The following is a 144,179-nucleotide window of genomic DNA, read 5'->3' as shown; positions in this document are numbered from 1 at the left end:
AACATTTGGGACCATATTTTTTCTATCATATTTACATAACATGATATGGAAGTCAAATCATGTGAAGGTCCTTTCCATTCATTGCATGGGTCCATGTATGTTTCTCTATGATGGGTTAAAAAAAAAACAGAACAAGACTGAAAAGAGGGGAAATGTGCTAGTAAATAGAAAAAGGAAACAATAATTGTGGAGTATTTCTCAATCCAATTATGACCTTGCTGACTTAGGATCCTTTTCAATTATCAAGTGTGCCCTTTTAAAAATTTATTTTTAAAATATTTTGTGAGCTGAGGGTTTTTTTTTTTTGAAATAGTTATTACAAATGATGGATAAATCATAAAATTAAGTTGCAATATAAATCTAATTTTGACTAATTAATGAGTCTTGAAATTAAATGAATAAATAATTTTATTCAACAAAGAGGTGTTTGAAAAATGGATAAACAAAATATTTAAATTCCAAATATTACTCTATTGTATCTTGAATTTTATATTGATTATCATTTTTTATTTCTGAAATTATATCAATTACTTTTGTTTTGTGTTATCAAAGACAAAGGTAACTCGATCGGGTCGGTCAAATAAAGTTCAAAAAATACGTCATAATTTAGCTTGTTGTTATATCCACCTCTAGTACTATGCTCTGTAACCAGTAAAGAAAATTTAATAAGATGAAGTATCTGTTTGTCTATTCGGTAATGTCACTTTTAAATTGTATTTAATTTTAAAAAAATTATTTTTTAATAATTTTTAGTTTAAACCAAACACAGTTTAACCCAACAAAATAAAAAGAAATTTGCTTTTTCAAGGAGGCGGCCCTATAAAGAAAAGAAATGTTGTAGCATTGGGAGAGGAGAGCATCCCATGGACTTGACATCTCTCTACTGAACTCTTCTGAGCAGCAATTGCTGCTTGGCTCGATCGAGTGGCTTTGCTTGATTAGCTGCATCTCTAGGACAGGAGTCATGCTTGACAGCCCAAGACAGCAACATCATGCTTTTCTTTAACAAAAATTGCTTTTGGGATAACATAAAGTAATGAAATTGCCTGGACAGTTTTGTTTTCTTTATTGGGTGGAATACGTTTTAAACTTCGATCCACATGGTATGCCCACTCCTATAGTTTTCAACAAAGGTGTGTGTGCGTGCGTGCGTGTGAAATGTGAAAAAAAGAGTAAAAATATTAATTATAATTCTATTTTGTTGCACCCATGATCTATCAGAAAAATAAAAGAAATCCATGTTTGACAACTACCATCCAACCCAGCCAATATTCTCCATTTTCAAGCTAATATTTCTATATTCCTTGCATATTCGATAGTATTTCCCACATCTAAGACCCCCTTTTTGTGTGACAAAAAGTTTTATTAAATTGAAAACTATAGAATAAAAAATAATAGCCACAAATGGAAACAAGAAGAATATAATGTAAAAATCAAAGGACAAAACGTAAAGCGCCAATCAAGCAAGAATTATTCCAGCATAAAGTTCCTTTACAAAAAGCTTCCCATCTCTACTCCCCATGATTTTTTTTTTTAATCTTGTTTTTCTCTTTAATTTTATTTGCGTCTTAGGGTTTGGGTCCCTTAGTTTCAGTTTTTGTGACAGAAAAAGGAAGGACCTATCCCTTGCTTGAGCCTTTACTTTACAGTACAATGCCGAGAGATTCAAAATAGGGAGGATGTCTTCGTTTTGTAAGAACAGGCTGTGGTAATGTAGGGCTATCGCCATGGTCCTGCAAACATTTTTGTGCGCGTAGGGCTATCTGATATAGCATTCTGGGGTCCTTACTGTATAATCTTGATAAATTCATAGTTTTAATTATAAAAATATGTTTGTTCAATTTTAGAATAGATTTAGATTTGTAGTTTAAACGATATCTTGATTAATCAATAATTTTTTATGATTCTAAAAATATTAATTTTTAATTTTATGACCAGTAAAATAGATTTATATATGTGATCGAATGATTACTGTGAGGTGTTAATTACAGGATCTCAATCTGAATTCCCCCCCCCCCCCCTCTCTCTTGCAAAGCTGATGTAGTAATTTAGGGAGGAAAAGGATTATAAACCCATGCTTAATTTGTGATTTGTTTTTAACATTACTTTTTTCTTAGAATGTAATTTATTTTTTTCTAAAAAAGTTATCTACCCAATATTAAGTTGTTTAATTGTGTGTTTAGTATCAAGATATTGATTATTTTTTAAAAGTGTTCTTTACTTGAAAATAAATTAAAATAAATTTTTTAAAATTCTTTTTATTTATGATATCAATACATTAAAAACATTAAAAAAACATCAATTTCATAAATTTTCAAATAAAATATAATTTTAAAAGTAAAATTTACCACATCATCAAATAACACCCTTTATTATACAATTGAATCTCTCTAAAAAAAAATAAAAAATAAAAAATATGGCGCTAAAAAATATTCAAGCCCTTGTAGCTTTCGCAGAGTCTCTCTTTGGCCTCTCTATTCGCAGTAATTATGGCTTTATTATCTTCATATGAAGCAACACGAACCATTTTTCTTGCCTGAAGTCAATAAAATAAAGAAACATTGGTTAGCATGGCTTATCTGCAACACTTTCAGCAATTCAATCATCAAAGAAGCAAAATCATAATTTCGAATTTCGTAGAAAGGAAAGAAGCAGGTGAAAAGATTGCATCATGGACGTCTCCTTATCTCTTGCCTTTTCATACACAAAAGCAACCGTCTAAAGTGATAGCCACCGTGATGCTATTTTTTTAAAAAAAATTAAATTTCACTTGAACATATATATATTTTTTAATTTCACTTTTATTATCAATATATTAAAACTATTAAATTAATATTTTTTAAATAAAATATATTTTTTAAAAAATAAACCAGTATCATTCTTTTATTGTTGATTCACACTGTATATCTTTTTTTTTTTTTTATCTACGTAGGGTGTCCGGTCCAGCTTACGCGCATCATGACTAATCCGCACGGCCCACTGAACATCCTACAAGCCCAGTGAATAGGTAAGGCACCGCGGGGGTGACAGGCGTGTACGGTAAGACTCGAACCCAAGTGCAGAGAAAGGAAACAAGCCCTTCCCACCACTGGATTAGAATCTTACTTGCCACACTATATATCTTGATCAATGATATAGTTGATTCAAGTAGTTTAATGTTTCTTTCTTTTAAATAAATTCTTGAATTCAAATCTTGTAAATGAAACATATCATTACTATAAGAATCTTATTTTTTAATAAGTTAATTTAATTTAAATAAACCAGTGGGCTTGAAATACCAGAGTTTAGATTAAAACAAAAAAACAAAAAAAAACAGTACACTTCTTGCAACCACTTCCAATTCCTTTTGGTCTCGCCAAAGAGAAAAGAAAAGAAAATTAATACACATCCCACCTTTCGAAATCACACAAGTGTCATGAAAAAGAATGTTCTCATTTGCACTTTTTAGGTAAGATAATTAGTAATTAAACATTTGTAATTGAAATTAAGTGGCTCTTCAATACGAGGATTACTTGCCCCATTGGCATTATAGTTTATTTATTTTTTAATATATTTAAATAATTAAGAATGAAAGGTCTTCCTCTATGGAAGCAGCACTACCAACCTAACATTAGATTATGACTGCCATTGCTTTGGCAGTTGGCACATCTTAATCAGTCAATTCAAATACAAGTTGCGTTCTCAATTCAGGCAGCTTTATGACGGCTTAATTACCTCAACATGAAACAAGTGCTCCTAGAGGAAATATAACGATTAATTAAGCTAGTTTCCATGTGTTTTCTTTAGGCTATATTTTGTGAATCACGTCACTATAAGGCATATATCTTGAATTTTTATATATAATTTTATATTTATTTATTTCTTTTATATAAGATAAAAAAGAGTTGGGAATATTATAAAGTAATATAAAATTATTCTTAAAATTATTGAGATTATTCTTTGATATAATATTAAAAATTTTAATTTTTTTTATTTTTATTTTATTTAATAAAAACTAAGTATAAAATAATACGAATATAATGTGTATTAATATATTTGGGTTAGAAACAAATTTAATTGATATTTATAGGATATATTTTCATTAATTAATTTGGTCATTGTAGAATAATATAATATAATGACATATTTCTAGCTTTTTTTTAATGACAAATTTAGTTGGGAATTTCCATTTCCATTGTATCCCATAATCAACACCTTACCTTTGGATCTCAAACCATAATCAAATATCCTGTCATTGATTTATAAGATTAAAAAAAAAAAGAATCAGTCAAGATCATTAACACAGCAAATGATTATCCAATGCCCCTTGTTAACGATCACAGCTTCAAATAGGTAGAGCGTTCTCTCAGTTGGAGAGAGAAGCGAAGGGAGATCAATCGACAATCATAGATGATCATATTAGTCGCTTTGTGTTTTTTCCCCCAAAACTGGCGACGAAAGCAGCGCTTCTTGCGACAAAATCCTCGTCACTAAAGTTTTTAATTTCTTAAAGCGGACGAAGCATATAAAATAGCCCAATGCCTGGTATGGGCTATATTGAATTGTCGGCTAGCTTTTCAATGCTCTGGGATGGCCCAAGGCCTATCAATATCCTTCTCCCCAATATAGCTATAAAAACTTTGAAAAGAAGGAGAGAGTATAAAGGGCCTAAAGCCCATATTAATTCACAGTAGGCTTAAAGCCCAATTGTTTGAGCTGTTACTTAAGAAAAGCATAAACGAAGTTAATAGTCCAATATAACTATAAAAAACTTTGAAAAGAAGAGGGAGAGAGTTTAAAGGGCCTGAAGCCCAAACTAATTCACAATAGGCTTAAAGCCCAATTGTTTGAGCTGTTACTTAAGAAAAGCACAAATGAAGTTAATAGTCCAATGTTGATTTTGTATTTTCATTGATGAGAATAGGAGGAAATGCTTATATAATAGTTTTTTTTTTAAAGCATTCCTAAAATACAAATAATCTCCTCGTCAAGAGAATTAAATACCACAAATGGATGCCAAAAACACCAAAGAGATCAAAATACATACAAAAAATAAGAGTGAAAAACAAAGAATTTTTTTAATTAAAACTTGTATAGATTTAAATTATTTTTTTATATTATTAATCAATTTTAATTAAAAAAATAAACCTGTACATTTGGCCGGGTATTTATTATCAATTTGTTTTATAATTTATTTATTAATAATAATTTATTGAATTATATAAGTACATTATTTTTTATTTATTTTATTTATTATTAATGTCAAAGTTATTGTAAACATAGAGTTGTATATCCGTAATTTCCCCATAATTTTGTAAACTTTTTTTTAACTATATTATATAGCCAAACTCTTACAATGTTTAGAGTAATTCAAATTTAATAATCCCATTATTTACAAATAATTTTGGTTTAATATTATTATTAGTTTATATGGTGATTATACCAAAATACTACAACAAAACAAACACTCATGAACTTATTTTCTTATTGGCTCAAAACACATTTTATATTATATTTATTCAATTAAAACACATGTATTCATGAAAAAATAAATTATGGATACGTACATGTAATATATTTTATATAGTTGATGCACCTTTGATTTTAAAAGATATTATAAAATTGTATTAATTACATGATTTCATCATTTGTTAATAAAAATTTTAATTTAAAAAATAAAGGTGTATCCCAACCATTATATCCTCATAAACTTTTAAATAATTCAAAAAGCTTTGATAAGAATTGATAAAACATGGATATAATTTTTTTTGCAACTCAAAATACTCAACTTGGAAAGCACTTTCCCTCTGTTTTTCCATAATTTGAAAAGTCAAACAAGAGCATTGTATCATCCCTTGACGGTGCCCATATGTCTATAAATATTCGTTTCATTTTCCACGAAATTAAAGGTGTATTTTGACGATTAATAATTGCCTTGAAGAAACTGCTAACGCGTTAGGAAAATGCAAGGCAAACAAATAAGAACAAAACAAGCAAGCAAGCCACCGTCCAATTCACATTTCAGATTGTGGTGCGCTGTTTTTTTTTTCATATTTTTTATTTAAAAATATATTAAAATAAATATTAATTTAATAATTTTTTCAAATTAAATATACTTTTATTTGTAAACTATTAAGAATTATCAAAAGATATACTCCTGTGTTTTTTGGATTTTTAGGACAATAATTATGTCATGCTTGTGCTTGATTTTGTGCTCTCCGTGCTTGTTTTTTGGGCCCCACTTTTAGCTGAAGACTCCCTTTCCGTTTGAAATCATTGCAGCAATAGATACAGCTGAACAGTTCACATTATTGTAAGAGCAATAATTGGAGATGATGATCTTATCTATGGCCCTCACGAAGGTTGGAAAAAGGAAACAAACTTTATTTGAAGTTTCCTCCATAATTAATGAGGATTTTATGTAAGAATTGACCTCTGGATATAAAATACTTCGCACGATTAAATGAAATCCCTGTGTTTATAAGCTATTCATGTCAAAATTAGAAGTTTATGAAATTTTATTTTATTTTATAATATTTTAATGTAAAGTTTAAACTTTATGATAAAGAAAGAGTAAATCATTTTAACTACTAAATCAACCTCTTTAATTACCTCATACTTCTTCTCTCAAATATTTACACAACTAACTGTTTATTATTACTTCAATATTTCATGATAATAGCAAAACTGTTTTGTAGATTCGATCATTTTGTTCAAATGTTGTGGTAATTTTAATTTAGCACGTAAAAATACCTAAAAGCAAAAAAAAAAAAAAACGAATTCTAAAAAAGAGAAAAATATTTTTTAATTTTTTTAAATACAAAAACAAATAAATTATATTATTATGTTCTCTATTAAAGAATCTTGATCCCATTGCACAACTTTTCAATGCAGCAGCTTTTTTTTTTTTTTTTCAACAAATCAAGTCGATTCCAAGGAAAACTAGAGTCATATGTGAAGACAAGGATGCACTTTTTGCGTTGAAATTTGAATGTTACAACTCTTCGTGGAACTCTTCGGTCATGTTCTTGTTCTTGTTCTGATGAGAGCATGCTTCACGAAACCGTTTTTCTTGGGCGGTCAAGGAGAAATTAGAGAGAAGGTAGATATTGATAAAGGCAGATCGATGCTGATAAAGAGATGACAATGAGATTGTGTCACCAAGAGGGAAAATCAAAGGAGAGTTCCTTGCTTCTATTTCGTATTTCAGCATTAATTGATTTCCATTCGAGTTGTTTTTCATGTTGAGTTTTTCACGCGTTAATGATTAATGAATAAATATATTTTATATGATATGTTTATTTAAAAAATTATGATTAAAAGAGAAAATACATAAAACTAACTTAATATGACTAGGCTTGTTAAAATGTCTATCACAAATGGCATAATAAATTTGACTTCCATACATATTCAATATCACAAATGGCATAATGAATTTGGCTTCCATACATATTCAATATCTTTGAATTTAGTTATATTCTTAGATTAAGTTAATTTAAAACTAGAGAGATATTAGATACAACAATCTTAAATACATGTAGATTTGTGAAGATACCAAACCTTATATCTTTGAGTTTAACTATACGCTAAGCCCTAATAAATGTAAATCTAATAAGATGCCATGCTCAACACACGTGGATTTAATTACACTCTAAATTTAAGTAAATATGAGTTTAATAAGATGTCAGATCTAATACCCTTACATGTTAGTCCAACAAGATGTTAGACTTACCATCCTTGAATTTAGTAACATATTGAGTACAAGTAGTATTGAACAATCATAGATTTAGCTACGTAATAAACTTAATATATATAAGTTTAATAAGTTATTAGACTCATCATTCTTGAAATTAGAATCATTCAAAGTTCAAATACATATGAAGTTAATAATATATTTAGGATTCTTTTTAGTCACAATGATTTTCTTATTTATTCTAATGTCTTATAACATAAAATGTGAAAAGTCAATAATAATTATCTTTCTACATACCTAGACATATAAAAGTTTTATAAGGACTTATCATATTAATTTTCATTAACATTAATATTATGTAAGAAATATATATATTCATCATTAATGATATCATAAGAAGATAATGTGTCAATCTTTTTATTCAAGTAATATGATAAAGTTCAGAGACTATAAATATTTCATGAATCACTCAGGTAAATAATTTATATTTTTTTATTTATTCCCTAAGCATTTATATGTTTATTTTTAGAATATTTATTTTACACAACTAAAAACAATCACTCTTGTTTTTAAAATTTAAAACTTATTGTCTTATTTATTGCAATTCTTTTTTAAAAATTATTGATTATCACAGCGCTTAAATTCCATAAAAAAAAGATTGTTTTGCAAATATCAAGTATTTTATCACCAATCATTAATTTCATAAATTCTAAAAAATAAATTATTGACATAAACATCTGGTTACTCTTTATCCAAACACTAAAAAAATATCATTATTAAGCACGTCGGATTTTATAATAATAATTAATGGCTTCATTTACACATAATCCCAGATAATTATTTTCCTACCTCATGTCCTGACCTTATCTTGCTAAGTGAGAATTCAAAGTTCTGGCTAAGGAACAATGGTTTACGTTTTGTTGCAAGGTAACAAAATCTATATATATTAAGAGAAATTCATGCGCATGGCTCTAAACAAGAAGAAAAATAACTTAAAAAATAAAACAAATTTCATATGTATATGTATGAACATAAATACTGAAAATCGAAACAAAATCAAAGCACAAAAACAGCGAAAAAACTCAGTCTAGTGTTACACATGATCTATCATATTTTAGGCAATATATATTTACAGGAAATCATCAATGTCCAAACTCTCTGGAATTTCAAACTTCAACAAGCTGCTGTAGCACTCCCTGTCATCCTCAGTACTGCTGCTGTTGACATATGTTGATGGTGAATTCAATGGATCCGGGCTCGTTAAACGCGTTGAAATAACTGAGTCAATGCTAAAATTCTGATAGCCGTTGTTTGCAGAATGGAATCCTGAGTACTCTTCAAGTTCAGGAACTGTAGGATTTGTAGTAGTAATAGTACTATTACAATAAAAGTTGGGCTGTGAAACCAAGCCCCCGTCCAAAGGCAAGAAATTTTCTTGTGAATTTTGGCAGCTAAAAGTACTTGTTGTATTCGGTGAAAACCCTTCCACGTTTGCTAGCATAAGTGGTGCTGTTTCGTTTAGAAATGGGCCCGTAGATGTAGTAGGAGTGCAAGCGGGAATTAGCTCAACTAGATTCTGAAACTGGCTAGGTTGTGACGATAATGTAGGGATAGCTTGGTTTTGTAACAGAGAGCTGCAAAGCTGGTTTTCTTGTAGTTGCTGAAAAAACAGGTCTGAATTTTCTTGTTTCAACGATGATAGAGTGGTGGATAGTCTAAAAATATCAGGATTTAGTAGGGCTTGAGTATTGCCCACCAAGGTTGACAGAGTGAGTAGTGATGATGGGTTACACAAAGCTGAACTCAGAATAGAGGATAGGTCAAGAAGATCAAGACGTGAGGCATGAGTCACTGGGTCAATTCCATTTCTAAGCAACCTTTTCCTTATATGAGTGTTCCAATAATTCTTGATTTCATTGTCAGTTCTTCCTGGTAAACGAGCTGCTATAGCTGACCACCTAAAATTGAAAAGAAACTTGGAATTGTTATCCTAATTATTCAAGTTAATTTATGACTATCATGGCATAAAAATTGTTACTAATGACTGGCATACTAATCCTACAAGATACCAAGGAGAAAAAATATCAATAAAAATCAAAATCCAAAGGGATAGTAGTCTTACTTGTTTCCCAAAATACTGTGAAGTTGAATTATAGTCTCTTCTTCTTCAAATGAAAATCTTCCTCTCTTGATATCAGGCCTCAGGTAGTTTGTCCAACGAAGACGACAGCTCTTTCCACACCTTTGGAGCCCTATACAATGAATGCAACAAGCTAAGTTATAAGAAAAATAAAGCAAAAAATCCATCATCCATAAATTAACGATCACACACACACACACACACACACACACCAGCATTTTTGGGGAGGGAACGCCAGTTTCCAGGTCCCTGAAGTTGAATATAAGCGGTGAGCTTTTGATCTTCTTCAGGGGTCCAGGGACCTTTCTTCATGAGTCCATTTTTGTCACAGCAAGGTGCTCTTCCCATTGATATAGTTCCGTGTTCTTTTTTCTTGCAATAGTGCTTGTGGTTAAGGCTTTGTAAGGAAGGAGACAAGGTTGTTAGAAGGAGAGAAAGTGGGCTAAGCTGATCTTAAAACAGAAAGTGTTCTTGTGGCTGCTAAGAGGAAGATGACCCTTCATATATATATATATATAGAGAGTGGGACAGAGAGATTTCAAGTCAAAAAGATTTGGTGCCGACCTCTGGCCACGTACGTATCTTTCTTCTCCATGTTAATAATACAATAACACACATGCATTATAATATATATGGGTATGCAATCTAGTAATTATGCACAATTACATGATTGATATAAATTAAAAAAGTGACATGTACCATTGATTTTTCTGCCGCAAAAAAGTTTGTAGTGTGTGGGCTGCATGATTTGAATAAGAGGGTGTAAGAAATAATTATTTTTTTATATATAAATATAATAATATAGGTATGGATATCATAATTAAAACTTGATCTCAATTTATAAAAATTGATACATAGTTAACAAATAATTAGGGATTTTTATTGCGATTGTGTTTCAATTTAATAAAAGTTTATGATAAAGGTTAAATTTGAATATGGAACTCCACTATATGTATCTTCACATAAACAAAACTATTATAGAATTACAAGTTCATTCATAAATAATTATGGATGATCTAAAGACTTTAAACAAAAAAAAAATTATTATTCCAATTAATTTCGTTTTATCAAGGAGAAATGCTTCCATCTTCACATCAAGTTCCCAGATTGAAGAAATACTTGTTCTTGAGATTGCAAATACATGTAAAATGAAAAGGGTCAAAAAGCTTTGAAAGTCTGAAAGATACATGCTACAAAAACAGGCAACTTTAACTATCAGCAGATCAAATTGAAGATCATGGTGTGAATGCCTATGAACATAGATGGATTAAACGAAATTTGGATCTTACAGAGAAGCGATAACCGTGTAATGTGTTTGACTTTGTTTTTGCACGAGTCCAAGATGAGAATATTGATTGGACGGTAGAGTGGTTAGACATGATCGGAGAACTTTTTACTCAGTTGCATGGCTGGTTGCTATCATTTATTTTAAATCATTTTCCCATTTTAGAGATGATTAGGCCTCCCTACGTAAGCTTTGATCATCAGCATTTCAGCACAGTACTCTAATAGCTAAACAAAATTAAGTAACCATATGAGATTTACTGTACGTGGAAATATACGAGTACATAGTTGCTATTAAGAACAATGATCACTGCTGGATTCGAAGAGTTTTCAACTACAAAATGACTACTAATCTAGTTCTATAATTAAATAACATTTAATTACTATATCAAGATAAAAAATACAGAAACAAGAATGACAGATAAAGTATATTTTCTTATGCATTATGTTTTGAAAGAATATAAATTGATTTCAAAACAATCTCGGAGTTGGATTCGAAGAGTTAGCTCCGTCTTCATTTCCTCGTGATAATATTTCAACATAATGTCTGCTGCTTTGCCACTGACCTTAACAGGTGTGTTTGTATGAGAGGCCTGTAATCTTCCAAGCTGGTTCAGTCTAAATCTTACTGGAAGTATTATAATAGACCTTGTTAAGAATGATTACTAAGATGCGTCTCAAGAGTCACTTTAACAAAAGAACTCTTTTACTCTGCCATCCTAGTAACAACAATTATGCACATGCTTTATGAAATGAAAAATAATTTTTTTTTTATCAACTACTACCCTCTCCCCCCAACCAAAACGAGACATTGTCCTCAATGTTCTAAGGTAGAAAGATAGAGTATAGAAGATATCACCTGAAATAACGAACACTGACAAAACCTGAAACACACTAAAACAAAAATAAGAAATAACAAAACACAATAATAAAACCAAAAAACACAAGTTTTTACAAACAAAAAAAATTCAAATCGCAGTTGTGAATGTGGCTCACATCTTCCCTTGGTTTTACGTCCAAGAACAGCTTAAACGCCCTCAATGGGTCGGGGATAGGCTTCCCATCCAATTTTCTTAAAAACTGGCAAACAGGGTCTTTTTTAGTCAGATTCCCAAGACTAAGTCAAGTATGTTCTTTATGAAAATGGGTTCATAAGTTATGAATTGCACGATGCTTATCTTGACTATGATGAGACTTAAGAGTCAATAGAAGATTATCTAAAGACTCTCTGTGTTTTGAAATAAATTCCACCTTTTGATAATTTTCACAGTTTTTGCAAAATGCATGTGACTCCTTGAATATGGTTGGCCAGGAAAATCCACTTTGTAAGATTTCTACAATCCTCTTTTTTGATGAAAAATGATCCCTACATGCCTTAGAGTAACAAAATTTAATGAAATTACTTACCTCATTGTCGAGAATGCAGTTTTGAAATATTTGATCAGGACAATAATTGAATAAGTAAGGGTCATCCCTGTCATAACCCAATTTTGGCCCTTTGGATTTTAATTTAATTTTTACAGGGTTTAAAATGAAAAATTAAAAAATTAGAGATTATTTCGATGAAAAGTGTGATTTGTCAACTTCTGTAAAAATTAAGGATTACAATGTCCCTTTGTCATTATAGCCTTATCCTCAAGATAATCCTTATCTTCTTCAAGATAATCCTTACCTTCAAGCTAATTCTTACCTTTTTCAAGATAATCCTTATCTACTTCAAGATAATCCTTACCTTGTTCAAGATAATCCTCAAGATAATGATAGTTGTGTGCTTTTGAATTTGATTCGAATTCGAACTTCAAAAAAGAGAATGAGTTTGATTGAAACTTGGTTTCTCACACACAAAGGGACTCTGACACTATAAATACAGATGTCAAAGGTAAAGAACAGGGGGAGGATAGACCCGAGAATAAAGAATTAACCTAGAAAAACAGAGTAAAAGAAGGAGAGAGAGAGAGAGAGAGAGAGAGAGAGAGAGAGAGGAAAGAAGACGATTAGAGAGAAACCCTAAAAGAAAAAAAAACCTTAAGAGGAGGCCATTACCAGAAACCTTAACAGAAAGAAACATAAAAAAGAAGGGGGCGACGAACTCTATACTAGCCGCCACCCCTCAATCCTTTTTTCTCCCTAATCTCCCTCGACTTCGCCTTCAGCAGCCACACGCCTAGATAAGTTTCCTTCCTTTCTTACTAAAATAATTAACTGGTTACTGTGTTTGCTAGAGGTATGCTTGAAAAAAAAGGACATAGAAAAGAAGGATTAGAGGGACACCAAGAGGAAAACAGAGGAAGAGAAAATAGCATCAAGCCGGCCCTTCACTATCATTATCATCTTTAGTTGCAGCATCAGGTAAGTTGCTCTCTCCCTCCTTACATTTTAATTATTTACTTCCTGTAGCAAAGTGCGTGAGCAGTTCACGCACGCCTATTGGTAAAAACTAAAATAAAATAAAAAATAAAAAATATGAAAATAAAAATATGTATGCATGAATAAAAATAATATAAATTTATTGGTTTATTCACTGACGCCAGAGTCGGGAATAAAAAATATCGATTTAAATTTATTTTATTTTTATGTGTGATGCGCAAAAATAAATTTATTTAATTTGTTTATTCACTGACGTCAGAGTCAGGAATAAAAAAAATAACTGATTTAAATTTATTTTATTTTTTGTGTGATGTGTAAAAATAAATTTATTTGATTTGTTTATTCACTGACGCCAGAGTCAGGAATAAAAAAATATCTGATTTAAATTTATGTTATTTTTTGTGTGATGCGTAAAAATAAATTTATTTGATTTGTTTATTCATTGACGCCAGAGTCAGGAATAAAAAAATAACTGATTTAAATTTATTTTTTTTATAGCTACGTGATATTTACCAACGCCAGAGTTGGAAATATCTGTAGTTAAATATTCACTGACGCCAGAGTCAGGAATATTACATGCAAAACCACCATAGCATAAACCAACAAAACATTAGCAATTATTGATAAAGTCAGCAATGCAGCCTGCCTTAGGCAGGACGCTAAAAGGGGTGATAATATCTTCCCTTTTGCGTAATCAGTCTCGAACCATAGAATCTCTGTTGACCAGTTAGGGTTCCTAGTAACCATAATACTAGGTGGCGACTCCTTAAACAAAGATCATTCACCATCAAAGAATAGGATGCCAGAAATCCATTCTTTCCATTCCAAAATAATTTTTAAGGCCGCCGCGATGTCGGGTGCGACAAATTTCATCCACTCTCTAGCTAACAATCAAAGCCATTGGTCAGATATTATTATATTACATGCACCTATCTATTTTTTGCCCTAGGTCAATATGGTAATTCCCTGAACCTTGCTTGCTCAACTTGTTCACCTTTCTTATGTTTTTACTTCTTGGAACACATACAAGAACTTCAGTACGTTGATTTGATCTCGAAGAACAAGTTAGTTTAGCTAGTAAAGTCATATTTGACAACATGTTCGACTGGAATTAAGATGAAATAGTAATTAAGGAAATTACAGGGAAATAAATGTCCTGATGGAATTAACCACTTAATAATCTAATGAACATTTTAATTAAAACGAAAATGTAAATTAAGAGGGTGTTCTTGTAAAAGAATCATATGAATCTAAAAATTTAAGTAATTAGACGAGATTCTAATATATTATTTTTTAATATAAAATCTTAAATGAAATTTTTTGAAAGTTGAAACTTTCTTGAACTTGTACTACCTTATTTTAATAATTAATTTTAATTAAAATAAAAAATAAAAGATAAAAATAATGAGATCCAAACTCATAATTATTTTATTATTAAATTTTAATATCATATCAAAAACTTATTTTAATTTAAAAATCTAAATTGTTATGCCAAGTCTTAACACATGATCTATTATATTCTATAACATCCCTAGCAACGTTGTCATTAACCATTATTAATAGAAATAACATCGAATTAAGAATGTTATACATATATTCTAGGTATCTAATACAATACAAAACAGATTTATTATTCAAACTATGATCTTAATTATCTAGTCAAGCTCAACAGCGGAAAGAAGAAGAAGAAGAAGAAATCTTAGTCCCCTGTCTCCCTGTTTGCTGTCTACGTGACAATGCCATTTAATTTAAAAGATTAATTACATGTATATTTAAGTCTTTAGATTACCATGATGACAGGTGCCTGCGCGTATACACGTTAAATTATTAAGAACATAAACATATAGATTATGTGAATCTTCTATTCATCTACCATTTATAAGGCTGTAATATATCCATCGATGACCCTGTTGTGGAAAGTTCCTGAAAGCAGTTCGTCATCATAATTTTTTATATATAATGCATGGCTTATAAATCTAATATTTGCTTACATAACATATACTATTTCAGGTAATTACTTGTCACGAATCTAGGGTTTGCTTGTGCATGGCTTACTCTTTAATTATATCTATGGTCATTAAACATCTTAAGAGTTGACTTAGCTATGTATTATATAATGCCAGAATTAAGTGTGTGTGTGTGTGTGTGTATGGTAGTTATACCTATGTTGTTAAATTCTTGCTGGAGATAGCCAAGAGCTCCAACAAACTTTGAATAATGGTGGGTTTTTAATTTCATCTTCTCAAGGTATCATGATTTAAATCTTTTGAATTCACATGCATGCGTATGAAAAATAGAGGTTGATTTGCAAGGCATGAGACAATATTATTCTATGTACTTGTAGTTTATTCTACGTACTCAATAGAAAACATGAGGCAAATCAAAGGAATCTTTAGCTACAAATTCTCTCATGTATAAAGAATTTATAGGATGATCTAAGAAGATAAACTTAAATTTTTTTTATATTAATGTTAATGTTACTTTGATTAATTTTATATATTTTTAAATTAATAATTATATAAATTTTTAATAAATAATATATTAGCAATTACATGACTTAAATATAAAACTAGTAAGAGAAATAATTTATTGATTTCAAACACTTATTATTAAATCATATGGTTAAGATAAATTTAATTTTTTATTTATTTACGTGGAGTGTCCGGGTTAGTTTATGCACATTACGACTAATCCCATAATCCATTGAATATCTTGTAAATCTAGTAAATAAGTAAAGTAACATGTAAATGATAGACATACACAGTAAACTTAATTTTGATCCAGTATTATGATAAGATGAGCTAGGGCACGTGGACCTCTAGCTAGGTTTGCGGCAGAAATTTACATGATCGATATCAAAATTACACGTAAATGATTTGCTGCTGGTGTTGACGAACGATGCATTTGTGTCTTTGGCCACCAAAATACTCGTTGATATGGCGATGCATTTTTTTTAAAGCACGAATGAGGTTTATGTTCAAAATTCAAAAGAGGAAAGTACAGAGAAAACTACCACAGATAGGCTTTTTCTGCAATGAACGTCTTCTCTAGAAATGCCTAAATTCACCATGGATTTTAGTAATGAGTTTTTTTCTCCTCAACTGTATATTTTTTCGCCATTTTAATGACCACTCACATCTAATTTGTTGCAGAAAAATATAATTTAAAAAAGAGGACTAAAATAAAAAATATAAAAAAAATTAGGTGGTTTTAATACATTTTTAATCCATTTAGTTTTTAAAGTTTTAGTTTTGATCCAAAAGTTTTAGTTTCAATCCAAACATCAATTTGTTTATTTTTTAGTTGATGAAATAGGAAGTCATTAAAAAACAGTGAAAGAGAAAAAGTGAAAAAGAAAGAAAATTATTAGATGACTACATTTCAAACACAGAAAAATTGTTCTTCATGCTAATAGATGTTAATAGGTTTTATTTGATAAGAGAATTTTTATTGGGATATTTTTTCCCTTCATTTTGCCAAAAAAAATCAGGGTTAAGAAATGTTTTTTGTTTTGGTTTGATTTTGTGTTTTTAAACAAATTTTAGGGTGTTTTGATCGTTGATCAATTTTTTTTTACATTATAAGGATGTTTAATAAGTGTTTTTAGATGAAAATAAGTCAAAAATAATATTTCTAGATAAAAAACACTAGCTTAATTTTCTAATTATCCGTCCATTGGTAAAAAACTAGACAGTTTGACAACAAGTTATTTGCCATGATAAGTTACCTATTATTTACCATAATAGACGATGCATTATTTGTAATTATTAAAAAAAAAATTAAGGATAAATAGCATGTCAATTCATCTCTATTTTTCAAAAAAAAAACCAAAATGTCAAGCGTGTGGGCTAGGCCATGCAGGCTCTGACCTTTTCTTTTATTGAGCCAAGCAAACATGCCACCCATGCCCAAATATATGATCCTTTTTTTTTTAACTTTAATTTATTTTTATTTAATTGTGTATTAATTGAAATAGATTGATTCAATGCACGTGGGAGATGCTCAATCTAACAAGTATTTAATTTTAATTAAGATTAATTAAAATAAATAAATAATTTTTAATAAAATGTTTAAACAAAATTTTATGATTTCTAATAAAATGTTTAAACAAAATGTTGTTTAATATTTACTTGGATTACGAATAAGATTGCAACATTTTATTTCCTGATATTAGTAGATGTTCTTTTAGTTTAATCTCACCTAATATTTTTTTATTTAATTTAATTTAATTGTTTTCTTATGCATATTTATTTTTATTAGTATTCCATTAAATAAAAATTGGTTAGAAGAAACGAATTTCTTATAGATAACTGGCTCTATGGATCATATTTTGAGACCAAACTACTTGAGTTAAGTTTTTCTATTTAGTATTTGGTTAATATTATTTATTTTTTCCTTGGTTTTTTAGTAAAATTATAATATTTTTTTAATATTAGTAGGCATTCTTTTTTAGGCAACCTTGCAAAGGTTTTTTCCTTATATTTTACTCAATTTTTTTTCATGTGTATATCTGTTTTTATTATTATTTGATTATATCAAAAATTAACTTCAATAAATAAAATTATTAAATGCAGTTAAATTAGGTTTATGACATGTATTATAAGATCAAATATTTTAATTATTTATCTCTTATTTTTTTAATTTAGTTTTTTATTATCACAAATGACTTCATTTTTATGTTCATTGAAACTATATACTCTCAATAATTTAAACGTATACATTATCTTTTCGATATATAATTAAAAAAATTGTAAGAACGGGCCGAGTAGCAGGAGACACAAACCATTAACGAATCTGGTGGGAGATTACCCTTTCTAAATAACAATTAGATCATGGGCCTAGCTAGTATTACTAGAATGTCCAAAATTCAGCACTCCAACACCCAAGTTAGCTCATATTTTTTTTTTTATTATCATTCAATAAACTTTTAAAAAATAAAAAATAAAATTAAAATTTTTAATAAGTTTTTGTCGTGGATAGTTTATTTTTAATGGATTGTAGATTTACTTTTGATTTATATAATTTTTTTTTGTTGTAAAATTCCATCCATCATTATAAGAAAAGAAACTCAAATGGACTAGAAACTTGATCTAGTTATAAGTTGTCATGATTAAAGGTTCCACATAATTTGACCCCATTTTTTAGTTTTTTAGTTGGAGGTTATTTTTCTTTCTAGCAAATGGAAAATTGGGCTTTGGATTAATTAGCTTAGAAGTGATATAAAATCTATAGTTGGGCTGAGCTATCACAAATATGGCCCTAACTTTGTCCTCAAGTTTATCATAATGGGCTGAGCCCAAACCATGAAGTTCGATTCTACCACTCCTTCCAAAAATTGTACTCAAAGGTCAGATGGGTCTTAGGACTTTGATCCCTGCCTGGTCGACAGATGGCAGTATTGGCTTTTCAAGGTAACTCAAGTATCGAAAATGGTTAAAAGCATGCAGGACTGCTAGCTAAGTTGTTCTTAAAATGTTTATTATTTATAAATATGTTTAAATAATTTTTTATATATTTTTTTAAAAAATTTATATTATTTAAAAATATAAAAAAATATCAGTTTAAAACTAAAAAAATATAATTTGAAGCGATACTGGTCTAAATCTATCTCGCCCTGTTAATTTATCAATTTATTTTAAATAATTTTGAATATGTAATTATTAATTATGATGCATTTTATTATTTTATTTTTGTAAAGTAAACTTCAAGAATTTTTTAAATTTTTATTGAAAAATTATTGTTTAATACTTCTTTGACTAAAAAAATTGAAACAACTTATTTTAAGATAAATCTAGGATAACTCGTCCCAATCCTATAATTAAAGACCCAACCGGGTCAGAGCTGACAACTTCAATTAGACCTCGGGCAACCTTTCTAGTTGGCAGCCACGTAAGCTAGAGTCCCCACCTCCCTGGGGTTCGCGTGTCATGTTCCCCTTCTTCTTCTTTTTTTTTTCATGCTAGCCCTAAGTTTCGATTAAAAAAAAATTAAGAAGGAAATGAAAATCAAAATAATAGACTGCAAATGCTGACACGGTTGGTGATAGCTAATGAAAATCAACAGGCACTGCCTCTAGCCTTTCTCGATTTTCTTTGAGTTAATTGGGTTTCCGTAGAACGTATCATCTTCATTAATGAACACGCAAATATTTCCAGGAATCATTTTATCGAGTTCATCATTCCAAGCCTTGAACATTCATTCTCCCATCACCATCGAATAGTTCTACCCTTTTGCTGAAAACTTAATATTTCCCCCGAATTCTAGTAAGCTTGAAATCCGTTATTTTAGAAGGCGATTCAGCTTCATTAATCTTCACTGAATCTAGCTAGCAGTGATTTTGCACTATAGAATTCTCACCAGGACGACCTATGTCAAATGACTACTCAGTTTTTCCAAATGCAGCGTTCAAAGTCGTGACGCTAGGTCTTCCCAGATGATGAGGGTTTCTCATGGGATTCAACATCCAACATGGGATAGGTGATGGTAGCACAGTAAGCAGTTTTGCAAGGATGTGGGCTTCAATCACAAAAGCAGGAAGAGATCCAGATGAAGCATTTTTTAGGGCTGGTCAATTCGTGCCATATTATGATATTAGGACTCGGTTAAGGGACCAGCCTGAAGGACTTGAACTCGAGGTCGACATTGTGTGAAATCATTTTAAGAAAACTAGTATGAAGGATCACAACCTCCGCCACCTTCCAATAAGGTTCGAGCCACGTTTACAATGGGTCAAACCACTGCTCAACAGCTCGAGAAAATGGCGATAACCAATACCCTCTCGATCACATATATCAACTTTCACTGCTTACGTGTGGTCTTAATTGCATGTCAAAGGCAGTAACGGCAACTGATGAAGAGGAAGGAGGTGATAATGAAACGGAGCCCTTCATTTTCATGGCAGATTGTAGAGCTCGTTTGGAGCCGCCCCTACCTCCTAGCTAGTTATTTCGGCAATTGCCTTGCGCTTGTCTTTCCTAGATATTGACGCGTCCATATCAATACGACAAAAAAAAAATCATTATTTTTTGAATAAAAAAAAACATTAACCTGGGATTTGAAGATCAACTCTGTACGTAAACCAGGTTCTTTTCAAATCACTCTTCGAATTGAGTATTACAGCTATAATTTTCACAGAGATTTTAGATGAAAATCCAAAAGTGTTGTTTAATTTGTAGAATCAACACATATTAAGTGTTTTTGTGATCATATTAAGTTAAAAACCATCATAAAATAAATCAAAACCATTAAATTAATTATCCAAAATAACAAGCACTATGATGAGAGTTTCTCATCCATATGAAGTTGCTATAAAACAATAGATGAAAAACCCAGGTTCAACAACCACCAAAATAATTAAAAAAAAAACATATATATTGTAGACACAATCACACATCAATACTAGAAAAAATTAAAAAATATCAATGAAATGGATGATAAAACACCATCATTATCAGAAAGTTTATGATTACTTCTGCTTTTTCTTATTTATTTATTGATTTTATTCTTCATTAGCTTATTTCATTTAATTTTTATTTATTTTTTTAATTTTTTTAATTTCTTGATTGATTTTTTTTTTAATATCATCCCTCGATACTTGAATGATTGAAAGTTTTTCTTCATGATGTTTTTTATTTACCTTCTATAAGGTAATTCTGATCTTATGATTTGGATCATGGGTTTTGAAAATTAGCTCGATTTGACTTCAGTATTATTTGAAGTTTTTTAAAAAAAATTAATTTTTTTTCAATTTCATCCTTCAATATTATGTTTTGAACCTTGAGTCTTCCATTTTTTTTTATATTTTTTTATTAAGTTATTATAATCTCATACTCTGAATTGCGGGTTAATCAAATTAATTTTTTTTTAGTTTCACTTTTCATCATTTAGTTTGCTTAGAAGTTGACATCTAATTTTTTATTCAATTATTTTTATAAAAAATTATCTCAATCTCACAATTATACCATGAATTTGGGATGCTCACTCAAGTTGGGTTATTTTGTTCTTTTTTAAAATTAATTTTTTAGTTTGTCCTATATTTGATTTATTAATTATTAAGATTCAGATTTTTTTTAATTTTTTATTTATAAGGTTATTTTTAAAATTAATCAAGTTTATTAAATCTATTTGAATTAATGACCCGAAATGAGATTCTTCTTACTCTTTAAGCTATTTTCATTGCCTAGATATTCTTTTTTTATATTAAGAGAAATCTTGCCTGACCCACAGCACAGCATCAGCTTCCTATTTAGTTTGTTTTCACAATCAATAAAGTATGATGAACAGTTATAATCTAACTAGAGAGAATCATTTTTGTCTATTATCATATGCTTGACCACGCCTGCCCACCGTCCGCGGCGGCAAATTGTTATTTTTCATTCTTTGGTCCAAACCATCCTCATCAGCTGAGCAATCTTCCAGTTCTTCCTTTGCGTACAGAATAAAAGGGATTTTTTTTTTCCACATATAAAACACGAGTAAAATTTTTAATTTTTTATGAATGAGAAAATTCACCGTGCAGGAATGGATTTCGATTGCTTTGAATTTTCCTACTCAGACGCAGGAATTGTAGACAACTGAGAATTACAAGCAACTTTACAAGGACGATTTTGCTTTTATTTCTTTCTCTTTGAAACCTAGTTGGTCTTTAAATGTTTAAATTAGTTATTGACATTCATAGAAAATTAAATCGCCTTTTATGAATTTGATAGAATCTTCATTGTCTCTCTTAACCCCACACCACGTCTCTCTCTCCAAGCAAAGCATCTTCTGCCTATACCAAGATTTTCATATTTGTTAGCCACCTTTGCTATGGGCAACTCTCTTCCATCCAAGATCAGCAAAGTAAATACTATTTCTGGAGACAAGCGCCATGAACAGAGTAAACGAAGAACTTCATGTTTCACAGCATACAAGGTACGCCCTCCCTCCCTCTCTCTCTCATATCGTTTCGGTTCATCATAATTCTGCTTATGGTATTGTGTGCCAACAAGTTTCAAGAATCATGCATAGTTCCTCGCGTGTAACCTACCTTAATCTCTGCAATATTTATGATAGAGATAAGTCATTGTTGTTGATGGAGCAATATTGGGTTATATTTGACATTTTAGCGTCAATGTTGGCATGTAGATGAGAAGTTTTTTTCCTTCCCATGTGCCTTATAAGTTCTGGAGGTGTACTATGAGGAACTCCATATCAAGCCACTAAAAATTATTTAACATCATGCTCGTTGCTTGATCCAATCCATGTCAAAAAAAAAAAAGCGCTATTATTAGGTATTCATGCAGTAATGCAAAGAGAATTGGGATGTTCTGGAGTGACTTATATTTATTTTTTGACATTTTAAGAGTATATTTTATCTGGAAAAGAGTATTGTATTGAATTTTTTAGTATTTTTTTAATATTGATATACTAATATCAAAATTAAATCATTTTAATATATATTTTTAAAAAATATTAAACACCACAATACCAAACCCATACTAAATTAATAGAGTTAAATTTATAGCATTTAATTATTGTTTTGCTACAAATAAGATAAAAATAGTAAAAATAAAGACAATATATCTATAAATATTCACTATAAAATTATTTCAGAGATAAAATTATTTATGTATTTATTTTTTTCTTTAACTAAATATATACATTTTTTTTTATTTTTATCTTTAAAGATAGGTTTATTGGCTAAGGAAGTTTACTCTTTTCTTTTTTTTTAATTTCTTGGATTTAAAATTTAAAAATAAATTTAGAAAAAATTATTAGATTCTTTTGGTAAATCAAACCATAATTATTAAATTCATAAAAGAGATATATCATTTCTGTTGAGACAATAGGATCGATTTCTAGAAGGATTGAATAATGATCCTCTAATGGTATATAAGCTCCAACCACATCTCGACACCTCCTTCTATGGTCTCATCACCGTCAACATCTTCTTATTCTTTCTTTTGTTTTCATTCATTCTCCACTATAGCAAATAATAACAAATAGAAAAACTTCGGGTTTTATTTCATGATTTCACATTATTTTAAATTTAACCAAATATAATTTATTTATTTATTTAACTTAATCAGGTGCCATTATGTGATAGAAATTAAAAAAATATACACTTAAAATCAGAGGAGAGAAAAAATATTGGATTCTTAAACCTAACGCCCGTAATGCCAAGAAGGACAACACATCAGCATGGACCCCACCCCAAGTGGAATCTGACGACATCACCTTCTTAGCGCGAAAACAAAAATAACAGGGAGCGTGATTCACATTCACAAACGTGGATTCCGCTCAGTGGACAAAAAACCGAGTCAACTGCTGCCCCTCTGTATTGCTATAATAAGAGAATTGAATTCTCTCTCTCCAACTAAATCAAAATTCTCAGAATCGAATTACTCTTTCAATCAAATTTCGTTTTTTTTTTTTCCGGCTAGATGGAAGGTCCATTGACGACGGATTCGGTTTCAGATTCGGATTTCCTTAAGGAATTTTATATTCCTAATTACATTTTGGTTCCTGATTCGAAATCCGATTCCACTCCTCCACTTCAGCTACCTCAGTGTCCGGTTCTGGTTTTTATCAATTCCAAGAGTGGTGGTCAGCTTGGTGCAGATCTTTTAAAGACTTATTCTGCTCTTCTTAATGAAAATCAGGTGAGGCTTTTTTTTTTTTTGAGTTTCTGTTCTCTGATGACAAATCGGTGATTTTTTTATGTTTTTAATGGACTTTTTAGGTTTTTGATTTGGGGAAGGAAGCGCCGGATGTGGTGTTGCGGAGGATTTATTTGAATTTAGAGAAATTGAAATCTAATGATGAATTTGCTGCTAAAATTCAAGAGAAATTGCGAATTATTGTAAGTTTTATTTTTATTTTTAATTTTAGGTTTTTAGGTGGTGTTTGGATTCCTGAATGTGAATGTAATTGTGTTTGTTTTATTTTATTTTTTTGTGTTGAAATATTTTTGTTTGGATTAATTGTTTTATTTTTTATTTTTAAATTTATGAGTGTTGAAATGTTTTTGTTGGGATTAATTGTTTCATTTTTATATTTATGTTTGTTGAAATGTTTTTGTTTGGATTAATGTTAGGTTGCTGGTGGAGATGGAACAGCTGGATGGCTTCTTGGTGTTGTTTGCGATCTTAAATTATCGCATCCGCTGCCGATTGCTACTATGCCACTGGGGACCGGAAACAATCTTCCGTTCGCGTTTGGTTGGGTAAGAAATAATGTCAACGAATTTGAAATGGAGGGTGTAATTTGAATGTTTCGAGATTTCTGGAATTGATGGTGGTTTGAGTGATGTAATATGAGAATTAGCAATCTGGAAGAACTGGAGTGTAATATGAAGTGTATTTGCAGGGAAAGAAGAATCCAGGAACTGATGATCAGGCTGTGATGGCTTTTATGAAGAAAGTAAAGAATGCCAAGGAAATGAAAATAGACAAGTTAGTTAGCATAACCATCTTTGTGTTTGTATGTGCATGCATAGTCGTAGCTTTGTCTGGTTACATGACTTGGATTAATGTTCTTGTGGGGATAATTCGCTTAGGATTTGATTTCTTGAAAATCTCTTTCTGCAGCATAAGTTTGGTGTCTGATTGAACAAACATGGGGTGATTGATTTATATTTTGGTTCGTCATTGCTTGCTTCATTTTTATCTTGACTTACATATTTGTTTTTTATGTTCTTGTTCGAAATTCAGCTGGCATATTCTCATGAGGATGAGAGCTCCTAAAGAAGGTTCCTGTGATCCCATTGCACCTCTTGAACTACCACATTCTCTGCATGCAGTTCACCGTGTTTCTCCAACAGATGAGCTCAACATGGTAGTGCAGTCTACATTGCCCCTGAGAACTTTTTTTTTTTTTTTGGAAAAGTGCTCTTAAGAACTGTCTAAAACATTTCTTGGCCATCATTTTGCTTATAATCAGGACACTGCATTTGATGTCCGTGCAAAATCCAGTAGTAATTGTCTATTTGAACCCCACCACTACTTTTCTACTCTTTCAAATTAAAATTCTTCGACCTTACACTTGAGCCTGGAAATAACATATACTTTTTCGAAGACCTCACTTGTTTTCTTTGTGCTGGTGGAGTCTTTGATATCTACCAAGTGCCTGCTCTGATACCAAAGGTAGTTCCTTTGAAGGAGATTGTATAAGAAATTGCATTTACGGTAGACTGACAATTGGATTTCTTTGGTGCCATTTAAACCAGGCCCAAATAAAATTCAATAGTGTGTATTTGCCTACATCATAAATAACTAAATACTGTGTCCTTTTTTCTGCTTTAGCTTTTGCTTCAGCTTTAGTGCAAAACCATTGATAAAATCGGAAGACTGCTACTGAGAATGTGTTTTATTTATTGTCATTAATTTTTTTTGTACAATTTTTCTACAAGTGAGAAAAACAAAATTCATTGACTTCCAAGAGAGTACTATCTTTATTGAAGAAAAGTGAGGACAAACCTTAGAATCGTTCTGTTCTCCACTTTAACATATCTACTTCTTTGAATATAAGCTGCATCATGCATATCTTACAAAATTGTTTTGGTTGCTTCACAGGAAGGTTATATCACATTCCGTGGGGGATTCTGGAACTACTTCAGTATGGGTAAGACTTCTATCTTGGACCAAGTATAAATTCTTTTTATTTTTCTTATTGGCCAATTGAAACCTTAAAAGTACATATAGTTGTCATCATAATTCATTTTTGGGTTATTCCCCAAAATTTTACCCTTTTTCCTTTTAAAATTTTTTAAAAAATAAGAAATAATAATAGCAAGAAAACTAGTATTTTAGCAAAAGTAGGAAAATCAAGCTATAATTTTTTATGGAATTGAGAGCCTAATTGTACCCTGTTGTACCCAAGATTGAAGAGATAATACAAATTCAAGATCAAATTAAATTATTATTGGACGAATCTATATAAGAATCAAGCCTAAATATATAATTAGATTATTAATAGGCCAATTTGATTTAATCAAGGACCAAATTAAAGTTTAATTATGTTTAAGAATTAATTTGGGTCTAATTCAAAGGTGTAATTAGGTGCAAGGACTTAATTATACTTTAAATGGGTCAAATTAATTTGATGAGGGGGCTTAATTGGTGAAAAAATAAGTTTGGAAGTTCAATATAAGCTTAATTTAAAAGATTGGAATTTTAGAGGACTAAATTTAATTTTTACAAAGTGAATTGATTCCAATCAGGGGTAAAATCGTAAGAAAATCAAATTTTTAGGGTCAATTAAAGAAATTAACAACTAAAGATTATTTTGAAAAAGATGCTGAACTTTGGGGATCCAATTACTTTAAATCAGAGGTGAAATTGAAGAAAATCAAAAGTTTAATAGTTAATTTATGTAAATCCAAACTTAAGAACTCCAATGAAAAATTAAAAGTTTTTTAGGGATAAAATTGCATAAAATTAAAAGTTTAGGGTTAATTAAAGTTGCAATTGAAAGGAATTAAAAGATGAAGGATCAAATGGAATTTTGAAAAAATCCTTGAATTAAAACCTTAAAAGTCAAAACGATGTTGTTTCATTTAAATGAAACGGCATGTTTTGACCAAACATTTTAAAAAAAAAAGACAAACCACATGACTTGTTGTCTTATCTCTTATTCATCCTCTTCGTCATTTTCACCTGAAAAGATTACTTAAAGGGCTACTTTTTAGATATATTTAATGTTTAATCTCTTCATAAATTTAACAAAGCTTGCATGAAAATACATGAAAATAATAGTGTGACACTTGACCATGTCCTATGGTTTTTTCTAGCCGATTGACGCTAAAATGGCTGTGATGTCAACCCAAAAAAGCCAATTCTAGCAACAAAAAAGCCAATTCTAGCAACATTTAACTGTCAAATTTAATAGTTCATGATAGTCATTTGAGCCAATGATTTGTCTTTTCCAGCTAAATCAAGGATCAACATTTGTTCTCAAAAGAGACACAGTGTCCATTTTCTATCGGTTATAAGTAATGATAGATTTCATGTGTTGAGGAGAAAGAATTTGAAAGCTAGAGTCTAAAAAAACCAGTCATCTGCCCTATTTCCATCCTTTTCTCTCCCCGCTAGCTTTCTCCCACGTTCTTTGCCGCCATCACCAGCATCACATTGAACCTCCCAGCATGACCATCAACCATCCCCACGCCTCTATTACCCACCCCACACCCCAACCCTAGTTTTGCATACAGGACGGGAATTAATTAATTAAGGTCCTGCAATTGTTGGAAAGGCTTGGGCTGGACCTGTTTTGGCACAGTTCATATGGCCGGGTCGGGTTTAGTGTAAACCCGTGGTTGGCCCAACCTGACTCAGCTAGGTTTGGTCCAAATCACTAGGTTGAACCCAACCTAATATATTTAATAATAATATAATAATATTAAAAAAGAAAAAATTTCAAATTCTTCAAATGGCATTTTAAAAATATTTGCGGTCTCTCACATGTTTTTCCAACTATTTTGCATAATATAAAGTTGTATATTTATATTATAAAATACAAAATTCGATATTGAAATATTCAGTTTTCTCTTAAATATTTTTTTAAAATTTGAAAATTTTAAAAATTCAAAAACATATTAAATTAATTTCCTCTTAAGAAAACAAAAATATTTTGTTTTCATGTATACGATTGAATTCTAAAATTTTTCCAATGATATTTTCATTGAAAAAAAATTGCATCTCATATTTTAAAATGTAAAATTGATATCATTACCAGTTTATGATTATTCTTTAGGATTTGGTTAAAATATCAAAAAACTTTCACTAATCATTTTGTTCACTTTATATTTAAAGTGTTAGGATTTATCTATAGACTTTAATATTTGAGGGTATAAAATTACATAATAAAATATATCCTCATATATTTAAGATACAAAGCGTAAAATAAATACGATACTAAAATTTAGACTTTAAAACAGTTAGAATTTAACCCGATAGGTAGAGATTTCCTCACGAGGGGAGATCTATCTTGAAATGTAGACGAGATTAACGAATAGAAACTTGACTTAGAAAAACAATCAAACAATAACACAACTTACCTCAAGTAGGGTGCACTGATAGCGATATATCTTTCCTTGCACAGCGATGCATCTTTCCTGGACTCTTGTAGACCATATATTTTCTAGTAACTATAATATTAGGTGAGGATTCATAAACCTTATAATTATAATTTTATGATTATATTCAAAACTCTTTTCTAACACATCCTCTCAGAAGGCAAACCATTGCCGCTCAACGGCGCACATGCCCTCCGACATCTTTCATGGTGCCTCTAAAGTATAGTGTACTTTATTAGTATTTTTGAACTGCAAGATAAACCCCGTGTCTTATTTATAGAGTTTGCTCTAGAGGTTTAGAATCTCTGAGTTCTTGTTTCTTTTATGAAATCATCAATTCATTGAAAACATCTGAGATAGTGGAGACGTTGAATATTTAATATCAGATTATAATTTTTTAATATCTACCCTATATGCATGTGATTATAAGCATTAAGATGTAAATTTGAATTATATAGAGAGGATTTATTTTGTTTTGTTGTATCTTCTAACTTCGATTACAAAATGCCACACCGTAAATATGTTTTAAATAACAAGGAATGTCAATTTAACTTTTTTTAAGTTCAAAATCTTCTTTCTTGAAGCATGCCATGAACACTTGGATTTCAGAAATTTTACACTTTACCCCAAAACGTTTTTCTGACGTAACCACGACTTGTATTCTGTTGTTTGCAGGTATGGATGCCCAAGTGTCATATGCATTTCATTCTGAGCGGAAGTTGCATCCTGAAAAATTCAAAAATCAGTTGATTAATCAGGTACTGCAATGTCTTCTACATTCCTAGTGCATTTTAAAAAATTGAATTAAATATCACGGTAGTTCAATTATACTTAACTGTTGAAGAAAGGATATCAAATTTTGATCTAATTCTTCACCAAAACACGGGGCTTCTCCGCAGTCTACCATTAGGACTGTGGTTGGTAGGACAATAATTGGTCTGCTAAAGACTACAATACTGTTCGTTTGATAACTTGTCCCTACTTTTGTACATACTAAATGGTCCACACAAAGTGAAATACTGCTTTCTTAATTATTGTTTATTTTCTCCCTTTGGAAACAGAGTACCTATGCAAAGCTTGGTTGTACACAAGGATGGTTTTTAGCTTCTCTTTTTCACCCTTCTGAAAGGTTAGTGGATAAAATGCAAAACAGGGGGGGAGAGAGAGAGAGCGACGGGCATAAATTCTGTTGTGTTACCTGGATGCATGCAATATTACTTTCTGCGCTGTATATTGGGATTTCAGCTGGTATCCCTTTGAGAAGAGATAGAGCTATAAATAAGACAAATATATTTCATTGTCTGAGAATTTAGAGGCTCGCTGGCAAATCCTATAGCTAATCATGTTATGATAAATGCTGCATGCCTCAGCAAATTATGTAATAGCAGTGATTCTTCATTACAGGAACATAGCGCACCTTGCTACAGTGAAGATCATGAAGAGGCCTGGTCAATGGGAAAAGCTTCATGTACCTAACAGGTAACTCGGTGGTTATGTGCTTCAGTTTTATGGATCGTGCATCACTTTTCCATGACTGCTAACTTCGAAGAAATGTTTAACGCTTCTAAGTTTCCACTGAAACTAAATATTGCTTAGAAAAAACTTTCTAAATAAAAAACTATAAAATGTTTTGTCTGTTGACATCCCCTCCTCTGTTTTTCTACGAACAGCATTAGGTCAATTGTATGCCTTAACTTGCCCAGCTTTTCTGGTGGACTAAATCCATGGGGGACACCAAATAGCAACAAACGACGCGACGTCAGTTTTATCTTTTCACTTGCTTATCCACTTTAAATTTTAGTTTTCACGGAAACTAAATAATTTAATCTCATGAACGTTTATTTTACTGAGGAAAATCTGATCAATTGGCCTCTTATATTCGTTTCAGAGAGGCTTGACTCCACCTGTTGTTGATGATGGACTTATCGAGATTGTTGGTTTTAGAGACGCTTGGCATGGGCTTGTTTTGCTTGCTCCAAATGGACATGGAACTCGTCTTGCACAGGTGAAAAAATAAAACTGTAAATGAAATTCTTCCCTGATTTTAAATGGCGCTTTCTTTATGGATATCAGAAATTCATTCACGAAGAGGAAACCAAGATCGATTACTTATTCATGGATATAAAGGAATCAATCAGTGACCTAAGATGGAAATGTGTTCTGTGATTTCTTGGTTCATACAAGAAATCAAAATGTCTCATAAAAATGGCATTACATCATCTGTAGATTAATCTTCTAAACCCGTCATTCTTTTGCTTTTGGCACTAGGCACACAGAATCCGCTTCGAGTTTCACAAAGGTGGCGCTGACCACACATTCATGAGAATGGACGGGGAACCCTGGAAGCAACCACTACCATCGGATGATGATAATACTGTGGTGGTAGAAATCTCTCATCTTGGCCAAGCCAACATGCTTGCCACCGATGATTGCAGGTCTAAAAGTGTCAACGATCCTTCACCGCCATCCTGTCATGATGCAGAGAAAGATAGTGACGAGGAGGACTCGGTACTAGCCGAAGAGTTCAGGAAATTTGGCGCAGCTGATACATTCAGGATCCCAGATGAAGTTGACATTTCTCATCTCAGTTAAACCTTTAGATATTCATTTTTTTCTCTGTGATTTGCTTACATGTTTTATTGGGTTGATTCTCTCATGGTTTTGGAGTTTCATTTATATCATTTTTCATCCATATTGTTACTGAAATTGATTGTAAATTTATCCATTAACCAATTGATAATAAAACTGGTGGTTTAAAACTATTGCAATTTTATTTTAGGATTGCTTGGTACCTTGCCAAAAATTACTGTTGGTGAAACAGGTATTTGCAGGTGTTATGGTTATTGGTTCCTCCAAACGTCGTCAAATTTTTCATTTCAGTCCTAAAAGTTTTGAAATTTCTTAAATCTGCCCTTAACCTTAAAGCTTATTTCATACAAAATGTGCTTTATTTTTATAATTTTACAAACATCGGACTTCATTTTATTTTTAAAGATTTATACTGTAACACCATAATCGTCCTCACAGCGTTTTATTTAGTTTTTTTCCCTCTTGGTTGCAACTTGGTTATTGTTCCATCAGGTAAAATCAAAATACGAAAACCAAAAATGAATTGAAGTCAATTGTGATTGAAATTCACATGGCAGCAGCTGTCTCTTCCCTTCATATAAAAATTCCGGTTGAAGGGTTCATGGAATGTTTTCCAGCAATTGAGCTTCCTTTTCTCATTGGGTTTGAATTGGATCTTGTTTGTTTGAGCAAATTGTGGTTAATTTTGAAGATTTTGTGGTTTTCAGTGGTGATTCCGGTCTTCCTGAGGTTAGGTAAGTGTAGGCAAGAAGTGTATGAGCAGTAATGAGGATGGAGAATAAGTTGGAGAACGCGAAAAGAAAATTGGAGGTTGGTAGCTTCTCTTGCCCTCAAAACTGTAGGCAAGAAGTGTATGAGCAGTAATGAAGATGGAGAATAAGTAGGAGAAAGCGAAAAGAAAATTGGAGGAGATTGGTAGCTTCTCTTGCCCTCAAAACCCAGATTCTTCACTATAGATTTTTCTTCTCTTTTATTCCAATCTCTTTTATTATGTTTGGTTAGAGAATTAAACCAGATAGAACAAAAAAAGTAGTTTTTGAAACAAAAAAGACTAATTCATTTCTTGAAACTAGAGGGACTAATTTATAATTGACTCCTCAACATGATCACTTTACCTCCAAATCACACGCGCACACGCACACAGATATATATATATAATATGATTTATGAAACAATGAACACGGGTCAAGAGTTCATCTTTCTTGCTTATGCAAAAAGATTTACTGGATTATCACTTACTATAGTGATTCATGAAATCATTGCATTATATCCCATTTGTATCAGTAAAATTTTCCATTATAATAAAGTAAATACTCTGCATTAATTTCCCAACATATACCTACATCATGATCATTAAGAACCCCAGAAGCAACTCCTACCAACTGACTTGATGAAGCCATCATAATTGACACAAAAGGACAAAGATAGTAATGTGGAAGTCCCTGTACCTTGTGGAGTGGGGGAAATTTGGTGCAGCTGATACTTTCAATCTATATCTCAAGTACAATTATATTTGGTTCATGGTGACATGACCTGACTTCTGTCCCACTTTCTCACTGAGACAGCTTTGTCCCATCTGCTCACTAAATATTATCCTAAAATATCTCTGTTTTTATTTGCTTACTCTCCTTGTCAGGGTCAATTCCCTAGGGGGGTTTGGGTTCCAATTGCATACGCAAATTCGTAACCGTGACTAAAATTTTAGTTACCAAAATGTCTTTCACCAATTAACAATAGTAAAAGTCCATTCTCCTGTAGCAAATCAAATTTTGAAAATGATTCACAGGTTCAGTACATGTTATTTTCAGATACTCCCATTTAAGAGGATGCATACTTGCAGCTAACAGATGCAATTCAGGCTGATGCACAATTATGTTTTTGTCTCTGTAGCATGTGCTTATCCCCAGTTGAATAGATTACTATTTCATTTCTATAGTATTAGCAAAATTATGTGCTTATCACCAGTTTGAACGAAAACTTTCTATGATTTGTTTGTATGACATTGCTCATCAAGTTTATTGATTAGATTCGTGGTCAAACACGGTTAACGCAAAAAGGAAGTTTAATAGTGATAAGCACAAAGATATATTTGCAACTGGGTGTTTAATAACAGGATACATTTGTGGTACAGAAATAAAAAAGAAAATTGTTTGAAATAAAGGAAACAAATATATAAACATGTGGAACAAAGAGGGAATGTATCCTGATCATCATACTGTAAATCCACAAGCTGACAACTGGTTTGCTGAAACAAAGAAGTCTTTCGAGTGTACCTTAAAATAAAGGAGTGACGATGTTGAAGCTTTCGTATAATTTGATCTGTCTGGTGAGCGATGCTGTGTTGACTGAACTACTGTCCTACAACTTGGGGATCTCCCAAACATTTTGCTACAATCTCATTAGCTTTCTGTGATTCTGCACGTTCTTCTTGTTTCTTCTTTTCCCTGAAAGCCAAAAGCATCTTAGAAAACAGAACCACATGCAAGATGGGACAAACAAAAGAAGAAGAATGCTAGAACATATCTTGGAGGAATCAGTTTTAGACGTTATGGGCATTTGATGAACAATTTACATGGCTCAACATGGATATCATAGCAAGTTCACAACTAGATTGTTCGTATTATATAACAATGTACTTTGATTAAACATTTACTGTTTAAGTTTGATGAATACAAATTTTCTCCAGATTACAGTTTCCGACTCGCAAGAAGTTCTGTGCGTGTTATTTTCACGTACTCCCATTTTAAGAGGGTGCATATTTGCAGCTAAGAGATGCAGTCTAGGCTGCTGCACAATTATGTTTCTGTTTCTGGATTATGTTATAATCACCAGTGGAATAAAATAATATCACATACCATCATTTTTATGTCAAAGAAATTGTATGTAGAAAGGATGTAGATCTTTACCTATCTACATACTCCTTCAGTAACTCTTTCGCTTGAACCAATTTAGAAAGAAGGCCTCGATATACATCAAGGTCCCGATCCACACTTCTTTTATTGATGTTAAGTGCCGAACAAAGCTGTTGCATGGAAATTAAAAGGTAAATGTCAAACTATCAAGCAAAAATCTTTATTTCATAACAAAGTTCATTAAGGACTTTTAGCCAAATTAGAAATCCAACCACTTGAAATTAAAATAGGAAAATTCAAGTCCGAAATATCTGTTAATTGAAATACTACATGCATCATATCTTGTTCAAGGAACTGAATCTCCAATTGAAAACAACACTTTCTCAATTAAGAAGTCATGGTTCTCAAATATATGCAATAAGAAAGCATATGAAGCTCTTGAGCTCATGGAAGGAAAAATTAGCCCTAGGATGCCATTGAATTTATTACTTGGATATATTCACCATTAGAACTTTCAGTTGCTGAAGCTTCTTTTTTTTTTTTTTTTTTTTTTTTTGCTTCGTATTCATTTTGTCAGGCAGAAGCTGAAAGGATTTAAAGTCATAAAATGTCCCAAATACACAATTTTAAAATGTATCACATAATATCTTCACAATCTGCAAGAAGGTCTCATATAAATCCATATTCTCCAAACTTCTTGACACAACTAGATACTATACTGGAAATTTGGATCTCGGATTTGAGGGTAAAATGGGCTAAATTTATACACATGCAACTATAAATTGAAGCAAATTTTGGGAACTGAAGAATTTATGGATTTGATGAACTAAAAACAACATCCAAAACAATGAAAATGACTAGAAAACTAAAACTTTAAATATAATAGTAGAGCACTATATTACATAGATTGCAATAGAGAAGGAATGTAACAACCAACCTTTTCTAGTACTGTTGGTTCACTTGCATTTGACAGCTCAAGAAGACGAAATAACCCAACAGCAAAGAAACGGCTGTAGCTGAAATTCCCACTCGCAGCTCTTTCTGCAATGCCCTTTAATATCCCCTCAATTTCTCCTTCCTTAGATGAAAAGTCAACCAATGAACTATGAGTCTGAGCCCGAGCCCATTCTTCCAGCTTTTTAGCATCAATTCTGCAGACCAAAACATACAGAACTCTTCAACCCAAATGGTGATTCAAGTCAGGTCAGATAGAAAGGTAATTTTTAGACTTTGTTCAATGAAACTATTAATGATCTATATGATGTAACAATTATATTCTTTCAGTTTTCTGTTATGCAGATTAACAAAGGAATAAAAGAGAAAAATTTGACCACCAATATATTAACATCTTAAAAGCACCAGGCATCTCCAATTTTTCAAATGATCTGGCTAAGCTTTTCAAACGTTTCAGTTTCTGCTACGTTTGTCATTTATCTATCTTTATGTGCTGCCTGTATTTCTTTTCATTTCAATTGATTAAAAAAACTCAAATGATCTATATACAAAGGCAACAATGTTGATAAAAAAAATTCTTGAGAAAAATAATTGTAAATTATGCATAGAATAAGTTTTTTTTTCTCATGTTTCTTTGAAACCATCCATGAGAACCACCTAAGCCTTATTCTTGCAAACATCCAGCAATTATTTAAGTCTCTCCATCTAAATAAACAGAATTTTAAAGTGATTTGTGGTCTTCTGGTCTTCAGAAAACAAATGCCAATAATCAACACTAACAAATGTTTTCTTATTTCTCATGCAATAGTTTCATATATAAAAAATTATCATTCAGATGCTAAGCTTGAAAAAAGTGATACTCTCATAAAGCATTAACAGTCATTATTTACACTAATTCCTGTTTGAAAACTAAATTTAAATTGGGGAATTGAAATAAACAAAAAGACTTCCAGCAACAAAACCAAAGAAAAACTCAGAAAACAAGCCTGTATTGCTCCGGGTCCTCCTTCAATGCCTTGATGTAAGCCTGAAAAATGGCCTCTCGATCCTCATCACTCGGATACCCTTCCATGAGGTGATCAAACACAGTAACAAGACCAAGACCAAACACGGGATCATAAAGGTAAGTCTTCTTATACCTCATCAAATGTTGTTGTACTATCAACTCCTGCAAAACAGTATTATAGATACTCGGGATCGGTCTCTTGTACACCTTTAAGAAATTGGACTTCGTCTCGGATACCGTTGGTGGCACATCTGAAAACCCAATAAACCAAACAAACAACAAAACAAATCCACACACTATCATATGCTACATCAACAAACCTAAAAATTGCAGAATTAAAACCATAAACACAATAATGACAAGGAAAAATAAAATCTTTGACCACAAATTCTCAGAAACTACAATTAAGCATTAAAAACATACATATAAATTTCAAGTCTAAGTTTCCAATACCCACTAAGTGAAGCATTAATAGTTCAAAAAGAATACTAAAATATATTTACTTCATTTTGTTACTGAATCAATCACAAAATTAGTTCTTTTCAACTATTAAACAGAAATTTTCACTGAAGCAATTCATAAAAATAAATAAATAAATCCCGCTAATTCCTCATGAATGTGAAAAAATGAATCTATAATCAAACAATTGAATATTAAAAGCTTAACCTCCTAACTACACTAGCTTTCTACAACTTTTATTTCTATTTTCTCCCACTTTCTTAGCAACCAAACACAGAACAGAAAAAAAAATTAAAAAAAAATCAACAAGGACTACTATTTTTTATTTTTTTTTACCAGTGGAAGTGGACATGCAATGAATAGCCGTACGAGAAGTCGAATTCGAAGCTTTAACGCCAACATAGTGACACGAAAAAACCGACCGAAGTCGAAAACCTTCAAAACTTAAATTACGCGACGCTAAAGAGGACACGAAAGTGTTTCTCTCACTAGAAGATTGGCTTACAGCAGAGAATGATAGGGTAGTAATGGCAGTCATTGTTTATCGATACAAATGCGTGTTTTAATAGAGAGAAAATGAGAGAGTGTTTTCCCGGGAAAATTAAGTTATAGGGAAAGAAGAGAAAAACATGATTTGCATTTTCTTTGTTTGCTGTGTTTGGATTGAGAGAAAAGTAGAGAAACTGAAAGGTTAGAAATTGAAAGAGAGGCTTATCTTTAAAAAAAAAAAAAAAAACTATTTACCAATGAAGTTTGACACGTAATCTGTTGTTATTGGTTTGGGTTGTTGTATGGGTGTTCGCGGTATTTACCAATGAGTTACTTGGAAACAAAGAAAAGGAAGTCCATTGAAGATTTTTTTATTATCGGGTTACTTTGATACTGTAGTAGAAATTATATTTTAAAATTATTTTTATTTAAAAATATATGAAAATAATAATTGTTATTTTTAAAATTTTATTTTTAATATATACATGTCAAAACTTTTCAAAAACAGTAAAAAAAATAATTTAAAGCAAAACTTTTTTTTTGAAATTTTAATAAAAAATAAATTTAATTTCAATAACAAACAGATTCTAAGACTTTTTCTTTCTTGATGGTAAAGACGGGGGTGGTTGGCACATTTTTGTTTATATTTTAAGTATTTTTAAAAAATATTTTTAGTTAAAAAAATATTAAATTTGTATGCTTTATAATAATTTTAATTTATTGATATTAAAAATAAAAAAATTATTTTAATATATTTTTAATAAAAAAACTATTTTAAAAATCACATTATACCACAATCACAGACAACTTCCCAGCAAGTACTCATCTTCTCAGGTTGTGCTTACAATACTTGTAAAGATGGCAATTTGATTTGATTTATTGGGTATTTATAATAGTTGTAAAAGTTATTGTAGGGTTTGATATGGGTCATGGGACAAGCATCTAGCTATAAGAAAAAAAAATGATCCACACCCAACTAAGTTGACCTTTATTTTTTAAAAAAAAAAAATAAATAATATCATTTTGATTATTTTAAAAAGAAAAAAGATTAACCTTAGATTTTAATTAGATTAATGTGTCAATCCAAGTTTTTAATTAGATTTAGGTAAGCTTTTCCTTTTTCTTTTGTTTTTTTAATCCAAACTAGGTTTCAGATAAGCTAAATCTCATGTTGACTTATAAAAGTAATCTGGGTTTTATAACTAACTATGAATTTATATTATTTATTCTAAATAGATTTAGATTGAGTTGAGTTTAAACTTGATTTTGGTTAACTTGCAAAGCCACTCTTCTATAGCGATGGATGAAGAAATTCACTACATCCTTTAACCCAACCCGTACCACACTTGATATTTTAATTTTTTTATTATTAGTTTACAAAACGAATTACATGATTCATTTAGTTTCTCAAACTAATCAATGAGTTATTTTTTCCCTTTTCATGTTTTTTTTAATTTATTTTATTTATTAAATAAAAAATACATAATATAAAAATATTTTAAAAACAAATAAATATTAAATTAAATATGATCCCTTACCAACCATCTATCAATGGCGTCTAGGTAATGGTCAAAGAACTAATTAACTCATTTGATAAAATCAGATACATAGTTATTTCATACCTCAGAGCTTGATAAGGTAACTTGAAATTAAGATAATTTTAAGCTCTAGCAATGTCCAAAAATATAAAATAAAAATATAATTGTAATTTGGACCTAAGTGACCTATAGAGTCAACTTAAACTCGAATAACCTATTAAATTAACCCGAAACCTATATGATCCATTGTAACCTGTTAAAAACCTGATTTTTATTTTAACAAATAAAAAAATTAATTTTCCAATACTTATTTGCTTAGAGGTGGCGCAAATTCTCCAGGGTGATTGTTTTAATAAATGAAAAAAATCAATTTTCAAATACCTATTTATTATAAGGTGGAACAAGTTATTGCAGGAGATTGTTTGCCCCCCAGAACAAGCCAATATTTTTGCCTTGTTACAAACACGAGCCTCACTTTTTTTTTTTTGGTGGGTGATCTCAAAACAAAGCATCTAAAATAATGGTTTTATTTTAAAGGTAAAACCAAATTACTATCAAAGACAAGAGCTGGGCGTTGCCTCGTGTCTAGGAAGACAATTAAAAAAGAAAATATTTATTCAATCTAATATTATATATAAAAATCTTTTAATTTTTTTATTAATTTACTTTAAAATTCATTATATAAATATTAAAAATTTTATTTTTTAATACAGAATTGGAAGCCCATTAATATATATATTTTATATTAAAAAATTATACATTTTTCAATGTAAAATAAAAAATCTTTTAAAATAATCTTTTAAATTTTATTATTTACAATATATATAATTTAAATCCCCATTAATTATTTTTTAATAATTCTATGTAAAATATTAAATTTATATATATATATATATATATATATATAAATTTTTCTAAATTGACCCAATCGGTTAGCCATGTCACCCCTAGATTAGATCTAATAATTATAATTTACCATATAACATATTTTCAACCCATTCCACTCCTCTCATTTTCGCTTTACTGTAAAATCAAATTCCTAAAACATTATTGTTTCCTTCGATTCTTTTTTTATTTGGTTACACTAGAACTCTTTGATTAGTATTAGACATGTTTGTTTGCAGGAATTGTTTCCTTATTTTTCAAGGCATAAATTATGATATACTCTCTTTGACTAGATTAAAAATAGAATCTTTATGTATAAAAAAATATTAGATAGTTTAAAAAAAATATGATAACGATGGTAAATTCATTGTGCATCTAGATACATGTAACTATTTACTATAATAGTATAATTATCACTTTACTTTTTTACAAAATAATCAATAAACTTGCTACTGAGGTAATTTTTTTTTTATTAGGGTCCATTAGTGTTATGAAATTAATTAAAGACAATTAAGTCCTTTTAATAATTATATTGGCATACTACCCTAGAAAACAGGTTTTTTAACGTGGACAATTCAATCTTTATATGTTTTAAAAAGTGTAAAGATTACAGTATTCTTGAACACAAAACATTGCTAAGTTCACATTTAGGGGCTTATTTATCTTTCAAAATTGACTCTCTTTTTTTTTGTAATAAATAAATTGATTGGATGACTTTTTCTTAAACACAAAGATTTGGCCTTTTAGTTATTATAAATATTTAAAAAAAAAAAGGTTATTGGATGACAGTGTCCCTGTCCAGATGTCGCATTCCAGGACGGCGTTCAAAGCACCCTACCATTCTTTTTTTTGCTAGCGCCACGTGTATAAATATGGAGGCATTCTGGTTTAGCTGTGATGGATTTTTTTTCTTCTCTTTTTTTCTTTTTAAAAAATAATAGTGTCACTTAATTATTATTTTTATAATTTAATCCTTGACATTTTAATTTTATTTTTTTAATTTCACCCCTTGTTATTTATTTTTATTTAATTTTTATATTAAATTTGATTTTCAGTATTTTGATTACATATTTTTTCTAATTTTTTTCTAATTAAATTTTATTTTTAATTTTATCTCTCAATATTTAATTTCAAATTATTTTTATATTAAATTTATTCTCTATTTTTTAATTTTTATTTCATTTTTTAGATCCTTTTTTAATTGTGTTTTTTTTTTAAATTTTATTCTTTAATATTTTAACTATTTAAAATTTTTATTTATTATTTTTTAGAGTTTACTATTTATACGATTAGTCCAAGGCTTATGACTAGGGTCATTAGTTTTGAAAGTTAACATGTGTTAAATTTGATTTTTTTATAAATTAATTTTTTTAAAAAATTTATCATTCAACATTTGATTTATCAGAGAAAAATATTCGTGTTTCTTTTTTCATTTTCATAATTTTTTATACAGGGTTATCCTAATATTATGTCCATGATCGAAAGGTTAGAAGGTTAATCTGAATTGACTTGGATTTTTTTTTATTTTTTAATTAATTGTTTTTAGTTTTACCCTCAAATATTTAATTGTTTAATAATTAAATTTCATAATTTTATTTAGTATTCGCTTAATTAGGTTATCTTCATATCACAACTAAATTATAAATTTAACATGTTAATCCTAATGAATTTGAATCAAAATTTTATTTTATTTTATTTTATTTGTTTTAGGTTGCCAGTTTTTTTTATCAATTTATTCATGTTTGTTACATTTATTTAAACTAATCAAACTTATTAAACAAAATTAAGTTAATGAATGTACTTTAAATTTTTTTAGTTTTTTTGGTAACGCTTGTTTGCATTCCCTAAACATTTTTTTTTCTATGTTGAAAAAAATTTGGGTCTGTCCGTGGCATAGTTCATCCCCTATTTAGTCCATAACTATCCATGGATCCAATTTTTGTGTCGGTGGGTCTGAAGTAAATTTTGTATTTTGGACTGGACGCATTCAAAATGTAACAAAAACTTGGCCCAAGTTTGGTCCATGAACAGCTATCATAGTTACCAATTGAAATTGGGCCAACTAAATGATTATCACTGGGCTTTACTATCTCTAATAGGTATTCTAGCATATTTGGGCTTCTGGCCTTTCTTGTCTTTTAGGTGCCTGTTCCTTGCCCCCACTGCTTCCCGGTGCTACGGGGAGTATTTGTTCTAACAGAAATCGATTTATGATGGTTAAGAATGTAAGGTTTCTATTTCTATTTTTTAAAATATAAAATATAAAATTATTAGTTTGCTAATAAACCAAAAAGACGAAGAGAAGATATTTTTAAAATTATCTGAAAATGAAATTAACTCATGATTATACATAAATTAAAAATACATCAATTTATTTTTAAAATTTAATTTTTAACCTAAATTTATATTTAAAATAATGATAATCCAACTTATCTAAACTTGACAGAATATTAGATCTAAATAGTACGAGTATAGCTTACTTTCAAGCCAAGCATCCTTAAAGTTTGAACACTGAGTTTAAAATAATCAAGGATATGGTAATATGTCAGACTTAATATCTTTAGATTCAGTTACATATTAAATTTAAATAAATATAAGTCTAGTTATTGCTAGACTCAATATTTTTGGATTCAACTACGTACTTAGTCTAAACAAACATGAGTTTAATGAGCTGTTAGATTCAATATCTTTAGATTTAGTCATGCGATAAGCCCAAATAAATATAGGTCTGACGAGCTGCTAAACCCAACTTCCTTCAACTACATGCAGGGTTGAAGTACATATAGGTTTAATGAGCTGTCAAACCCAATGTCATTAGGTTTCATTATGTGATAAACTCAAATAGACATGAATCTTGCAAGTTATTAAACCTAATATCATTGGATTAGGTTAAGCGCAGAGTCTAAATAGACATGAGTTTGATAAGCTACTAGACCTAATATTCTTAAATTTAGCTATATGTTAAACCCAAACAGACAAGGACTAACGAGCTACCAGACCTAATTTTCTTGGATTTTGCTATGTACTGAACCTAAACAAACAATCGGGGTGACAAGCTGATAGATCTAATATGATTGAGTTCAACTATATATTGAGCCCATGCAGACATGGGTCTAGCAAGTTATGAGATTCACCACCCATGAGGTTTGTATAGTGCTAAATTTAAGTGGATACAAGCTTGATGGTCATTATAAATCTCATGCTAGGCTATGAGATTTTATTTATTTATTTTGATGATTTTTAATATAAAATGTTAATGTCATGAACACTCATCTCTCTAAACTCCTAAGTATATAAATGTCTTCTAAGGATCTATTATATTTTTATTTCTATTAATATTATGTAAGAAATATATATTCTTCATTAATATGACATACGTGATATTTATTATTTATTAATGTTAATATGAGAAAATGACTCTTTAATCCCTCTATTCCAACAACATGACAAGGTTCAAGGATTTTAAATATCCCTTAAATTATCCAGATAAAAAGGTTCACAAGTTTTATTATCAAAATATTCATACATTTATTATACTAAAACAAGAAAAAATATTTTTGTTTTTGGAATTAATTTATAGATCATTCTCTCATTTATTATAATCTTTTATAGTTTATTCTCTTATTTATTTAACCTCGTACTAAAAATAACTTATTTTATTTCTATATAAAAGAAATATTTTGCAAGTGTCGGGCTTTTTATCTACAACCATCTATTTTTTAAGATCTAAAAAAAAATATTGACCTAAAGATATCACTACCTATTATCCAAACATTAAATAAATATACCGAGTTTTAGAAAATCATGACATATACCAATAGAATAAAAAGAGAGACACACACACGGGGTTCAGCTGATTTCTTAGGTCGAACTCAATTAGGATGTACGTGAACATGGAACCGCTGTCTGAGAGAGAAACAGCCTTTCTTCTCAGGAGTCCTCTCACTGTAATGGTAGATATTAATGCTAAAACTGAGAGGTACTTGGATGCCATTTTCTTTGAGTAGATGGTCTTTGTCCAAAAATAAATGCGTATTGCTTAAGTTACAGCTTACATGAAGGCGATTTTCAGTGTCTTCTAGTGCACGATTGCTTTGCTGTTCTGATGCGTACACTTTTATTTGTATTTAGATAACCAGAGAAAGGCAAAATAATTCCATCAAATAATTGAAATGAGAAGGGATTTAAATGGCAAAATGACAACTACAAAAAGAAAAATGAAGATTGATTTGGTCAAGATATACATATTGTCATTTTTGTTTAGATTAGATAATATTTTAGAATCAACTTGGGCACATGAAGGTTTGTTTTTATCACAAAAAATATATATTTCTTGAAAGCAAATCATCGCAGTCATGTTTAAAGTATAAATATCAGACCCAGTTTGGGAATCGTCCCATCAAAGGGTCTTGGTCATGAGTTAATTATTAGGATAATTATTTTTATTAAAAAGAATGATGTTTTGTTATTTTTTTAAATAAATCATCGATATTTGCTTGATTGAGATGCAGCGAGTTTCATCAAACTATAAATTTTGTTATTAGGATATTTTTTTAAACAAATCATTAGATTTTGCTAAATTAATATTTTTTTCCACTTAATTTAAAACTCGGTTTTAATCAAACTATAAATTATAGATTTTGATGTTGAATTTAGTTTTAACGCTATAATTTAAAGAAAATATGAAAATATATATTATCAGAAAACTTGTTTATGAACTTTTTTCATGACCTTGTGGCTGAAATACGTGCTCCAGTACTCAACCAACAACCTGGTTAATTTATAGAATTAACTGGAACAGAAAACAAGAAGAAAGGAAGGAAGCAAGTTGCAACTTAGAGCCATGGCCAGCTTCCCCACGATTATGTGTCGATCTTATCCAACTGACTTTTCATGTATCCATCCCCATGCTATCCATTGATTCACGTGGTTATATGCCTTCTGCTCCAATGACAGTGGAAGTAACGTGCTTGATATCTTTTAATAATCAGCAACAATCTTGACGGACTGTTTTCTAACTATAAAGCTAGAGAGAGAGAAAACTTTCAGTGATCTACAGTTCAAGGGACAAAAAGATACACCAAAAGAAGCTTGGAGCAGCAAGGAAAGATCTTAAGATGGATAAAGAAACAAATTTTATGTCGAGTCATGTTTTCCAAAGAATCTTGCTAGCTACAAGCATATAAAATGTTATTCCTGTACATCAAAATGAAGTTTTTGCTGGACAGATTCTCCAATGCTGTGATAGATTTAGAATCTTTCACTAAAAAAATTGTAATGGTGGTCACCCGAGACACATCAACTACATATGCCTTGATTTGATAAAATTACATCTATAGAATAGTATTTAAACTTGACTTGATGAAGCATGCATGTTGATTAGATGATCCAGGTTGAAGTTTATTTTGAATTGTTCTGAACATTGAATTAGCTAAATCCTGGTGACTTTGTAATCTAACCCGGTCAAATTTAGGGGAGATTTAGCCGGGTTAACTGTAAGGAATTTTTTATCAAAAAACTTAAATAATATTGTTCTTGATAAAAATAATTAATTTGAGTTGATAAAAACATCAAATTATCAATTTTTTTCTATATATAACCCAGTAATTTAGATTTTAGACGGACTGATAAGATAGATGGAGTAATAGAATTTCTTAAGGCACCAGGTATGTATGGATGTTATGAGTCTAAAGTCTCGCGCCAGGAACTTAGACCAGCTTGTCATCTCTATTTTTCATGCAAAAGAGAAGAAACAACATAGGACCTCCATTAATGTCCTAGTTACCTGTATAATTTAAGGAAAAATAATTCCTTCCGGCTCATGTTGGAAGAACTAGGTCAATACATGTAAAAAATTCTCGTAGACACAAAGAAACATAATAAAAAAATAGATTTATCACGAGAAACAAATGCTAAGAGAAAACATTCATTTACTCTTTCAATGTCATGAAATTTATGGATAGAAGAAAGATTTCTTCAACCCATTTCTATGTTTTTTTTTTCTCCAGTCCATGTTGGAAGTAATTGAGCATGTATGCCAATTATAGTTTTTTTTTTTAAATCAAAGTAATTCCAAGAAAAAATACTTTTAAATAAACTTCTGAAAACTGTAGTGTGTTACTTAACTAAATATTTTTAAAATTGTAATTGATGTAAATCACTGAACACACCACATTACATAAACAAATAAAGCCTATATATATATTGAACTCTAGTCTCAAAGCTCCCCCACTAGTCAATAACTAGATCAGCTACTTGACATCCTTCCACTCCAGCTCTGCTCTACTCTACTCTACTCTTATAGAGTAGAATTTACATCTCTCTTCCTCTCTTCTCTGAAGTTCTTGAAACAAACAGGAGTACTTCCTACACACACACACAGAAAATTAAGCATCTATGTGCTTGAGATCCATCAGCAAGGAATAGTTCCATCCAGCTGGTTCCCAAAGGATGGAAAGTGCTAAAGACAAAGCCCCTAAAACTGACCTCAAGGAGGCTGCTTCATCTAAGCAAACGATAAGCTTTTCAGGTAATTTCAGTTTTAATGAGCTCAATAAATCTGGTAAAAATAGTGAAGATAACAAGCTTAAACAGGCAGAGGAGTCACTGAGGACTGTGATGTACTTGAGCTGCTGGGGTCCTAACTCCTAACTGATGAGCAATCCGATTTGCGAAAGCTGGCCTAGATGTTGCTTAGAAGCTTATGTACACAGAGCCTATAATGTACATGTAATATTTCTGAAGTAAGTCAACGTCTATGACTATCGTTTTTTTTTTTCTGTTCCTTGTTCCTTCAAGATCATATATATATAATCTATCGAACCAGATGAGAAATTATCACGATGGGAATTGCTAAGAGGATAAATGGAAGCAATGATCATGTGTTTAAGCAAAGAACACAGATTGGAACTATTAAGGTGCTAGTGCAATGTGGTACCTACATGTTTGACAAAACTATCTTGCTTGTAAGATATGCTTTACCCTGATGGTGATGGGGAGGCCATAGAACTAGGAGAGGAATTTTATGCTGATCAGTAACGCAACATGATCTATTGATCAAAACATCACTCAAAATCAACAATTTCAAGATATATAACAATAAGGTTCAATTAGGAGATATTATCTCTAGTAAAGACAGGCATCAAACCATCATGCATCGCACAAATAGACTTTTCATCTATATATTCAAACCATCATGCATCGCACAAATAGACTTTTCATCTGTTGGATAATACTAAGGTATAGTACAGTTTTCTTTTTTTTTTGATAATCGAGATATTATTTATGCAACCAGTTTATTATTACAACTATGATAAAAAATTCAAAATATTAAAGTATTGTACGGTAAAAACAAAAAGACAAAACATTTTCAACCGCACCGCTATACAATGCCAAGCATGGTAATAGTTGTTAGGATTGTGATTTAAAAAATATTATTTTATAAAAAATATTTTTAGTTGAGATTAATTTAAAAAAATATATATTTAATTAAAATTATGGTTAAAATTAAGGTTAAATAAAAATTAGTTTAACGTGTTTGGTTAAAAAAATATTTTTCAAATTAAGGTTATAAAATAATTAAATATATATATATATATATTAATATTGATTATTTTTAATTTAAATATTGTAGATTTAAGTACTGTTATTACATCATAAAATAAATAATATTGATATCAAATATTTTTTATTATTCCATTAAACTATATACAATTTCATCACGTACAAAATTAATCAAATAAGGACTATATTTTTCATAATTTCTTAAGCGTGCAATAACAAAAATTAAATTTTTTGTTACGTCATCAAATGATCGCCTTCTAATTTTTTAAATAAAACATAATTACAAATAAAATAAAAATTAAATTTTTTTAACTGGGTCGGACCCGGCAAGAGCATAATTGGACTTGCGATTAAATTCTGCAAATGCTACATCATTAAATGATCTCCTTCTAATCTATATAGTATTATTAAATAATATTAAATACTTGTTTTTTTGAGTAAAATATAATTTTTTAAAAATATATTTTTTAATATAAGTTATTTATCTGTTATTGTTCACATAAAGAATACCAAGTAAAATTCACTTGGATGAACAACGTCCAGGTGAATTATCATCTGGGTATATTATTCACTTGGAGCGAATAGTGACCAGGTAAATTATATTCACTTGAAATCAACATTTCAACAAAAATATATATGGGTCTCGTATGAAAAGTCAATTAAATTTTATATTATTAAACTTAATGTTTACATAATAAATTTTAAAATTAGAAGTTACTGTGACTAAAAATATGTACCAACATGGAATAATGGTTTAACAAATAGATATAGAAGCACTGTCACTCTGAAGACTTCACAACATGTCTGAATGCATAGATAATCTTTAGTTTTGCAATTTATTAGAAGGCTCATTGTAAGGCAAAATTAGGGGACAGACTTCCACTAAATTAGGTACTCAACCAATATTCATTTTTTAGATTACTTGAGAAAGGGACTTCAGCAAAGAAGTACTGTTATCTTGACTAGCATCCAGCTAATTCTCCCCTCTCTGAAAGATCGCAGTTTCTAGTCTCGCTTGTAACAAAATAAATAAATAAGTGAATTTATCTACTAAATATCCGCAATAATTATTAATAATATTCTAAAAAACACGAGGAAAGTATTGTAGATTTTTCCACGCTTTTATCTTCGTTGAACTTATATATTATAATTATAATAATAACAACATATAACTGTTTTTTTTTCTTTTTTAATTTTTTTCCATTTTTATTTTTTTCTGTTTTTATGTCCTATAAGTTTTTTTTTTGTGTGTTTTTCTAATTTAGTTTATTAATGTTAATTTTTTTATTTAGTTATTATATTTTTATGATGCATATATCGAGTTTGAATTACTCAGAATTTTTGCTTTTCTTTTTTTTAATTAATTATTTTATTTTATTTAGTTTGTTAATATTAATTTTTTTAATTATCACACTTTCATGACACATATTCGGACTTGACGGGTTAACTTGTTAATTTTTTTTATTTAATTATCAAACTTTTATGATGTAAATTCTAGATTTGATAAATTAACCTGATTTGAAATGTTAACCAAGTTAATTCAGAATTTTTTTTTATTAGTTTTTTTATTGGTTTTTTTATTAATATTATTATTAATATTATAAATATTACTCTTGAGTCAGACATTGTAGCTAAACCCAAGACTTTTAGATACTTGCGTATAGAAAAATCTAACACTTTTAAATCTTAGTTACACACACACATATATATATATATATAATTTATATAAAAAAAATTAATCTATGGTATTAGTAAGTAATGTAACTAGTATAAAGCTACATCTTGTACTTTATTTAATTTTCTCTTGATCATACAACAAAATTATGATCCTAGAAGAACAAATTCTCGCAAAAAAACCATGCTAACATCATTTTTTTTTTAAAGAGGTTAGTTTGGAAAAATTATAGTTATTAAATGTGATAAGAAACTTGAGTTTTTTAGATTATAGGATCTATTTGAATGTCACGTCAATTTAAATCAATTATTTTATTTAAAATATTATTTTTTTATTAAATTTTTTGGAGTTGGCTCAATCAAATTCATGTAAATTTAATCATTAACTAAATCACGGGACAATTCGATCAATTTGCTGGTCATCAAGTTATTCTAAATCAATTACTTTATTTAAAATGATACTATTTTTATTTTTTTAAAAAAATTATATAAAGCTGACTTAATCGGTTCACCTAAAAATTTAGCCACGTTCATCAAATCAATCAAGTTTGGCACATTCAATGTACAATCAAATTGAAATAAAACCCGACCTAAATTGCTGGAGCATCAAGTCGGCCAACCAAGCGTTTCAGAAGCATGGAATAAACTAATTATTAAAATTCGGGATTTCCATAGGTCTCTGGTTTTGAAGTTTTTGGAAATTTGAAGATTGAGAAAGCATCATCTTCGATCGTGTAATCGAATAGTGTAGGGTGTTGGATTCAACCGAAATAAATAAATAACAAAAACAAATACCATGAAACTAAAGATTTATACAGCAAAATTCTATAAGATTTAAATAATATTTCAAAGAACAACAGAATATTAATTGGTGTACAGTGAAATACGAGAAATTAACAAAACCAGTACACATTTATCCAAAAACCAAAACCAGTACAAGAAATGAGATGCATAACATTCTCAGCCTTTTCAGCTTCCCTCAGCCTTCGCTTCTCACCAACAGTACCAGCCTTCTTCCTGGGTTCAGTGGCACCGGAAACCCATCTAAACTGAGTGCAACTTTCGGATTCTGGTCTTGGTTTTGCCTGAGGATGCATCATCGTCCCTCTAGAATTCTGGTCTTCTAGGCCTTGAACTGCTCTAAAACAATTCCTGCTTATGTACCTTAGACTCATGTTTGTTGGCCTGTAAACGTCAGGACTAAACCCTGTGATTAATGACCGAAACGTTTGGCCCGATGGAAAAATTAGGCGATTTGGTTCTGCTACTAGCCAGAATACGGTGTCTTTTCAAAAGGGTTTCTTCAACAGAAGCAATTCTGGTAAGCCAAGCAAAATCACGATTTAAATAAATCTTTCAGATTAGGAAAATTGCAATTAATGAGCTCGTTACTGCGATTTCTTAAAGAGACCACATAAAACCTGTGCATATATATGGAAAGGTTGGGAACCTTGGGATACCATTCATTTTTTTCCTTCTTTTTAGAATTATTAGATTGGTTTTTTTGTTTGTTAATTCGAAGGATATTAGCATCGTCCTTAGAATTATTTGACTTGGCGTCTCTAGGTGTTTTTTTTGGCTTTTTATCTTATCAGAAATGTTAGATGGGGGATTGATATATTTATTTTTTTTCAACTTGATTTTTTTTTATATTAATCTTGAGGTGTTTTGAGCTAAGAGATTAGTTTGAGTTTATTAGAGTATTTGTTAGGTTTTTTTAAATGATAATAGATTAAAAATATATTTTTAGCCAAAATCACCAATCTTGAATTTTTTGATCACCTCTCCGGTAGTTGGGTTGTGGACTTTCAAATCACATGTTATTTTATTATTATTTTTTATTTAAAAAATGTTAGGCCACGACCAACCAAAAAAATGTGGGTGCGGGCTTGGCCTTGCAAGCCTCCACACCTAGTGTTTTTATTTTACGAGCCAGGCGCGAAAACCCATCTAGGAGACCTGGTCTTTTTTAAGAATATTTTTCTAACATTTAGGTGCAATTTTCTTAAAAGTTGATTAATTACAAATATATAAAATATATTTAGATATTATTTTATTTAGTATCATTCAATTTTTTCTTTGTTTTTAAATAAAATTATAAAAAAATTTAGAAACACGGTTTAACTTTCCTCAAGTTTATTTATTTTTATGTTTTAAAAATAAAAATTTTTAAATTTTTTTGGTTTAAATTAATTTTTTTGATATTTTTATGTTATTTTGATGTGAAAAATAAATTTTTTAAAATAATATTTTAATATATTTATAAATAAAAAATATTTTAAAAAATAAACAATAATATAATACTGAAGAGATCAAAACCACACATGCGACCAGAGTGTGCCACCCATTCCCATTTTTGCCACATCTATTAAAGAATAGAGTAGCAGGCAGTTTAGTGGAAAATGGTGTGTCCATTATTGGTTGCTTTACTCTAATGGCTACATTATTCTGTCCAATCTCACTATCAAAGTGTGACCAAAACCCATATTTCTCCTTGTATAATTGACTGGTAAAATGGTTGTGCATGGTCAAGAAAGTCATTATGGCAAAACAAGATACTAAACTTTTGCTTTACCTGGGGCCAAAGCCACTGCCATCTAGCTATAGCTGATGGTTTCTAGTTTCTTGTATCTACTCCTCACTTTCACTCACTACGTATCGTCACCCTCTATAAATAAAACTCCATTGCAATCCATTATTCCTACATACAGCCATCTACCTAAAAGAAAGAGGAGATTTTTAGGTTTAAAGGAGAAAATATGAGCACATCAAGAAAGGCTTGGATTGTGACAGTTAGCATTGGTGCTGTTAAGGCTTTGAAGGACCAGGGCTTTTGCAGGTGGACCTACACCATAAGATCATCACACCAACATGCCAAGAATAACATGAGGCCAACACCTCAGGCCAAGAAGCTTTCTTCTTCATCTTCTTCTATGGTTTCAAGCAAATTGAGGAAATCAAGCCAATCCGAGGAGTATTTGAGGAAAGCCATGTACTGGGGTTGTTGGGGTCCGTATTAATTAAGAAGTTCGACGTGAGAAGCTAGCTCAAGACTCATATAAGAGTGTTTGTTATCGTGTATTTCTTGGGGTTGAGGTTTGAAAAAAATAATCATGTTTTAGTCTTGTTTAAATTAAATAGGTACGTGGTTAAGATTGTTGTAAAAAATGTTATTTAATAAAAAGTATATTAAAAATATTTGGTTAAAAAATATAGTAGAAATTGATATTATAAGTTAAATTACCAAATAAAACACTTAAGTTTTTTCTTAATTTGCGTAGAAATCTTGGAATAAGAACAATTAAGAAGAAAGACACTGATTTTGTTGATGTAAAATGACTGTAGCATGTGAAGAAAGAAGGTGTTCTTTGTTAGATTGAGTTTGTAACTCAATAAAAAAATGTTTGATGTTTTTTATGTTAACATGTGGTTCTACCGTAAATTTTAATACATCACACAAACACCAACACAAACACAAACATATGATTCAAATATAACCGAACACTTTATTTTTATAATTTGTCTTAAAAATAGAAGTTGTCACAAAAACAAATAAATTTTAGTATTTTTGGAGTTGTGTTTGTGTTGAAATTAAAAAAATAATTTTTTTATTTAAATTTTTTATTTGATGTTTTTGAATTGTTTTTAAAAATAATTTTTTAAAATATTAAAAAATATTATTTCAATATTTTTTTAATAAAAAAAATTATTTAAAAAAATAACTAACACGTTAAGCACGCTGAAGCTGGTCCGTTGTGAAGAACAAAACATGGGGAAATTGATGAGTGATTGCTGCAAGTATCGATGTGAAGCTGTAATTATCCAACACGAGAGTCTTGTTGAACAAATATTGTTGTCATCACCTTCCTATCTCTTACTATGTGTGTTTTCTTTTTAATTTATCTCCCTTGCAATCTTGCTCGGCTTTTCATCATTTTGTTGTGAAAGAACATGGCCAATTCAGGCCATCATCCTTGTATTTGCTCTCCTACTCAAGCACAGGTGAATATGCAGAAGCTTAAAATCACAGAACACGACATGCAAATTTTCTGCTTAATTTTGAGCATGGATTTAAGTTTTTAACCATACCTTGATAAATCAAGGTTGATGCTTACATTTCAAGCAAATGGAGATTATTTATATGCTGATAAATCAAAGTTGATGCTTTACCATTTCATGCAACTGGAGATTATTTATATGCTGATAAATCATGGTTGCATTATAGCATCCCACGAGTACAAGTTCCAAATTGTATACAATATTACAAGGAGAATAGCGACGTCTTATCCCATAAAAAATACCGTTGGCCTTTGCTGGTTTCCTCACTCAATATACCGTTGGCCTGTTCACTCAAAATTATATGCTTTTGGTTTTTCTCAGGTTTTTTCCTCAACTTTTGGTGATCTCACCGTACAAAGTAAACTCCTCCTTGCCATTTACGTCATCGAACATGGAAAGTGATATCTCACTCTCTACAATATCCCCACATCAAAAGACTTTCCAACTAGTTGTTCTGCATTGCATACCAGGTAAAAATCGAGTTCTACAAGTAAAGCTTGGATGGTAGCAGCTTCTCTTGGAGGTGTGGAGGCTTTGAAAGACCGAGGCTTCTGCTGGTGCAACTACACATTGAGAACACTACAGCAACGCTTTCTTTTTTAACTTTTGCAATGATTTCAAGCAAGGTCAAGGAAGAGAAGGGAAAACAGTCAGAGGAGTCTCTAAGAAAAGTCATGTATCTCTGCTTGTTGCAGTTGATGTAAATTGTCAATTTTCCAGTCAATTCATATGATTTTTGGATAATTTTTTGTTGACACCATTTATTCTATGGTTTTCTGTTTTCCCATTTGTTTTGGTAGTACCACCTTTTCTTTTTCTTTTTTCTTTTTAAAAATCTGATAAGTATATAAATAAATAAGCTTCACAGATTAGAAATCTTGAGGTTGAGGGGGCAATATTTGCTGAAGGTAATTGGATCAGTTGGCATTGGATAACGTGTGCCGTCCTTTTCCATGAGCAGAGGACTTGTTTTTTTTTTTTTTTTTTTTTTTGTGACCCATGCAATGAATCCTATTAATTTTTTCGGCAAGGACTCCTGTATTTTCCCAGGTTTGAGTAGAGGCCAAGACAAACGCTAAAACTCTATCCTTTTAGCTCCATTCTTGAAGAAAAAACTAGTGGATTTGCCTCCTATACTTGAGGCTCAATTTGGATTTTTGTAAAGCAAAACCGTGTGCCTTTCACTAAACAAGTCACACTCTAGCTTTGTCTTGATCGAACATGCTAAAAGGTAAAAATTCCCCATACTTTTCTCCCTTTTATTTTAGACAACGAAGTGGTCAATCCTGTACATTAAATTCATCTTATCCTAACGTCACCCCACTGAAACAATACCATTTGCTTTCATTTAAGCCAAAACCACCTGCTATAGCTTGTGGCTAGCTTCTGATTTTCCTCCGAACTTCTGGCCCCTTTTTCTGCACTTACCTCCCTACTCTCTATATAAGCAAAAGTACCCAGCTTGCCATTTCCACCATCAAACTCAAATCCTCGATTACATTTCAACTTTTGTCTAAAATTGTCCATTTCAAATCCTTGATGTTCTAGTACTAAGAAGGAGATAGAGAAATGAGTTCAGCAAGCAAAGCTTGGGCTGTAGCAACTAGTATGGCAGCTGTGGAAGCCTTGAAAGATCAAGGATTCTGTAGATGGAACTACACAATAAGATCATTACATCAACATGCCAAGAACCAAGTCAGGTCATTCTCTCTGGCCAAGAAGCTCTCTTCTCAAACTTCTACGGCGGTTCCAGGTGAAGTAAGAGAAAATCAGGAATCAAAGCAGTCAGAGGAGTCACTGAGAAAAGTCATGTACTTAAGTTCTTGGGGTCCTTACTAGTCTCTAAACTAATTGCAGAGGAACTACATTCATGCATGGACTTGTGGAAGCATAGAGACAATCTACAGTTTTCAAGACTTACTTGAAGAAACATGACAAGGCCACCTTCTTATAGAGATGGAAGTTGGAACCCATCAACAATTATTCAGCTCCATCGGATTATGCTCTCGCAATTTATGTTTCGATCAATGTTGAGAGTGAATTCCTGAATGATGTTGGGGAAATAATGTAAATTGTAAATTTTGGTCCCAATTTACTGAATATCAAACCATATTATTTTTGGATAAATTTTGTTTACATCATTTATTTCACAATTTCTGCTCTCCCTTTTCTCTTGGGAGTTCTTCATTTCTTTTCTTTTTTAATATGAAGCTATCCCTTTGATTAGTACATTAAAATATAATTTCTGCGAGTAAATTTTTAGAATGAAACAGCTATTAAAATTATTGCAGGATATTGTTGAATTAATAAGCTAACATGATTGCATTAAAATCTTATCCTCTCCTTTTTAGCCAACAGGGATTAGTTTCTTCAATGTAAAAACTTCTGTACCTTTAAGAAACTTGAAACTTTATGTATGTAGGTGTGCTTCTAAAATAATTCTGGGAGGAATTAATCTTTAATTAATATCTAAATTAACTCAAAAGCACAATATTTACTATCGACTTTAGAAAAGAAAAGGGCTCTGTAAAATGAATTTATAAGTTCTAACTAAATTTTGGAGTGATTATTGTTTCTTAAAATTAGAGAATCCATTTGTTTTATACTCACTGTTTATGACGTTTCTTTGTCAATACTGGATAATTATACAAATACTACACCAAATCAATCGAGTATATGAATTTTTTTTATGGATCTAAAACTTCGAAGGCCTTAAAAACCATGGGCCAAACTATATAAAAAAATTTTAGATACTTTATGATTTTTAGTAATCCATATATATTTTGAATTTTATTTTTTCTCCAGGTATTTAGTTATATAAAAATCTCTCATGACTTATCAACCTTTTATTTCATTAATATTTATACAATAAATATTTATTTTTTATTAATATTAAGTCAAAACTACCTTTTAAATTACAATTGTATTTTTTTTCTTTACAAAGATATTTAAATATATAAAAGTCTCCATGTTTATTAAAAATAATATCTTATAGATACTTTACTTCTTATGTCAGGCTACCATCATCCTTGGCGAAGAAAAAATTATAAATAGTAAGAACTAAATAATTAATATTTTATTTAATCATATAAATTTTATTTCTAATCTCGTTGGTCATAATAGAATGAAACATGGATGAAAGTACTTGACAAAAAAAAATTCAATGCAGTCAAACAAACAAACTTAAAATCTATATACTTAATTGACAAAATTTGTAAAATTGATGCACTAATAATTAAATTATTTCTAGCAACATGATGCATGACGTGTCGACAATGTTTCTATACGGTGCGAGCCCCTTGAAACCTAAGAATTTTTTATTTTTTAATTATTATTATGATTATGTGAAACGTGCAGCTTATCAACGATCATTGTTTTCAAAAAAGTAGTGCTGTGTTTTTCCTGGTTTTGAGTAGACGCTTTTGCAAATGCTAAGATAACATCCTTCAAGCCCCATTATTGAAGACAAACAAGCTGTTTTTCCCGGTGGCAGCCTCACTCACCACCCTCTGGACCCCTTCTGGTTAGGGTTAATATATTTTTATTTGGTATTATTGGACTTATCTGGACGAGAAATATTAGAGGCATCGTTTTCAAAGTCTCAATGTCTTATTCATTATTTCATTTTCTTTTCTTTTGGACGAGAAATGCTAGCTTTCCAATTTTCTATTTTTTTTAAATAAAAAAACTCGTAATTTTCCTGGTTTTGAGCATATGCTTTGCCAAATGCTAGAATTATATCCTTCAAGCCTCATTGTTGAGTAAAAACAAGCAGATTAACCTCCTATACATTGACTTGGTTTTGATTTTTACGGCAAAGTTATAAAAATAATTATATTTATTTAAAATTTAAAATTAAAATATAATTTATATTATTTTTTAAGTGAAAACTCCTTAAATTTAAAACTTTTATAAACTAATATTATTTTATATTTGATTTTTAAATAAATAGCTTGGTCAATAAAATTCTTATATCATGTGAAAAAAACTATCTCCACATCAAAATTTATATCATTGAAATACCATCAAACATGCTAAAATACAACTAAAGTTTGGGCCGGAGCAACCAGTATTGCTGCCGTGGAGGCTTGAAACACCTGGGATTCTGTAGATGGAACTGCAGAATGAGATCATTACATCGACACGCCAAGAACCAAGTCAGGAAATTCTCTCATGCCAAGAGGTTGTCTTCCCCTACTTCTACTGTGGTTCCAAGTAAAGCAAGAGAAAATCAGAAAGCAAAGCAATCAGAGGAGTCAATGAGGAAAGTCGTGCACTTCAGTTCTTGGGTTCCTTGCTAGTTATTAAACTACTAGCGAAGAGACAATCCAAGAGTTTACAAGAGACTTGTTTGGACAGACATGATAAGAACAACAGCAGAGATGGAACCCATCAACAATCGTATTGATCAGCTCAATCAGATTCTGCTCTAGCAATTGTATTCCGATGTAATAATGGGAGAAAAACTTCTTTATTTCTGCGAGTTGATATAAATTGTAATTTTTTGTGATAATCTTTTTATATAATCAATCTATAATGTAAAAGCCTTTCCCTGGTTATTAAACATCCAGCCGAGTTTTTCGAGTTTTTATAAGAAATGGAAGAGGAATCTCTTTTTTTTTTTTTAAATAAACTAAATCATCCTGCTAAACCTATAACAAGCCTTGCCCCAAATTAGGCATAATATCTACAGCCTTGCTACGATCATAATAAAGTGCACATATGATTATCTAATTTGCTCTTTCTCATGCTAGAGTAGATATTTGATATCTCAAGTCCAACCAAGTAATTTTTTTAAAAGTTTTTTAAAAAATTTTATGTTTATTTATTAATAAAAAAGTTACTCAATAAAAAATATTTTTCAGATAAAAAAATTTAGTTTTGTTTTCAAAAAGAAATTATATTTTTTATTTTTTATGGAATACTTTTTAAAAGTTGCGAAAACTTTAAAAATATCTTATTATTTATTAATTATATCAAATTTAATTCTTAATTTTTTGATTGCTGTATATTTTATTTTTATTTTTTTAATTTTATCCCTTAAAATATAATTTAATTTGATTTTTATATCAATTTTATTTCTTATTTTTTAATTATCAATTTCTTTTCTCTTATCTTTTTCTTAATTGAGATTTTCTTATCTATTAAATGTGGTCCCAATTTCTTTTATTGTTATTTATTTTACTGAAAATAATTTTTGAAAATAATTTTTTTTAATTACATCATCTTTCAACTTTTTTATCAATTATATTTGGTTTTTATTATTTTGATTGTTATTTATTTTATTGAAAATAATTTATAAACTTAGAATTTTTTTAATTTCAGTCTTCTTCAACTTTTTTATCTATTAGATTTAGTCTTTATTTTTTAATAAATTTGAAAAAAAAAACTAAAATGTTAATAAGTTATTTTTCATTTTATTTTTTATTATATAGTCAAATACTGAAAAATATTTTTTTTAATTTATTTTTATAATATTAATAAAATTAGTTTTCATAAAAACTACATTCTAGTAAATATAATAAATAAACAGGGCATAAGAAAAAAAGAGAGAAAGAGATATATAGAATTTTATTAACAAATACATCCCTTATAAAATATAGTTCGATGAAAACACCCCAATTAATTAGTACACTCTGCAACTCGATAAATATATCAAACAATTTTATTGTACATGTTTTTTTTTTTTCTCAAGAAGAGGGCTGTAGCTTGCTTTTCAATTCGCTGATTGGAGGAGACATTTCAAACTTTGTCTTTGTTTGCCAGAAAATAATTGATTCTAAATATAAATAAATAAAGAATAAATTTTCATTACTATCCAAACCACAATCATCACTACTAAATTATCGTAACCGTTGCCGCACCATAATCTAATTATTAAAACAATAATTATTATAACTATTTTATTATTATTATTATCATTAATATCTTATAACCACCAATATTATTATAACCATTACCATATATAAATACTATCATTATAATCATAATTAAATTAATACAAACATTATAATTACATAATCATTACTATTTTTATTATCAACATCACAATTTTCTTATTATTACTACCGTATTTCAAAACTACTAATAAAAAATAATTTATTTTATTAAAATGTTTTCTTTAATATAGATAATTTCAAAACATGATGTATATTATTTTATAATAAATATTTTTAAATAAAATATTTTTAAACTTAAAGTTTGCACAAACCTACTATTATTAATTAATATTTAACTTTTTAATTATTTAGAATATATATAATGAAATTAAAATTTATTAAAACACTGATATTATATAAAAAACTAGTTTACTATTAAAAACTTAATTCTTAAATATACTTTATATCATTGTGAAACAAAATCATTAATTGTCATGGAGAGCTGAGAATTTGGTTTTGGCGACACAAGAATGTATGGTAGTCGTCATCAACTATGATTGCAGGTGGAGACATGGCCGAATACTCATATCCCATCGTGCTTCTGTCCTCTCTGTTGAACGAAAACAACTGGACTAGATTCCCATTCTTCAGACTCGATTGGATTTTAATATAAAAACTTTGTGCCCATCACTAGCAATAAGTCGCATTCTAGCCTAGATACGGTGGAGACGCCATTTTCTCCCACCTGTTGTTTTTGACGTTAAAAAAGCATATCCAATCACGATCCCGCTGATAAAAAAACAAAAGAAAACATCTCTCATTGGCTTACAGTACTTCGCCAAAACCAGCAGCAGCATCTCATAGTCGGTAGCCTCTGCTTTCTTCCCAAACCTCTGTCCACTTTTTATGTACTCTCTATATAAGCAGACCCCTGCTTACAATTTACATCATCAAAATATTGCAAATCCTCACCTAATATCTCAACTTCCTGAGCTACGAGATTGTCCGATTCTTTTTATACAAAGAAGAAAATAGAAAATGAGTTCAACAGTCAAAGCTTGGACTGTAGCCACTAGTATTGCAGTCGTGGAAGCCGTGAAAGATCAAGGATTTTGCTGGTGGAACTACACAATAAGATCATTGCACCAACATGCCAAGAACCAGGTCAGGTCAACATCTAAGACAAGGAAGCTGTCTTCTCCTCCCTCTACTCTGGTTTCAAGTAAAGTGAGAGAAAATCATAAAGCAAAGCAATCAGAGGAGTCGATGAGGAAACTCATGTACTTAAGTTCTTGGGGTCCTTACTAGTATCTAAATTAACTACTAGCAGAGGAGCTATATTCATGCATGGATTTGTGTCTCTATGTATAGACAATCAAGGAGTGAGTGAGTTCCTGTATTAGGGTTTGGTTCCTATATGAAGATAAAAAAGAAGTAAATAGTGAGAATAGAGAGGATATATATATATATATATATGTTTTGATTTCTTATCTTTTGTGTTTAGTAAAATTACAAATTTACCCCAAAATCTATTCTATATGTCTATCTCTTCCCTCTGACGAACGGCTTCTATCTTTTTTTTGATATAGAATACTAATCAAAATGAAATTTAAGAGACGTACACTTGTTAGGAGTTAGGACAAAACCATGACAATGCCAACTGCTTATAGAGATTAAACCCATCAACAATCATGGTCAGCTCAATCAGATTCTTCTGTAGCAATTGTGTTTCAATGGGATATTGTTGAATGAATCGCTAAATGATGGAAGGAAATTTTCTTAATTTCTGCAAGTCGATATAATTAATTAAATTGTGAAGTTTGGTGTTAAATTTCTTGTATAATCAACTTTAATGTAAAAGCCTTACTATATAGTGCAAATATGATTATCTGATTTACCCTTTCTCGTGCTATAGTTGATATTAAATATGCCAAATTAAGTCAAATTATAAAATTAATCAACCTGTATATAACATAGTTTCATGGGTGCAATCGATAGACAATGCAATTCCATACACATGTATAGATGTTGTTATAAAAATATATTTTTTTGTAGGAAAATAAATTACATAAAAAAACTTGATAAGTTTTCACCCAGAATTTAATAGAGTATTTTGATTAGCTGAGTTTTTTGTCTTGAATTTCAAATAATTTTTGAAGGTTAAATAAATTTCAAGAATATCTTAAACAAATAAAATATTTTGACTATGTAGTATCTTATATATTAAAACTTAAGATAGATAAAATCATATTTTGTTTATAATTTTTATAGATTACTTTTTATTATAAATATCAATAATATCCTTTTATGGCTAAGGTTAGTTAATAAGTTTTAAATAGGATATTCAAAATAAAATAAAAGATAAATTATTTGCTGAGAAGACTGAATTAACTATATATAACGTGTTAAAATCATATAACCAAAAGTTTTAAAGGAAATGGTATTTTTTTTTATTGTGCATTTAATATCACATCATTAGCTAAGAAATTAAACTTCATAAAAAAACTATAACATGTTATTTGGAACAAAATCACATGCTAAATTGAATTAATTTATAAGCAAATATAACTTATTACAATTTTTATGTTTCGAATAAATATAAAATCATATAATTCAATTCAATTTTATTGTTTATAATACTTGTGGAAATGAATTGCATTAACAATTTTGCTTTTTGTTGCAATTATCCTTGTGTTTATTTAAATGCATAAAATATAGATATTTTAAAGAATATATAAATAGAAATATATCTCATATTAATTATTTATTAAGTACTTGTTGAAAAAAAATCAAAAGATATATATATTTGTTAAAAAAAAAAAACCTTGTCGATAAGAATATTTCCATGCTTGGCATGACAGTAGAAGAGCTGCACAGCAGCAGCTTGTGCATGAGGAAGAGGAGCAAAATATTACAGTATGTTAGTTTATGTATAATATATACTATCTTTTCTAAGTATTGTCTTACTTTCTCTCTGGAGCTTTTCTTAATGTTTTAATTATGCTCATAAAACATTGATTATAGAGAGAGGTCCCCGACCAGCTAATCGTTTTCCAAATTGTGCTGTAAAGCTTTGGAAACTTGACAAGACCGAGGATGCATGGAGACGTAGACCCAAAAGTTAAGACAGAACTCTCGCTTTGATGAGAAGTTATGTCTTCCTCCTTCATACTCTAACAACCTCTAGCAATGATCAGGATACATACTCTTCCAGTAAAAGAAAACAAAAAAACTCCCGATGGATTTGTTGATCAATTGAATTCTTTCAAACACAAAAATTGATTTATAAATAATATAAAGCAATTATGTGTTATAGATATTTATGCTTCACACAAATTCATTTGATTTAGCTCTAGAAATAATTGCATGTAATGTTTCGATCACCACAAGAATCATGGGAGGAGGCTCCGGCTAATCTCTTAAAAAAAAAAAGTGGTTTTTTAAGGAATTTCTTTCTAGTTTCAATGTGAATTGTTTGTGACCAAACAACAATAGACTCAACCAACGTTACCTGACTTATTTTACAAAAAAAAAGAAGAAGGTAGTTTTTAAGAAATTTCTTTCAATATGATGGTTTTTTTAACCGATCTCCCATGGTATAAATTACAAGTTGAGCCGGATCTAAAATAATATTGAAATTCTTAAAAAATAATTAAAATAAGTTGATTTAAAATAATAATCAAATTAAATTTTAATAGTATTCATCTAGATTTGATCAGACCATGCAAAGTTCTAGATCACTCAGCATGCAGGTGTTAAATTAACACTACACTCGGTACACTACCTACCTTGTAGATGACACTTGATGTGACATCCAAAAAAAAAAAAATTACTCTTGAATTTTGTAAAACAACAGGCCTGAATTTTTCAGTTACATTGAGTCTTTTAACATGTCCACTTTGTGGATGCCTGGAAATGCCCATGAAAAGGAAACGACTATCGCCTTCTCCCTCAATTCTAGACTGAAGAGAAACGAAAAAGTGCCGCTGGTAAGAATAAACCAAAGGCTTAGATTTGGCAAAAACCATAAACTAATTTGTAACTGCTTTCATCTTGTTTAATTCTCTCTATATAATTAGCCCATCTACGATTTGCTACTCCTTGCATCAGCTACATAGCATATTGTTGTGCAATGAGTTGGAAGAGCAAAGTGTAGACAGTTGTAGGCAGCATAGCAGCTGTGGAGGAATTGAAGGATAAGAATTTGTGTAGGCTAAATTCTATAATGAAATCCTTGTACCACCAACATGTCATTAACAACATGGCCTCCTCCTCCTCCTCGAAGCCTACTCAAGTAGGACGAGAAGCGGCACCACCACCACCACCAACTACAACTTCAAGTTTTGCACCAAAGAGGGAATGCAAAGAGAAAAGGGTAAATCAATCAGAAGAATCACTCAGAACTGTTATGTACTTGAGTTGTTGGGGTCTCAATTAACTAAAAGTAAGAACACTTGGTAATTGCTAGCTCCTACCCAACATAGATAAAAAAGATGATGAGGAAGGAGCAAGCATGTGTATATCCATGCCAAAGTAAATAATCACATGTGCCTTGCTATTTCAATGTCAATGCAGAAAACCATGTGCATCTTCTTTACTCTTTCTACAAACTTTCGATCAGATGCATAAACTGAACATGTGTTGGCTTCATCATCATAGGGAGTGGGTGAGGGAGGTGAATGGTTTCTCCATGGCATGGCAAGGTTATATACTAACCATCAAATTCACAACCATACACGATGAAAGCCAACCTTGATTTTCTCCTAATCTCGCCGGAAAAACTCTATAAAAGCGAGAAGAGATACGAATTAGTATTGTCAAACCCAAGTCATGAACACTGATAATTGGATATTTATTTATCCTAATTTGCTAAAAAAGAATTTCTTGATAGGAAATAAGGGATATCACGCATAGATAACACTTCACCCTTAATTTTTTTTATAGTGCTATTACATAGCTCTAATATTGTCGTAAGAATTCTTACAAATTCTAAATTCTACAATACATGAACTCTTTGCTTGATATTGAATTCTAACATTTAAGACTTGAATTGGATGATATGGATGATACATAGTTTATTTAGTCGTGTAAATTGTACTAATTTTCCTTAGTTGAGAACGCTAATGATAAATTGATTGCCTTCAATGAAAGCTCTGCCCGTCACTTGTAAGTGATGACTACAATAATCTTCATCTAAAATTTCCTTTTCCATTAATGTCAATTAGTGCTTTGTGGATTTTATCATAATTAAGTGTTATAATTAGTCCAATGGGAAGATCCTAGGGAATCCATCCTTCATTATTGACCATGTCAAAAGATTTTTAAAAGTAAAGTGACTTTGTACAAAGGTTGTGTGATTATAACCTAGCAGGTTCTCTAGTGGCTTCTGGTTGGTTAAATCATTGCCTACAAAATATTTTGAATGAAGCACCGGGAAGGAATTATGGAAGAGATGCTTTTTCTTGCAAGAGTGCCACATGGGAGCATCAGTGTGTTATTTTAATGTTTCCACGATATCATGTTTCCAACATCATGGCAAATCATGATGTTTTAGATGCTATCTTCAAGCTTATCCATTCTTTTTAGTGTATCTTTTATAGTATTATTTAATTGAAAATATTTTAAAATATTATTTTTTATACTGGTTTATCAAAATTATAAAAATAAGTTAAAAAGCATCAATTTAATATCTTTTTAGATTAAAAAACTTAAAAATAGATTGAATTACAAAAACAAATATTCCTTAAGATAAAGAGCAAAAGCAGGTTTATTCTCGAGGGGAAAAAAATTAAAGAGTGTCAATTTTGAAGCAAAATGACATCCAAGCTGGTTCGTCCAAGCAAGAGATTTTTTTTTATTCTTTATTCAGACAATAAATCTTACTTAGAAAGGAACAATTATAGATTTTTTTCTCACAATAAAAGACTTTTTAAAACATTAACTACACATATAATGCTAGGGATACTAATTTTTTTTATTTAATAAATAACGTAATATCTATTACAAGATAAGAATTTAAAATTTTATTAATGAGATAATTATAATTATGAAAGTGAATGATTGATAAAACTCTAAATGCATCATGCCACATCATTTATTAAATTTTTGAATCTATTTTTTTTACATTAAGTTTTTTTCTCAAATAATTTTTTGGTTGCTTAAATGTGAGGATATCACAATGTTTAGAAAAAATTCTAATACATATTTGATGCTTATATCAATCTAAAACATTTAAGGCTTAAGGATTCAATAAAAATTAAAAAAAAAACATAAATAAAGAAAAAATCAAGCTGCTAAAAATGATAGGCAAAAAAACTTGGTTAGTGTGTTGAAAAAAAAAATGAGCAACTAAAGATAGGGAAACTTAGTTGGTGCATGCACATGCACCGCCATATGGGAAGAGGCTGCACGTGTAGCATCTTACATTGCACCAAGCTATTGTTAAAGAATAATATAAATTATATTTTGAGATCTCACCTAACAGCTTAAGTTATTGGATTGAGATAGTTTTTTGATATGATATTAGAGCCCTAATGACCAAATGATCATGAGTTCAAATCTCACAACTCCTATTTATTTTATAAAAATTAAACACAAGGTAAAATAAGCATATACAAGTTTCAAGTCCAAAGAACTTTTACTTGAGGGTAAAGAATAATATAAATCATATCCTAAGATCTTACCTAACAACTTAAGCTATTAAGTTGAGATGTTTTTTTGACATGATATCAAAGTTTTAATAACTAAGCGATCATAAGTTCGAATCTCATAATCCTTATATAATAAAAATTAAGCACAAGGTAGTGTGAGCTTGTGTAAGTTTCAAGCCCAAATAGCTTTCACTTAAATATGATATGATTTATATTATTCTCTAACAACTATTTTGCATGGTTGCTTCATAACCATCTTGACGAGATTTTTCTGGTGGTAGGGTGTGTATACATAGAGGAGTGACAACGAGTCTTTGACAACCATTTCTTTCTTCTCATCCCTATTTTCTCTCTTGGAATCTGAACTGGTTTATCAAAGTTGAAAGTTGTCATGTTATTTTATTTTTATATGAAATTTGATTCTTATTCTTTTGATTATTGTTTGTTTTGATTTGATTTTTTTCAATTGATTTTATTTGTAAATTTTGTCCTTTAGCATTTTGTTTCATTTTATTTTTATATTAAATTCGGTACTCATTATTTTTATTAATATTTGTTTTGTTTTGAATTTTTTTCTTAATTGAGTTATTTTTTTATTTCATCTTTCGATAATTAGTTTATTTTTATGTCAAATTTGATCCTTATTTTTTTATTGCTATTTATCTTATATTGAATCATTTTTTATTGATTTGTTTTTCAATTTCATCCATGAGTATTTAGTTGATTGAGAATTTGACTCTGTGGTTTTTTAGGATATGTTTTCTATGAGATGGTCTTGACCCAATAACCCAGGTCATGAGCTTGAAATATTAACTTAATGTAATATTCCACATCGACGGGTAAGGAGTTGGTTGTTGACTTTATTAGTAGTGCTGATTGTCAATATGTTGTACGAGTTTTGGAGCCTATAGGCTGCCAGAAAAAAAAAACCAAGAGGGGGACCTGGGTGGAAGTCTTAGAAATGGGTGGACTAAGAGGTCCAAAGTGAATAATATACAACATGTTGGATCAGGCTATTATATTTGATATCAGAGCTGACCTTACTAACTATTCGATGATGCCGACGAGGTCATCAGGTTCTTTAAACACGGTGAATTATAATATCCCATATCGATGGGTGAGGAGTTGGTTGCTAGCCTTATTAGTAATATTGGTTGCCAATATGTTGTACGCGTTTTGGAACTTATGTACTGTCATAAACAAAACCGTGAGGGGACCTGGGTGGAAGCCCTGGAAATAGGTGGACTGAGAGGCCAAAGCGGATAATATATAACATGTTAGGCCAAGTTGTTACATTTAAATTGACTTTATTCTATTTTAGGTCCTTTTTTATAATTGATTTTTAAAAGAAATTTCATTATTTAACATTTGATTGGTTGGAGATTAGCCTTTGTTAAAAAAAATTTAATTTTTTTTTATGGAGTTATCTTGATCTTATATTTTGGGTCATGAGTTTGGTTAGTTAACTCGAGTTTTTTTTTTTTAGTTGTATTTTTTTAAGTTTTGCCTTTCAATATTGAACTAATTTAAGAGTTGAGTTTCATAATTTTATTTAGTTTACTTTCTACGAGGTTATTATGATCCAACGACTAGATCGTGAATTTGGTTGTCTGATTTGGGTGGACTTGAGTCCCTTTTTTCATCATTTTATTTTATTTTTTATTTTATTTTTTAATATTTAATTTATTGTGAATTGAGCTTTGTTTTTTTTTATTTTATAAATTTATCTCATTTAAATTTTTATTTATTATTAAATAAAATCATGAATATCTTTTTTTAAAAAAAAAATTAAGGGTGTCTTTCAATGATATTGTTATTTGCATGCATGCATATGTTGCAACTAATCATTGTAATTTATTTATATTTTCGAGTTCGGTGGTTTATTTAATGTCATCGATTTTTTTTTTAAAACGACGCTGTATGTATCTAAATAATAGATACTTTACAGAAAAGTAGGTTGAAAACGCTCCCACTATCATGGCTACCACTAAAAAGGCAAAAACGAACACGCCTAGGAGTGAAAAAGCCCGGGAATCTATGCAGACCGGACCTCAAAGAGGCCAATCAAATTCACCAAATTCCCATTAGGCATTACCTGACAGCAGAAACTACACAGTTTATGTCCATTTTTATGCTACAGTATTATTACAATAGGGAGATACATAGCTTTCATCAACAGAAACAAAGACAACAACAGCAACATTATCATAGTAAAAACACAAAATAAATCAAAAGCACGAAGCCCCAGTGAAGAAAACAATACAAGTTTTTTCCATCTTGTAAAGCAGAGAGTGAAAGGAGCCTTTGGAGACTTTCCAAGATGCCATTTTGGCAAACAAGCAATGGCAATGGCAATGCCGCTTCTTCTTCTACTACTACCACTTCTTCATCTTCAACATCTTCAAGTTCCATGAGTAGTAATAACAGTAATGGCAATAATGGTTGTCAACAGAACCAAAGTAACCAGCTTGGAGAGACAAGATCGAGTCTTTATTATTCGACTAATGCAGTATCGTTTGTTACTAAGTCTTTGTTGCCTACTAGAAGAAGACTCAGGCTTGATCCTCCTAACAAGCTCTTCTTTCCTTGTAAGAATTAAGGTTTTGTTGTTCTTTTTTGTTGAAAATCTGTGGCCATGTTCTTTTTGTTTTGATTGTGTATGCATAGCTTGTACTGTTTTCGGGTATTTTTTTTTTATACTTTTCGTAATCTGGGTTTCTTTATTTTTATATGAAGAAATGACCTTCGATTTGTTGATATCATAAATCACACAGATTAGATTGTCCTCTGCAGATTTTGCATGATATGAACTGCTTTTAGTCGATTCAGCAGATTAGATTGTCCTCTGCAGATTTTGCTTGATATGAACTGTTTTTAGTCGATTCATGATCTGGGGTTTCTTAATTTCGTGAAGGGAAGTGAGATTCTTTAGAATGGTAATGTCTAGCCCTTAAGAAAACAGATTGATTGTTCTTTGTTGGTCAAAATCAAACAAGTTAAAGAAACCTAATTGGGTTTGCTCATTGTCTATCAACTGCTATTCATCCAGCTGCTCTTTGTTAATGTACTTATAGCTGAGGAACCTGATTGTTTGATTAGTTTGCAGATTTGAAGCTATCATTATGCAGATGAACTCAGTTGTTAAATGATTTGACCCGTTGTTCTTTCTGGGGTTTACTTTGTGTTTGAAACACTGGAAAATTGGTAGTGAACTAGATTTGTGTTTTCTTGGTACTTAATTTGTTGCAATATTATTGTGCTGAAGATGAACCAGGTAAACAGGTTAGGAGTGCAATTGGCATCAAGAATACTTGCAAGTATCATGTAGCTTTCAAGGTATGGAGCGTCTCTCGACTCCTTTTCCTTGATCAATGATTTTGATGTCGATCAATTTTGGGAATAATTAGTGATTTGATGGCTGTTGTAGTTCCAAACGACTGCACCAAAGAGCTGTTACATGCGTCCTCCCGGGGCTATACTTGCTCCTGGAGAAAGTCTTACCGCAACTGGTAATCAGAATCTCCTGCTCCACCACTCCAGATTACTGTCCCCATTAAAATGATCAGGGACTGTATGCTGTAAACATTTTGGTTTTAGGGTATTCTTATTCTGAATCATTACCTGTCCAACAGTATTCAAGTTTGTGGAACCTCCAGAGAACAATGAGAGACAATTGGATCAGAAGAGCAGGGTTAAGTTCAAGATCATGAGCTTGAAAGTGAAAGGAGAAATGGAATATGTTCCTGAGATGGTATATTGTCCGAACCCCTAATGTGATTCTTATTAGGGACTCTACATTAAGCTCATGGCAACATGATTTTATTAACATATTCCTTGATTTTGCTGATAAAGCTATTGTTTTTATTCAGTTTGACGAGCAGAAGGATCAAGTAGCAGTTGAGCAAATTCTGCGAGTAATTTTTCTTGATCCAGAATGCCCTAGCCCTGTAAGTAAATAGAAATTATCTCTATTAAGTCCTCTGCCTGCATTTGAAAACGAAATACAAAAGACAAGAAAAGGCTTTCTCAATCCTTGAGGTAATCCTGTTTTATCTCTGTCAAGGCACTGGAAAAACTTAAAAGACAACTGGCTGAGGCTGAAGCTGAGCTTGAGGCACGCAAGAAGCCTCCAGAAGACGCAGGTCCCCGAGTCGTCAATGAAGGACTTGTTATAGATGAGTGGGTAAGGTCTTGAACATTTGGCGTGTAATTTCTTCTTATCACATTGTGGCCTATAATCTTTCCTGACACTAATTTCTCTGATATACATTTCAGAAAGAGCGGAGGGAAAGATACCTGGCACGCCAGCAGGTTGAAGTTGATTCTGTGTGAAAGTTCTGTTTCCTTTTCTTGCAATGTTTTTTCCTTGAGCTGAGGTTTCCTTCATACAATGTTGAATGCTTTGTCCCTTTGTCCATTGGCGGAGGAGGATGTGTGATCTGTTCTTTTAGGAATGTAGACATAAAAATTTGTGAAGCAGGATTTATCAGGGTTAAAAAAAAGGCATTTTGTTATGCCATATTAAGCTGTATTTGGTTTAAGGCACCTAATACTGCACTTGTGCCCTATTTATTGTAGATATGGGATTTTGATTAACATTGAATTATGTAATTCTCTGTTAGCAATTCATGTTTTTTTAATCAATATTGCATGTTGTAGCAGCAGGGTTTTTGCATCTACTTGCTCACAAGCCTAATCACAAAACCTGGACTGCCTGGCAGGTTAACCGGGGGTTTGGGTCTAGACCAGGGTTTAAAAAAATAGAAAATATTAATCCGTCGAAAATTTAGATTAACCTGACCTTATAAAATCTGGTCAAATTTGGTTAATTTTTTTTTAAAAAAAAAATAATTAAAATAATATTTTATTTTTATTTTTTCCATGTCTTGGACTTGTCCCAGATTCATATTCAAGTGCAGAAAGAACTACAGGATGCAACATGGTTTGCAATTTTTCTTGTGTAGAATTTAAGAATAAAGCACAATGTCTAGATTTCTCGTATTTGCAAACTTTTTTTGATTGGATTGAAGAACATTTGAACTTTAGGATCATTAGTGCTCATGTAAAGTATTTAATCAAATCTTTGTTTTATTATCTTTTTTTCTTCTTTTTTTTATTATCAAATCTTTGTTTTATTATCTTGATGATCCACGATGTAGCGCTTGAATGTCTCTTTTCTTTTGATAACATAAAAATTAACTATGAACTAAAACAGAACGGCTGTTACTGTACTTCCCGTCTCAAAGTGCTTTCACTATTTTTTATAAAGCATTATTTGTTCGAGTAGTTTTTTATTTTTGATTTTTTTATAAATATTTTTTAATATTAGATTTGTTTATTTAATAATTTATTATTTTTTTATAAATGAATTGTCAGCCTGGTTAATTAACCAGGCTTAAGTTTTCTTTTTTATTTTCTTAATTAATTTTTTTTTACTTTTATCTTTTAATATTGGTTGAAAATTAGACATATTACTTTCTATTAAGTTATTTCAGTTTCTTGATCTATGAATAGTACTTAACGAGTTAATCTAAATTTTTATGTTATTTTTTAATTAATTTTTTTTATTTTATCATTCATTAGTTAGTAATTGAGTTTCGTAATCTATTTTATTTGTTTTTTATAATGATGTATTGATCTCATTATCAAAGTTGCTGATTTTGAAATTTTAACCCTAGTTAATTGAGATTTTTTTTTAAGAAGTTATCTTAATTTTATGATTTAAAGCACATGTTCTTTAACATTGAATTTGATATTTATTGAGTTATCCCTATTTTATAATCTAAATCTGAGATTTGATTTGATAGGTTAACTTAATTGACTTAGTTATTTTTATTTTTTTAATTGACCTTTTCCCTATTATTTAATGTTGTATTTGATAAGGAATTATGCTTTTATGATTTGTTTTGATTTTCTTTTTTGTTAGGTTATCTCAGTCTTATAACATAATAATAATGCATATCGGGTTAACTTGAGTTGACTCAACTTATTTTTTTTTGTTATTTTTTAAATGAGAATTTTTATAAATTTCATCGTTTAATATTGGATTTGACAAAAATAATTGAAAATTAAGCTTCATAATTTGTTTTGATTTACTATCTAAGGGGTTATTTTAGTCTCATAATCAAAGTCACAAATTTGACAGGTTAACCCGGGATAAATCATGTCATTTTTTATTATTTTTTTTATAAAGTTATCTCATTCTGATGACTCGAGTCATGAGTTTGATGAATTAACTTGAATAATTTTTTAAAGTTTTTTAATTGATTTTTTTTAATCTCATCCTTCAATGTTGGGATAATTAGATATTAGAATTCATAATTTATTTCGATTTGCTTTCCATGAAATCATCTCAATCTTATGATCCAGGTCGCGAGTTTGAGCATCTTCTTGAATTGTTTTTTAATCAAATTATATTTTTATAAGTTATATATGTTATTTTTAAACCCATAAAATCAACTAAGTTATATTAGAAGAACAACCACACAATTTAAATTTTTTTTCTCCTGCTATATTAGCAATACCAAAACATTTTTTTACATTGGAAAAAAAAAATCACTACTCAATTATCTGGTCCAATTTAAAATTGTCTCTCTTCAACCTATAATTTTTGTCTCCTCTATGTTCATATGTCCTAAAACATTAACTATGTAAATTTTATCTTAAAACACTAATTAACATACACGTAACATGGAAGTGACCACTGATATGTGCTCACCTTGACCGGCACTGGACCCGTCAGCCTAAAGTCAAAATTAAAACAAGTTGAAATTGTTATATTTTATAATGAAAACTACCTGTCGGTGTTATTTGTGCTTTTATTAATGGATTGAGGACCTGATAGAGGCAAATTTGCTGTGGAAGAATAATATATTTTCTTTTGTTGATAAGGTGATGAGCTAGTGGGATGGATTTTGATAGAGATCTGGATTTGGTTCTGATTCTCTTTTGGTCCACTGCAATTAAATTATCCTTCTAATGATAGTGATCAAGTGCCTGAAATGCGGTGTGCTAGGACTATTTCCTATAAAAATAAATTCCCATTTCTCATGTTAGTCCTTTTCATGCCTTGCATCTCTGTATTATATTGCCTTTGATTACTTAAATAACATCCAAAATGTCCTCATCTAGCATAAATAAATTACTCCTAAATAATCCTGAGACTAGCATAATAAGTCAGTTTATTTTTTAATGATTATAAATTTAAATTTTTTTAAAATTATTAAAGATTTACATGATTATTAACTTTAATATCCCTGAAATTAATCAAGGTATGTTCAATATGACATAAACACATATATTCTCTAAAATAAATTACTCCTAAATAAAAAAATATTACATGAAAGATAGTTGAATAAGTGCCCACTTGGTTATATTTATTTTTTAAAATGCTTTTGGTTAAGAAATATATTGGAATACTTTTATTTTTAAAAAAATTATATTTAATATCAGCATATTAAAATATTATAAAAAAGTGAAAAATAATCATTTGAATCAAAGAACAAATAATTTTTTTTTTTCAAAAAATTGTTGAAACGTCAGAACAATTGAGAATAAAGGGAAAGATGAAAAGTATAAAAGATAATTAGTTCATTGGAGTCTATCAGTTTTTTAACAAAATTTGTTTGATATTTTTTTAAAAGAAAATATTTATTGGTTTTTACATAGCTAGATATAACAATCAACTTGTTAAATCACTTAAATTTAACCAAATCAATATTAAAATCAATTTAAATTAAAAGTTAACCGGATGAATTCTTTAGGCGAAAGTTTAATGACTATTAAATATAATTGCTGGGGTTCCAAACAATGTAATAATTCATGGACATGGTGATATCTGGGGACCCTCCATGGAAAGAGGACGCTGTTTCTCTCCCAAGTGGGTTGCAGAGTTTGGTGGATTTTTATTTTTTTTAATTATCTAAAAGGTGGAAAACAATTCTTCTTTGTCCTTATAAACGGGCATGTAAAGGGCAGGGCAGCCATGATTCATATCCTTGTATTCAAATAAACTCTTGATTAAAGCTGCTGGGTGGATCTCACCAGAAAACTCAATGCCACAGTGGAGACAGATAGCAACTTGACACGGTGAGATTGAACCAGATTCATCCATCTCCGCGAGTAGAGAGACACTCAAGCCCATAAACAATTTGAGGGAGTCGTGTTTTTTTTGTCTATTGTTTCCTCTCACCATGCAGTAAGGCCATTGTTAGCCCGTACTCCTCTGTCTGTGGTTTCCTCCCACCATGCAGTACGGCCATGGTTAGCCCGTGCTCCTCTGTCTGTGACCATTATCTCAGCTCGATGTTGCTCTTGTCTGATACATTCTTCCTCTGGTAATTATAAAGATTACTTCGCCTTTGGCTGCTTCCATGCAAGACGTTTATTATGGCAGAAACCATCCTTTCATGACCTAAATTCTCTTCTCTCTCTTTTTATTTATTATTATTATTCTGTGAAATTGATGCAAATCATTTTTTTTATTGGATGATAATGAATGATCTTGAACCAACGTGTGCATGCATTAATGAAATATTCTCGTATCAATTTATACATTAATAGAAGAAATTAAATGCAAGTCTTCACGTAAGATAAGAACAGAGATGATGACATGAACCAAACTATTATTAAAATTAGGTTGTTTTCATTAAAAAAATAAATTATTTATTTATTTATGAATAGACTTGACCATTCCACAAACTGAACCTCGAGTCAAGTATTGTAACTATGGTATAACCCAAATTATGGATTTAACCCACAATTGGTCCTGAAATCTTTTAAATTTTTTTAGTCATTTCTTTGTTCTAATCTCATCCTCATATACCATATATTATGTTTTGGTTATTTTGTATAAATTCATGATTAAATAGCTGGTATATGCATGTTTAACCACTAGACAAGATATATAATTGTGATTAATCATGGATCCAAATAAAACAGTCTAAAAATAAGCTCTTGATAAATCCCTAAAGTATCACACATTCTTCAATCGAGTCCTTCATGGCTCAATAAAACAATTCTAGCCATTTAGAATAAAACAAGAAAATGGATAATACTTGAGAAATCAAAATTAAATCTTACCAAAAGAATTCCACAGAATACACGAAGAAATCCAAGTCAGGTGACGTTCCCTTACGAGCAGTCAATGGCTTTGGAGCTTCCCCTGTTATTTTCTATCATTAACAAGAACAATAATTGATCTTGGGCTCCAGCACGTGACATCCATACCCTGCTGCCTGCTGTCAATTCTCATCACAGCACGTGTCTCCTATCACGTGACTGGGAAGTAAAGAAAAAGATAAAAGTATCCACTTGGCAACTCCTCGAGGGTACATCATGTAGGTGTTGGGTTACTATTGGTGTTGGGATACTGTCAACACCAGTTGACTCCTCCCGTTACCTGCTCCAAAATTCTCACAGTACATCGACGTCGATGGGCACTCATAATTCCACGAAACAAATTGACATTTTGTACCGTCCAAGCAAAACGGTGACTAACGGGAGTCGTTATGATGGGAAATCCCACTTGCAGCAAGCGTTTACGCGTTGATGTTAACGTCTAATCTTTTTATAAAGTAATACCAAGAGGTGAATTTTGAGGGATGTGATATTTTTTTTTAAAGTATTTTAAAAAAAATATTAAAATACTAATTTTTTATTTTTTAAAATTTATTTTTTAAAAAAAAGTATTTTAAAAAAATATTAAAATATTAATTTTTTATTTTTTAATTATAAAATAAATTTTAACAGAAAAAACAAGTTAAAACTCGTTGTCATACAATAAAATAAATTTAAAATAAATTTTAACAGAAAAAAACAAGTTAAAACTCGTTGTCATACTATCAGAAAACATAAATAATTAAATACCTAACTTTAAGATTTTACATTTTTCAACTAGTAACGTGTAATGTTCATCTCCAATATCGTGGGGTTACGAGAGATTTGAATTAGATGAATGAAATGGCTAGCAAAAAATAAATTAACACGTCGCTTTTAAACGTTTTTATAAAAAAAAAAGTTTTATACTATTTGAACTTTTTTTTTTAAATAGCCACGATAATACGTTGATTTAAATGTATCGGTTTGTAGGTCTAAGTACAATCTTAAAAATTAATAAAAAAATAAATTAATTTTTTTAAAAAATTTAAGACGGTAATTTTTTCAAAAACAGTATTAAAACACTAATATATTAAATCTACTTTGCCATTTGCTATTTGGGTTATTGGTTCTGTTGAGTTTAATAAAAAAAATTATAATTTTTTTTAATTACCTGATAAAAATAAATGCTCATAAAATTAAATATTAGTTTAAAAATAGAAACTTATTTAAGATAATTATCCCTCGTAAGTAAACAAAAATCAACAATACAATACATTTCTCAATCAACCTAATATTAAATAGTACAATTAAAATATCAAAAAAAAAAACATATCATATCGGTATGTAAATTCATCAAACTTACCAACTAGGTTATGAATTCTACGGAGATTATTATTTGTTTTTTTAAACTATATGATAATAAAATTAATAGATTGTGAAATCAAATATCAACCTAATATCAAGATATTTGTTTTTAGATCATGATAACCTCATCAAATGCTAAACAAAACCAATTATGAAATTAAATTTTTAATTAATCCATTATCTAAGAATTTAAAAAATAATTTAAAAAAGTTAAACTTTTTAGATAAATAAATCAACTCAACCAGCCACTTATGCTGACATTATGAAAATAAAATAAAAGGAAATAAATTATGAATCTAAATTCTTAAATATCCTAATATTAAAAGATAAAATTGACAAATTTTTTTTTTAAATCATAAAAAATATTCAAAAAGAAAATAAAAAATAAATCATAAAAAATATTCAAAAAGAAAAAGAAAGAAGAAAGAAAGTAAAACATTATAGATTATTATTGTTATTTATTGTGTAATGTCCGTGGGTAAACAATGGTTTTTTCACTTCATTTAATTTTTATTACTTCATAAAGTTTATTAACATGAATTTTCTCTAAAACTATTTTTTAACCATATAAGAAAAAATAAATTATAAAAAAATTAAATTTAAATAAAAAAATAGACAACCCATCAAACTTTTAAATAGAGGCAATTTAAACGCTAACCTTATATAAAGATAAAATATAAAAAAGTAAATTATAAAATTAAATTTTTAATAATTTTAAATTTAAAAAATAAAATCAATAAATTTTTTTTAAAAAAAATGATAACAAAAATTCAAAAGAGAAGAAACAAAATATCATGGATTACTATTGTAATATACAGTATAATAAGTATCAGATAAAAAGTGATTTTCTCCATATCTCTTAATTTTTGTTATTTTATAAAGTTTAATAATATAGTTTTATTTTAAAATTATTTTTTTAATAATATAAAAAAATAAACTATATAAAAAATCAAGTTTAATTAAAAAAACATATAAAATCTATAAACTAGAGCAATTAATGATATTTTGATAAATCCACAAACTACAACATTAATTTTATAAAAAGATAAAATTATAAAATTAACTTATTTACTGTATCAATATTAAAAAATAATAATAATAAAAATAATTTTTTAAAAAAATTATGATAAAAAGTTATGTATTAAAAAATAAAAAATTTACCGCAATGTTTAGGAAAATAAAAATTCAAAGCTTTCCCACGTCTTTTAGCTTTTCTTATAATTGCGGAGAAAATTGCAACAAATTAACAATTTCAATCACATCAATACTCCAATTTCTCTTGAGAAACTCAAGAAAACTTCACTTCTGTCCACCATCCACTCATCCAAGATATAGAGCCTCGAGCCTCACGCCCGTCCCCATACCATTTTATAAAGTAAAACCACTTCCTGTTTCCTGTTTTACAAATCCGCTACTTGTCCTTCTATAAAATAACACACCCACGCCTGCTTCAAAACACTAGACGAAGCTTGATATATTTCTCTCACTTCAATCTGTAATTTCTGTTCCCCCAATATATCGGAAGACCCCAGAAATGAGTTATTTGAACCGGGTTTGGATGGCAGCTACCGTGGCTGCAGTTGGATACCCTGATCAAGGGTGGAAATCCAGCTTAAAATCACTGCACCATGGCAAGAGGAGGGTGTTCTCTGGCGGAGATGTGGTGGAGATCCGGCCACTTGCTGCTGCTTCTGTCGGATCGGATTGTATTGGTCTTGGAGGTTGTGGATCGGAAGGGGGAGTGAGGCAGAACGATGAGTCTCTCCGACAAGTCATGTACTTGAATTGCTGGGGCCAGGGGTAACCAGGGTGAGAAGGTCGCGGTGACCGAGTGACTCAGTGATGAGTTTCAGAGTCCAAGGTGATTGACTAGGTGGTGTTCTTTAGCCGATCAACTCAGCGGTGTGTTGGCCTGCAGCCTGGGGGATTTGGCCAGAGTTGACCAGATAGTGGATTGTGATCGATTGACCCAGCAGTGAGTTGTAGAGTCCGAGGCAAGTGACCAGGTGGTGAGTTGTGGAATCAACGTTGAGAGGGGATTGACTTTACATTGTGAATTTATTGCGGGGATGAGGAGATGATGGAAAAAAAATTAATGTGAATTTGTACAGAAACAAAATGTTAAAAATAATATTGCACTGTTTTTGTCTTATTTTATTTACTTATATTTATACCCATTATGATTGAATATTCAAATTAAATATTGTGAACTTCAAAAACCACATCTCTTCAGGAACTTTCATTTTTAATAAGATTTTTTTTTTTTAAAAAAAAAGAAGACAACATAATATTCAAGCATCAACATGGCATGTCTATTCTTACATGAACATTAATCACGACCTTAATTTTTCATATATTAGTTTGTTCCAGCTCTTGCACTTTCCAATTTTCGTAAAATAGAATCTGTTTGTTGATCGTTAAAAACTGAGTTCATTTTTATTTGAAATAACATAAAATTATTAAATAGCTCCTAAAAAGATAATGAATATCTGGAATAGATAGGTGTCATGTGATATGTTCTAGGCCGCGTTAATTTTTTTTTATAATGGAAAAAACAGGGTTTAAGTGATGTTTTGTTTTGAAAAAGGTCAAAACAAAATCCAAAATTTAGGTTATTGATTTAGTTCAATAAATTCACTCACTTGATTAACAAAAAGCTTTTCATAGTAAATGAAGTGAAATATTTTTTTTATAATGATTAATTATAAAAAATAAGTTTTCAATATTATAAGAGAATAAAAAAAATCAATTAAAGACTAGTTGTTTCTCTAATACTACCGTCTCACCACTAGAAAACACTCACCAAAATAGTTTTATTGCCACCACGAAAGTAGAAGTAATCGTTTGCGATTTAGCTCAGTTTTTACCTATAACAAAAGGAAAATTTTAAAAAAACTAAACCCGATTCCAACAAATTGATTTCCATTTGGTTTGGTTTTCTATGTCAAAAATTAAAAAAATCTATATTGTTTTTTAACATCTTAAAGACACAAAATCAAACTCATCTTTATCATTAGCAGCTTGTATGACAGTGTTGAATCTATGCCAGCCTTTTCTCAAGCAACTGACCTCCCTTATAAGCACAAAACACATCACCTCCCTTATAAGCACAAAACACATCGTGCTTTCTCACAGAAATTAATCACTCCTCATTATCACAAACCCAAAAACCTATATCATAAAAAACCATACTCTTAAATACAAATTGCCACCACCACAATAAACACTACTGAATGTCCATTGCCACTTTCTTTACCTATCTTCCTTTAATAAAAAAATCCAGCAATTGCCAATAATCCAAACTATAGAATTAAGCCTAGCTCCCATCCTTGTTGCCTTAACTAGTCACTTGCTTTAGCCACCCTCATCACCAAACCACACCAGTTTCTATAAAAAAAAACATTGCCAATAACCTAACAACCCAAACCGCCACCAAGACTGAAGATCACTTATCATCAAAAGCTACACATTTTTCTCATCTCTCTTTTGCCTAATTAAATATATTCATAAACTCATTTCATTATTCATGGGTAATCATTAAATGTCAAATTAATTTTTACTTTTTATCAATAAGTTCCGTTGGATTTCTATTTTTGTGGCATGACCAAAATGGTGCTAAAATAAGAAACAAAAACTATTAGGCAAAAAAGAAATCTTACTGTTGCTAATGCTTAGGGGTGTTGCTAGGATGATAGATCTAGAGATGCAAATTGAAGAATGAAGATTGGAAGTTTAGGTGTGACATGTGGGAGCTTGGGTAGAGGTGGTTGGTTTGCAAGACATAGTGATAACTGATGAACATTATGAAATTAAATTAATGAAGATTAAAGAATAAAGAATTCAGTGTAGACTTGTGAGTTTTAAATGTTATAGGAGGCTACGAGGATTGAGGAGGTGTGGTGTGGGTTGTGTGACGTGTCTATATGAGAGGTATTTATAGATTTTTTTTTTAATTTGAACCGGTTTGGTTCGATTTGAGTTTATTGATTTTAGCATTATGAAACCGAAATTTTCTAAATATTGTAACTGATTTTTTTTCATAGTTAGGTTTTTTCGGTTGTTATTTTTTCAATTTTTTACTCACCCCTACACAAAAGGTGGCACTATGATACTGAAAAAGATCATGAGTGTCGTAAGAGCAATGACCTATAAAGAAAATCAAACAAAATATCATGAAGTGAACATCTCATGCTTATATTTAATCAATTAATTTAATTTAATTCAAAACAAGATTTCTTTTAAAAAAGCTAAACTTAACAAACAACAACTAATAAAAAAAATCTTAAATAGACCGAATCATTTTCAAAATCAATAAAAAATCTTATAGAAAATAAATAAAAAAAAATAACGAAACCCAGACTTCAATTAAATAAATGCTGAAGAATAAAACTGAAAACAATAAGCTTATAAAATAATAATAAAAAAAAAAACAAATAAATTTGTGTCAATCTCTTGAATCTAGGTTAATCTTTCAAACTTGCAACTCGTGAAATCCTTAACCCGGGCTCAGTCAAGAGGCTCAATTCATAACCAATTTAATATCCAGGAATGAAATCGAAAAAAAATGTCAATTTAATTTTTTTTTAAAATAAAACAATAGTAATCAAAATAATGATGATCAAATTTAATAGGAAAAAAATTATAAGAAGATCAAATTGCAAGAAAAAAATTCAATTTTAAAAATTATTTCAAATAAAAAAAATAACAATTGAAAGAATAGAGATCAAATTTGAGAGATAAAAATATTGAAGGAGGATGAAATAAAAAAATTCTTAGTTTATAGATTATTTCAAAAAAAAAAAAAACATGGGTCAAATCTAAAGAAAAAAACAAATTGAAGGGTAGTTTTAAAAATTTAAAAGGTCAAGTGCAAAAATCAAGAAAAATAAAGAAAAGAAAGAAAAGGTTGTTGATGTCAAATCAAAGATCCATTAGCCACACGTGTCGTCTAGAAATAGAGGGACAACTAAGATAATTCGAACATTGCTCTGGAAGCTATCATTTGGTAGCTGGAAGCCCTCCCGCTTGTTGCTTGAATGATGCAGGCACAACTCACACGTTGATATATATAATGCAAGTGCCAACTACTTTTTTCAAATAATATTTATATTTATTAAATAACTAAATTGACACTCGATCAACTTGATTATAGCTAAAAAAATCCATTAAATGCAAGTTTGGTAACTCTTTCTTTTAAGGATAATTTAGTTATTTTATTGTATTAAAAAAAATAAAAAGCATTAAAAGCCCCTGAACATCAGTTTAATGATTTTTGCTTTTAAGAGTAATTAAGTTATTTTATTATGCTAATAAAATATAAGAAGATCAATTTATCCCGAATCAATATGATAATGACTAATAAATTCTAATAAAAATATTGTTTTACCCTTAATGACCGGTTCATTGTTTTTTGTTTAGAAAGGCCAAGAATGTCATTACATTATAGAAATCCATAATATTCTAAATGTGTATACAATGAAACATTAAGGCCTCTTAATTTTTTTTCGATATGTTCTACTTGGTACTTTGAAAGGATTCAATAGGATAAATTATTCATTTCATTTTGATATTATTAGGAAAAATCAAGTAAAATGTGTTTCCTTTTGTTTGTTTGCAAGTAAGATTTTTTTTAATGATTTATTAAAAAAATATATTATTATTTTCAGGATAACGAAAAGATTTGGGATGGTGTTACTTATATGAACAGAACTTCTATTTTTTTTTAATTTTCATATTTAAACTTTTATTTTATTGTTTTTTTTTTTTTGGTCTATTTGATGAGATGATTTAAATTTGTAAAAGAAAATCAACATTCAAAGAAAGAGAATGTAAAACACATGAAAACCACATGGTCAATTTGAAAATCACTTAAAAAGATATTTTGGTCTAAAAATTTATTTTTATTTATTTTTTTCACTCTCTAATTTTGAGAAAAGATAGAGACTAGTAAAAAACAAAGATGAAAGAGAAAGAAAGATGTGGAATCGCCACATTTCAATCACCAATAAAAACAATCTTTGTATTGATGAACTCCTCTTTTCTAGAGGAGTTCAAAAAAGATATTTCCTATAAATATTTCAAGAAAAAAAATTGATATTTATTTTTTATTTGGTTAATTTTTTTTGTTTTGAGTGTTTTGGAGTGTTTTGAGGTTGATATGTGGTTTTTAGAGGATTATATTGTGTTTTAAAGGTGTTTTCAAAAAACAAAGAATATTAAAATTTGAATTTTTGGAATTCTTGGACCCTGATTTTAAAATAAATTTAAAATAAATTACTTTTTATCTAATTTTTTGTTTTTAAATATAGGAGTAGACATTATCCTCTTCTAATAAAAAATATACGAGGCACACTTAGGTTTTTTTTATTAAGGTTAGGCGTGTAAGTCTGACCAATCAATATATGACTTCGTTTATTTTTATCCCTTTACATATATTTTTTTTTAATTGCATGATACTTTAAAGTGATTTTGATTTTTGTTGAATTTTTTATAAAAACATAAATAATTTTTTATTAGCAACACATTCAACCACTAAGATAAAATGAATGAAAATATTTTAAAGAAAAAGGGCAGCTTGTGCATCAATCTTTTATTTTTATTATGAAGATTAGTTTTCTATTTTAATTTTTAATTAGTATTAATTTATATATTTCTTAGTTTATTTTATAAAGCATAAACATCCTTTTGTTTCTCAAATAAAAATATATGATACATGAAAACATATTCATAAATTAATTATTTTTTTCATGTTAAAAATTGACTTGAAATCTTACCTATAGCATAAACATATTTGTGTTTCTTAACTAAAAATATCTTGATATTTTAAAATATATCCACAACATTAACATATTTTTTATTGTATTCAAAATTAACTGGAAATTCTATCTGGTATAGAGCACAAGTGACAAGACTAGTTAAATACATAAATGATATGATTATTTTTTAAAAAAAATATAGAAGCCTTTTTTAAAAAAGAAAGAAAGAAAAGAAATTGACTTGATTTTATAAATTATAAAAAAAACACAAATATTTCTTTAGAAAGGAGTGTAATTGATAAAATGAGTGATATATTTCTTAGCTTATTTTATATATAAAAAAAAATTCTGAATTTTTTAAAAAATTCAGTAATAAAAGTTAACTTCATTCATTTTAATTTTAGGGTAGAAATTATAGTTTTTTAATGCATAAAGTGTAAACTATAACCGCACGCAAGATGTAGCATGATGGAGGTGATTAACTCTTAATTTCAATGGTCTATTTTAGGCCGATTTTAATTTAAGGGCCAAAAAGTTTCGTGATTAAGAATCCCTTTGACATAATTTTAAAAATTAAAATTTAACTTTTAAGTTTTAATTGAAAAGTTTTTTTCATAAATAATTTATAACAAAAATGAATTAAGTTAAGAGTATGTTTGATTAAAAATAACTTTAATATACTTTTTTGAAAAATAGTAAATTTAAATTTAAAACTTTTAACTTTTGATTAAAACTAAATATAAAAAAATATTTTTAATTAAATATATTTACAAAATTCATAGAAACACAACATCATCTTATCAGAAGCGCCAACTTGAGTACCGCAGGCACTTCAGTATTCTTAAAATGTGACACTCTTTTATGTGGTTTTTTTTTTCTTTACAAAAATAAAACAATCAAATTTACAATTAATAATGTATAACACTAAGAAAATAACAATAACAACACCCTTGTTCTTGTTGGTTCTTAAGGTGGGAACTCTTCATTCCATATGGATAAACAAGCAGCAAAAACCCTTTCAAAAGCTATCTAAAATTGTTGATAATTATATTGCCACAAGCAAGCAGAACACTAAATGGCAAGCAAGCAGCCACAAAAGTCGGGTATGGTCATACCGGTAAAGAGAGGGTCCTCATGTTCGCAAGGTTGTTTTGTGGTTTTATCTCCCATGAATTAACCAGCAGTGCTTCTTCAGAGAGTATAAAAGGCAAAGAGATCTGACGGATCATCAATTCACCACAAAATGGACATTCGCTTGCAATTGCATCATCCAGCTGAGAACGGAGCTGGAGATCACGACATGAGAAAGTCGATTAAATTCACCAATACCAAGCTTTAGTTCATAATTGTTATTAACAGGAGGTATATATTGTTTTCAGGTGTACACAAAAGCCATTAACCAGGATTAAGTCTATGCAAAAATCTCACTGAAAGTGAAGACTGCTATTACAAATTAGAAACTACTTCATATTGCCGCTAAATGTTTACTTGTAAATGACATAGATACAACAGACCTTATCTGCAGGAGTCATGCTAGTAATGGAATCCTCGGTTATGCCACCATTCATGTCTTTCCTAGCTCCGTCACCAAGCAACGTAAGCTGCTTCTGCAGATCCAGTATATATTCTGCCTGCATCGTTCATTTGAAAAAAAAAAAACAAAAAACAAAAAAGAGGTTGAAAAGGTCAGATCAAATACGAAGTTCCTGCAAGTGAGATATTTTACAACCAGAAATTTCACAAATGCAGAAGCAATTTTCAGGGCACAAGTAGAATAATAAGCTTGTGCAGATATAGTTATCCACAATCCAGATGATCATTCAATCACAATTTTGCCAGCATAATTCCTCTTTTCAGAACTAACTATAAAACTAACAAATGCAATTCTTACAATCTGCAAAAGTTGTCACCAATCAATGCTCTTTTTTTCTTCCATCCTCAAGAGAAAAGGATGGTGGGTTTGACCAGCAGAGGCCTAGTAGTTTTAATGGTCGTGCTAGTGAAACATAATGCATTTCCAAGTGATGCTTTCCGATTTGATTAATGTTGTAGCCATTAATGGATGTGCTTTTTATAATATTCAAAGTAGAAATAAATGGTATTATGATTGGCTATTTAATCAGATTATAAGTTACTTTGACTTTCAAGTTGCACCTACCGAGTAAATTGTCATCTTGATTCTCAAATTTGCAACAGTAGCATTTAACCAAAAATACCATTTGAGAAATGCTGCACATCAACTTACTTGAGTTCCATTGACCGAACATGTGACATGGGCAATCAAGCAATGCACATGAAAGGCATGCCCACATGGAAATACATAGAAGGGAGCCATTTGTCCTACTGATGTATAGCCCCGAGACATACGGTAGTCCCCACCCACAATCAAGATTTTGCGCTTACAAACCTGAGAAGAATAAATTCAGTTAGATGACAACAGAATTTAACAAGTTCAAATATGAGCTATGCAACTGGAAACAGTTGCTTTATGGAACAGTAAAAATCTTGGACTACCAACCGTGGGGTCCAAGTTTGAATCATGAGAGGAACCACCTCATGCGGAAATACTGAAGGCTGGGACTATCTCCAAAGTCCAAGAACTAGTTCCTATAACCCAACTACAGTGTGATGACAACAAGGTAACGACACCAATTAAAATAAACATAGTACAAGGGGAAGATCTATTTAGGCCCGCCTATTTTCAGCCTTGGAATCTTTTAGAGTACATGGAAAACTTCAGCAAAAAGTTTCACAGGTGAGACTGAGCCAAAAAAAGCATCCTTTTACTCCAAAGACAAGTGAAGGGTAAAGTGATATCCCAATCAATGCAAGTACATGGAAAAAGATCTAGTGTAGCTTTAGCATGCAGATTGTGAATGGAACTAAAGACTGGAATGGCCAATACCCCACATTCCTCATCACGGTCAATGACAGCATATCTTTGAGCAAGTGCACTAATATCATTTCTTATGTTGTCAGCGCCATGTGTAGCATCATTCATCTCCTGTTTTAGTTGTTCGATTTGGTTGTTGTAATCCTCCAATGATGAGCAAATTGCTTCCTACACTCACACAAGAGAGTCAACTCTAGTATAGAAGCCAGCAGCAAAGGGAAATTAAAATACTCAAGTTGTAGAATGTTCATAACAGGCATAAAATTAGAAGGGCACACAGCAGCTCAAATGGCAATCGGAGGAGAGATAATATTTGAAAATAAGGTAAGAAAAGATCAACGATGTCATGGAAAATTATCCCAAAACATCAGGGTAACAAGATTACCTTGAAGTCATCAATTAGGGCAAAGTCTGGAAAGAATGGTAATATATCCTCAATCTTTAGAAGGCCATCAGTTTCCTTGAGAAATGCTATTGCCTTCCTTATATTCTCCCTTTTAGTTCCCTTTTCTTGTTCGATAACATGCTTGGCAACCATAAGCCAAAGCTTCTTTCTCAAATCTTCATCATCTTCCACCTTGTCAGCTTCAGCCATTGCAAGCTCGGGGTCAACCTAGTTACAAGGGGGAAAATATGCCTAAATAGCACAAGACCACACAGTGATACATAAAAAAAAGTTACAAGATTGTGTCTCATCTATGAATCTAAATGGGTGGCTGAAGACTAGAGGAAAAACCAATTTCATTTCTCAGCTCCTTGGATTTGGAGGTGTCTGTAAATTCAGTTTGAGAGAACACTTAAGGGCTCTTTCCTTTTCTACTTGGGGCTATGGTGTCTTATTCAACTTGGAATTTTGGTTCCCTTCAACTATCTTGTCTGAAAATTGTAATGGGTTAAATAATTCTACGAGGTGTCTGGTGGATGAAGGCAAAGCAAAATTTGTAGGGTTTGGTAAGAAAGACAGCCCCCATGAAAAGAAAAAAAAAATCTGCAAACAAATTTGGTGGCGGATTTCAGAAAATAAAATTTCAAACATGAATTATCCATTTCCTCAGATTTTATTCCATCCAGTGTTCATTTGTTAACCCTGACCTTCTAAATTTCTAGCCATATTTGCTAAAACTTGCAGAAAACTGATCTGGGTCAGATTGCAAGACTTCTAGCTTAGATTTGAGTTTCTTATGGATTCTTTCAAAACTTGATGCCCTAAGTTTTACTTGGTTTTCAGCACTGGCTGCTGGTAAACTGGAGCACATCAAATTTCTATAAAAAACAAATTGCAGTAGGATCTAGAGGCACTAAAATATCACCTGTAGAGCAAGAGCAACTGCTTCTTCGTGCATGGACATCATGCTGTATATGTGAACACAGGCACGCATCCGCTTTTCTTTGAGGCAAAGGCGCAAGGCATACTTGGGATCATAGAAGAAATCAGGACCATTTTCTCGTCCTTTCCCAAACTTGCATTGTAGGAAACGCAAAAGTGCATCATCATCTTCCTGAATATAAATGAAACAAAATATCATCAAGGCAACCCTCAAAGGAACTGTGATGGTACTATTTGAGCAAAAACTCGTGGGTGAAGAAAATAAAAGGATAAAATAACTCAAGTGCTTTCATGGAATAACTTCAGGAGCAAGAAAGTTTGGAATGACTATTCTGGCATCAAAAGGATCCAGAAAATACATATAGGCCCCGTTTGTTTGCAGGAAAGTTGTTTCTTTTTGGAAAGTGAATTCTGGAGAAAGTGAATTCCGGGAAAGTGAATTCCTGAAAAGTAAAGTATTTTCCGATGTTTGGTAGTGTTATGGAAAATGAACTGGAAAACACTTTCCAGTGTTTGGTTATGTTATGGAAAATGAACTGGAAAATAATTTATTAATATTTTATTTTTCTCAAGTTTATTAAAATAATAAGGAATAAATCTTACAAATTAAAAAGTTGAATAATAATGAAATTGAAAAAAAAAAATTCATAAATTATCTCAAATAAAATAAATAATAATCAAAATAATAAAGATCAAATCTAAAAAAAAAAGATGAAGAAATTAAAATAATAATAATTAACATTTCATAAAGTATTTCAAATAAAATAAATAACAATCAAAAGAATGAAGACCAAATTTGATAGAAAAAAATTTCAATAAAAAAATAATAGGAGAAAAGCAAATAACAATTATAAAAATGAGGACCAAAGTAAATATAAAAATTAAATTTTAAGAAATGAAATTGAAAAATAAATATTCAAAACAAAATATATATAGCAATCAAAAGTTTGAGGATCAAATTTGATATAATCAGCAAATAATGACATTTCTAAACTTTTCACAACTTCCGGAAAGTGTTTTCCTCCCAAATTTTTCAGGAAAACACTTTCCTGAAAATCAAGCCAAATTTTCCATTGACTGGAAAGTGTTTTCTGTTTATCAACTTTCCTAACAGCAAACAAACACAAGAAAGTTTGGAAAGTGATTTCCCAGAAATCACTTTCTGCAAAACAAACACAAGAAAGTTTAGAAAGTGTTTTCTCGGAAACCACCTTCCGGAAAACAAACACAGCTAAAAAGGAAAACACTTTCCTGAAAATTAAGCAAAATTTTTTTTTGACTAAAAAATATTTTCATTGACCAGAAAATGTTTTCCGTTGACCGGAAAGTGTTTTCCGTTGACCGGAAAGTGTTTTTTGTTGACCGGAAAATGTTTTCTGTTAACCAACTTTCCTAATGACAAACAAACACAGGAAAGTTTGGAAAGTGGTTTCCCGGAAACTGTTTTCCGGGAAACAAACATGGCCATAGTTTACTTGTATATCCAGATACAGACCGACTGGCATACTTAACCTTTTATCAGTAAACAATTCAAATCAAAATCTTAAAATGATATGGAGCATGTCAAACAAAATATGAAATTACAAACTTAAAGACATTTCAACCTGTTAAAATTCTAAGAACAAACCCAACCTGTTTAGCATAGAGAGAAAGAAGCAAGTTGTGAACTCCAGGATCCTCATTATGCAAACAATGAACACAGAATTCCAAATATTTGATGACTTCATGGGTTTCATTCCTGCAGGTGACACATAGTTGCAGTGAAAAGACATCCACAATTCAACAGAAACATCAAATACATAATCCAACATCTATAAGTTAGGTAACTGAACAGGAAATAGAACTTCTGAAGGTTATTGCAATTTATAACTATTGATCTATCAATTGACGGTCATGTCTGATGAAACAAGACACAAACTTTCTTTGACGAAGTAATTTTTTACTGGTGTGAGCAGCAGCACCAAAGCTAAACTCAGACTTTCTATCATTTACAAGTCTTGTTTAGAGCCAAAAACAACTAAATAATAATGGGGACTCTCACAAGAAAATTGAGCTCGTTTTAATGCTTACAGAAGTAAAAATGCACACCCCTCTGATAAAAAGAAAAATGTAATAATTGAAAAAAGTTGGACCCATTACTTTGCATGAGGTTCGCTTGAATAACGCATCATTGCAGGAATCAGTTTTCTTGGGTTCAGGTTTTTTGTGGTCATCCATGACTCAACTGTTTCATATGCATCGAGAACAATGAGATCTGGGGCAAACTTGTACTGCAAAGCAAAAACAATCTCACTAAGTACCTTTATAGAAAATAGGACTAAAAACAAGGTGGCGTGGACTCTTAAGTGTACAGAAAGCATTACAGCAAAAAACCTCGTTGCAACCATCCATGATTGGGAAATGAACCATATTTCAAATCACACTTAAACATGTACCTGAAGGTCTATTGGAACAGCAGGTTTCTGAAGCACTTCCAATGCTTTCCTTGTTTCTCCTTGCTGGAGTTAGACGCCAGCCACCCACCAAAAAACAAAGGCAAACTAATAATATGAATCGGCAGGAACAAGAACTCAGGCATAAAAAGCTGCCTGCCTACATGCCTACACACACACACACACACACATATGGTTTTGTACCATGTGTGCTGTCATATGGTGTACCTGTTTGGTCAGATGCTAGAAATCTTCTATAAAAAAACACTTTCTATGCCATTGCTGAGGAATAGGATAGTTTTCCTTTCTCTGTGGTGTCATGCTTCACGTGGTTTTAGGGGACTTTTGCTTAGGTGACAATCAGTGTGATTGGCTGCTGTTTCATGATATTCCTTTTGCTTTCTTAATTTGGAGGCTGACTTATTCTCTATCATGCTTTTGTAACTCTATTTAGTCAGTTAATATAATTTTATTTTACCAAAAACAGTGTGTGCTAAGAGAAGAAATAAAGAATCCTAACCACCACTGTCAGCTAACAGACACTATCAACAAAAAGTATCTGACCAAATGAAGATACAGCTTTTTTACTTGACGAACCTACTAAAACCTATCTGCTACTGTCAAAATGACCGTGTTCTCAAATTAGAAGGATTTATCACACTAAAGTTGAAGCCAAACATAGTATTCATTAGTTTTTTTTTTATGTTCTCAACCTCTATCACCACTCAATAAAAAAGAAAATAGAGGACAATTTTGCATTCTCCAATTAAACCAAACTACAAAGCATGCCAAGTAACAACAATGTTCAGAAAATAAACAAAGGTTGTGAAAGCACCTGAATATAGTGGTGAATTACAATTTCATACTGTTCCTTCAGACTAGCAAAATACACTAGTTCTTCAACCCTTCCATAGCTGCAGAAAAGTATTTGAGCTAAAATTCACTCCAGCATATTTTTAACATACAAGAACAATCAAGAAGTCAAACAAAAAAACCAATAGCAACTTATGCATGTGGAAGCAAGGATACCCTAGATGGTTTGATGTTGGGCACAACTATCATAGTGCAAAAGAGTTATTTAACATGCAGTATAATAAGGAACTAATATTAATAGAATGGAATCACATCAAACAAGAAAAATTGGTTATTTATCAATGGTTCCAAGCACATTTGTCTCAAATAAGACTAGAGACAGACATTGTAGGTCTAAAGGCTAAATAAATGTCAAACACAACCAAAAATTTATATGATTACCTCTCTAGAAGTCTCATAGTAGTTGCCTCATCCAAGACATCCTTGCAGTCACCGAGAAAAGCACAAAACTCTTGATTGATTGATTGGTACTCAGAACTACGTTTATCCAAAGCATTATCCTCTTCCAAGAGTAGCCGATTTATCTAGAAAATGGAATGTGAAATTCATTGCTAAAATTTAATGATCTCAGATACTAATTATTGATGCAGATATGGATTGAAAAACTTTTCAAGCAATAGAACTTTTACATGCTAAAACATTACAACTCATTCAGCAACTAAAAATTTTCATGTAGTAACAAACATAGCAGAGGTGAATTATCACTTCCTACTAATGCAACAAGTGAAGAATGTCCAAGAATTTAAATCAGAACATTTCAAAAGAAGCTGCATACTCTTACAAAAAAATTTCTGCTTAAAGTAAATTAGAAGCAGATAAAATTTTGATTAATTAGCTCAGATTCGAAATGTGGATGATACAAGGATCGAAAAGGACTGACATAACATGACCTCCAAGACACAAATCATCCACTAGCATGGTCATGCCCAACAAATAATAGAAAATGTTCGCTTTTCATTTTTTTCAATTTAATTTCAGTAGATATTAGCATTTGACTTTTGAGAGAAGTAGACATAAAAGTGGAACATTAGAAGTAGAACAGAGGAAAAACTTCAGAAATGTCTGGTATTGTCAGATGCATATATCAAACCTATGCTTGTTTCTCTCTTGTGCCAGTAACATCTATTAAATTGACAATGCAATCAATCTAGAGGATCAAAGGCCAGTTAAGACCAAATATCTGAGATAGTTTTTTATCGAAGATACATGTCAGATAAATAAGTAAAACCTTATCCAAGTACAATTCAGTTGCCCATGTGGAAATCATTGTTATTTGGCACTTGTCATCCTTGGCAAGATTATCAAGCTTCCGCAACAAAAAAGTTCGCAAAGCATCCTGCATGTAAGCAAAGCTAAGTAAGAATTTCTTTGTACAAGCCAATCCTTTTCTTTTAAGTTATCATAAATTAAATGCAGATGTAACTTTTTCTCACTACCAATAGTAAAAACCATATTATGTGTGCAATTCATATAAATAGAATGATAAGCATAGTTAAAATACAAAAAATAGGTTGAGTGTTGACCCAATTTAAGTTTGCTCAATGAAGCATTAAGGTCACATGTGAACTAATGATGGGGAACTAAAATCCTTCTCAAACTCTCGTTTTAGTATTGCATTTGCTATTTATATATTTATGCAGAAGCATGGACAATTTATGTATTCAATGTGGAAGAAGCATGGACAACTTCTGGCAGAAAACATGATATGATGCATATGACATGCAATCATTTTGTTAAATGAAACTAACATGACCATAATGCAGAAAATACAAATGGTCCTGAGTTTACCTGTTCGCCTACACTAATAAACTTCAACGTAACTTCCTCAAATGATAATATGTAATTAATCTGAAAAGAAGAAGATAAAGCAAAACGAAACAGGGCAAAAAAAAACACTTATTAGTTATATGTCATCTTCTAAATAATGGCAAAATCACATAATGAATGAGCTATTTGAAAAAATAAAATCAAGAAACAGAGAATTCACTTTTGCATAGAAAGATGCTGCTCTTAGAAAATCCCTGGAGGTGAAAGCAGCATCTGCCTGCATCAGAAACCACTCCAGTTATACAGTGGCCAGATGACAACAAGGATTCTCCAAAAGATACTGCTTGCAGATGAAACTTAAATTTAAGGTGCCATAATTTTAAACTTGAATTCATATATCACAAACCAGCTACTATTTTACTTGCAGCGTGGTTTATTAGACATTACCTGCACTAAATATACTTGGTCTCTCTGGAGTGGGTCTCGGCAATTTGCTAAAGCTGCAGCATATTCTTTCATGTCTAGATACACCTTCCACATATCTCTCCCTTCATCGTTTACAGATACCTATTTATTTCTCAATACAGTGGACAAAACGAATAAATTACTTTCTTATGCAACATTGACATAAAAATAGAGGACTAGAGAACAATCAAGACGCTGGCAGATTTAATATTTTCCTTAGTAGTTTTAGTTTTCTTATATAGTTCAGGAATTCTTGCGCTATTTGAATTCTACATGAGTCATATAACTTTTAATGGTGATTCCTCTTCTAAAAGGATTAGGATTTAGACCTAAAACTAGTATAAATTGGGCTGCCAATGCTGTTTTTCAGAAATGTCTTATATTATTATCAATCTATTTACATTTTAGAGGCTTTCTATGCACTCTAAACCTATTTTTCTAGTTCCAGCTTCATTATCTTCCAGTTTTTGCCATTGAAATTCTATTCTTTCTGTTTTGAGTTAATTTCTCTTCCCACCGCCACATCATGAGATACAAACCTGAAAAATAGAATTTTGGTCATATGCATAGAACAAGCCAGCAGTGGCATCACTGCATAATCCGATAACACCCCTTGAAACCGATTCTGATGTTTGGTCAAACTGAAGCTCCTCTATAATTTGCTCACTGATTCTGTTAACAACCTATCAAAACATGACAAAGAAGTATGAACACCTAAAGAAGGTAAATGCATAAATTGGAAAATCCTAGCTGATGTGAAGGCAACCTAATTTAAATCCAAAATACTTCAGTAGTTGAACATGAGATGTAAAAGAAGAGACTAAGCAAAAGTAAAGGCCTCATAACCAGAAATAGTTACAAAAACTGAATGTAATGAATGAAAACTTATGTTTATACTCACTCATAAAGTCAACCAATTGGCATTATCAAGAGTAAGAGTGTCATGAGTGCTTGTTATGACTTACCTTAACCTTGTTTCCAATAAGAAGTAAGAAATGAAATTCAGAAACTGCCATTGAACTCGGTTTAACTGCATCAACACCATCACTTAATTTTGAATAGTCCAAAAGAGCCTTATTCTCCACAAAATTCTCATCACCATTTATGTAACTGCGCAAGAAATTTCCATTGAACAACTGTAAGTAAAGGTTTTGCAATAGAAAAGGCATTTGCTAAAACATTGAGGGCTAACAAGGGGCATATGTCGAGAAAATACAATAGCCATTTTCTACGACATCAGTGGAACACAAAGCTGTACCAGCAACACAAATTTTTTTATCATTTACAAAAATGTGACAAATAAAAGAACTTTAACTGATGCTTCTGTGGATATAAAGGCGTTAGTCAAGAATGATATTCCTTACCTATGCTGCGCTCCAAAATTTAAGCCACCATGATAGATACCTGCTCCAGAAAGCCAAGCAAAATGCATTGCTCTTCTTTGCTTGATAAAAAAATGCAATTCACTGATAGATGACCAAAACAGCACAGGAGCTTGGTCAGAAAGTTCAAGAAAAAAATGGAAAATAACTGTTCCCAAGTCATCATACATAACCATAATCACAGATTACAAAAATAAATAAATAATTAAATCAGTAAAGGAACTTAAATAAATTTAGGCAATGAGAAGTGCTTGCCTGTTTGGTATTTCCCCTGGCAGCTCCATAAAATGCACTGCGCGTTCCAAGTAACTAGCAAAAACTGTCTACAAATGCTAACGACTAATAAGAATTCAATTTGAATTATAGCCAATATCATGTAAAACAAACTGCTGCAAGCCAATAACGAGTTGCTCCAGTCACTTGGTAAGAAATTCATAGCACAGCCACAAGCAAATTCAGGATCAAAAGCACAAAGAAGATAAAGAGTTCTACAACAATCAGTTACTTCATGATAGCACACAGAATTTATATCAGAAACAAACTTACCTCCAATAATCCAATTCCAGTAAAAGAATAAAGTCGTGTTGGAGTAACAGCCATCACATAATATCTGGTTACATTGCTTAAGCTAGCCGTTTCCATCTGTGAACCAACAAGAGATCATTTACTTAAGCACAGACATACATGTCCGATAATTAATCCCAAGATGCAATTCTTTCAAATTTATCAACTTTTATCAACCAAAACCAAAGAAAGAGCAAACCTGCAAAGCCATGAAAGCTTCAGGCAATTCCTTTAATTCAAACAAAAACTTTATATACTTCTCCCTCTTATCTTTCTCATCTACAGCCATCTCAAAAAGCTGCCCATTATCCGTCCCAATAACAACTTCCTTAGTAGACGCTGCACAAGAAAACATACTTCACAATTCATCAAAACCATTAATTCCAGTCACTTTCTACAAGTAACTCAAAAGGATATCATAATAACTTGAACTTCTATCTTTTTTCACTTTAATCAAAATTATTCCATAATTTAGCAAGTTAAATCAAACTAACACATCACACAAACCCCTCTCTAACTTGAAATCACAATTCACAGACACAGAGTAATAAAATTTACAACAAAACGAAACATAAATTTCCACTGGGTTGAGCTTTTACTTTTTCACTTTAATCCACAATTAACATACACATTTAAACTAAGACTTTTCTTTAAAACAAGCAATTAAAAAAAAATCAAATCTAATTACCTTCAGTAATCAGTTGCCGATTCCAAGCAACAGCATTAACGATCAAACCTTTCAACCTCCCAAGCACACGAGGCTTACTCCATTTAGCATGCATATAAAACGTCTCCGCACCACCTCCACCAATAACGGTGGCGATACAGTGGCTACCACCAGGATCCACAAACACTCTATGTATAGATTGATCGCCAGGCCGTCCACTAGAAAGATCAAAATCTAGCATTTCAAGGAAGAAAATTAGAGATTTGCTTCTTTGACAGAGACAACCGGAAGAATTTGAACGTGAATTGAGTACCGGAAGAACCGCCGGCGCCGAAATCGTGTCGAATAAGCCAACCTTTGCTGGTACCTAATAAGATGACATCGTTTCCTGCTGCCATACAGGTGATAACACCACGGCCTTTTGATGCGTACCGTTCTAGGAGATCGACGGTGAATACTTGCCGTGATTGATCCATTTCCTGCAAAGAGTTTTGAGATGAAATTATTGAATTTATAAGAAATGGTTTTGATTTAATTTTTTCTGAGAAAAATTGAGTTACCTGACTTTTTAACCGGAGACTGATCGACCGGGAACGTTGCCTGAGGTCGTAACCGTTGATTAATGAAGTTATCGGTGTACAGAGGGGTTTTAACGGATTTAACTTATCGAGTTCAATGAATTCACACGACGTCGTTCCTCGCCGCTTTGGTTTTTCTCGCCTTTATATTTTACAATCTTTCTTTCAAGTATATCGTGGCCGAGTAAAGTTTTTCTAATATATATATATATATATATATATATATATATAAATTCATTGCTGCAGTTTCAGTAAATTTGGGTTAATTTTATTAACAGTGGCTTGAAATATGGAATTAAAATAATTTTCAGAAAAAAAATTTAAAATATTGTAAAGCTCAAAATTTAATAATTAAATTATGAAAAATAAATTTAAAAAATATATCAAAAAAAAATTCGAGTCAATTTATATTATTTGAATAATTAACTCCTCACAATGTCAGATTAAAATAAAAAAATATATAATTTAAAAAAAAACTTAAAAAAATAAAAACATCCAAGTTCAATAAAAAAATTAAATTAATTCGAGTTAAATTTATTTACATAATATCAAGATAATCTAATAAAAATAAAAACTAAAAATAATAAAAGTTAAGAGTCACTAATTTAATATTAAATGATAAAAATAAAAATAAAATATCATAAAAAAAATCAAGGGAAAAAAACATAAATCAACCCAAGTTAAATTGATTAATCCGTCACCTAAGATATAAGATCGGGATAAAAAAAACTTAGAATTTCAAAAGAAGAGTCTAGCAAATAATACTAAATTTAAATAAAGAAATTATTAAAAAATAAAATTATAGCTAACTTGAGTTAACTTAACTAACACACACTTGGAATAACAAAAAAAAAAGAGAGAAAAGAAAAAATTCATAAAATTCAATACCTAATATTTTAATGCTAAGGGATGAAATTGAAAAAAAAAACTTAACCTCATAAAAAAATGAATCAACCTGAATTAATTTGACTAATTTGTTGCTCGGGATATAAGATTGAAATAACTCAATAAAAAAAAATAAACAATGATGCCAATGACCTAATAACAAAATGTAAAATGATGAATTTAAAAAGAATAATAATCATTTTTTCATAAACAATCCTAAAAAAAAGCTAAATATAATTAGGTCTGAGTCATTAGATAAAGATTATCTTATAATAGAGCGATCATGAAAAAATAATAAAAATAAAATTTTTAACCATAAACTATTAAAACTCAAATAATATAGACCAAATATTATATAAAAAAATCAAAGAAAATAATTAGGGGTTAAATTAAAAAATAAAATAAATTTAAAAAATGATTAAAAAATACAATTAAAAGAATAAAAACAAAAATTGGATTAAAAAATGAAATAAGATGTTAAGGGACAAAAAAAAAATAAGAGAAGGATAGGAGAATAGCAATAAAAAAATGATGATAAAATTTTAATTAATAAAATTAATAAAATAATAAAAAATAAAATTTTAAAAAATCAATAAAAGTATATAAAACACTAAAAAAAGCAATCAAAAGTAAAATGATCAAATTAAATATAAAAATCAAATAAAATTAAATATATAGGGATAAAATTAAAAAAAAAAACTTTAAAAGACATTAAAATTAAAAGAAATAATAATTATAAAAATAAGTGATAAAATCAATAAAATTACAAACTGATGAATATAATTATTTTTTAAAAGAAAAAGAAAAGAAAATAAACTTCACCACCACCTAATAGAACCTTCACCATAAGCATGCCCCACGTTGCTGGAAAAAGAATAATTAATCTTTGTCAATTTTGTTGTGATTGAAGGTTTTTGGCCGTCGTTTCCACGCACGCCACCCAAGGGATTGTCCTGTGCTCAACAATTTTTTTTAATAATATTTAATTATTTAAAATTTTCTAACAAACCTTAACTAAATCAATCAGAACGAAAAGATCAAAATATTTTTAAAATTAGCTTTATTTTTTTTTAATTTAAGGGTAAACATATAATTGAACTGTTTTAAAAAATAAAAAAGATAAAAAAAACTTTTTTTTTCTTTCAAACGACCGATCTATCTCTAATAAATTTTGCAATAACTAATGAATCTTATAAAACAAATATATATATATATATATATATATATAAAAAAAAAAAGAGTCTTCCCATTATTGAAAAAAAATTATAAAAAAATCATTATAAATTATTTGATAATATTATAATTAGAGAAAGTATTTCCAATTTAATTGATGCTAGAACTCGAGTTCCCGAGATTAAATTAAAAAAATTTGGGTCAATAGATATGCAATTGTTTTTAACACTATTATAATTATATGTTAATCTTGTTACACTAATGCATCATTTTTTATGATATTTTCAAATTTTTACCTCCATTTTGTTAACAAAACGATTCATGATATTACTAATGATTAGTGATTATGATTTTTTTTATTATTTCTTTTTCTTACTCCTAAACGAAGATGAGAGTTAATATTTATGTTTTGAGTTTTGGTATTTCCTGTACCATCTATACGGGTTTGAATTTAAATTATTTATATTAATTTATTAATTTTAGATATTTAAATTCAACCAATAAAGTTTAAATAAATATCTATTAGGTAGGAGTGAAACTATAATTTTTACTTTGTGAGATTTGATATCGTGGTGGTGCAAAATATTTTTATTTGAAAATGAATTAAAATATTTATTTTTATTATTTTATATTAACACATTAAAATATTGAAAAAGCTAAAAAAATATTATTTTAAATAAAAAATATATTTTTAAAACATAAACTACAACTCTCCTGAACACTCACTGCTCTCGTTGCTGATGGGTTATGACCCAAAATGACTGCAGAAAGCATGGGCCGACCGCTACACGTATACGCTCCTTATGGACCCCATTAAACAAGGAAACAAACCGCCGCACCAAATCCCATCCCTACAGAATTTTCCATTTTTTGACCAATTAATCCTTTAAATCAAATCGGAGCGTCTAATACTACAAGCCGTTTATAATCCAACGGTCAATATCCCACCATTAGGCTCCAACGAATACTTTTTCTCCAACGGTCAAAAAAATCCTTAAAACAACGCAAAACCCTCAAAAATCCCCACATCGAAAACCCACACACAAAAAAAATAAATTCTCTCTTTTCTTACAGACAGATTCCTTAAACAAGGATCCAATCTTGATCCGTTAAAAACATAGAAAATCCATCATTTTGATCTTTCAAGAAGAAAGATGAGTAGTATTCTTCAATACCCGGATGTGGTTGACGCTCCTGAAGTTCAGATATGGAACAATGCAGCGTTTGATAATGGAGAATCAGAGGACTCTTTGAATCTTAAGTCTTCTTGGTGGAATCAAAGTCTTGAATCCGATGCAAGCAAAGAGAATCTTAGCCCAGTTTGTGAAAAATCTTCTCCTGTTTTTGTCAATTCTTCAAAACCCACCAAGCCACTTCAATCTAATGCCAATCCTTTTAACTCACAAGGGAGTAATTCAATGAAGGTTGGGCTGTCGAAGATGGTGGAGATCAAGAATCATGATGAGAAAAAGATTGATATAGAGATTGAAGAGATCGAGAAGGAGATTAAGCGTTTATCTTCAAGACTTGAAGTACTTAGGCTTGAAAAGGCTGAGAGGAATTTATCAAAGACAGTTGAAAAGAGAGGGAGGGTTGTGGCTGCAAAATTTATGGAGCAGAAACAGGGTGTCAAGATTGAAGAGCCATTGGTTTCAAGTGCTAAATCGAAGATTAATAGAAGAGGGGTCAGTTTAGGGCCAAGTGAGATTTTTGCTGGATCCAAATCAAGGTTATTGTTTGGAAAACAAGAGATGAAAACTCCTGTTTCGACGCAGAATCGGCGGAAATCGTGTTTTTGGAAGCTTGAAGAGATTGATGAGTTGAAGGCAACTAAAGAGAGGGGAAAAAGTTTGAGTGTTAGTCCTAGATCACGAAAAAATGTGTCCAAAATTCAAGTTCCTAAACAGGCTGTTACTACCGTGGGATCTAGAAGGTCAGTGAAGAAAGAAGACGGGGTTATTGCTTCAATTCAGCCAAAGAATCTATTCAAAGATGGAGAAAAATCTGTTACTAATAAGAAACCCTTGAAGCCCGGACGGGTGGTGGCTAGTAGGTATAATCAGATTGGAACAAATCAGTCTAATGGGAATCTAACTGCTAGCGAGGCTCGGAAGAGGTCTTTGCCGGATAATGAGAAGGAAGATGTTAATAAGAGGCGGGCTTCGCGTGGTAATGGGGTGAGTCAGAGAACGGAGAGTGGTAGAGTGAAGAAGAAGTGGGAGATTCCAACTGAAGTAGTGGTATACAAGGATGATGCTGAGGTGTTATCTCCGCAGGCAGTTTCTGTAGTGACCGATATGTTGCCGAATATTAAGACTGTCAGAAGTGTTGCTGAGACTCCAAGGGACTCAGGGGCGGCAAAAAGAGTGGCTGATTTGGTTGGGAGGAAATCATACTTTTGCCCCGTCGAGGAGACTGCAGCAGGGGACTCTGTTTGCCAGGCTCTTAGTTTTGCAGAAGAGGAGGATGGTGAGAACGAGTAAATTAGGACTTAAGGGAAGTTTTACTTCTTCTTTTTTTGGTCCACATTTGAATTGGTTAAGGTATTTTTCAGCTTTGTTGTTGATAAGCCATAACTCTTGTTATGGAGTAGTAAGGTTGTTTTTGGTTTGGTCTAAATGGGTTGGTACTTTGTAAGTTTGTAGTGTAGTTTCATTGGCTTTCTGAATATATGCAATAATACGATAAGCTTTGTCTATTGCTTTCTGTAATGATTCCATCTTCACCCATGAAAATGTGATATCATATCTTTCATTCCTTCTCATTGGCTTAGTTGTTTGATCTATCCTCCTATATATATTAGGATATTGCGGAGTTTGTAGAAAGACCAGCTTCATTATTGCTTACCAGAGAATAATATCACCCATGTTTTTTTACCTCACATGACAAGTTAAGTATCTTTTGATTTCACGTTGAAATAATTATTTGATATAATATCATAACTAAAATAATTTTAAAAAATAATATAAATTATATCTAATAATGTCATTTAATATCTTAAATTGTTCATTGTACATCTTTAAATTTTGGGATATACAACTATTGATTGCATTTCATGTTACCTTTCCAGGGTCAAGAAAGAAGGTAGCTTTTTATGAGCTGGAAAGTTATAGTGCATGTAGCCTTTCTGGAGAGAAAGAAAGGAATAGTTGAAATTCCTCTCCTGGAGATACTAAATGAAACTATTGAGTGCAAGCAATTGCTAGATTCTGATTAGTAAGATGGTTTCAATTCCTCTAGATTCAGCATTTTTTAAAGCCAATGAAACTATTTAGTTTTAGGTTTTTTGGACTGTTTGCAATGGCAGCATTTTGGATTTATTGATCTTACCACAATTTTCAGCAAGAGAAGTCTAACATATCTGGTAATTTTGATTATAAGAGAGATTGGTGAAAGTATTAGAAAAATAACTTGTTGATGTCTAATGGATATGTTACGAATTAGATAAACAAGGTAAAGCCTGCAAAGAAATTTAGATATATCATATATATAGTTTTACAAAAATAATCATAATTTTATATTTAATTGTTGAACCAAGTTGAAATTTCATTAAATTATTTTACTAGCCCTATTTTATTAGTTATTAACCAGCTATAACCAATAAGGTCGGGAATGTATTCAAATTAAGTGATAAGATAAGATGTTGTTTTTTTTTAAAAAAAATATTTTTCTATTTATTTTTGAATTCTATTTATTTTTTCTACTTAACTTTATATTCTTCTTGTTATTCTATTTATACCTTTATATAAATAATTAATGTGTTATTTTCTCTATCACATAAAAGTACCTTAGTTTCTATCGAACCTATGCATTGCCTCAAGCTCAATTTATTAACAAAAATCGTTCACAAGCATGAATGATCAATTACTCGCTTAGGTTAGGTGCATGGTTCCTATCATGCAAAATTCTGAGATAATACAGCATGGACAGGAGGCTGGACAAGCCACACAATACACTGGGTTTGCCCTGGGTCTGCATACGAGATTCTATGCAAATATATTAAAATAATATATCAAAATAATTTAAATGTTTTTAAGTGTATGATTGTGATTGTTTTACAATATATTTTTCACTCTGAAATGTATAAAAATAATATTTTTTTTATATTTTAAAAATTATTTTTGATATCAATAATTTAAAAACACAAAAAAATAAAAAAATTAATTTTTTCAAAAGCATTTTTAAAATATAAAAACAAATAAGGAGCATGGTTTAGAAACAAAATCAAAACGAGGTTTGATCTAAGTTTAATTTTTTTATGCAAAAATATTTATATATATATATATATTTAGATTTTTTTTATGCTAATATTAAAAGTAATTTTTTTAAAAAATATTTTTTAAATATATTTTTAAATAAAAAACACTTTAAAAAATAACTTTTTCAATATTCCTTAATTTCTATTTCTAGTGGCTTCAGGAAAACCCAATTAGACAGCTGGTAACCATTCATGACCATGCATTAAACCAATTAATAATGTGTTTTAAATTAGGAGAAAAAAAACTGCTATGTTAACAAGGAGATTCTTCTTCTGCATTAATGTTTTTTTCTTTTGGAAAGAGATCTTTTCTTTTATGGAAAAAGATCTTTATATTTCACAGTAGACATGCTATCCTTTCCTGTTTTGAGTCCCTTTCAAACGTAATTGTAAAATCTTTACTGGCAAGACCCGGGTTGATTTCGAAGCCCTGAATTAATTCAAATTAAAAAAAAAATCAATTAACTTGGTAATAAATTTAAATTTATCTACTTATCTGGTCAAAACCTATTTTTAATCTACTGATTTTTTTTCTTGAGTTTTTTTTTAATAATATCATTTTAATTAAAAAAATAAAATTGACCTTGATTTTGTCCTTGCTCTAGATCAGGTTTTATAATTATGCTTTGACAAGTTATAAATTAAAAGATAAAAAAGAAAAGTTCTAGAAATATGTAATAGGAGTTAACGCATGAAGTTAGGGATTTGCAGCTTCTCAGGAAATACAGACCTGCCTCAATTGCAGTTACTCTATTTAACCCTGTCTTGCATGTCAAGTAATTCATTCTCTCGCAGTTTAAAATTCATGTTTCCAATTTTATTCCACAACTTTCTCCCTATATAAACTTCTCTAGCTTCTGCCCTAAGGTTTGCTTCTATTTTTCAAGGGTGAAAGAGAGAGTAGGGTTTTACAATGAGAGGGTCTGCATTCTTCCAGAGAGCCTTCAGAACTTTTCAAGCGCACCCTACCTTCTTTAAGCTGCTTGTTGTCTCCACCGTCAGGTTACAAATCATAACATATTTTTTTATTTATTTGGGTTATAATTGTTCGTGTTACTGTTTTTTTCTTTTTCTTTTTTTGAGATTTATATGCTCTTGAAGCTTTTGACTAATGTGTACAGGCAGCACGGTTTTTCTTTCTTTAAAAAAAATTCTATAAAGTGCGTTGCCAGCATAAAAGCTGTCAGGCAATGTCCAGGGAGATAAGCGATAGAAGTGTGTGTGGTTGGACCCTTGAGACTATCTTCGTGTCTCTTCTGTCTCAGGCTAACTTAAATACAGTAAAAAAAATCACTGTGTTTAAAATTAACATGTTTATCCTACCTAGTGACTGCAGATCCAAAACTTTTGTTGGTGCATCAAGAAATGTACTCATATTTTTTTTTATCTAAAAACTTTTTGTTGTGATGATGTATGTGATATACCATATGCAGTATTTCATGTGAGAACTTAGTAATAATGTTATTTGTTGCTGTTGTTTTCAACTTATATATACCTTGATTCTCGAATTATTGCAGTGGTGGAGGTCTGTTAACGTTTTCTGATGCCAGTCCATTCCAAGGATTGATCACAGAATCATCTCAGAATGAAGGCAAGAAAAAGAAGGTGGTAGTTCTTGGAACTGGTTGGGCAGGCACAAGTTTTTTGAAAAACCTGAAGAGCTCTTCCTATGATGTTCAAGTCGTTTCTCCGAATAACTTCTTCGCGTTCACTCCTTTGTTACCGAGTGTAACAAATGGAACGGTGGAAGCTCGCAGCATAGTAGAGCCAATTCGCAATATTGTGAAAAAGGTTGGAAGCAATAATGACTGTTAAATGTTAAATGTACAAAGTGTTTAGTTGGTTTTTGGAATTCGTGTTGCTCAGTTATGCTTCTTATTTTTGTCGTCATATTGCAGAAACCTTACAATGTTGAGTAACTGTTAAATGTTAAATGTACAAAGTGTTTGGTTGGTTTTTTGAATTAGTGTTGCTGAGTTATGCTTCTTATTTTTGTCGTAATATTGCAGAAACCTTACAATGTTGAGTTCAAGGAAGCTGAATGTTATAAGATTGATCCAGTAAACAAGAAAGTTTATTGTCGTTCTAACCAATCCTCAACTTTGGATGGAATTGAGGAATTCACAGTTGATTATGATGTCTTGATATTGACCATGGGAGCTCGTGTAAATACTTTCAACACCCCCGGTGTCGAGGAGCATGCTCATTTCTTGAAGGTATATTCTGAATTATGACCTTGATTTGATGCTTAACACCATTTACAGAAAGTTTGAAATTAGCAGTGTCAACTATAGCAAAATCCAGGAATTCTTGAATACTCTATCGAGTAGCCTGGGAAGGAAATCCTAAAGCCACGACTTGATCTCACCCTGCAGGAAGTTGGAGACGCGCAGAGGCTTCGTAAGTCAATAATTGACTGTTACGAGCGTGCAAGCCTTCCGAGTGTAAGCGAAGAAGAGAAGAAGCGGGTGATGCATTTTGTAGTTGTTGGAGGTGGTCCAACAGGTGTGGAGTATGCTGCGGAGCTACATGACTTGGCATTTGATGATATGGCAAAGCTATATCCCTCAGCTAAAGACTACCTGAAAATAACCCTTCTTGAGGCTGGTGATCACATTTTGAACATGTAAGTGAGATCAGTTCTCTCTTAATTTGTTGAGTTCTGAAGTGTGATTGTGACTGCTAATGACAAGTTTTTAATTGATTGATTCTTGCAGGTTTGACAAACGAATTACTACATTTGCTACCGAGAAATTCCAAAGAGATGGCATTGATGTAAAGACAGGATCAATGGTTATAAAAGTGTCTGATAAGGATATTTCTACTAAGGAGAGAAAAACTGGTGAAATTGTTTCTGTACCATATGGAGTGGTCCTCTGGTCAACCGGCATTGATACTCGTCCCGTTGTCAGGGATTTCATGAACCACATTGGTCAGGTCCGTGGATCCGCAACCATGAGCATCATACTATTTCAGCTTCATTTCTGAAATTTTACTCGTGAATGACTTCTAACTAAATTAACCTTTGACGATTGTTATTTGGGCACAGGCCAAAAGGCGTGTTCTGGCAACCGATGAATGGCTGAGGGTTGAAGGCTGCGAAGATGTATATGCTCTAGGTGACTGTGCGACTATAAATCAACGCAAAGTAATGGTATGTGAAAGTAAACATATTCAAAATCTCTGTATTATACACATTGCATAGTGTTTTCTGATGAAGTTTTCAGCTGACTTGATACACTAATGCCCTATGATTTATCAGGAAGATATAGCAGCAATATTCAGGAAGGCAGACAAGACCAACACTGGTACTCTAGATCTTAAAGACTTCAAAGAAGTTGTTGGCCACATCTGTGAGAGATACCCTCAAGTCGAGCTTTACTTGCAGAAGAACAAACTGCAAAGTTTTGATGCTTTACTGAAGAATGCTCAAGGAGATGACAAGAAACAAATAGATATCGAAACATTTAAGAAGGCTCTATCCGAAGTTGATTCTCAAATGAAAAGTCTCCCACCAACTGCTCAGGTAAAACATATTTTAGTTTTCACTTTTCTGTTGACAGTATTCAACCATCTGTAGTATTCATTTACATTATCGATTTCCATTTTCTTTTCATTTTATAGGTGGCTGCACAACAAGGAGAATACCTTGCAAAATGTTTCAACAGAAAGGAGTTTTGTGAAAAGAATCCTGAGGGTCCTCTGAGGTTCAGGGCTTCAGGCCGACACCAGTTTCATCCCTTCAGGTACAACATATTCTCCCACCGTTTTTCTTTCTTTTCATTCTTCATATGCTATGAATTACGTATTGCATGGAATTTATCTATTTCGTAGAGGAGATCTAGGAAAGTAATTTTTTTTTTTATATATAAATGATGGCGTTGCTAAACGATTGGAAATGCAATATAGAATACTGAAGCTTTAGTTATGAAATTTCAGGTACAGGCACTTTGGACAGTTTGCTCCATTGGGTGGAGAGCAGACTGCAGCTCAACTTCCAGGAGATTGGGTTTCAATCGGACATAGCGCTCAGTGGCTCTGGTACTCGGTTTATGCAAGGTAATGATTCCTTCATATTCACATATATTTGATTGATATCAGAATATTTTCATCACTTGACAGTTCTCCTCCTCTACTTACAGCAAGCTAGTTAGCTGGCGTACAAGAATGTTGGTGATATCTGACTGGTCTAGAAAGTTTATATTTGGAAGGGACTCCAGCAAAATCTGAGGGACAGTTCTCCTCCTCTACTTACAGCAAGCAAGTTAGCTGGCGTACAAGAATGCTGGTGATATCTGACTGGTCGAGAAAGTTTATCTTTGGAAGGGACTCCAGCAAAATCTGAGATAGCTCAGGACAGTGTTTTCTACAACTATTCATGTCATATGACATTTAGACAACAGATTTTGTTCCAATTTTGTTTCATTCCTCTACTTTTTTTAGCCTTGTTTCTTCCAATACATAGGATATTGGTTCTTCCATAATCAGTACTACGAAAAGGCTTTACAAAAAGTTACAAGCTCACATTTTGAAGAAAACAACAATATTTTGATGCAACAGAAGCAAGCAGCACGACTTGATAAGAAATTCATAAGAATGACTTGGTTAAAATGGAATCAGGATTCACCGACATTCCTAAACAATCCGAAAATAAGGGCAAGTATTGTACCCAAAAGTTTTTTCCAGCGAAACTTTTTCTGCGAAGAACTTATTTTTTAATGAAACAATCAGGAAAAACACTGACAAACAAAGATAATTATGTGAGGTTTTGAGCTGAAGGTGGAATAAAATCTGCTAAGAATTGCCTGAGCATCAGTACTTGTTTTGCAAGATTAACGCTCCAGAACTCTCAGATTCGACTTGAATCTCTTCCGAATATTGACCTTCTAAGCCAGTCAGATACCACTAACACTCTCGTGCGCCAGCTGACAAGCTTACTGTAAGTAAAAAATAAATGAACTCTCAGATTCGACTTGAATCTCTTCCGAATATTGACCTTCTAAGCCAGTCAGATACCACTAACACTCTCGTGCGCCAGCTGACAAGCTTACTGTAAGTAAAAAAAAAAAAAAAATCAGATGATGGCAGTATGTTAACATTAGAGCAGGTATTTTCGAACCTGAATAAGAGTATTACCTTGTATACACAGCGTACCAGAGCCACTGAGTACTATAGCCAACGGAAATCCAATCTCCCGGAAGTTGAGCTGCAGTTTGCTCTCCTCCCAATGGAGCAAATTGTCCAAAATGCTTATACCTTGCATTGGATAATCGACAGATGTATCGGCATTCTCTCTAAAACTCTTCATTACAATATCGACAAACATAAACAAATGTTGTCTTTGACAGAGGAGACAGTGTCCTTGTTATGAAACCTTAAATTAGTCTCAAGTAAACAAGACTTTTGCACATGTTCATCTGGATATTAAAGCCTCTACAAAAAAGGCATTGGCTAGAAGAATTGATTCATGAAGGGCATTACTTGTTACTCAAATTTTTCTTTTTGAGATGGACTACCTTTTAAATTTCCCTGTATAATTCATGGAAAATAGAGAAAGGAAGAACGTCTATTTTGTACCTAAATGGACGAAACCGATGGCAGCCTGTTCCCCTAAATCTCATAGGACCTTCAGGATACTTTTCACATTGCTCCATACGATTAAAACAGCTTGCAAGGTATTCACCTTGCTGTGCTGCAACCTTAAAATTTCAAAAAAGAAAAAACCAGTAACTCAAAAGTGCATTGTTAGCTGGTTGAAAGAAGGAATGGAAGAAGAGGAAAAAATTGAAATTACTTGAGCTGTTGCAGGAAGATTTTTCATTTGAGAATCTACTTCATGTAGAGCATTCTTGAATGTTTCAATATCTATCAGTTTGTTGTCATTCCCTTGAGCACTTTTTAGTAAAGCATCAAAGGTTTTCAATTTTTTCTTTTCCATATAAATCTGCACTTGAGGATACCTTTCGCTGATGTGGTCAACAACATCTTTAAAATCTTTGAGATCTAAGGTACCAGAGTTATTCTTGTCTGCCTTGCTGAATATTACTGCTATATCTTCCTGATAGTGAAATGCAGAGAAAAATCAAATTTATTGAGCTCGTCGCAGATAACCTTCAATAGCATACTGACAGGGCACCTTCTAACAAGATACGCCAAAGCTGGCCTAATTATACTCTTACTGTTAGAACAAAGAGAACAGTATGAAAATTGTCGATAGAAACAGCAAAGTGCTGGTTAGAACATATAAAAACTGAAAGGCCTCGAATGCTATAACAAAGAGATGTTATATGTCTAAATTCATTTACCATGACTTTCCGTTGATTTATCGTGGCACAGTCACCAAGAGCATACACACCATGACACCCTTCAACCCTTAGCCACTCATCTGTAGCTAAAACACGCCTGTTACCCTGAGATCAAAGAAATTTAACCCTAATGGAATATCCTATCACGCATTGCTGTGAAGTGCAGGGAAATATGGAGATGTAGATGGTTGTGAGGAAACAGACCTGACCAATTTGCTTCATAAAATCCATAATGACTGGACGAGTTGCAATGCCGGTTGACCAGAGAACCATTCCATAAGGTATTGAAACAGTCTGGCCAGTTTTTATCTCTTTAGTAGAGATATGCTTGTCAGAAACTTTTATGACCATTGAACCTGTCTTTACATCAATTCCATCTCTTTCGAACTTCTCAGTAGCAAATTTAGTAATTCTGCTGTCAAACCTGTAAGAAACAAGTAAGCAAAGGCTCAGATGTTAATTGATTCTTAATTTCAAAAATCACCATTTGACAGTTGCACCTTCTTTTCTTGGATATGATATATTCAGAGATGTACAACACCTCTTTACCTGCATTTCGAGTACCAAATTAATCGATTCCGGTCGTCTGTATGTCTAGATTTTATTAGCTATGATATAGTGTACAAAAATGCTGCACGTAATTATTCCAAATACTTTCAACAAAATGGAGTTGGATTGAAACCTACAATAAAAGGCCAAGACCAGATTCCTGCAGAAAATGGTGTATCCATCTCCCATATTCAAGAACCATTAAACAGGTATAAACAAAGCGAGAGATATTACCAACTGATAGTGATTGTCATTGACAAACCCAGAAAACATAACCACAGCCATGCTTTAGACCCCGCCAGACTAATTTCTTACTGAAGTGATCTGCCTTACATGTAAAATGTGTATTCAAGGACCACTAAACAGGTATAAACACAGCAAGAGCTATTACCAACTGACAGTGATTGTCATTGACAAACGCAGAAAATATAACCATAATCATGCCTTAGACCCCACCAGACTAATTTCTTTCTGAAGTGATCTGCCTTACATGTTCAAAATGTGATCGCCTGCCTCAAGAAGTGTAATTCTCAGGTAATCTTTGATTGAAGGATATAGTTTAGCTAAATCATCATGTGCAAAGTCATGAAGTTCTGCAGCATATTCCACACCAGATGGGCCACCACCGACAACTACAAAATGCATAATGCGCCTCCTATCTTCTTCGCTTATACTTGGAAGGCTTGCACGTTCATAACAATCAATTATTGACCTACGGATGTTCTGAGCATCTTCAATTTCCTGCATGATGAACTCGACAAGTTTAGGTTAGGAAAAAATAATTTTAATAATCTAACTGTTTTAACATAATGCTCAGAAGGTGAAAAATTCTACGCATAGCTACCAAGTCGTATAAAGTCATCATGGTATTCAATTTACCTTCAAGAAGTGAGCATGTTCCTCAACACCAGGGGTGTTGAAAGTATTTGATTTAGCTCCCATGGCCACAATCAAGACATCATAATCCATTGTGAATTCTTCATTCCCTCCTAAAGTGTTGCCTTGATCAGTACTCCTGCAATAAATTTTCTTCTGTACTGGATCAATCTTGTAACATTCAGCCTCCTTGAATCCAACTCCAAATGGTTTCTGCAAGATACAGAAATAACGTTATGTAGATGTTGTTTTCCATTTTCCAACACATGGATGCAGCTTCAAAACAGCATTTAAGCCATGTTAATAAGATTATCACAATTCTTATAATTGCTCCTCTTCGACTCTTTCATGCTGCGAATTCTAGACATTAAAAGAAGTCTTCAACATTAATATTTCACCTTAATTCATGTAATTCTGAATGAATTATATGCACAAGATTCCAATGCAACAGCAAGTACACTACTCTATGATTTACATTTTCATACCTTCCTTGCAATATTGCGAATTGGTTCAACAATGCTGCGTCCTTCGACTGTTCCATTTGTAACACTTGGTAATAATGGAGTAAACGCAAAATAGTTACGCGGTGAAACTATATGAACATCATATGAAGAACTCTTCAAGTTTTTCAAGAAACTGACGCCAGCCCAACCAGTTCCAAGTATCACCACCTTCTTTTTCTTGCCATCTCCTTCAGCATAACTTTGGAATGCGTTGGCATCAGAAAATGCCAGTAGACCTCCACCACTAGCAAGTCAAATTGAAGAACACATGAACAAAGAGTCATTATATATGCAAAGTCTCCAAATTATTGTTAAAAGACCATGAAAAGGAGAAGAAAAACCATATTCATTCTATAACATACTTTATAGCTTAATTCATCCATAAATTCCATCTTTTTTCCTAGCTTACTTTTTTTATGTTAATTATGCAATGTTCTGCTCCTTTTTCTTTTCTTTCCTTTACTTTTCCAGCCATAGATATACCTTGTTAAGGGAACAACCACATACTATGGTCAAAAACTCTTCAGAAACACATCTCTTAGATCAAAACTCAACAAGATCAAAGAGAACAAAACAAAAACAGATAGGAAAAAAGGTTGAGAAAAGGTAGCCCAGATGATAACCTGACAGAGGAGATGACAAGAAGCTTAGACACTGTAGAGTGATCATTAAAAGCTCGAAGAGTTCTCTCAAAGAATGTATAGTACCCTCTCATTGTAAAACCGAACTTTTGTTGCCTCTCTAAACAAAAACTAATGAAACAGTTCTTTCAATCTTGTTTTTCTGTTGCAAAGGAAGAATAAATCCAAGAGCAGATTCTAATGAGAAGTTTTCGGATCAAAAATTTGGAGCTATTAATACGTAGTGTTTCCGTGTCGCTGTCACAGAACCATACCTTCCTCTAGCTAACAGTTTGGTCCCCTTTTTTCAAGAGGGGTAACATGATTTTTATTTTTATTTTTGTTTTTTGTTTTTCATCTCGGTTGATTCCTGTCACAGAACCATACCTTCCTCTAGCTATCAGTTTGGTCCCCTTTTTTCAAGAGGGGGAACATATGATTTTTATATATATATATATTTTTTGTTTTTCATCTCGGTTGATTGTACGAAATCCTCGTACCAACTTAGATGTAAAAATTTTATGTCTCTGTTTCCGAAGAAGTTATCTATCATGAAACTAGAAAATGGAAAAGAAAATGTATTATCCAATCACAATTTTGGAATAGAACCTTTATCCACAAAGTGAGGAGCATACTTGCCAACCACATGGTATTTAATATTATTGACAAAAATGTTACTAATATTTAAGTTTATGGTAATTTTAGAAAGAAAAAATAGTTAATTTGGATACTCTTAGCAAGAAAACAGGATCTCCTTGTTGCAAGCCTTATTAATCTTAGACACATTATATACCACCATGGCCTCAGCACAGAGGAATTACCAGCAGGCATTTGACCAGATCCTAATTTATCTCATTTCAAAATGCCAAGCACTCCTTTTAATGTACATTAGATGAGTGATATTAATTCCCATGTCATTCCCCTAAGATCTCACTCCATAATCCCATATATCCAACCCTTAATTTTTATTTTTATTTTTATTTTCTTAAGGTGATTTCAAAGATGTTATAAAAACCATCCCAGTCTTAAGCCAAGGTTTCGAGTCAGTAGGGTAATTCACAATTTTTTCAAAAAACAAAATTTGTTCAGAACAATATTATTTTTAAAAAATAAAACATCATTTAAAAAAATTACTTGAATCTTGCTCACGAGATAAAACCACATGCCAGGTTGGTCCAGGCCTCGGGTGGTTTCAGAACAGTAGGTAATTCAAAGATAAAGCAGCAGCCTTAGACAAAAAACATCATAACACAAAACTGAAGACTTCAAGAAAATACAAGTCGAAGCCTTGTAAAGTTTGGAACAACTTTGCGGGAGCATGAGCATTTTTCCACGGTCGTGTAAATCAACGGAAGACTTTCCATACAAGAAAGAATACTTGTCAGCCATATACAGCACCAGGTTACCAAGAACTCTGTTGCTCTCCATGCTATTTTACACCTGGTAAACTAGTAAATGGTAACAGTGTATCAATTTTACATACCAAAGGAGAGTACATAGACACAAATTTGAAAGGGAAAAAAGGAAATCATATATATTTATGCGCGGTAGGTGGAAATGCTGCGATTGAGTTGTGGGAAAACCAGTGACTTAGGGATAGTTTATAGAAGACGCCATTTTTTGTCTCAAATACGGCTTGAATCTCTTCCAAAAACGAATCTCCTAGTCCAATCAGATACCAACAGCACCCTAGTTCGCCAGCTCACTTGTTTGCTGAATGAAAGAAAAGGTTACAGTCAAATTCATGAATGTGGAGACTAAATGCTCGCTCAAAGAGCTAGCAAATCTTGAACTCTAAAAGTAGCTGATAATCACCTGGCATATACAGAATACCAGAGCCACTGTGTGCTGTGACCAATGGAAACCCAGTCTCCAGGCAGTTCAGCGGCTGCCTGCTCTCCTCCCAAAGGGGCAAACTGCCCAAGATGCTTGTACCTTGCATTCCAAAATGCCAGAATCTTGGAAGTTAGAAACATGAAGATGGAAAGGAGGCTTGATACAGGTATAATAAAAACTGGTTCATAATGTTCTTATATAGATATTATAACAGTTCAATAAGGAAAAAAGATGAGCACTTCAAAGACAGATAGCATACCGAAATGGAACAAATGCATGACGCCCAGAACCTACAAAACGCCGAGGACCTTCAGGATTATCTTTGCAGTGTTCTCTACGATTGAAACACCTAGAAAGATAAGCACCTTGTTGAGCAGCAACCTGAAGAAAAAAATGTACTGAAATTCTTGTATCATAATTTGAAGAGAGGAAAAAAAAGTAGGACTGACATCAAAACATACAATAGTAGATGCAAGAAAAACACCTGTGCAGTTGCAGGCAGACTTTTGGCCTGTGAATCCACTTGAGAAAGGGCTTGTTTAAAACCTTCAATATCAACTTCTTTTACGTCTTTTCCCTCGGGATCTTTCATCAAATCTTTCACATCTCTCAGATGCTTGTTCTTCAAATAGAGTTCCAGTTGGGGATACCTTACAAGGATATCATCTACCACATCTTGGAATTCTTGAACAGTCAAGGTACCAGAATTGTCTTTGTCTGCAGCTTTAAATATGGATACAATATCCTCCTATAGCACAATGGCATTGCATCATATTCAAATCTTGTTCAAAATTTCACAAATTTATACAATTATATAAAAACCAAGAATTTGAAGCAAACATGAAATGGATGAGGAAATAAAAAGGTAAATGAATTGATAGTGAAGACAAAGAAAAAAGAAAAAAAAGCTGATAAAGGCATTCAGTTTGTCCATGAAAGGTGATTCAAGTATTTCAATGTCTCCTTAAAAATGAGAAATATTAAAAAAATTGGCAAGCCTCCCTTATTCAGCAACATAACACACCAGTATTCAATAAATAACATGATCTACATCTGGTATTCTAATGAAAAGGCTTATTTGGGAGTCCATCAGTTAATTTGATTGATCACAATTCTGTAAGTTCCATTTACTAAAGAAGTTCCCAAGGAATTCATTAGAGGAATGTTTCCAATAAAAATTGTTTGTTCTTGCATATCCCTGTTGTTTTTCCAAATTAATCCCACAGATGCATACAATTGAAAAGATATGTGAGTGAATATACAGCATCCCTTTCTGGAATATGTAATATCATAAAAAATAGTAGAAAAAAAGTTCAGTGCACAAACTTCATGAAGAGACTCAACATTCCAGCAAAAGAATTGCACATATTGGAGATCAGAGAAGCACAACTTGTTGCCATCTCTGCTTATTTTGTGTATTCCAAAGAAGCAAAGGTCTCTTGTTTATATAAACATGCACCCCTAATCCTAACATTTTCCCATCTGCACACTATTCTGATGCAAGTTTTCCATGATTTAGGTTATCAAACTCGATTAACAGAAAAAACAAAGAACAAATCCCAGGATGTATAGGCTGAATCTGCTAATATTCAAGCATTTCACGATGCAAAATGTCCCCAAGATAAATAAACTAAGCATCTCTTAAGAATTAAATTGACAGGCTAAAGGATTCACCTACCATGATCTTACGCTGATCTATAGTGGCGCAATCACCAAGTGCATATACATTTTCACATTCCTTTACTCGCAGCCATTCATTAGTTGCAAGAACACGTCTGTTAGCCTGAATATGAAACAAAGTTTAAAGTGTAATTAATAGAGTAAGAACAACCATGTAGTCTGACAATTTTGAAAATCTCAAAATAACAGCATGAGCTTGATGCCACTCTACATATTTAAAAAGTTGGATCTTAAGTGACTTGGTGGAATAACCTTCATTCATAAGCGAGCATTGTCATAATATAGAGTCAGAATCTGCTATATGCAACGAACCTGCCCAATTTGCTCCATGAAGTCCTTCACAACTGGGCGAGTGCTGATACCAGTAGACCATACTACCAATCCATGTGGTATAGATGTAACCTCTCCCTTGGATTTGACCTTCATGGTAATTTCTTTATCAGAAACACTGAGAACTCTACATCCTGTCTGAACTTCAATACAATCTCTTTGAAACTTCTTCTCTGCAAATGTACTAATTCTCTCATCAAACCTATAAAGGCAGAGTACAGTAGCTGCTTAGTTTTCAAATTTTCTTCTTGCCCATTTGCTGAGATGCATTTTATAAGCAAAGATGAAGCCATCATATCAGCAATAAACATACTTCTTTATAAAGAACATGAGGCCAGTTATATGCAGTAATAGTTCCAGTGGCACAATGATGATGAATATGAGAACATCTCACCAGAAATGAAAGTTTGGCATTCCAGTGACTTATCAGAAGCATTATACATGTAGAACGTGAAAGCTAAAACCTTACATGTTTAGAATATGATCTCCAGACTGGATCAAGGTTATTTTCACTAGATCTTTAACCATAGGATAGACATTGACTAAATCTTCCTGGATAAAGTCATGCAGCTCGGCAGCAAACTCCACTCCAGTGGGACCCCCTCCAACAACTACAAAATGAAGGTTAGTTCTTCGCTCTTCTTCAGTCAGGCCAGGGATGGAAGCCTTTTCAAAGCAATCAATCACACTTCTGCGGAGCTTCTGTGCGTCCTCCAATTCCTGAAAAGGTCAGTTTCTCCCTTTATAGAAAGAAAAGCCCAAAACCTCATGGAAGATTGCTGAGTTGTAGATATTATATGAGGATTACAGTGTTACTTAACTCCACCCTATATAATTAAAATGACCCTACCTTCAGAAAATGGCAGTTCTCCATGACACCAGGGGTGTTAAAAGTGTTTACTTGGGCTCCTATCGCTAACACCAAGTAGTCATATTCCAGGGAAAAATCTTCAGCACCAATCACGTTGTTCTCAAAATAAGACTTACAGAAAACCTTGTTTTTTGCAGCATCAATCTTGACACATTCTGCCTCATAAAATTGAATTTCCCCATTTCTCTATCAGAATAAAATGGAAATTCTATAAGAAAATAAACATGAAAACATAGTGATCTGTACAAACTGCAGGCATATGTTTATATTCATGAATGAGTATGAGGTATTTCTGTGTGTGTGTGTGTGTGTGCACTTTATATTCATGAATGAGTATGAGGTATTTTGTGTGTGTGTGTGTGTGCACCATGAAATCGCTCAAAATTTATCACATGATTAAATATGGGTTCTTGTTATCTTCCTTTACCTTCTTTATAATATTCCTGACTGGCTCTACAATGCTCCGAGCTTCAACTGTACCACAGGTCACACTAGGCAACAGAGGGGTGAATGCAAAATAATTGCGAGGTGAAACAACCTGAACGTCATATGAAGAGACATCCAGATCTTTAAGGAAACTAATACCAGCCCACCCTGTCCCCAGAACCACCACTCTCTTCTTCTTACACTCATTCTGATTAAGCTCAGCAGCAGGCGCAGCTGTTTCTGATTGCGAATCAGCATATGCCACTAGACCTCCACTACTGTAATAGACCTCAAGATAGCAGACATATTTGTTAGAGAATGACTGGTAGAATTCGTGAAATTGTAAGTTCATAGTTTATGCAAAATCCATGTGGATTATAGCAAAAGAAAAAACTTGTAATGAATCCAGAAAATTATCTTTTCAGGGACCTTAACTGCTAGTCTCCTGCTTTAGAATAGGTAAGGAAAATGATAAGCTATTCGGAGATCTAGGTTCAAACATGGTAGGCGTCATTCGACTAGAATGAGGCCAAGTTCAAAACAAAAAACAAATCAACTATAAACAATGGCAGTTCACTAGTATTAGATTGTTCAACCTAATTTGACGGTATCATTTATCCTTATATGTGTGCGTGTGTGTGTCAAAAAATTAACAAATCATATTTTTAGCTTTCACTTCGTGCCATATTCTGTTAAAATCATTTGTTAAGGGCACCATTGGGCATCTTAAATGCTATATTTTGTGAAATGTAGCTATTGATACCATGGATGCACTCAATTCTACTGAATATTTCTGTGTGGGAATTCGTTTTATATGTTGAATTGATAGCAATGTATCGTGTTTTTTGCAGAGTTTTGGAACTAAATTTGATATTTCAAACCCATTGACGAAAACTAAATTTGATATTTCAAACCCATTGACTTCCTTTCACATTACAAAATCATGAATTTCACTTGCTTCAGAGAGGGAAAAGGTCACAAATTATGCTAATGCATCTACAATTTTCCATTTTGATCGATAAACCCCACATCAAGTTCCTTTCGATAAACCCCTTGGATCCTGTCACACTAAAAGACCTCACTAATCAAAGCAAGAAAAAAAAGTTAACAATCAAATAAATAACTTACATAGACATCAAGAACCTACATTCAGCAACAACCTAGCTATGTTAAATTCATAGATCAAAAGGGAAAAAAAAGGTTGACCTTTAGAAAATCAAACCCGTTAAAAGAAAGAGAAATTCAAAGATTCGAGACCCTTTTGTTTGCTAAGTAATCTAGTTTTCTTTAAGAAAAAAGAATGAACCCAAATTGCAAATTTTTTCCCTTTTTCATAAAAGATATAAACCTTATGCTTTTTCTCAGCAACCAAAAGGATAAACAGTGTTCCTTTCACACATTCCAAGTGAACAACTTGAAAGGGCCTGTCTGTTTAATAAAAGCCACTAAAAGAACTAAAGAGATCTTTAAAAATTCACGTTTTCTCACTTTTCTTTGGAGAAATGAAGAAAAGAAACACTAGGAAAAAGGAGAAGTACATCACCAACCTGAGAGTGAAGAGAACAAGAAGCTTAGAGGAAGCAGGATAGCCATGGAGAGCTCTTGAAGCTCTGTTGATGAAGGACATAATCGTCATTTCCTGGAAAATATCTCAAATTCAAGAGGGTCTTGACTCTTGAGAGAGCAGAGAGCTGACACTCAGACACAACACTGGATTGCGCCTGCTAACTATCCGTAGAGAGTGATTGGGAGACAGACAAATGCAATCACTTGGCCTCATGCAATGATAGCATAACACATGTACATTTTTTTTTCCGCACACCTTCTAAAAAGATGGAGGGAGTATCAGGTATTGCTTGCAATGAAATTAAAAATTTCACGATCTTTTTTTTTTTTTTCCTTTTTGTTTCAGGTGTTTTTTCTTTAGGGATGATCAAGATTAACTTCTTATAGATGATTTTATTACTTTGTTATTGTTTAGAAATAGAGGATACGAAAATAGTAAGATAAAAAAAATACTTGTTTCTTTATATTTTATATTTTAAAAATACTTGAATTCACTCAAAAATTATTTTAAATACAAATGGATTTTTTTCTTATATTATTTTTATTATGAATTATTAACCAAATAAAAAATATATATTACTCAAATACAAGAATAATTCCTATAAACATATACCATAATATATATATATTTTCAAACTCCTGCATTATCTTCGATTTCAACAAGAAATAATATACGAATAACCAAATTCATTTTTAGTTACAAGCCTAAGTCAAGCTTTTAGAAAATAAAAGGGGAGACTTTTTGAGCTTTCATGTTCAAACCCAGTTAGAATAATAAAAGTAAAGATTTCGATACTGTTTGTGTTTTAATTATATTTTAAAAAAATTGAATTTTAAATTATTTCTTATTTTAATATGTTAATATAAAAAATATATTTTAACATAAAACACTTTAAAGTAACTATTTCAATCGCTATGACACTTTGTATATCTGTCCTTTACCATGTAATCAAATGTCACTGACCTATAACATGGGCAATAAAAAAATGCAATTGTGACTTGTCCTTTGCTTTGTAGTCTGGTTATTACTGTCGGCAATGGACACCTTCTTCCCAAAAAAAAAAAAATTGAGAAATTGAGCGTGCAATTTAGCAACTTTCTCTTTGAATACCTAACTTTATAGTTTCAACATCCGGTTTGGTTTAATATCTTAATTTTAAATTTTAATTGGGTCATTAAATTGTTTAAATTAATTTATATAAAAGATTTAAAATAATATTATTTTAGTTAAAAAATAAAAATTAACAGTTTACAACTAAATTTTAACATGTTATTAGACCACACAAGGTTTTTATTTTATTTTTTTTATTCAAGCGGGCCTCATTTTAGCTTTAAGTCTACCAAATTCCTGGTCCTCTGGTTAGACCAGACGAGGTTTTAAAATTATACCTAACTTACATAATCCAAGTAAAAGTTATTATTTATATATATAAAGTGTTTTTTTTATTAAAAAAACTCAAATTGTATTTTGTATAAAAAGTAATCAATCAATTCTTTTAATTTATCAAAATTTTTCTGTTATTGTTTTATTAAAATTAAGTGTTGCTTCTAGCTTGGGTCGAATCTTTAAAAAAAAAAGAATATGATTTATATGATATATTAAGTGAATCAATTATGAATTAGTAAAAAATCAAGAATCTCTTTAAAATAATATAATTTTAAGGTTTTCGTAAAATAATAATAATAATTCAGGTCAAATTCAATTGATTCAATTAACGTATAACCCGATAATTTTGAATAGCTAAAGTTTAATAACTTTTTCAATTGTTTCTAATGGCCTCCTCAAGTGGTGCTTATCGGATAAGCTATGATTGTTGTTTAATAATTAGAATTTAATACATGCTTGTGAATATGAACAAGTTGAATCCATTAAATTATATTTTGCAGTAAATATTTTAAAATTTGTAAACTAATAAACAATTATGATAGATTACCACAAGCAAATATACTGTATTTTTTTATTAGGGTGAAAATAAATGGATCATTAGTCGTGAAGACACACAATCATCATGAGATCAACGTACCAATAAAGAATTCTGGCTGAATATTATCCAGTGAACACAAAGCCAAATCCTTATCTTGTCTGAATGGCCGACAAAAAAATAAATAAATAAATAAATAAAAATAAGAGGGGACGGAGAAAAACAAATACTTAAGAGGCATGAACATAATCCTCGTAACAAAACCTCAGACGGAGGATAGAATAAAAGGGGACAGAAAAGGTATTTTTAAATTCCATGCAAATCAGCTTGGTTGATAGAGACTGAGTCTCAAATTAAATTAAATGAGAATTTAACATATTAATTTAATGAGTCAAGACTTGATCATTAGTAAAAGTTTAGTTTGACTTTTAAAAAAATTAAAGTAATATCAATTTTTTAAAAAATATTAAAATAATTTTATTTTAAATTTATTAAAATCAACTCAAATTAATTTATCCAACTTATAATCATAATTTTAGACCATATTATGAGCCCATGCTAGATTTAATAAATTAAGATAGAAGTGCAAGCAAATATTATAAGTATAGTTACAAGGGGAGGGAATCCACTACGCAAAATACATTATAGATCCCCTTACATGGCATGATAGGCGGGTTGTTTACAGTGTCTTTTTTCTTTCCCTTTGGCCCTTACTATACCAAATTGCAGGTCAATTTGTTGGGAAAGGGTGAGATTAAAATACGAGGGACTAAAGTAAAAATATTGGGGGGATAAATGACTTTTACATAGTTTGGGTGAAATTTTTATTATGGTTCCCAGACTTTTTAAATTATAAATTTTGATCCCTTTAGTTTTTCAAAATATGAGAAAAAATCAATTTTAATTCAAATTTTTTTTTATTTTTTAGTTTCTAGTTAAGAGAGAAATGATAGAAAGTTGTTGGAATATAACATTGAAGAGAGAAATTTATGTTGGCAACTATTTCGACCAAAAAATGAGTCAATAATTATACAAAATTGTTTTTAAAGAGAAGAGTTCAAATTAAATATTTTTTTACTTTGAAATTATTTAGAAAAATATAAGAGTTTTGGTTTTAGATTGTTTTCGAGTTTTTGCATAGTTTTTTTTATATTTTTTTGATGTCATAAATAAATTTATCAAATTGTCTAATATGTTTTTTACATGTTTTTTGTCTGTCTTAATTTTTCAACTATCACAGTAATTGAAAACTAAGAAATATCAAACAATACATTATGTATCTTATATTTTTTTCATAACATTATGAACGCACACCATGCCCCACCTAAAATATATAAAAACAATTAAGAGTTCAAGCACACAAGTCTGATTTAGTTGGCCCGCACATGGACCCTTACTTAATAGCCCAAGTATGCTAGCCTAGTATTTTTTTAAAAATATATTTTTTTAAATTAATATTTTTTATATGTATTTTTTCAGAATAATTTTAAAATTTATATTTAAATTAAAACCCCTTTGCTCTTTTATTTTTTTATTTAGTTTCTTTTAAATAGAAATTATTTTTTAGTTATTTTATATGTATTTATTGTTTTAAGAGGTTGTTCTAGTTCACTTATATTTTTTATGTTTTATATAAATAAAAGTTATTTTTTTCATGAGTATTTATTTTTATTATCATTTGATTAAATAAAAAAATTATAAAAAAATCATGAGATCAAATATCTTTGTTTATATCTGTCCTATAAATTTTTATCTTTATTTATAATTAATAACTTTTTATTTATTTATTAATATGTATAGTTCTTAATTTATTTGATTAGATATATACATAAATTTTTCGACTCTCACTTGAGATTTTTTTATAAAAAGAAAAATATCTCATAAAAGTGTACATATTTATGTTTTAATTTTTTATTTTAAATTCAATCAGTAATGAAACACGGTAAAATAGCTAGTAAAATTGAAAGGAAGTTGCCACAGCCTAATAAATTATCATATTAGATTGACAGGCAGAGTGGAATGATGAGAAGGCACATTCATTTATATATGTGGTTAATAAACTAGATAGAGTATGAGAATAAATACATGAGAATTAAGATCTAAGAATAATATAATTACTCGAGAAAAAAAAAAGAATAATAATATTACAAAGAAGATAAAAGAATGAGAACTATCTCTTTAAAGTGCGAACATTAGAATAAAAAAAAAACCCTTCAGGTTTCCATCAACACTAATCATGCCATTTTACGAGATGTCCTGCCGTGGACCCATGGTGGGGGCACATGATTTAACGGGGCACAATTTGCATGATTTAACTTGTTTGGAAATGTTGTGTTTGAATTAATTTTTTAAAGTATTTTTTTATTCAAAAATAAATTTAAATAATATACTTTTTATTTTTTAAAATTTAATCCAAACCATACAAAATCATAAAAAAAAAATTCAAAATTATTTTTTAAATGCCAAAACAAACACATTCAAAATCTAAGCTGCCACTCAAAATTTACCTGGATAGTTTATTAATTAAGATTTTAACTTAGCAAGATTCATTCAACTTGATCATATTATTAAAGAATCGAGTGTTCTGATAAAACTTGATTTACATCCATGGAAGTCCAGGTAAGTTAATATATATATATTCAAAAACCCAAAATATTCATCTGGCCATGAAAAAATTGTAGTTGTTATTGTATGTGTATTTAAGACTTTAAATTTAATTTATAATTTGGATTTGTGAATTATATTTCAACCATGCTATTTGTTTTTCTTTTCAAAAAATTAACTAAAAAATATGTTAAAATTAAGGTTAAAGGTTATATTAAAATTGAGACATGTTTAAATATTGCTTGATAAATTATTTTTATTTTAACATGTTATTGATTCACCGAGTTAATCTCAAGTGTTAATGAAATTATTTAAAAACTTAGATTATTTTTTAAATCATTTCTTTTAATTTTCAACGTCGATTGGGATACTCACCTATATGTAGGTGACTCTATGCTTGAGCAAGCCTTTGAGTTTTCAAAATACAAATAGAAACTGCCATTATGCAAATATTTTTGTGTTCTTATTTGTATTTAGAAGTATAATTTTAAAATTGGATGCGTAGGTCAACTTGGAATTGAAACTAAACCGAATTAAAAAATTTTTAAAAAAAACTTTATGTAATCTAATTATTTAGTTGATTCAGCAAAATTAGTGAAAAATTCAATTACATTTCGTTAACTTCTTTTTAATATAAAATAATATCATTTTATTTAAAAAAAAAAATAATTGGAATAACCTAGTTAAAACTAGGAATTTGAACCTTGGACCTGACCGAATATAAAAATTATGTTTAAAAGTATTTTAATGATATATCTGACTTGAAAAAAAATATTATATTGATATTTTTATAATATTTTTTTATAATTTCGTATTAATATAAAAAATATTTTATATCAAATACACAATTAAGAATCTACACTACTGTAGTAAAATCATTTTATATTGTAAATTCTTTGAGAACCACTTGTCTAATAAATCATAATTTGAAAATCTCTTAATACTATTTTTAGCCTTTGGAAATTAATAAATATGTCACTTTGATTCATGTAGTTTAAAAGTTTTCAACGTCAACTCTTATGTTTCTAATAGTTCAACTTTTGTTAAATATCAAATGAGATCATCAATAATATATATTATTAAACTTTTTTACTATGTATTTAAAGTATTTATTCTTATATTCATCATCATCATTATTATTAATGTGATGTTTAGTTACTGTACTAAGACGTAGAAGTCACAATGATAGCAAGGATAAAGAAATATTTAATTAAAAAGATAAAAATAAATGTATTTTTATGACAGTTTTAAAATAATTTTTTATGCTTCTAAAATACAAAAAAATATACGTTTTCTCTGACCCCAATTTCTTTACATGAAAGTAATATATGAACACACCATGTGTTTAATTAGGACAAAAAAAACATTTAAAAATAAAAATGAATTTTTTAAATTTTCTTTACATCTTAAAAAATATTTTTTTTAAAAAAAACCTCAAATTAATATCAAACAACTCATGTCAATGTAAGATCATTAATTATTATTATTATTTAAACCATCTGCCTCATTATGTTAGATATTGAACAAGCTCAATTTTAAAAAAAAAACATAAAAATAATATCCAGCCAGAATGTATTATTTGATTTTGTTATAGTAAAATTTAAAAACTCTTAATCTAAATTTTTATTAAGTATGAGTTTTAAATCAAATAATATAAGAATTATCTTGATATAATTAAGTCAATTAGACGAGTTTAAAAAAAATTTAAATAACTAATAAAAAATATGACTTACTTAAAAAATTAAAATAATTTTTTAATATTAAAACAATAAAATATTAAATTAACATATACCTTGGTAATTTAAATTATGAAATTCACCATATGAGTTATGAACTCTACCTCATGTAAACTCTATTTCATATAAGAACTTTGTTTTTTTCAATACAATAAAAACAAATAAATGCTTGTTAAATCATATACAAATTAAATATAATGATATTTATTTGAGATTTCAATAATATTATAATCAATTTAATTTATAAATATAAATTTAAAATTAAATAAATATTAAAAGATAAAATTAAAAAAAATTAAAAAAAAATAAGAGTAAAAAAATTCACCCCTTCACTGTTTAGATGCATGAAGTAACGGAGAGCCTCAGCTGGAAGATGCATCAACAATGGAGGATTCGCCACTGTTTCTCTTCACTTGCTTTCATTCCAAGACACTGCCTTCCTTTCTCCATTATGCTAAAATGGGTTCTGTATCTGAGTTTCTTTTTGGATGAACGTACGGAAAGGCCATTTTCAGTGAATTTGTTAAGCTAACTCGGCATGGTGAATCTTCTTTCAAATGATTTGTAAAGGCTTTGAGTAGGCTGAGTGCTTGAAATTCAAGTTTAACTTTTATTATTATTTTTCCTTTTCTTCCATGTAACGATTAAAAATCTAAGAAAAAAAATATTTTTTTATTAAAAAACACGGCATCATAAAAAAAATTAAATATACTTTTAATCAATAATAAACTCCAAACATTAACACAATTCTTCATGCATACTTGAAAAATTAAAGTAAATAATTCATTAATATAATATTAAAACCATGATAATTAAATTGTTATAAATTTTAATTTTTTTCATTGCATTTTATAATATAATATAAAAAATATTTTAAAATTTCACTTCATATATTAAAATTTTAAGAGTTTTAGATAATTATTTAACAAAATGATATTCATTAATTTCATCCATATAATTCTTTGATGATCAATGAAGAGAAAGATGTAGCAGAGCACGAAGGAATTCTAGGATATATTTAGAATTGTGATAATGGTTATGATTTAAAATATTTTTTATTAGAAATATATTAAAATATTTTTTTATTATTTTATAAAAATTATTTTTAAGATTAGCTACACATAATATGATTTTTATTTTGAATTATTTTTTAAGATTAGCTACACATAAAATTTAAAATAATATGATTTCAATCATGTTCACGGACAAAATTAAGAGAATAGCTACACATAGCAGCCCTTCAATGCAAAGTGAAAGCAACGAAAGAGAGTGTTTCTCGGTGTCCAGCTTGCTGTGATAACAGAGGGGTTGGAGTGCTGTGTCCAGTAAAAAGAAGCGATGTCTTTGAAAAATGTCTACAAGTTCCCAAACTTGGCAAACTCAGAGCATCTCCGATGAGAAATGCTAAATGGTTAATATACAACGAATTTACAATGTGGTTTTAAAAGAATTAACGTAAAGGTTGAAAACAGGGGATGAAAAGGAGGCAATCCTTGACCATAAAAACTTTGAATAACATAAACTTTGAATAATTTTCTTTTGCTTCATCTTCTCCCTTCAGCTCACTGCACACGATTTTCAGCTTAGCTCAAAACCACCCATTGCAGCCAACAAACTTTCCCTCCTCCACTAAACCCACACGATTTCAGTCTCAACCCAGCAGGGACTCCACAACTGGAAGCAAGGTTCTTTGAGATTAACACACGCACGACTGGCAGCTAATTAATCACCCGGGTAGGACTGGGACAATCAAAGGCAGCTGTTCTTCTTCAACGGAAGGTGCTTTGAGATTTCATGTTGCTCTATTTTCTTGCATTAGTAACAAATAACCAGTGTGCATAACATGATCAAAAAGCAAATGTTCTGAGAACATATTCAGGATTTATTATAAGCAGCAAATTGTTCATTGTAAAACACCCTAGTCGTGCAAGCAAGAACAAAGGCCTGGCAGAAGATTAATGATAATTAGCTAAAATATTAGATTATTAACAATATTTTAGCCAAAAATTTCCTCTGCAGAAACGGATCTTAGAATCATTCGAAAATGTGGGCAGTGAACCGCTTGTGGCGCATTGTAGTGGTAGAGCAGAAAAAGGCAAGATCAAAGGACAATAATACAGGAATATTTCAATAAAGTGAGAATTGGAGCAAGAATTAAGAATAGATTGAAAATAGCAATAAAACAAATATGAAACTTGCCATCTTATTCAAAATAAATTCTCTTAAATTGGCATTATAAATACAAGGAAACAGGGATCGCAATCAGATGATAAGATTCTCCCTGAAGAAAAAAGCTAATAACATAGGCAACTTCCTAGTATCTGCTAAATGATGTTGTGCTGTTATTTAACTCCAATCTCGAGGGTTATGTGGGAGAAGAAGCTGATGACAACACACACTGTCTGAGTTTTTCAGACTCTAAACCCATTTACAGAGGGTTCAAGAGTATAGTTAAAACTCAATTTGAATAGCAGATTCAAAAACTAGGAAATTAAATGGTCAATGAACAGAAAACACTTAATTTTTCAAAATTAATTTGCCTCAGTTAAATCCATTAATATCATTATAATGTAGCTTATACCAAGTAGGTTCTCCCTGAAAACAGGGTCTCGGCTCCACTACACCTAAAATAAATTGGATTGCATCATCACTGGCAATTTCACAATACATTGATGCTCATAAACTAATTTAAATCATATACACTAGTTAGTATTTTTAGATCTATAATCATTTACAATTTCAAAACCCGAAAGTTGCATGATCTATAAATTATATGGCTCAGAGATATAACAGCTCTATCAATCAAGAATTATCAGTAGCAGAACTGGCATTAAAGCTGTGAATTAATCATCACTGCCATATTTTCAAAAAAATCAAAAAATGACACAATAAACAAAATAAAACATCTCTACAGAGAAAAGGGCTGGCTCATATCAAGAAATTCAACCATTATTTATTTTTTTGCTTCATTAATTTCTCTCAGAAGCGCGGATAAAATCCAATTTAATCATTGCCAACAAATTGAATCACAGAAAACAACTTTTTTCATGAATTTGGAGGGAATTTTTAGAGGCAAAACCATTAACCAAATAGCATAGGCCCCCACGTGAACCCCACCCAAAAGATTCAATCTTTGCCTCATTGACTAGCTTAATTTCAACCATTTATCTCAAAACAAGCTAGAGGTATAGAGAGGCAACAAAAATACATAGAAAAAACACAAACCCAGATGAAAAAACAGTGAGGTTTTGAAGACTAGGAGATGTAGCCGTTGATTTGACACAGAAAAGCCGTGGAAAAGGTACAAAAGGCTAAACTGCAACACTAAACGGCAGATGCTTTAGCACGAGCTTTGGGACTTTCAACCTCAGGGGTTTGTAATCAGCGAAGCCTGGGAGGCATCGTGCAGCTAAGATCTTGAAAAGAATAGATTTTTGAAAGGATTTGTTGTTTGATATAACAGAGCCTTTGAGACTGCGAATGAAGAATTTGTGGAGGGGTTACGATATTATATAGAGGTTCAAGAGCTATAAAACCCTAGTTGTTGTTATTTTTCTGTGTTTGGGTGAAGGCTGGATTGGTTTTTGGTGGTGTTGGTATGGTAATGGGCTGGGCTGAATTTCGAGTGGTCCATTGTGAAAACCCAAGATTAAAATATTTTTTACCCAAGTTGTTAAACCAAGATTAAACTAATATTTTTATTAAAATATCAATATATACCAGATTGAGTTTGAACTGAATAAACAGGTCACGAGTTGGCATAGGAAGGTCAACAATCAATAATTTTAATTTAATTTAAAATAAAATAAAATTCAAATTAGATTTTAAATTCAAATCAACTCGCAACTAAATTTAACAATAATTCTCACATATTAAAACTAGTTTTTTAATTATATTTTAAGTGGGCCAACACATTAAAAATAAATAAATAGCATTGTATACAAATAACACATGGAAAATACTTATTCATTTATTTACACTTCTTCAATTGATTCAGTAGTAGTGCATAGTAACGAGGTTAATTACACCAATTAATTTGATTAAATAGGAGAATAGTCAACACCGAGCTAACAACTCAAAGGATTTTAGAATTTGATCACAGTTTTTGCACTCCTATTTGGCATATGTAAAATTTGAACATGGATTGCTCGAGACAACATCAGAAAGTTGGTGCATAAATTAACAACTTAAGACACTTGAATCTATGGAATTCAAAGACAAATTCAGCAAAATAGCAAAATCTTTTGGACGAGGTGAGCTTAAATTTCGGTATCATACAAGGATACTACACAAGAAAGTATAATGATTAACCTTAAAAATCTAAAACTCAAAATCATGGATCAGGTTAATTGAAAGTTCAAACTTCATTAAGTTAATATAAAAAAATATATAATTTTTTCTTATAAATATAAATATTCAAATCAACTTATTTATATTTTAACTAATTTTATAAACTTTAAAATTAATAATTATAGAAATTATAGAAATTTTTAATCTTGATATTTATAAAACTCAAACCAATAAATCTCAAACTAATAACAGTAACCTTTTATCATCATGGAGCTCCACTTTTAAGGGTTAAAAAAAAATAATCATCTTAATAACCCATATGTTGACTCGGTAATCTAAGTAACCCAAGCCTGTCTCTGACCTGGCCACCAAATATGGTCCGAAAACTATGCAAAGAGAGTGCCTAATAATTTGAGATCACAACATGAATAGCTTCATCCTGTGATTCTATTCTACGTTTTTCTCAATGTGTAGAACATTGTCCCGAGGACTTTTGTTTTTCTCACTAAATTCTCGCAATTGTACAATCTTATGGATCGTATGTGATACACGCACCTAAACAAAGGGGAGATTTTTATGAAGAAATGATTAACCTAGTCCAGAAGACTAAAATTGTTGCTGCTACAGGAGTTGTCCCTTAAGCCATTTCAAAACTCGCCCATCATCTCCAGACGACTGTTTAGTCTTTGCTGTCATACTAACATCCATGTCAAGTGGCGGTAGCCAGCCCACTTAGCAGCAACATGAATACCAATGGCTAAAGCTGCGCACAGCAGTGGCACTGGAACCCTACTACTAGTATCCGCTGTCACAACTTCAACTTCTTCCTTTCCTTTGGCGAGCTGCTTTGAATGGTAAGAAATAGCTAAAGCTAGATATGAAACCATTAACAAAACTCTAACCCAAGGTTCTCCGATTGCAGCTAGTACAGCTGCAGCAGGCAAGGCAGATGTAACATCATCTCTCTTCTTAATGAATCTAGAGAAAGCATATAAACCCAGTAGAAGTGTCCAGAAAAGTGGCTCAGAGATGTAGTTTCTTACTGCTGCATAGCCAATTAGGCCAGATATTGTGAGAAGATAAGGTTGCCTGCTTACAGAGTTTGGAGCGGCAGCTTCGCCAATAGCAAGAACTGCTGATGCAAGCATGATAATCAAGGTCAGTTCTGGAACGGGAGCGGATCGTACTATTCCAGAGTAGAAAGCCTGAAATGTGTAGATTGCAGTCTCTATACATCTGATCAGGGAGGTGATTGGATCCCCAATGAAATGGAAAACAACAGCCAACAGAAGTTTCAGGAGGTATCCCACAAAACCAATAATAGCTATGACACCCCTTTTCCAGTTACCTAGTTCAAATAAGACTGCTCTCCATGCATAGATAAGGAAACCCAGAGCTGCATGTTAATTACAAGTGAAAGGGGTTAGTTAGCACATCATAATCTGTGGTCACAATTCTTCGCAAACAAAACAGAGCAGAAGCATAATCACTAACATATCACACAGTTTGGGCAAATATTGATCACAAACAAACACAAAGAATCTGTGAAATCTTTAACTGAAACAACAGCATTTTCCTCCACACGATATAACTAATGGATTTACAGAGCAAGAAATCATAGTACCAAAATCATATACCTTCCAAGTCAAAATTTCCAACAGGTTACAATCTACAGTTTCTCTACTCAAGTTTCAAAATATGAGGTTAAACAAACTTTTTTGCATATTTATTCATAAGGTATAATAGCAAAAAAATGCAGAGTGCTGAACTTTGGAAATGTCATAAACACAAGGAAACCTAGCTTGACTCCCTAAAACCAAATGTTTAAGCTTAAAAATTTAAGTTTAAAAATCCATCAAATGTTACTGGCCAAGACATATTTTGTACAAAAACCTCAAGCAAATTGTTTGCAGCATCAGGTAACAAAATCATCAAAATGGAAAAGCATAATGCAGACCTACAGAACAAGTCACTTTCGAGTACAAAGTGAAATTCATATGAAGACAAATTTCCATTTTCTTCATGTTTAACAGACTATTAAGCTCAACTATCAATGTATAAACGGTGAGAAAACAGCATACATTATCCCAAAGAACACACCCATTGCAGCATGTGTGGATCAGCATAAAAGTTTTGATCAATACAGGAAGCATGGTGGCAGCAAACAGAAGCTTAAAGTAAGGAGATGCGAGTACAAAATGTTGGGAGAATTCTAGGCTAGCATTCAATTCTAGAATGCAGCCCCACGCCTTTTATTTCAACCCATCACCAAGAATGGCAATTTTTTTTTGTAGGAGAGGTTGCGACAGTCACAATGCAGTAACTCAAAACAAGGACAAGGGCCCTCTCCCTTTCTTGCACATCCAAACTTCCGCATCCATGACTAACACCATTAACTCACTCTGCTCAGACCTTTTACTTCATATTGCCATCATTTCCATTTTCTTCATGTTTAAAAAACTATTAAGCTCAACTATCAATGCATAAACGGTGAGAAAACAACATATATTATCCCAAAGAACACATCCATTGCAGCATGTGTGGATCAGCATAAAAGTTTTGATCAATACAGGAAGCATGGTGGCAGCCAACAGAAGCTTGAAGTAAGGAGATGCAAATACACAATGTTGGGAGAACTCTAGGCTAGCATTCAATTCTAGAATGCAGCCCCACGCCTTTTATTTCAACCCATCACCAAGAATGGCAAATTTTTTTTTGTAGGAGAGGTTGCGACGGTCACAATGCAGTAACTCAAAACAAGGACAAGGGCCCTCTTCCTTTCTTGCACCTCCACACTTCCGCATCCATGACTAACACCATTAACTCACTCTGCTCAGACCTTTTACTTCATATTGCCATCATTTCCATGGCAATTGGCATCAATGTATATTGAAAAATAGGTTACAGTTATTTAAAGAAAGATGCTTTGAAACAATAATAGCGGTGGTGGAGGTGGTAATATTTATCACACCAAGAACAACAATTGATTTCAAGACAAAATGTGAACCCTACAAAATCAAGTAACAACTGATTTGAGTCAAAATATGTTGGCAACTCAAGCAAATTGTTCAAAGCATAATGTAACAAAATCATCATGGTGGATAATTTTCATCAGACATTCAGCACAAGTCACATTCAAGTAATCTATGAAAATCATTTCAAAAAAAAAAATCCAATATTAATCTCCAGAGAAAGAACAAAAGTTCCCCCATGCTGAAAAAAATGTCTAAATGTTACAAAACTATCACATATAAATGTTGAGCAAAGCAATACATCATCCAACAGAAGAATTCGTGAAGTAACAGTATCGATTTCAATTTCTCAACTAATAAAACAGCCAACAAGCTCAAAAAATTGCTTGAACATTTGCAATCAAGAAAACTGAACAACCAATCTACTTGAAATTTCACCAACAACAGCGAAAAAAAAGTAGCACTCAAAACCCAAAACTCAAAAAAAATTCATAACAGCAATAATTTATCTTCAAAGATTAAGTCCTTTTCTTCTAGCAAGGAAACTAAAACATACCCACAAACCAAGGCCACCTAACAGGAGGGTCAGGTGCTTCTTTGGTTAAGTACCTAAACCTCTCAGGCATAGTACTCTCTCCACGTTCACCATCATCAAATACACCATCCCTTTTGCTCTCTCCTTCTCCATTCTCTGCATTAAAACGAAACCCCAACTTCCTATCCCTCCTGTCCAGAAACAAACCAAATCTTTTCAGCGTCTGGTTATGGCTACATAAAGGTCTAGTCTTTATAGCTAAAGAGTGACTAGAAATGGTTTGGATTTTGTGGGTTCGAAGGGAAAGAAGAGAAAAGGATGGGATTTTGAGAGTTGGAGAAGAGAGTGTGGTTATTGGTCTTGACATAGTTGAGGGATTTCGAAAGGTTATGCCATTATCAGCTTAAGAAAGGCCAAATCTTGGCTGCGGAAATGGAAAATGGTTTTCGGCTGTTAATATGGGTTAGTGGATCCAAGTAGAAGTGATACCCGGATCCTTTGGTTTAGATCCGGAGCCTATAATTTTAACCATAACTAGAGTTGCAATTTTCTTTTCTTTTCTTTTCTTTTCTTTCCTTTTTTTTTCTTTGAAGATTTACCCTTAGTTTTGGTAAGAAAAAATTTACAAAAAAGTAACACACATATTTTTTTAATTATTTTTAAAAATTTATTTAAGTTATTTTTTATTTTAAATTTTTAAAAACTATAGATGTATTGATTACAAATAACTTTTAATTTAAATTAAAAAATGTTGTAAAATTGAATCAATTTTTTTTATTAAAAATAATTATATTTTATTTGAATAATTTCTTCCTTATACTTATACTTTTAAATTTAACTTTTTCATTTACATAAATTATAAAAAAAACAACTTGTAAATTTCACCTAATAAAAATCAACATTCATTTGACTTGTGTTTTATCATATATTAAATAATTTTTTTAGTAAAAAAAGAATATATAGACATTTCAATGTGTTTCTAAATATAAAAAATATTCTCAATCACAAATAAAAAAAACTTATAAATAAATTAATATTTAATCGAGGAATAACTAATATTAAGATATTTGATTTTATAACACAGAAGTATACTAAATAACTTTGTTTTTTAAAATAAATATTTTATTTAATCAAACACTTATCCATACCAATAAAACATAAAAAAAATTAATGAAAAAAATTAAATAAAATTATAAAGTTAAATTATTAAACAACCCAATGTTAGATAGTAAAATTAGAAGAAAAAAATATAGTTCCTTTCAAGTTAACTCATAAACCCTGAGACCATAGACGTAAGATTAGAATAATTTTATAGGAAAAAAATAAAAAAAACATAAATATTAATTTAAAATAAATAAATATTGAAAGATAAAAATAAAAAAATAAATTTAAAAAAATATAAAAAATTAAAGTTAACTCATGTTAAATTTTAAAATTCATAGTTATGGTCATAAGGGTGAAATTGATCATATAAAAAACAATCTAAAAAACAACAAAACAAAATTTTTAATAAATAATGGTTAATAGATATAAAATTAAAAAAATAATTTAATTTAATCAAAGTTAATTTGCTAACTCTATAATCATATGTGAATGGTTATATGTCTATGGTTAAGATAATCCTACGTGAAAGAAAAAACACACACAAAGATTAAATAAAAAAAATACAAAATTAAATATTAAAAAATTAAATTAAAAATAAATTAATTTTATAAAATGACTTAAAAAACCAAAGTTAATTATTAATCAATCTTCAAAACCTGTAACACCAATCAGGAGAATGGAACGAACCCCTTGAAAAAATTGAAAAAGAAAAAAAGTTTTCTTTCCTACATGAACAAGGACCTGGTGTGAGGAGAAGCAGCTGGTGCAGGTGGGGTTGAAAAGGCCGTTTCCATCATGCTTTTGCAGCCACCAAGGCTGAGTTTTGGGCAGTCAAGAGAGATTTTGAGATTGCTTGGGAACTTATTGTTGAAGTGGATTAGTTAGCAGGTGATCATTAGCTTCATTAAAATAGGAATAATGTGTGGGTTTGCTTTTTAATAAGTTATAAGTTTGAGTTGTTTTAAAATAATTGAAGATTTATATGATTATTAATTTTAAAATTTATAAATTATTTAAAGTATATATAAGTTAGCCGGATATCTGCATTGAAAAAAAAAAAGAGAGAGAATATGTCTGTAGCTGATACTATAAAAGAGATTCCGAGCACAATGAGAAGTTCACATCACAACCATTCGATATTGTATGATCAAAATTAGACAGAAAACTACCATTTCCATTTTATTTTGCAGGCTACTTTGATTTCAATCATTCAGCCCTGTGGCCCAGAGAACCTGGCTAGAAGACATCAAAATTGGAGAATTTTGAGGGTTCCAACCAGCCTTCTGCCTGTGAATAAAGATGCACACAGCCCTCATAAGCCATGGTTCACATCATAATTTCTAATGATCATTAACATCAAAAACGTTAGCCATGATAACAGCCCCTAGATCACCGATATTCCGAGCGATCACCGAACCGGAACCTTGAGAGACTCCTTGGCTGAAGCATCAGCACGAGCATTGTCTTCCCTTGAAGTTGCTTCCAACCTTGTCGCCTTTTGTGCGAAGAACCTCTGCAGAATAGTTTCTTCACGATCCTCGAAGTTCTCCATTGTAACTTTCTTTAAAGAGTGTCGCCAACACTTTATAGGCATCGAGTAGCAGCACTCGAGATCTTCAACTATAGCTACTGCTATATCATATTCAAACTACAAAATAGAAAGAAATCATCAGCGTCAAAATACTATCCCGCAGACAGGCTATTTTGTAAAGATAACAAATTACGCCTAGCTTCATACTAAACATTTAGAAAACAATGATGAAAAAGGATCTTTGAGCCATTGGATCAAGATTTTATGTGGATACTGGACAACAGAAATAAATAAATCAAGGGCATATTTTTAATTTCTTAGGTAGCATTTGATTACGGTTTGGGGATAAAAAAGAAAGAGATGGTGAAATAAAAAAAAAAGCATAAATTTATCTTAAAATTGTTTAAAAAATAAAGTTATTTTATGTTTCTTTACGGGCTCTTCTACATCTGTCCCTTTTGGTCACCAAACCAAATCCTGAGACTCGTGTGATTTCACAACGAGGACATGTACATACCTTGAGAGATTTTTCCTTGCTGCCGGAAACAAAAGATAATACTGTTAAACGAGGAGCAAACCAAAGCAAACTATCCAACAAGCCCACGAGATCCTCCGATTTTGTTGGAAATTTTGCGACTACCTTCAGATACTTGAGGTCATACAATGGAGGAAGCAAGTTGTCCCTTGAATCTATTGGAACAATCAAAGCCTAGAAATGGAAAGGAGAGACAGATTATAGTGAAAAAAGTTTGTGTTGCATAAATGAACAAGCCTGTAAATTACAAGAGCCAAAAAAAATCTCAAGCGAAGGAAATCGTACCATCTCAATACTGCAAGCAATTTCTAACTCTTTGCAATGGTCGAAGCATGAAAGAAAATCCCTGAAGCTCGAGAACCAGTCATGGGGGAGTGGATGATCTACACTCATTGAGACCTTAGCATGGAAAGATGGAGAATAAATGAAAACTTGTGATGGCATTAACTGACCACCGTAAACAAATGTGTTTAGACTTCGTGAATAAATCTCAATCTTCTGTAAGTTTGAGCAATCACTTAGCTCCACTGTCTTAAGATTAGCATTGGAAACATGGAAGTTTTCCAATAGTCTACAACCAACAACTTTGAAAACCTCAAGTCGAAGAAATTGAGCAACTTCATGTTTAATCCATTCATCTATGATCTCAGCATTCCTCAAAGATAAGTATTCGAGGGACTTGCAAGAGGTGATATCGACGCTGCAGGATGAGTCTGATCCTTCGTCGAACGAGAAGGATTCGAGATTCGAAGCATCGATTTCAACCTTCTCCAGCCTTTGACAAAATTCTAACACCACAATCTTGAGTGTTTGGCTTGAAACACTGAGTGTTTGCATCCCCTTACACTTTTCCAATCTCAATTCTTTTATGAAAGGGAAATCCAAGACCAAATTCTGGGGTGGCTCCAACATGAACCCCTTCAAACTCAAAACTATAACACTTTGAGCAGACAATACTTTCATCGGCAAACTATAATGTGCCATACATTTGAAACTTTTTCCAACAAAATCTAGCTCTAGCTCTTTCACATTATTCTCTATTGCATAACTGATTGCATTCTCAATGACACCATTTGGTTGCTCAGAGCTATTATTTAGACGAAAACAAAAGCTAAATTTTTCTAAGCTAACATCCAGTCGGCGACGAGAAAGAAAATCACCCACATAGCTCAAAAAACTGTTTAATTTCTGTTTACCTGTCAACTCAAGGCACGATCCCATGTTCAGGGTTTCGTCAAGAAAGATGATAGGAAAAGAAGGCCATGCAGATGCAAATCTCTTGGACAGAATACTCATCCTTGCGGCATCTTTGTAGGGCAAAGAAGACATGATATGTTGAATGATGGGGTCGGGCAACTCAGAAATCAAGTCAACCTCTTGAATTGCCTTATTGTTCATCAAACGTCTCATTCTATTTCCTGTCGTCATCTTTCTTTTAGACCAGGCTAAAATTTGCTATCAGGATCTGGTGGTGGACTAGAACGTTATGTAAATATATCTGTATATGTATATATAGAGAGGGAGAGATAGAGGGGCCGAGCTGGCCTTTCGGATGAATATGGAAAATACAAGATTTCCAACCCTAGCAAAACGAAGAGGGAAATTGTTTTTTTCTTACTTCATTATATCATAGTACTTCTAGTATATTAAGGTTAAATATTTATTCCCTATAATGTCAGAAATAATTAGATAATCCTTTGATTGGCCCTTTATTTAGCAGTTTTTGTTTCAAAAACCTTCTTACTTAGTAGTTTTTGTTTCAAAAACCTTCTTTGGTAGGCAAAATCATCCCATTTTACTTGATTTTCTTTTCTTTGTTATTGTATTTTTTAAGGATGAGTTTTTTTATGAAATAAACTATAAATAAATCTAAAAATATAGATCAGATTCATCTCGATGAGAAAGAAAAAACTTTTACGAGTAATTTATGAAACAAGGTAAAAAAATTGAATATTTTCATAACAAACATGAACAACTAAAAAAGGAAGAAAAATCTACCATGGATTCCTTTTTAAAAAAAATCTAGTAAAATCAATTACAATTTAGAAAACTCATTTGCGTTCCTAACACCTAGATTGAGTTATAAAATTCTTGTGATTCAAATACAAATAAAAAAAGAAATATAATAAATTACTTTCCATTCAAAGATTGACTTATTATATGATATCATATCACCGATGAATAAATTATTTAGTAGAAAAATACCATTAAAGAAATCTTTACTTTTATTGTAACTTAATTTTAATTTAATTTTTATAAAAATTTTAAAAAATAAAATTAATAAATTAGATATTTATTTCGATAAAAAATATAATTTATCAACTTGGATAAAAACTAAGAACTACAATGTGTTTTGTTATTATATTCTTATTTTCAAGATAATCTTTATTTACAACATAATCTTTATCTTCAAGATAAAATAATAATTATCTTTTTTTAAAAATTCAATTCTAATTCAATCTTTAAAAAAAATAAATTTGATTAAGACTTTATTTTTCACAAAAAATTTTACTCTTAAAATATACAAAAAATAAAAAAAATTATTAAAAAACCCCTAAAATAAAATAAAAACCACCACAGAATCCATTACCAAAAACCTTAAAAAAATTTATAAAAAAAAAACATTAAAAAAAAAAAAGAAGGGGGCGCGGCCGAATCAGTCGCCGCTGTCCCCCCTCCCCCCAGCTTTTTCCTCTCTTCTTCCCCGGCCTCATTCTCTTCCCCATCAGACTGACTTTTCATTCTTCAGTCTCAACCCTCGGGAGCTGAAAGCTCCTCACAAAAAAAAACGAAGCAAATAAAGGCCCGAGATCATCTTCCTCTCGGTCACCTTCTAGGCTGTGGTCCCAATCACCATTAATCTCTGCCATGTCTGCCTCTATACCAGAACCATGAACTACATTGGCATGTGATCCTCCTTACTTCGAAGATCTGCTGAGTTTAAAGGGACCATGGTTTTTGCTTGGAAAAGCACAAGTTTTGATCGGATGCAGGGGCATGAAAACTTTTACAGCGGATGAAACCAGCATCGTCAAGATTAGTAGCAACTTAGCTACTTCCATGCACCATGAGCATGCATCCACAACCGGTAACGTGCGCCTCTTCCAGCTCCAGCAGCAGTACAACACCCTTTCAGGCATCAGCTGCGTTGTTTGTCTCCAGTTACACCAGCTCCTCCATTCCCTGAACAACAGATAAAAGAGAAAACACAAGCGAACTGAGAACGAGCAAACACAGGGAGAGAGACAAGGAGAATAAGAGAAGCAAAGGAAAACAAAACCAGAGGAGAAGCGCACGAAGAACAAAAACAGAGAAGGAGAGAAGGTAGCTTTGGCAATTCAGCACACCTTCACCATCGTCTACGTCATCAAGCTCCAACATTAGGCAGACTCTGAGAGTGAAAGTTAAGAACAGGAAGAAGCAGAGCAGAGAGTGTCCGTTCAACCAGCAATCTAACATCTTCATCGCCATCGTCTTCGACTTCGCCTCTCGGCATAGTAACACGGGGAAAGTAAACCAAAAACAAGAGAGAGATGGGAGTGAGATTGAAAAGAAAAGGGAAGAGCAGGACATTCTTCGGCCGGAGCTAGGATCATCACCTGCGTCTTCGTCTTCGTCGCTGTCTTCGCCCAGGTAAGCATTCTTCCTCCTGCCTTGCAATTCCATCTTCAAGTTTCGTTCAAAACAGTGCGTAGGTAAAATTAATTACCTTCGCACTGTGCAGTGCACACGTGAACCAGCTCACGTGTGCCTGTTTCATGGGCTGGTTACTGGCCTGAACCAGTAACCGGGTTGGGCTTGTTAAATCTAACCCAGTTAATATAGCTGAACTCGATCGAACCCAAAATAAAAAATAAAAAGAAAATATAATAATAATAGATAATAAAAAAATAATATTAAGAATTTTTTCTTCGAATTTATATTTTATAAAAATATTTACTAACACTAGAGAGTCAATAATATTATATTTTTTGGATTTGCATGATATTTATCAATATTAAAGTTAGAAATATTTCTAAAAATTATTTACTGATACTAAAATTAAGAATATAGAAAAAAAATAAAAAAAATAAATTTTAAATAATTTTAAATAAAATTACCAATACAATCTACTTTAACAAAAATATTTAATGAAAGCATTTTTTTTCATGTAATAAGTTTAGTATTATAAATCTATGTTGATTGGTTATGATTTCTATTTATCATAATATTAGAGGGTAATTTTTTGAACAAATTTTTTTTTAAAAAAAATAAAATATCAAATTTCTGTTTTTTTAATTAAAATATATTTTAATTTGTTATCATAATATTTAGGTGTAACAACTCTGATGATATATAATTAATTTATGAATATCCTTGTATTAGCTATATTTTTCATTTTCAAATTAAAATTGAAGAATAATCTCTCCATAATTATGTCAAATAAAATTATTTTAACGATTTAGTTCAATAATTAAAATCATGAGTTCTTATAATAAATCACCTATTTTTTAAGGAAAATTAATTAGTGGTATTTTAATTATTATTGTTAAAATCATGAGCAGTTTTCGAGCTTGGGCCTAGAGTCTTGAAATTGAAAATAGATAGCTTCAAGTAGGTTTGTACTTTTAATCAATAAATAATTTGAGATTATGGGCTTTGTGTTGAAATGAGTTTTGATTTCAAGTTACAAAGGACATCTTAATCTGGGTCATATGTTTTTTATTATATTTTAAGTTTTACCTGTTTTTATATATATATTTTTTAACATATTTAAATATTATTTTCCTTTTGAACAATCCTAAGGAAAGTACTCCTTATCGTGCACCTAATTTTTTTTAATAAATTCTAAAATTTAAACACAAAAAAATCAAGAAATATAATATACATTTTTAACCATCTACTTAATCCTTAGAGATTTAAGCTCAACTTAGTGACAAAAATCTCTTTAATAACTTTATATTATTGTTTTAACACAATCATTCAAGTATAAAAATTTTAAATTTAATACCTATATTGTTCACATTATCTTAAATTAAATTTTAATTTTAATTAAAAAAATTATAATAATAATATCTGAACTCATAACAATTTATTATAATAATTTTGATATTATTTTAAATCATCAACTCAATCAAAAAAAAAAAAACTATGGCATTGATGGAATTAATTCTTTAACACATACTACAATAGTATTTTCATAGGGATTAAAGGGGCAGATTTGTCCAAAAACATTGCATACATGTGGAGGCAGGCCTCATTATTTTACGAGGAAAGTCCTTCAAATTCAATTAAAAAAAAAAAGGTGTCATTTCATTCTTGCAAACTAGCTTAGAAGAAGAGAGGCAGGCAGACATTGAAGATACGGTGAACTCAGAGCAGGATCAAAAGACGTCAAACACTTGTGGCACACATAATTTTCCAGGTAAAAGAAACTTCAGTCATGGTGGTTTTTTTCTTCTTGGATAATCATAATTTGATAAAAAATTTCAATTTTTTTCCCTTTGCCAGGGTGCTTTTATTTCAATCATTTGGCCTCATGGATCAACTTCCCATCACAAATCAAGTTCCGGCAGAGAAAACATGGCTAGAATCCATCAAAATAGAGCTTGCTCATTTGAATCCACTATCAAACTGGAGTATCTGGAGGGTTCCAAACAACCTTCTGGCTATCAATAAAGATGCATACAGTCCTCACATCATCTCCATCGGACCTCTTCACCATGGAGAGCAGAATGTGCTAGCTATGGAGGTTCACAAGTTGCACTACATGCTGTCTCTCCTTGCTCGGACACCGGATCCCGCTAAGAGTCTAGATGAATGTGGCAAAGCCATCCTACGTTTTGACAAGCACATCCGAGCTTGCTATGCCGAACCAATTGACAAATACAAAGAAAATGATCTTGCCAAGATGTTGTTGGTTGATGGTTGCTTTATACTCGAACTTTTCTTGAGGTTCTCCATGGCTGATCTGCGATTGCAAGATGATCCTGTTTTCAATACTTCTTGGATGGTTTTAACTCTTCGCCGCGACTTGGCACTGCTAGAGAATCAGATTCCATTCTTTGCTCTTGAATGGTTATTCAAGCTTACAGTAAAACCTAGTGCCATTGGTCAATCACTACCTACCCTGCCTGAGCTAGCTTTCGATTTCTTTAAATCATCTCTGTATATCAATAGAGGAACTTTAGCTGTCAGCCGGAGAATAGTCCCCCATTTGCTTTAATTCTTGTGATTCAAGTTCAAATAAAAAAAGAAATATAATAAATTACTTTCCAGTCAAAGATTTACTTATTATATGATATTATATCACCTATGAATAAATTATTTAGTAGAAAAATAACATTAAAGAAATCTTTACTTTTATTGTAACCTAATTTTAATTTAATTTTTATAAAATTTTAAAAAAATAAAATTAATAAATCAGATATTTATTTCAATAAAAAAATATAATTTATCAGTTTGGATAGAAACTAATAACTATAATGTGTTTTGTTATTATATTCTTATCTTTAAGATAATCCTTACTTTCAACATAATCTTTATCTTCAAGATAAAATGATAATTATTTGTTTTTAAATTTAATTCTAATTCGATCTTTAAAAAAAAAAAGTTTGATTAAGACTTTATTTCTCACAAAGAATGAAATTTTTACTTTTAAAATATATAATAAATAAAAACATTATTAAAAAAAACTCTAAAATAAAAAAAAAAACCACCACAAAATCCATTACCAAAAACCTTAAAAATATATATATAAAAAAAACATTTACAAAAAAAAAGAAGGGGGCGCGGCCGAATCAGTCGTCGCTGTCCCCCCTCCCCCCAGCTTTTTCCTCTCTTCTTCCCCGGCCTCATTCTCTTCCCCATCAGACTGACTTTTCATTCTTCAGTCTCAACCCTCGGGAGCTGAAAGCTCCTCACAAAAAAAAACGAAGCAAATAAAGGCCCGAGATCATCTTCCTCTCGGTCACCTTCTAGGCTGTGGTCCCAATCACCATTAATCTCTGCCATGTCTGCCTCTATACCAGAACCATGAACTACATTGGCATGTGATCCTCCTTACTTCGAAGATCTGCTGAGTTTAAAGGGACCATGGTTTTTGCTTGGAAAAGCACAAGTTTTGATCGGATGCAGGGGCATGAAAACTTTTACAGCGGATGAAACCAGCATCGTCAAGATTAGTAGCAACTTAGCTACTTCCATGCACCATGAGCATGCATCCACAACCGGTAACGCGCGCCTCTTCCAGTTCCAGCAGCAGTACAACACCCTTTCAGGCATCAGCAGGGGCGGAGGTAGGATTACTTAACCCATTCCCTGAACAACAGATAAAAGAGAAAACACAAGCGAACTGAGAACGAGCAAACACAGGGAGAGAGACAAGGAGAATAAGAGAAGCAAAGGAAAACAAAACCAGAGGAGAAGCGCACGAAGAACAAAAACAGAGAAGGAGAGAAGGTAGCTTTGGCAATTCAGCACACCTTCACCATCGTCTACGTCATCAAGCTCCAACATTAGGCAGACTCTGAGAGTGAAAGTTAAGAACAGGAAGAAGCAGAGCAGAGAGTGTCCGTTCAACCAGCAATCTAACATCTTCATCGCCATCGTCTTCGACTTCGCCTCTCGGCATAGTAAAACGGGGAAAATAAACCAAAAACAAGAGAGAGATGGGAGTGAGATTGAAAAGAAAAGGGAAGAGCAGGACATTCTTCGGCCGGAGCTAGGATCATCACCTGCGTCTTCGTCTTCGTCGCTGTCTTCGCCCAGGTAAGCATTCTTCCTCCTGCCTTGCAATTCCATCTTCAAGTTTCGTTCAAAACAGTGCGTAGGTAAAATTAATTACCTTCGCACTGTGCAGTGCACACGTGAACCAGCTCACGTGTGCCTGTTTCATGGGCTGGTTACTGGCCTGAGCCATTAACCGGGTTGGGCTTGTTAAATCCAGTTAATATAGCTGAACTCGATGGAACCTCAAAATAAAAAATAAAAAGAAAATATAATAATAATAGATAATAATAAACTAATATTAAAAAAATTTCTTCAAATTTATTTTTTATAAAAATATTCACTAACACTTAGTGTTAGAGTAAATAATATTGTATTTTTTGGATTTGCATGATATTTATCAATATTAAAGTTAAAAATATTCTTAAAAATTATTTACTATACTAAAATTAGGAATATAGAAAAAGAGATAAAAAAATTAAATAATTTTAAATAAAATTATCAATGAAAACATTTTTTTTTTGTATAACTAGTTTGGTATTATAAAATCTATGTTGATTGGTTATGGTTTTTATTTACCGTAATCCTAGGGGTAACTTCTTGAATAAGATTTTAAAAAAAATATCACTATTTTTTTAATTAAAATATATTTTAATTTTTTGTCATAATATTTAGGTGTAACAACTCTCATGATATATAATTAATTTTTCAATATCCTTGTATTAGCTATATTTTTCCTTTTCAAATTAAAATTGAAGAATAATCTCTCCATAATTATGTCAAATAACATTATTTTAATGATTTAGTTCAATAATTAAAATCATGAGTTCTTATAATAAATTACCTATTTTTTAAGGAAAATTAATTAGTGGTATTTTAATTATTATTGTTAAAATCATGAGCAGTTTTCGAGCTTGGGCCTAGAGTCTTGAAATTGAAAATAGATAGCTTCAAGTAGGTTTGGACTTTTAATCAATAAATAATTTGAGATTATGGGCTTTGTGTTGAAATGAGTTTTGATTTCAAGTTACAAAGGACATCTTAATCTGGGTCATATGTTTTTTATTATATTTTAAGTTTTACCTGTTTTTATATATATATTTTTTAACATATTTAAATATTATTTTCCTTTTGAACAATCCTAAGGAAAGTACTCCTTATCGTGCACCTAATTTTTTTTAATAAATTCTAAAATTTAAACACAAAAAAATCAAGAAATATAATATACATTTTTAACCATCTACTTAATCCTTAGAGATTTAAGCTCAACTTAGTGACAAAAATCTCTTTAATAACTTTATATTATTGTTTTAACACAATCATTCAAGTATAAAAATTTTAAATTTAATACCTATATATGTTCACATTATCTTAAATTAAATTTTAATTTTAATTAAAAAAATTATAATAATAATATCTGAACTCATAACAATTTATTATAATAATTTTGATATTATTTTAAATCATCAACTCAATCAAAAAAAAAAAAACTATGGCATTGATGGAATTAATTCTTTAACACATACTACAATAGTATTTTCATAGGGATTAAAGGGGCAGATTTGTCCAAAAACATTGCATACATGTGGAGGCAGGCCTCATTATTTTACGAGGAAAGTCCATCAAATTCAATTAAAAAATAAAAAAGAGGTGTCATTTCAATCTTGCAAACCAGCTTAGAAGAAGAGAGGCAGGCAGACTTTGAAGATACGGTGAACTCAGAGCAGGATCAAAAGACGTCGAACACTTGTGGCACACATAATTTTCCAGGTAAAAGAAACTTCAGTCATGGTGGTTTTTTTCTTCTTGGATAATCATAATTTGATAAAAAATTTCAATTTTTTCCCTTTGCCAGGGTGCTTTTATTTCAATCATTTGGCCTCATGGATCAACTTCCCATCACAAATCAAGTTCCGGCAGAGAAAACATGGCTAGAATCCATCAAAATAGAGCTTGCTCATTTGAATCCACTATCAAACTGGAGTATCTGGAGGGTTCCAAACAACCTTCTGGCTATCAATAAAGATGCATACAGTCCTCACATCATCTCCATCGGACCTCTTCATCATGGAGAGCAGAACGT

The 144,179-nt window shown here is 30.9% G+C and overlaps 13 protein-coding genes and 1 long non-coding RNA gene across 16 annotated transcripts in view; 7 read left to right on the top strand and 7 right to left on the bottom strand.

Moving 5' to 3' along the window:
• Positions 1-8,730: 8,730 nt before the first annotated feature.
• LOC105142510 (transcription factor MYB39-like) lies at positions 8,731-10,259 on the bottom strand. The gene is made up of 3 exons (XM_011050171.1): positions 10,025-10,259; positions 9,795-9,924; positions 8,731-9,630 (listed from the first exon to the last, which is right to left on the bottom strand). Exons 1-3 carry the CDS (start codon positions 10,158-10,160, stop codon positions 8,802-8,804), a joined length of 1,095 nt encoding a protein of 364 aa, XP_011048473.1. The 5' UTR covers positions 10,161-10,259; the 3' UTR covers positions 8,731-8,801.
• Positions 10,260-23,703: 13,444 nt separating this feature from the next.
• Positions 23,704-31,286, top strand: DGK5 (diacylglycerol kinase 5). Its single transcript, XM_011050170.1, has 12 exons — positions 23,704-24,106; positions 24,187-24,306; positions 24,541-24,669; positions 24,813-24,898; positions 25,157-25,280; positions 26,018-26,066; positions 29,194-29,276; positions 29,580-29,647; positions 29,923-29,997; positions 30,189-30,276; positions 30,407-30,523; positions 30,787-31,286. Exons 1-12 carry the CDS (start codon positions 23,888-23,890, stop codon positions 31,108-31,110), a joined length of 1,482 nt encoding a protein of 493 aa, XP_011048472.1. The 5' UTR covers positions 23,704-23,887; the 3' UTR covers positions 31,111-31,286.
• A 1,877-nt stretch (positions 31,287-33,163) lies between these two features.
• On the bottom strand, positions 33,164-37,106 carry LOC105142508 (protein THYLAKOID FORMATION1, chloroplastic-like). Its single transcript, XM_011050169.1, has 5 exons — positions 36,715-37,106; positions 35,900-36,170; positions 34,897-35,110; positions 34,014-34,129; positions 33,164-33,551 (listed from the first exon to the last, which is right to left on the bottom strand). Exons 1-5 carry the CDS (start codon positions 36,914-36,916, stop codon positions 33,458-33,460), a joined length of 897 nt encoding a protein of 298 aa, XP_011048471.1. The 5' UTR covers positions 36,917-37,106; the 3' UTR covers positions 33,164-33,457.
• Positions 37,107-45,468: 8,362 nt separating this feature from the next.
• On the top strand, positions 45,469-46,087 carry LOC105142507 (uncharacterized). The gene is made up of 2 exons (XR_845568.1): positions 45,469-45,819; positions 45,885-46,087. It is a non-coding gene; the product is annotated as an uncharacterized LOC105142507 (long non-coding RNA).
• Positions 46,088-67,218: 21,131 nt separating this feature from the next.
• Positions 67,219-69,761, top strand: LOC105142506 (vesicle-associated protein 4-2-like). Its single transcript, XM_011050168.1, has 7 exons — positions 67,219-67,703; positions 68,381-68,451; positions 68,543-68,624; positions 68,748-68,866; positions 68,985-69,062; positions 69,179-69,298; positions 69,391-69,761. The coding sequence occupies exons 1-7, from the start codon at positions 67,436-67,438 to the stop codon at positions 69,445-69,447; spliced, it is 795 nt and encodes a 264-aa protein (XP_011048470.1). The 5' UTR covers positions 67,219-67,435; the 3' UTR covers positions 69,448-69,761.
• Positions 69,762-76,838: 7,077 nt separating this feature from the next.
• Positions 76,839-77,731, top strand: LOC105142505 (Wound-responsive family protein). Its single transcript, XM_011050167.1, has one exon. The coding sequence runs from the start codon at positions 77,114-77,116 to the stop codon at positions 77,381-77,383; it is 270 nt and encodes an 89-aa protein (XP_011048469.1). The 5' UTR covers positions 76,839-77,113; the 3' UTR covers positions 77,384-77,731.
• Positions 77,732-83,201: 5,470 nt separating this feature from the next.
• On the bottom strand, positions 83,202-95,377 carry LOC105142504 (zinc ion binding protein). 2 transcript variants are annotated; one of them, XM_011050165.1, is made up of 24 exons: positions 95,270-95,377; positions 95,018-95,183; positions 94,726-94,938; positions 94,237-94,376; positions 94,020-94,115; positions 93,729-93,796; positions 93,456-93,557; positions 93,057-93,201; positions 92,631-92,774; positions 92,074-92,193; positions 91,847-91,903; positions 91,648-91,707; positions 91,088-91,195; positions 90,241-90,383; positions 89,822-89,900; positions 88,990-89,052; positions 88,694-88,824; positions 88,187-88,292; positions 86,538-86,726; positions 85,613-85,840; positions 85,240-85,395; positions 84,580-84,741; positions 83,849-83,965; positions 83,202-83,620 (listed from the first exon to the last, which is right to left on the bottom strand). In XM_011050165.1, exons 2-24 carry the CDS (start codon positions 95,178-95,180, stop codon positions 83,444-83,446), a joined length of 2,967 nt encoding a protein of 988 aa, XP_011048467.1. In that variant the 5' UTR covers positions 95,181-95,183; positions 95,270-95,377; the 3' UTR covers positions 83,202-83,443. The 2 variants fall into 2 exon arrangements, with proteins under 2 accessions (XP_011048467.1, XP_011048466.1); XM_011050164.1 differs by having other exon boundaries at positions 95,265-95,374.
• A 2,991-nt stretch (positions 95,378-98,368) lies between these two features.
• LOC105142503 (uncharacterized) lies at positions 98,369-99,830 on the top strand. Its single transcript, XM_011050163.1, has one exon. It carries the CDS (start codon positions 98,495-98,497, stop codon positions 99,821-99,823), a length of 1,329 nt encoding a protein of 442 aa, XP_011048465.1. The 5' UTR covers positions 98,369-98,494; the 3' UTR covers positions 99,824-99,830.
• Positions 99,831-102,471: 2,641 nt separating this feature from the next.
• LOC105142501 (external alternative NAD(P)H-ubiquinone oxidoreductase B4, mitochondrial-like) lies at positions 102,472-106,094 on the top strand. 2 transcript variants are annotated; one of them, XM_011050162.1, is made up of 10 exons: positions 102,472-102,600; positions 103,116-103,389; positions 103,608-103,814; positions 103,974-104,224; positions 104,316-104,535; positions 104,648-104,752; positions 104,861-105,124; positions 105,223-105,344; positions 105,538-105,657; positions 105,856-106,094. In XM_011050162.1, the coding sequence occupies exons 1-10, from the start codon at positions 102,512-102,514 to the stop codon at positions 105,941-105,943; spliced, it is 1,740 nt and encodes a 579-aa protein (XP_011048464.1). In that variant the 5' UTR covers positions 102,472-102,511; the 3' UTR covers positions 105,944-106,094. The 2 variants fall into 2 exon arrangements, with proteins under 2 accessions (XP_011048464.1, XP_011048463.1); XM_011050161.1 differs by lacking the exon at positions 105,856-106,094 and adding an exon at positions 105,741-105,828.
• A 466-nt stretch (positions 106,095-106,560) lies between these two features.
• On the bottom strand, positions 106,561-110,546 carry LOC105142500 (external alternative NAD(P)H-ubiquinone oxidoreductase B2, mitochondrial-like). Its single transcript, XM_011050160.1, has 10 exons — positions 110,455-110,546; positions 109,814-110,075; positions 109,332-109,541; positions 108,943-109,193; positions 108,108-108,327; positions 107,904-108,008; positions 107,393-107,656; positions 107,176-107,297; positions 106,735-106,854; positions 106,561-106,648 (listed from the first exon to the last, which is right to left on the bottom strand). The coding sequence occupies exons 1-10, from the start codon at positions 110,544-110,546 to the stop codon at positions 106,561-106,563; spliced, it is 1,734 nt and encodes a 577-aa protein (XP_011048462.1).
• Positions 110,547-111,715: 1,169 nt separating this feature from the next.
• NDB1 (NAD(P)H dehydrogenase B1) lies at positions 111,716-117,431 on the bottom strand. Its single transcript, XM_011050159.1, has 10 exons — positions 117,142-117,431; positions 115,596-115,872; positions 115,148-115,354; positions 114,767-115,017; positions 114,280-114,499; positions 113,966-114,070; positions 112,772-113,035; positions 112,547-112,668; positions 112,267-112,386; positions 111,716-112,164 (listed from the first exon to the last, which is right to left on the bottom strand). The coding sequence occupies exons 1-10, from the start codon at positions 117,228-117,230 to the stop codon at positions 112,077-112,079; spliced, it is 1,743 nt and encodes a 580-aa protein (XP_011048461.1). The 5' UTR covers positions 117,231-117,431; the 3' UTR covers positions 111,716-112,076.
• A 10,706-nt stretch (positions 117,432-128,137) lies between these two features.
• On the bottom strand, positions 128,138-131,663 carry EMB1923 (embryo defective 1923). The gene is made up of 2 exons (XM_011050156.1): positions 131,241-131,663; positions 128,138-129,108 (listed from the first exon to the last, which is right to left on the bottom strand). Exons 1-2 carry the CDS (start codon positions 131,584-131,586, stop codon positions 128,405-128,407), a joined length of 1,050 nt encoding a protein of 349 aa, XP_011048458.1. The 5' UTR covers positions 131,587-131,663; the 3' UTR covers positions 128,138-128,404.
• Positions 131,664-133,542: 1,879 nt separating this feature from the next.
• LOC105142548 (putative FBD-associated F-box protein At5g53635) lies at positions 133,543-135,817 on the bottom strand. The gene is made up of 3 exons (XM_011050230.1): positions 134,675-135,817; positions 134,372-134,563; positions 133,543-133,971 (listed from the first exon to the last, which is right to left on the bottom strand). The coding sequence occupies exons 1-3, from the start codon at positions 135,815-135,817 to the stop codon at positions 133,732-133,734; spliced, it is 1,575 nt and encodes a 524-aa protein (XP_011048532.1). The 3' UTR covers positions 133,543-133,731.
• A 7,919-nt stretch (positions 135,818-143,736) lies between these two features.
• Positions 143,737-144,179, top strand: part of LOC105142498 (UPF0481 protein At3g47200-like) — a 4,718-nt gene continuing 4,275 nt past the window's right edge. Inside the window, exons 1-2 of the mRNA XM_011050158.1 lie at positions 143,737-143,866; positions 143,952-144,179. The exon at positions 143,952-144,179 is cut by the window's right edge and continues 425 nt beyond it. Coding sequence (XP_011048460.1) covers positions 143,980-144,179 — 200 coding nt within the window. The 5' untranslated portion in view covers positions 143,737-143,866; positions 143,952-143,979. The remainder of the gene's footprint in view (positions 143,867-143,951) is intronic.

Source organism: Populus euphratica, unplaced genomic scaffold (assembly GCF_000495115.2).
Source record: "Populus euphratica unplaced genomic scaffold, PopEup_1.0 scaffold147.1, whole genome shotgun sequence".
NCBI classification, from domain to species: Eukaryota; Viridiplantae; Streptophyta; class Magnoliopsida; order Malpighiales; family Salicaceae; genus Populus; species Populus euphratica.
Note: the sequence above shows the minus strand (reverse complement) of the source record. Positions and strands in the feature narration are given on the sequence as shown.

Bases quoted from the DNA above. Each gene is read 5' to 3' on its own strand.
- LOC105142510 (XM_011050171.1), bottom strand. From the start codon at position 10,160: ATGGGAAGAGCACCTTGCTGTGACAAAAATGGACTCATGAAGAAAGGT. The intron at 9,925-10,024 runs GTGTGTGTGTGT...TTCATTGTATAG, and splicing joins TTCCCTCCCCAAAAATGCTG to GGCTCCAAAGGTGTGGAAAG. The intron at 9,631-9,794 runs GTAAGACTACTA...TTTCAATTTTAG, and splicing joins CACAGTATTTTGGGAAACAA to GTGGTCAGCTATAGCAGCTC.
- DGK5 (XM_011050170.1), top strand. From the start codon at position 23,888: ATGGAAGGTCCATTGACGACGGATTCGGTTTCAGATTCGGATTTCCTT. The intron at 24,899-25,156 runs GTTAGTTAGCAT...TTCGAAATTCAG, and splicing joins AAGGAAATGAAAATAGACAA to CTGGCATATTCTCATGAGGA. The intron at 29,648-29,922 runs GTTAGTGGATAA...TCTTCATTACAG, and splicing joins CTTTTTCACCCTTCTGAAAG to GAACATAGCGCACCTTGCTA.
- LOC105142508 (XM_011050169.1), bottom strand. From the start codon at position 36,916: ATGACTGCCATTACTACCCTATCATTCTCTGCTGTAAGCCAATCTTCT. The intron at 35,111-35,899 runs GCTTGTTTTCTG...TTTGGTCTGCAG, and splicing joins GAGGACCCGGAGCAATACAG to AATTGATGCTAAAAAGCTGG. The intron at 34,130-34,896 runs GTTGGTTGTTAC...TCCATGCAACAG, and splicing joins AACCAACAGTACTAGAAAAG to CTTTGTTCGGCACTTAACAT.
- LOC105142506 (XM_011050168.1), top strand. From the start codon at position 67,436: ATGCCATTTTGGCAAACAAGCAATGGCAATGGCAATGCCGCTTCTTCT. The intron at 67,704-68,380 runs GTAAGAATTAAG...ATTGTGCTGAAG, and splicing joins TAACAAGCTCTTCTTTCCTT to ATGAACCAGGTAAACAGGTT. The intron at 69,063-69,178 runs GTAAGTAAATAG...ATCTCTGTCAAG, and splicing joins ATCCAGAATGCCCTAGCCCT to GCACTGGAAAAACTTAAAAG.
- LOC105142505 (XM_011050167.1), top strand. From the start codon at position 77,114: ATGAGTTATTTGAACCGGGTTTGGATGGCAGCTACCGTGGCTGCAGTT.
- LOC105142504 (XM_011050165.1), bottom strand. From the start codon at position 95,180: ATGGATCAATCACGGCAAGTATTCACCGTCGATCTCCTAGAACGGTAC. The intron at 93,797-94,019 runs GTAAGTTTGTTT...TAGCATTTGTAG, and splicing joins CTGGAATTGGATTATTGGAG to ACAGTTTTTGCTAGTTACTT. The intron at 91,904-92,073 runs GTAATGTCTAAT...TTTCTGATGCAG, and splicing joins ACCAAGTATATTTAGTGCAG to GCAGATGCTGCTTTCACCTC.
- LOC105142503 (XM_011050163.1), top strand. From the start codon at position 98,495: ATGAGTAGTATTCTTCAATACCCGGATGTGGTTGACGCTCCTGAAGTT.
- LOC105142501 (XM_011050162.1), top strand. From the start codon at position 102,512: ATGAGAGGGTCTGCATTCTTCCAGAGAGCCTTCAGAACTTTTCAAGCG. The intron at 104,225-104,315 runs GTAAGTGAGATC...TGATTCTTGCAG, and splicing joins GGTGATCACATTTTGAACAT to GTTTGACAAACGAATTACTA. The intron at 104,753-104,860 runs GTATGTGAAAGT...ATGATTTATCAG, and splicing joins TAAATCAACGCAAAGTAATG to GAAGATATAGCAGCAATATT.
- LOC105142500 (XM_011050160.1), bottom strand. From the start codon at position 110,546: ATGAGAGGGTACTATACATTCTTTGAGAGAACTCTTCGAGCTTTTAAT. The intron at 109,194-109,331 runs GTAAATTGAATA...TTCATCATGCAG, and splicing joins AACATGCTCACTTCTTGAAG to GAAATTGAAGATGCTCAGAA. The intron at 108,328-108,942 runs GTAAGGCAGATC...TGTTTCTTACAG, and splicing joins GGCGATCACATTTTGAACAT to GTTTGACAGCAGAATTACTA.
- NDB1 (XM_011050159.1), bottom strand. From the start codon at position 117,230: ATGACGATTATGTCCTTCATCAACAGAGCTTCAAGAGCTCTCCATGGC. The intron at 115,355-115,595 runs GTAAAGGAAGAT...TTATTCTGATAG, and splicing joins TCAGGAATATTATAAAGAAG to AGAAATGGGGAAATTCAATT. The intron at 112,387-112,546 runs GTATGCTATCTG...TTGGAATGCAAG, and splicing joins CATGCATTTGTTCCATTTCG to GTACAAGCATCTTGGGCAGT.
- EMB1923 (XM_011050156.1), bottom strand. From the start codon at position 131,586: ATGTCAAGACCAATAACCACACTCTCTTCTCCAACTCTCAAAATCCCA. The intron at 129,109-131,240 runs GTATGTTTTAGT...ATTAACATGCAG, and splicing joins TAGGTGGCCTTGGTTTGTGG to CTCTGGGTTTCCTTATCTAT.
- LOC105142548 (XM_011050230.1), bottom strand. From the start codon at position 135,817: ATGACGACAGGAAATAGAATGAGACGTTTGATGAACAATAAGGCAATT. The intron at 134,564-134,674 runs GTACGATTTCCT...TTCCATTTCTAG, and splicing joins TTGCTTGCAGTATTGAGATG to GCTTTGATTGTTCCAATAGA. The intron at 133,972-134,371 runs GTATGTACATGT...TCTATTTTGTAG, and splicing joins GCAAGGAAAAATCTCTCAAG to TTTGAATATGATATAGCAGT.